Below are 144,179 nucleotides of genomic sequence, written 5' to 3'. Positions count from 1 at the left end.
TGAACAGTCTGTTGGTGAACAGGCTGCTGGTGAATAGGCTGCTGATGAAAAGGCTGCTGGTGAACAGGCTGCTGGTGAACAGGCTGCTGGTGAACAGGCTGCTGGTGAACAGGCTGCAGGTGAACAGGCTGCTGGTGAACAGGCTGCAGGTGAACAGGCTGCTGGTGAACAGGCTGCTGGTGAACCGACAGCAGGTGAACCGACTGCAGGTGAACAGACTGCAGGTGAACAGACTGCTGGTGAAAAGGCTGCTGGTGAACAGGCTTCTGGTGAATAGGCTGCTGCTGAACAGGCTGCAGGTGAACAGTCTGCTGGTGAACAGGCTGCTGGTGAACACACTGCTGGTGAACAGGCTGCTGCTGAACAGGCTGCTGGTGAACAGACTGCAGGTGAACAGGCTGCAGGTGAACAGACTGCAGGTGAACAGGCTGCTGGTGAAAAGGCTGCAAATGAGCAGGCTGCAGGTGAACAGGCTGCTGGTGAACCGACTGCAGGTGAACCGACTGCAGGTGAAAAGACTGCTGGTGAACAGGCTGCTGCTGAACAGGCTACTGGTGAACAGAATGCTGGTGAACAGGCTACTGCTGAACAGGCTGCAGGTGAACAGGCTGCAGGTGAACAGGCTGCAGGTGAACAGGATGCTGGTGAACAGACTGCTGGTGAACAGGCTGCTGGTGAACAGGCTGCTGGTGAACAGGCTGCTGGTGAAGAGGCTGCAGGTGAACAGGCTGCTGGTGAACACACTGCTGGTGAACAGACATCAGGTGAACAGACTGCTGCTGAACAGACTGCTGGTGAACAGGCTGCTGGTGAACAGACTGCTGGTGAAAAGGCTGCTGGTGAAAAGGCTGCAGGTGAACAAGCTGCTGGTGAACAGGCTGCAGGTGAACAGGCTGCTGGTGAACAGACTGCTGCTGAAGAGGCTGCAGGTGAACAGGCTGCTGGTGAACAGGCTGCTGGTGAACAGAAATCAGGTGAACAGGCTGCTGGTGAACAGGATGCTGGTGAACAGGCTGCTGGTGAAAAGGCTGCTGGTGAAAAGGCTAATGGTGAAAAGGCTGCAGGTGAACAAGCTGCTGGTGAACAGGCTGCTGGTGAACAGGCTGCAGGTGAACAGGCTGCTGGTGAACAGGCTGCTGGTGAACAGGCTGCAGGTGAACAGGCTGCAGGTGAACAGGCTGCTGGTGAACAGGCTGCAGGTGAACAGGCTGCTGGTGAACAGGCTGCTGGTGAACCGACTGCAGGTGAACCGACTGCAGGTGAACAGACTGCAGGTGAAGAGGCTGCAGGTGAACAGGCTGCTGGTAAACAAGCTGCTGGTGAACAAGCTGCAGGTAAACAGGCTGCTGGTGAACAGGCTGCTTGTGAACAGACTGCTGGTGAACAGGCTGCTGGTGAACAGGCTGCAGGTGAACAGGCTGCTGGTGAACAGGCTGCTGGTGAACAGACTGCTGGTGAACAGGCTGCTGCTGAACAGGCTGCAGGTGAACAGGCTGCAGGTGAACAGGCTGCAGGTGAACAGGCTGCAGGTGAACAGGTTGCAGGTGAACAGGCTGCTGGTGAACAGGCTGCAGGTGAACAGACTGCTGGTGAACAGGCTGCTGGTAAAAAGGCTGCTGGTGAACAATCTGCAGGTGAACAGGCTGCTGGTGAACACACTGCTGGTGAACAGACATCAGGTGAACAGACTGCTGCTGAACAGGCTGCTGGTGAACAGGCTGCTGGTGAACAGACTGCTGGTGAAAAGGCTGCTGGTGAAAAGGCTTCAGGTGAACAAGCTGCATGTGAACAGGCTGCTGGTGAACAGGCTGCAGGTGAAAGGGGGGGGTGAACAAGCTGCTGCTGAACAGGCTGCAGGTGAACAGGCTGCTCGTGAGCAGGCTGCTGGTGAACAGACATCAGGTGAACAGGCTGCTGGTGAACAGGCTGCTGGTGAACAGGCTGCTGGTGAAAAGGCTGCAGGTGAACAAGCTGCTGGTGAACAGGCTGCAGGTGAACAGACTGCAGGTGAACAGGCTGCTGGTGAACCGACTGCAGGTGAACCGGCTGCAGGTGAACAGGCTGCAGGTGAAAAGATTGCAGGTGAACAGGCTGCTGCTGAACAGGCTGCAGGTGAACAGGCTGCAGGTGAACAGGCTGCAGGTGAACAGACTGCAGGTGAACAGACTGCAGGTGAACAGACTGCAGGTGAACAGGCTGCTGGTGAACTGACTGCAGGTGAACCGACTGCAGGTGAACAGGCTGCTGGTGAACAGGCTGCTGGTGAACAGGCTGCTGGTGAAAAGGCTGCAGGTGAACAAGCTGCTGGTGAACAGGCTGCTGGTGAACAGACTGCAGGTGAACAGGCTGCTGGTGAACCGACTGCAGGTGAACCGGCTGCAGGTGAACAGGCTGCAGGTGAAAAGATTGCAGGTGAACAGGCTGCTGCTGAACAGGCTGCTGGTGAACAGGCTGCAGGTGAACAGGCTGCAGGTGAACAGACTGCAGGTGAACAGGCTGCTGGTGAACTGACTGCAGGTGAACCGACTGCAGGTGAACAGGCTGCAGGTGAACAGGCTGCAGGTGAACAGGCTGCTGCTGAACTGGCTGCTGGTGAACAGACTGCTGGTGAACAGGCTGCTGGTGAACAGGCTGCAGGTGAACAGGCTGCATGTGAACAGGCTGCTGGTGAACAGACTGCTGGTGAACAGGCTGCTGGTAAACAGGCTGCTGGTGAACAGGCTGCAGGTGAACAGGCTGCTGGTGAACAGACTGCAGGTGAACAGACTGCTGGTGAAAAGGCTGCTGGTGAACAGGCTTCTGGTGAATAGGCTGCTGCTGAACAGGCTGCTGGTGAACAGGCTGCTGGTGAACAGGCTGCAGGTGAACAGGCTGCTGCTGAACAGGCTGCTGCTGAACAGGCTGCAGGTGAACAGTCTGCTGGTGAACAGGCTGCCGGTGAACACACTGCTGGTGAACAGGCTGCTGCTGAACAGGCTGCTCGTGAACAGACTGCAGGTGAACAGGCTGCAGGTGAACAGACTGCAGGTGAACAGGCTGCTGGTGAAAAGGCTGCAAATGAGCAGGCTGCAGGTGAACAGGCTGCTGGTGAACCGACTGCAGGTGAACCGACTGCAGGTGAAAAGACTGCTGGTGAGCAGGCTGCTGCTGAACAGGCTGCTGGTGAACAGAATGCTGGTGAACAGGCTACTGCTGAACAGGCTGCAGGTGAACAGGCTGCAGGTGAACAGGCTGCAGGTGAACAGGATGCTGGTGAACAGACTGCTGGTGAACAGGCTGCTGGTGAACAGGCTGCTGGTGAACAGGCTGCTGGTGAAGAGGCTGCAGGTGAACAGGCTGCTGGTGAACACACTGCTTGTGAACAGACATCAGGTGAACAGACTGCTGCTGAACAGACTGCTGGTGAACAGGCTGCTTGTGAACAGACTGCTGGTGAAAAGGCTGCTGGTGAAAAGGCTGCAGGTGAACAAGCTGCTGGTGAACAGGCTGCAGGTGAACAGGCTGCTGGTGAACAGACTGCTGCTGAAGAGGCTGCAGGTGAACAGGCTGCTGGTGAACAGGATGCTGGTGAACAGGCTGCTGGTGAAAAGGCTGCTGGTGAAACGTATGCTGGTGAAAAGGCTGCAGGTGAACAAGCTGCTGGTGAACAGGCTGCTGGTGAACAGGCTGCAGGTGAACAGGCTGCTGGTGAACACACTGCTGGTGAACAGACATCAGGTGAACAGACTGCTGCTGAACAGGCTGCTGGTGAACAGGCTGCTGGTGAACAGACTGCTGGTGAAAAGGCTGCTGGTGAAAAGGCTTCAGGTGAACAAGCTGCATGTGAACAGGCTGCTGGTGAACAGGCTGCAGGTGAACAGGGTGCTGGTGAACAAGCTGCTGCTGAACAGGCTGCAGGTGAACAGGCTGCTGGTGAGCAGGCTGCTGGTGAACAGACATCAGGTGAACAGGCTGCTGGTGAACAGGCTGCTGGTGAACAGGCTGCTGGTGAAAAGGCTGCAGGTGAACAAGCTGCTGGTGAACAGGCTGCTGGTGAACAGACTGCAGGTGAACAGGCTGCTGGTGAACCGACTGCAGGTGAACCGGCTGCAGGTGAACAGGCTGCAGGTGAAAAGATTGCAGGTGAAAAGGCTGCTGCTGAACAGGCTGCAGGTGAACAGGCTGCAGGTGAACAGGCTGCAGGTGAACAGACTGCAGGTGAACAGACTGCAGGTGAACAGACTGCAGGTGAACAGGCTGCTGGTGAACTGACTGCAGGTGAACCGACTGCAGGTGAACAGGCTGCAGGTGAACCGACTGCAGGTGAACAGGCTGCTGCTGAACTGGCTGCTGGTGAACAGACTGCTGGTGAACAGGCTGCTGGTGAACAGGCTATAGGTGAACAGGCTGCATGTGAACAGGCTGCTGGTGAACAGACTGCTGGTGAACAGGCTGCTGGTAAACAGGCTGCTGGTGAACAGGCTGCAGGTGAACAGGCTGCTGGTGAACAGGCTGCTGGTGAACAGGCTGCTGGTGAACAGACTGCTGCTGAACAGGCTGCAGGTGAACAGGCTGCTGGTGAACAGGCTATAGGTGAACAGGCTGCTGGTGAACAGGCTATAGGTGAACAGGCTGCAGGTGAACAGGCTGCTGGTGAACAGACTGCTGGTGAACAGGCTGCTGGTAAACAGGCTGCTGCTGAACAGGCTGCAGGTGAACAGGCTGCTGGTGAACAGGCTGCTGGTGAACAGACTGCTGCTGAACAGGCTGCAGGTGAACAGGCTGCTGGTGAACAGGCTGCTGGTGAACAGGCTGCTGTTGAAACAGACATCAGGTGAACAGGCTGCAGGTGAACAGGCTGCTGGTGAACAGACTGCTGGTGAACAGGCTGCAGGTGAACAGGCTGCTGGTGAACAAGCAGCTGGTGAACAGGCTGCAGGTGAACAGTCTGCTGGTGAACAGGCTGCTGGTGAACAGGCTGCTGGTTAACAGGCTGTTGGTGAACAGGCTGCTGGTGAAAAGGCTGCTGGTGAACAGACTGCTGGTGAAAAGACTACTGCTGAACAGGCTGCAGGTGAACAGGCTGCTGGTGAACAGGCTGCTGGTGAACCGACTGCAGGTGAACCGACTGCAGGTGAACCGACTGCAGTTGAACAGGCTGCAGGTGAACAGGCTGCTGGCAAACAGGCTGCTGGTGAACAGACTGCTGGTGAACAGGCTGCTGGTGAACAGGCTGCTGGTGAACAGGCTGCTGGTGAACAGGCTGCAGTTGAACAGGCTGCTGGTGAACAGGCTGCTGGTGAACAGGCTGCTGGTGAACAGGCTGCTGGTGAACAGGCTGCTGGTGAACAGGCTGCAGGTGAACAGGCTGCTGGTGAACAGACTCTGCTGAACAAGCTGCAGGTGAACATACTGCTGCTGAACAGGCTGCCGGTGAACAGACTGCCGGTGAACAAGCAGCTGGTGAACAGGCTGCAGGTGAACAGTCTGTTGGTGAACAGGCTGCTGGTGAATAGGCTGCTGATGAAAAGGCTGCTGGTGAACAGGCTGCTGGTGAACAAACTGCTGGTGAACAGGCTGCTGGTGAACAGACTGCTGGTGAACAGACTACTGCTGAACAGGCTGCAGGTGAACAGACTGCTGGTGAACAGGCTGCTGGTGAACAGGCTGCTGGTGAACAGGCTGCTGGTGAACAGGCTGCAGGTGAACAGGCTGCTGGTGAACAGGCTGCTGGTGAACAAACTGCAGGTAAACCGACTGCAGGTGAACAGACTGCAGGTGAACAGGCTGCAGGTGAACAGGCTGCTGGTAAACAAGCTGCTGGTGAACAAGCTGCAGGTGAACAGGCTGCTGGTGAACAGGCTGCTGATGAACAGACTGCTGGTGAACAGGCTGCTTGTGAACAGGCTGCAGGTGAACAGGCTGCTGGTGAACAGACTGCTGCTGAACAGGCTGCAGGTGAACAGACTACTGGTGAACAGGCTGCTGGTGAACCGACTGCAGGTGAACCGACTGCAGGTGAACAGACTGCAGGTGAACAGGCTGCAGGTGAACAGGCTAATGGTAAACAAGCTGCTGGTGAAAAGGCTGCTGGTGAAAAGGCTGCAGGTGAACAAGCTGCTGGTGAACAGGCTGCTGGTGAACAGGCAGCAGGTGAACAGACTGCTGGTGAACAGGCTGCAGGTGAACAGGCTGCTGGTAAACAAGCTGCTGGTGGACAAAATGCAGGAGAACAGGCTGCTGGTGAACAGGCTGCTGGTGAACAGACTGCTGGTGAACAGGCTGCTGGTGAACAGGCTGCAGGTGAACAGGCTGCTGGTGAACAGACTGCTGCTGAACAGGCTGCAGGTGAACAGGCTGCTGGTGAACAGGCTGCTGGTGAACCGACTGCAGGTGAACCGACTGCAGGTGAACAGACTTCAGGTGAACAGGCTGCAGGTGAACAGGCTAATGGTAAACAAGCTGCTGGTGAAAAGGCTGCTGGTGAAAAGGCTGCAGGTGAACAAGCTGCTGGTGAACATGCTGCTGGTGAACAGGCAGCAGGTGAACAGACTGCTGCTGAACAGGCTGCAGGTGAACAGGCTGCTGGTGAACAGACATCAGGTGAACAGGCTGCTGGTGAACAGGCTGCTGGTGAACAGGCTGCTGGTGAAAAGGCTGCTGGTGAAAAGGCTGCAGGTGAACAAGCTGCTGGTGAACAGGCTGCAGGTGAACAGGCTGCTGGTGAACAGGCTGCAGGTGAACAGGCTGCTGGTGAACAGGCTGCAGGTGAACAGGCTGCTGGTGAACAGAATGCTGCTGAACAGGCTGCAGGTGAACAGGCTGCTGCTGAACAGGCTGCTGGTGAACAGACTGCTGGTGAACAAGCAGCTGGTGAACAGGCTGCAGGTGAACAGTCTGCTGGTGAACAGGCTGCTGGTGAATAGGCTGCTGATGAAAAGTCTGCTGGTGAACAGGCTGCTGGTGAACAGGCTGCTGGTGAACAGACTGCTGGTGAACAGGCTGCTGGTGAACAGACTGCTGGTGAACAGACTACTGCTGAACAGGCTGCAGGTGAACAGGCTGCTAGTGAACAGGCTGCTGGTGAACAGGCTGCTGGCGAACAGACATCAGGTGAACAGTCTGCTGGTGAACAGGCTGCTGGTGAACAGGCTGCAGGTGAACAGGCTGCTGGTGAACCGACTGCAGGTGAACAGACTGCAGGTGAACAGGCTGCTGGTGAACCGACTGCAGGTGAACCGACTGCAGGTGAACAGACTGCAAGTGAACAGGCTGCTGGTGAACCGACTGCAGGTGAACCGACTGCTGGTGAACAGGCTGTTGGTGAACAGGCTGCAGGTGAACAGGCTGCTGGTGAACAGGCTGCAGGTGAACAGGCTGCTGGTGAACAGGCTGCTGGTGAACCGACTGCAGGTGAACCGACTGCAGGTGAACAGACTGCAGGTGAACAGGCTGCAGGTGAACAGGCTGCAGGTGAACAGGCTGCTGGTAAACAAGCTGCTGGTGAACAAGCTGCAGGTGAACAGGCTGCTGGTGAACAGGCTGCTGGTGAACAGACTGCTGGTGAACAGGCTGCCTGTGAACAGGCTGCAGGTGAACAGGCTGCAGGTGAACAGACTGCTGCTGAACAGGCTGCAGGTGAACAGGCTGCTGGTGAACAGGCTGCTGGTGAACCGACTGCAGGTGAACCGACTGCAGGTGAACAGACTGCAGGTGAACAGGCTGCAGGTGAACAGGCTAATGGTAAACAAGCTGCTGGTGAAAAGGCTGCTGCTGAACAGGCTGCTGGTGAACAGACTGCAGGTGAACAGGCTGCAGGTGAACAGACTGCAGGTGAACAGGCTGCTGGTGAAAAGGCTGCAAGTGAGCAGGCTGCAGGTGAACAGGCTGCTGGTGAACCGACTGCAGGTGAATCGACTGCAGGTGAAAAGACTGCTGGTGAACAGGCTGCTGCTGAACAGGCTGCTGGTGAACAGAATGCTGGTGAACAGGCTACTGCTGAACAGGCTGCAGGTGAACAGGCTGCAGGTGAACAGGCTGCAGGTGAACAGGCTGCTGGTGAACAGACTGCTGGTTAACAGGCTGCTGGTGAACAGGCTGCTGGTGAACAGGCTGCAGGTGAACAGGCTGCTGGTGAACACACTGCTGGTGAACAGACATCAGGTGAACAGACTGCTGCTGAACAGGCTGCTGGTGAACAGGCTGCTGGTGAACAGACTGCTGGTGAAAAGGCTGCTGGTGAAAAGGCTGCAGGTGAACAAGCTGCTGGTGAACAGGCTGCAGGTGAACAGGCTGCTGGTGAACAGACTGCTGCTGAAGAGGCTGCAGGTGAACAGGCTGCTGGTGAACAGGCTGCTGGTGAACAGAAATCAGGTGAACAGGCTGCTGGTGAACAGGCTGCTGCTGAACAGGCTGCAAGTGAACAGGCTGCTGGTGAACAGGCTGCTGGTGAACCGACTGCATGTGAACAAACTGCAGGTGAACAGACTGCAGGTGAACAGGCTGCAGGTGAACAGGCTAATGGTAAACAAGCTGCTGGTGAAAAGGCTGCTGATGAAAAGGCTGCAGGTGAACAAGCTGCTGGTGAACAGGCTGCTGGTGAACAGGCAGCAGGTGAACAGACTGCTGCTGAACAGGCTGCAGTTGAACAGGCTGCTGGTGAACAGACATCAGGTGAACAGGCTGCTGGCGAACAGGCTGCTGGTGAACAGGCTGCTGGTGAAAAGGCTGCTGGTGAAAAGGCTGCAGGTGAACAAGCTGCTGGTGAACAGGCTGCAGGTGAATAGGCTGCTGGTGAACAGGCTGAAGGTGAACAGGCTGCTGGTGAACAGACATCAGGTGAACAGGCTGCAGGTGAACAGGCTGCTGGTGAACAGGCTGCTGGTGAACAGGCTGCAGGTGAACAGGCTGCTGGTGAACAGACTGCTGCTGAACAGGCTGCAGGTGAACAGGCTGCTGCTGAACAGGCTGCTGGTGAACAGACTGCTGGTGAACAAGCAGCTGGTGAACAGGCTGCAGGTGAACAGTCTGCTGGTGAACAGGCTGCTGGTGAATAGGCTGCAGATGAAAAGGCTGCTGGTGAACAGGCTGCTGGTGAACAGGCTGCTGGTGAACAGGCTGCTGGTGAACAGGCTGCTGGTGAACAGACTGCTGGTGAACAGACTACTGCTGAACAGGCTGCAGGTGAACAAGTTGCTAGTAAACAGGCTGCCGGTGAACAGGCTGCTGGCGAACAGACATCAGGTGAACAGTCTGCTGGTGAAATGGCTGCTGGTGAACAGGCTGCAGGTGAACAGGCTGCTGGTGAACCGACTGCAGGTGAACAGACTGCAGGTGAACAGGCTGCTGGTGAACCGACTGCAGGTGAACCGACTGCAGGTGAACAGATTGCAGGTGAACAGGCTGCTGGTGAACCGACTGCAGGTGAACCGACTGCTGGTGAACAGGCTGCTGGTGAACAGGCTGCAGGTGAACAGGCTGCTGGTGAACAGGCTGCAGGTGAACAGACTGCTGGTGAACAGGCTGCAGGTGAACAGGCTGCTGGTGAACAAGCAGCTGGTGAACAGGCTGCAGGTGAACAGTCTGCTGGTGAACAGGCTGCAGGTGAACAGGGTGCTGGTGAACAAGCTGCTGCTGAACAGGCTGCAGGTGAACAGGCTGCTGGTGAGCAGGCTGCTGGTGAACAGACATCAGGTGAACAGGCTGCTGGTGAACAGGCTGCTGGTGAACAGGCTGCTGGTGAAAAGGCTGCAGGTGAACAAGCTGCTGGTGAACAGGCTGCTGGTGAACAGACTGCAGGTGAACAGGCTGCTGGTGAACCGACTGCAGGTGAACCGGCTGCAGGTGAACAGGCTGCAGGTGAAAAGATTGCAGGTGAACAGGCTGCTGCTGAACAGGCTGCAGGTGAACAGGCTGCAGGTGAACAGGCTTCAGGTGAACAGACTGCAGGTGAAATGACTGCAGGTGAACAGACTGCAGGTGAACAGGCTGCTGGTGAACTGACTGCAGGTGAACCGACTGCAGGTGAACAGGCTGCAGGTGAACAGGCTGCAGGTGAACAGGCTGCTGCTGAACTGGCTGCTGGTGAACAGACTGCTGGTGAACAGGCTGCTGGTGAACAGGCTATAGGTGAACAGGCTGCATGTGAACAGGCTGCTGGTGAACAGACTGCTGGTGAACAGGCTGCTGGTAAACAGGCTGCTGGTGAACAGGCTGCTGGTGAACAGACTGCTGCTGAACAGGCTGCAGGTGAACAGGCTGCTGGTGAACAGGCTGCTGGTGAACAGACTGCTGCTGAACAGGCTGCAGGTGAACAGGCTGCTGGTGAACAGGCTGCTGGTGAACAGGCTGCTGTTGAAACAGACATCAGGTGAACAGGCTGCAGGTGAACAGGCTGCTGGTGAACAGACTGCTGGTGAACAGGCTGCAGGTGAACAGGCTGCTGGTGAACAAGCAGCTGGTGAACAGGCTGCAGGTGAACAGTCTGCTGGTGAACAGGCTGCTGGTGAACAGGCCTCTGGTTAACAGGCTGTTGGTGAACAGGCTGCTGGTGAAAAGGCTGCTGGTGAACAGACTGCTGGTGAAAAGACTACTGCTGAACAGGCTGCAGGTGAACAGGCTGCTGGTGAACAGGCTGCTGGTGAACCGACTGCAGGTGAACCGACTGCAGGTGAACCGACTGCAGTTGAACAGGCTGCAGGTGAACAGGCTGCTGGCAAACAGGCTGCTGGTGAACAGACTGCTGGCGAACAGGCTGCTGGTGAACAGGCTGCTGGTGAACAGGCTGCTGGTGAACAGGCTGCAGTTGAACAGGCTGCTGGTGAACAGGCTGCTGGTGAACAGGCTGCTGGTGAACAGGCTGCTGGTGAACAGGCTGCTGGTAAACAGGCTGCTGGTGAACAGGCTGCAGGTGAACAGGCTGCTGGTGAACAGACTCTGCTGAACAAGCTGCAGGTGAACAGGCTGCTGCTGAACAGGCTGCCGGTGAACAGACTGCCGGTGAACAAGCAGCTGGTGAACAGGCTGCAGGTGAACAGTCTGTTGGTGAACAGGCTGCTGGTGAATAGGCTACTGATGAAAAGGCTGCTGGTGAACAGGCTGCTGGTGAACACACTGCTGGTGAACAGGCTGCTGGTGAACAGACTGCTGGTGAACAGACTACTGCTGAACAGGCTGCAGGTGAACAGACTGCTGGTGAACAGGCTGCTGGTGAACAGGCTGCTGGTGAACAGGCTGCTGGTGAACAGGCTGCAGGTGAACAGGCTGCTGGTGAACAGGCTGCTGGTGAACAGGCTGCAGGTGAACAGGCTGCTGGTAAACAAGCTGCTGGTGAACAAGCTGCAGGTGAACAGGCTGCTGGTGAACAGGCTGCTGGTGAACAGACTGCTGGTGAACAGGCTGCTTGTGAACAGGCTGCAGGTGAACAGGCTGCTGGTGAACAGACTGCTGCTGAACAGGCTGCAGGTGAACAGGCTACTGGTGAACAGGCTGCTGGTGAACCGACTGCAGGTGAACCGACTGCAGGTGAACAGACTGCAGGTGAACAGGCTGCAGGTGAACAGGCTAATGGTAAACAAGCTGCTGGTGAAAAGGCTGCTGGTGAAAAGGCTGCAGGTGAACAAGCTGCTGGTGAACAGGCTGCTGGTGAACAGGCAGCAGGTGAACAGACTGCTGGTGAACAGGCTGCAGGTGAACAGGCTGCTGGTAAACAAGCTGCTGGTGAACAAGCTGCAGGAGAACAGGCTGCTGGTGAACAGGCTGCTGGTGAACAGACTGCTGGTGAACAGGCTGCTGGTGAACAGGCTGCAGGTGAACAGGCTGCTGGTGAACAGACTGCTGCTGAACAGGCTGCAGGTGAACAGGCTGCTGGTGAACAGGCTGCTGGTGAACCGACTGCAGGTGAACCGACTGCAGGTGAACAGACTGCAGGTGAACAGGCTGCAGGTGAACAGGCTAATGGTAAACAAGCTGCTGGTGAAAAGGCTGCTGGTGAAAAGGCTGCAGGTGAACAAGCTGCTGGTGAACATGCTGCTGGTGAACAGGCAGCAGGTGAACAGACTGCTGCTGAACAGGCTGCAGGTGAACAGGCTGCTGGTGAACAGACATCAGGTGAACAGGCTGCTGGTGAACAGGCTGCTGGTGAACAGGCTGCTGGTGAAAAGGCTGCTGGTGAAAAGGCTGCAGGTGAACAAGCTGCTGGTGAACAGGCTGCAGGTGAACAGGCTGCTGGTGAACAGGCTGCAGGTGAACAGGCTGCTGGTGAACAGACATCAGGTGAACAGGCTGCAGGTGAACAGGCTGCTGGTGAACAGGCTGCTGGTGAACAGGCTGCTGGTGAACAGGCTGCAGGTGAACAGGCTGCTGGTGAACAGAATGCTGCTGAACAGGCTGCAGGTGAACAGGCTGCTGCTGAACAGGCTGCTGGTGAACAGACTGCTGGTGAACAAGCAGCTGGTGAACAGGCTGCAGGTGAACAGTCTGCTGGTGAACAGGCTGCTGGTGAATAGGCTGCTGATGAAAAGTCTGCTGGTGAACAGGCTGCTGGTGAACAGGCTGCTGGTGAACAGACTGCTGGTGAACAGGCTGCTGGTGAACAGACTGCTGGTGAACAGACATATGCTGAACAGGCTGCAGGTGAACAGGCTGCTAGTGAACAAGCTGCTGGTGAACAGGCTGCTGGCGAACAGACATCAGGTGAACAGTCTGCTGGTGAACAGGCTGCTGGTGAACAGGCTGCAGGTGAACAGGCTGCTGGTGAACCGACTGCAGGTGAACAGACTGCAGGTGAACAGGCTGCTGGTGAACCGACTGCAGGTGAACCGACTGCAGGTGAACAGACTGCAAGTGAACAGGCTGCTGGTGAACCGACTGCAGGTGAACCGACTGCTGGTGAACAGGCTGCTGGTGAACAGGCTGCAGGTGAACAGGCTGCTGGTGAACAGGCTGCTGGTGAACCGACTGCAGGTGAACCGACTGCAGGTGAACAGACTGCAGGTGAACAGGCTGCAGGTGAACAGGCTGCTGGTAAACAAGCTGCTGGTGAACAAGCTGCAGGTGAACAGGCTGCTGGTGAACAGGCTGCTGGTGAACAGACTGCTGGTGAACAGGCTGCCTGTGAACAGGCTGCAGGTGAACAGGCTGCAGGTGAACAGACTGCTGCTGAACAGGCTGCAGGTGAACAGGCTGCTGGTGAACAGGCTGCTGGTGAACCGACTGCAGGTGAACCGACTGCAGGTGAACAGACTGCAGGTGAACAGGCTGCAGGTGAACAGGCTAATGGTAAACAAGCTGCTGGTGAAAAGGCTGCTGCTGAACAGGCTGCTGGTGAACAGACTGCAGGTGAACAGGCTGCAGGTGAACAGACTGCAGGTGAACAGGCTGCTGGTGAAAAGGCTGCAAGTGAGCAGGCTGCAGGTGAACAGGCTGCTGGTGAACCTACTGCAGGTGAATCGACTGCAGGTGAAAAGACTGCTGGTGAACAGGCTGCTGCTGAACAGGCTGCTGGTGAACAGAATGCTGGTGAACAGGCTACTGCTGAACAGGCTGCAGGTGAACAGGCTGCAGGTGAACAGGCTGCTGGTGAACAGACTGCTGGTGAACAGGCTGCTGGTGAACAGGCTGCTGGTGAACAGGCTGCAGGTGAACAGGCTGCTGGTGAACACACTGCTGGTGAACAGACATCAGGTGAACAGACTGCTGCTGAACAGGCTGCTGGTGAACAGGCTGCTGGTGAACAGACTGCTGGTGAAAAGGCTGCTGGTGAAAAGGCTGCAGGTGAACAAGCTGCTGGTGAACAGGCTGCAGGTGAACAGGCTGCTGGTGAACAGACTGCTGCTGAAGAGGCTGCAGGTGAACAGGCTGCTGGTGAACAGGCTGCTGGTGAACAGAAATCAGGTGAACAGGCTGCTGGTGAACAGGCTGCTGCTGAACAGGCTGCAGGTGAACAGGCTGCTGGTGAACAGGCTGCTGGTGAACCGACTGCATGTGAACAAACTGCAGGTGAACAGACTGCAGGTGAACAGGCTGCAGGTGAACAGGCTAATGGTAAACAAGCTGCTGGTGAAAAGGCTGCTGATGAAAAGGCTGCAGGTGAACAAGCTGCTGGTGAACAGGCTGCTGGTGAACAGGCAGCAGGTGAACAGACTGCTGCTGAACAGGCTGCAGTTGAACAGGCTGCTGGTGAACAGACATCAGGTGAACAGGCTGCTGGTGAACAGGCTGCTGGTGAACAGGCTGCTGGTGAAAAGGCTGCAGGTGAACAAGCTGCTGGTGAACAGGCTGCAGGTGAATAGGCTGCTGGTGAACAGGCTGCAGGTGAACAGGCTGCTGGTGAACAGACATCAGGTGAACAGGCTGCAGGTGAACAGGCTGCTGGTGAAAAGGCTGCTGGTGAAAAGGCTGCAGGTGAACAAGCTGCTGGTGAACAGGCTGCAGGTGAACAGGCTGCTGGTGAACAGGCTGCAGGTGAACAGGCTGCTGGTGAACAGACATCAGGTGAACAGGCTGCAGGTGAACAGGCTGCTGGTGAACAGGCTGCTGGTGAACAGGCTGCTGGTGAACAGGCTGCAGGTGAACAGGCTGCTGGTGAACAGAATGCTGCTGAACAGGCTGCAGGTGAACAGGCTGCTGCTGAACAGGCTGCTGGTGAACAGACTGCTGGTGAACAAGCAGCTGGTGAACAGGCTGCAGGTGAACAGTCTGCTGGTGAACAGGCTGCTGGTGAATAGGCTGCTGATGAAAAGTCTGCTGGTGAACAGGCTGCTGGTGAACAGGCTGCTGGTGAACAGACTGCTGGTGAACAGGCTGCTGGTGAACAGACTGCTGGTGAACAGACTACTGCTGAACAGGCTGCAGGTGAACAGGCTGCTAGTGAACAAGCTGCTGGTGAACAGGCTGCTGGCGAACAGACATCAGGTGAACAGTCTGCTGGTGAACAGGCTGCTGGTGAACAGGCTGCAGGTGAACAGGCTGCTGGTGAACCGACTGCAGGTGAACAGACTGCAGGTGAACAGGCTGCTGGTGAACCGACTGCAGGTGAACCGACTGCAGGTGAACAGACTGCAAGTGAACAGGCTGCTGGTGAACCGACTGCAGGTGAACCGACTGCAGGTGAACAGACTGCAGGTGAACAGGCTGCAGGTGAACAGGCTGCTGGTAAACAAGCTGCAGGTGAACAGGCTGCTGGTGAACAGGCTGCTGGTGAACAGACTGCTGGTGAACAGGCTGCCTGTGAACAGGCTGCAGGTGAACAGGCTGCAGGTGAACAGACTGCTGCTGAACAGGCTGCAGGTGAACAGGCTGCTGGTGAACAGGCTGCTGGTGAACCGACTGCAGGTGAACCGACTGCAGGTGAACAGACTGCAGGTGAACAGGCTGCAGGTGAACAGGCTAATGGTAAACAAGCTGCTGGTGAAAAGGCTGCTGCTGAACAGGCTGCTGGTGAACAGACTGCAGGTGAACAGGCTGCAGGTGAACAGACTGCAGGTGAACAGGCTGCTGGTGAAAAGGCTGCAAGTGAGCAGGCTGCAGGTGAACAGGCTGCTGGTGAACCGACTGCAGGTGAATCGACTGCAGGTGAAAAGACTGCTGGTGAACAGGCTGCTGCTGAACAGGCTGCTGGTGAACAGAATGCTGGTGAACAGGCTACTGCTGAACAGGCTGCAGGTGAACAGGCTGCAGGTGAACAGGCTGCAGGTGAACAGGCTGCTGGTGAACAGACTGCTGGTGAACAGGCTGCTGGTGAACAGGCTGCTGGTGAACAGGCTGCAGGTGAACAGGCTGCTGGTGAACACACTGCTGGTGAACAGACATCAGGTGAACAGACTGCTGCTGAACAGGCTGCTGGTGAACAGGCTGCTGGTGAACAGACTGCTGGTGAAAAGGCTGCTGGTGAAAAGGCTGCAGGTGAACAAGCTGCTGGTGAACAGGCTGCAGGTGAACAGGCTGCTGGTGAACAGACTGCTGCTGAAGAGGCTGCAGGTGAACAGGCTGCTGGTGAACAGGCCGCTGGTGAACAGAAATCAGGTGAACAGGCTGCAGGTGAACAGGCTGCTGCTGAACAGGCTGCAGGTGAACAGGCTGCTGGTGAACAGGCTGCTGGTGAACCGACTGCATGTGAACAAACTGCAGGTGAACAGACTGCAGGTGAACAGGCTGCAGGTGAACAGGCTAATGGTAAACAAGCTGCTGGTGAAAAGGCTGCTGATGAAAAGGCTGCAGGTGAACAAGCTGCTGGTGAACAGGCTGCTGGTGAACAGGCAGCAGGTGAACAGACTGCTGCTGAACAGGCTGCAGTTGAACAGGCTGCTGGTGAACAGACATCAGGTGAACAGGATGCTGGTGAACAGGCTGCTGGTGAACAGGCTGCTGGTGAAAAGGCTGCTGGTGAAAAGGCTGCAGGTGAACAAGCTGCTGGTGAACAGGCTGCAGGTGAATAGGCTGCTGGTGAACAGGCTGCAGGTGAACAGGCTGCTGGTGAACAGACATCAGGTGAACAGGCTGCAGGTGAACAGGCTGCTGGTGAACAGGCTGCTGGTGAACAGGCTGCAGGTGAACAGGCTGCTGGTGAACAGACTGCTGCTGAACAGGCTGCAGGTGAACAGGCTGCTGCTGAACAGGCTGCTGGTGAACAGACTGCTGGTGAACAAGCAGCTGTTGAACAGGCTGCAGGTGAACAGTCTGCTGGTGAACAGGCTGCTGGTGAATAGGCTGCAGATGAAAAGGCTGCTGGTGAACAGGCTGCTGGTGAACAGGCTGCTGGTGAACAGGCTGCTGGTGAACAGGCTGCTGGTGAACAGACTGCTGGTGAACAGACTACTGCTGAACAGGCTGCAGGTGAACAAGTTGCTAGTGAACAGGCTGCCGGTGAACAGGCTGCTGGCGAACAAACATCAGGTGAACAGTCTGCTGGTGAAATGGCTGCTGGTGAACAGGCTGCAGGTGAACAGGCTGCTGGTGAACCGACTGCAGGTGAACAGACTGCAGGTGAACAGGCTGCAGGTGAACCGACTGCAGGTGAACCGACTGCAGGTGAACAGATTGCAGGTGAACAGGCTGCTGGTGAACCGACTGCAGGTGAACCGACTGCTGGTGAACAGGCTGCTGGTGAACAGGCTGCAGGTGAACAGGCTGCTGGTGAACAGGCTGCAGGTGAACAGACTGCTGGTGAACAGGCTGCATGTGAACAGGCTGCTGGTGAACAAGCAGCTGGTGAACAGGCTGCAGGTGAACAGTCTGCTGGTGAACAGGCTGCTGGTGAACAGGCTGCTGGTTAACAGGCTGTTGGTGAACAGGCTGCTGGTGAAAAGGCTCCTGGTGAACAGACTGCTGGTGAACCGACTGCAGGTGAACCGACTGCAGGTGAACCGACTGCAGGTGAACAGGCTGCAGGTGAACAGGCTGCTGGCAAACAGGCTGCTGGTGAACAGACTGCTGGTGAACAGGCTGCTGGTGAACAGGCTGCTTGTGAACCGACTGCAGGTGAACCGACTGCAGGTGAACAGATTGCAGGTGAACAGGCTGCTGGTGAACCGACTGCAGGTGAACCGACTGCTGGTGAACAGGCTGCTGGTGAACAGGCTGCAGGTGAACAGGCTGCTGGTGAACAGGCTGCAGGTGAACAGGCTGCTGGTGAACAGGCTGCTGGTGAACCGACGGCAGGTGAACCGACTGCAGGTGAACAGACTGCAGGTGAACAGGCTGCAGGTGAACAGGCTGCTGGTAAACAAGCTGCTGGTGAACAAGCTGCAGGTGAACAGGCTGCTGGTGAACAGGCTGCTGGTGAACAGACTGCTGGTGAACAGGCTGCTGGTGAACAGGCTGCAGGTGAACAGGCTGCTGGTGAACAGGCTGCTGGTGAACCGACTGCAGGTGAACCGACTGCAGGTGAACAGACTGCAGGTGAACAGGCTGCAGGTGAACAGGCTGCTGGTGAACAGGCTGCTGGTGAACAGACATCAGGTGAACAGGCTGCTGGTGAACAGGCTGCAGGTGAACAGACTGCTGGTGAACAGGCTTCTGGTGAATAGGCTGCTGCTGAACAGGCTGCTGGTGAACAGGCTGCTGGTGAACAGGCTGCAGGTGAACAGGCTGCTGCTGAACAGGCTGCTGCTGAACAGGCTGCAGGTGAACAGTCTGCTGGTGAACAGGCTGCTGGTGAACACACTGCTGGTGAACAGGCTGCTGCTGAACAGGCTGCTCGTGAACAGACTGCAGGTGAACAGGCTGCAGGTGAACAGACTGCAGGTGAACAGGCTGCTGGTGAAAAGGCTGCAAGTGAGCAGGCTGCAGGTGAACAGGCTGCTGGTGAACCGACTGCAGGTGAACAGACTGCAGGTGAACAGGCTGCTGGTGAACCGACTGCAGGTGAACCGACTGCAGGTGAACCGACTGCTGGTGAACAGGCTGCTGGTGAACAGGCTGCAGGTGAACAGGCTGCTGGTGAACAGGCTGCAGGTGAACAGGCTGCTGGTGAACAGGCTGCTGGTGAACCGACTGCAGGTGAACCGACTGCAGGTGAACAGACTGCAGGTGAACAGGCTGCAGGTGAACAGGCTGCTGGTAAACAAGCTGCTGGTGAACAAGCTGCAGGTGAACAGGCTGCTGGTGAACAGGCTGCTGGTGAACAGACTGCTGGTGAACAGGCTGCCTGTGAACAGGCTGCAGGTGAACAGGCTGCAGGTGAACAGACTGCTGCTGAACAGGCTGCAGGTGAACAGGCTGCTGGTGAACAGGCTGCTGGTGAACCGACTGCAGATGAACCGACTGCAGGTGAATAGACTGCAGGTGAACAGGCTGCAGGTGAACAGGCTAATGGTAAACAAGCTGCTGGTGAAAAGGCTGCTGCTGAACAGGCTGCTGGTGAACAGACTGCAGGTGAACAGGCTGCAGGTGAACAGACTGCAGGTGAACAGGCTGCTGGTGAAAAGGCTGCAAGTGAGCAGGCTGCATGTGAACAGGCTGCTGGTGAACCGACTGCAGGTGAATCGACTGCAGGTGAAAAGACTGCTGGTGAACAGGCTGCTGCTGAACAGGCTGCTGGTGAACAGAATGCTGGTGAACAGGCTACTGCTGAACAGGCTGCAGGTGAACAGGCTGCAGGTGAACAGGCTGCAGGTGAACAGGCTGCTGGTGAACAGACTGCTGGTGAACAGGCTGCTGGTGAACAGGCTGCTTGTGAACAGGCTGCAGGTGAACAGGCTGCTGGTGAACACACTGCTGGTAAACAGACATCAGGTGAACAGACTGCTGCTGAACAGGCTGCTGGTGAACCGACTGCAGGTGAACCGACTGCAGGTGAAAAGACTGCTGGTGAACAGGCTGCTGCTGAACAGGCTGCTGGTGAACAGAATGCTGGTGAACAGGCTAATGCTGAACAGGCTGCAGGTGAACAGGCTGCAGGTGAACAGGCTGCAAGTGAACAGGCTGCTGGTGAACAGACTTCTGGTGAATAGGCTGCTGCTGAACAGGCTGCAGTTGAACAGGCTGCTGGTGAACAGACATCAGGTGAACAGGCTGCTGGTGAACAGGCTGCTGGTGAACAGGCTGCTGGTGAAAAGGCTGCTGGTGAAAAGGCTGCAGGTGAACAAGCTGCTGGTGAACAGGCTGCAGGTGAATAGGCTGCTGGTGAACAGGCTGCAGGTGAACAGGCTGCTGGTGAACAGACATCAGGTGAACAGGCTGCAGGTGAACAGGCTGCTGGTGAACAGGCTGCTGGTGAACAGGCTGCAGGTGAACAGGCTGCTGGTGAACAGACTGCTGCTGAACAGGCTGCAGGTGAACAGGCTGCTGCTGAACAGGCTGCTGGTGAACAGACTGCTGGTGAACAAGCAGCTGGTGAACAGGCTGCAGGTGAACAGTCTGCTGGTGAACAGGCTGCTGGTGAATAGGCTGCAGATGAAAAGGCTGCTGGTGAACAGGTTGCTGGTGAACAGGCTGCTGGTGAACAGGCTGCTGGTGAACAGGCTGCTGGTGAACAGACTGCTGGTGAACAGACTACTGCTGAACAGGCTGCAGGTGAACAAGTTGCTAGTGAACAGGCTGCCGGTGAACAGGCTGCTGGCGAACAGACATCAGGTGAACAGTCTGCTGGTGAAATGGCTGCTGGTGAACAGGCTGCAGGTGAACAGGCTGCTGGTGAACCGACTGCAGGTGAACAGACTGCTGGTGAACAGGCTGCTGCTGAACAGGCTGCTGGTGAACAGAATGCTGGTGAACAGGCTAATGCTGAACAGGCTGCAGGTGAACAGGCTGCAGGTGAACAGGCTGCAAGTGAACAGGCTGCTGGTGAACAGACTTCTGGTGAATAGGCTGCTGCTGAACAGGCTGCAGTTGAACAGGCTGCTGGTGAACAGACATCAGGTGAACAGGCTGCTGGTGAACAGGCTGCTGGTGAACAGGCTGCTGGTGAAAAGGCTGCTGGTGAACAGGCTGCTTGTGAACCGACTGCAGGTGAACAGGCTGCTGGTGAACCGACTGCAGGTGAACAGGCTGCTGGTGAACCGACTGCAGGTGAACAGACTGCAGGTGAACAGGCTGCTGGCGAACAGACATCAGGTGAACAGTCTGCTGGTGAAATGGCTGCTGGTGAACAGGCTGCAGGTGAACAGGCTGCTGGTGAACCGACTGCAGGTGAACAGACTGCAGGTGAACAGGCTGCTGGTGAACCGACTGCAGGTGAACCGACTGCAGGTGAACAGATTGCAGGTGAACAGGCTGCTGGTGAACCGACTGCAGGTGAACCGACTGCTGGTGAACAGGCTGCTGGTGAACAGGCTGCAGGTGAACAGGCTGCTGGTGAACAGGCTGCAGGTGAACAGACTGCTGGTGAACAGGCTGCAGGTGAACAGGCTGCTGGTGAACAAGCAGCTGGTGAACAGGCTGCAGGTGAACAGTCTGCTGGTGAACAGGCTGCTGGTGAACAGGCTGCTGGTTAACAGGCTGTTGGTGAACAGGCTGCTGGTGAAAAGGCTCCTGGTGAACAGACTGCTGGTGAAAAGACTACTGCTGAACAGGCTGCAGGTGAACAGGCTGCTGGTGAACAGGCTGCTGGTGAACCGACTGCAGGTGAACCGACTGCAGGTGAACCGACTGCAGGTGAACAGGCTGCAGGTGAACAGAATGCTGGCAAACAGGCTGCTGGTGAACAGACAGCTGGTGAACAGGCTGCTGGTGAACAGGCTGCTGGTGAACCGACTGCAGGTGAACAGACTGCAGGTGAACAGGCTGCTGGTGAACCGACTGCAGGTGAACCGACTGCAGGTGAACAGATTGCAGGTGAACAGGATGCTGGTGAACCGACTGCAGGTGAACCGACTGCTGGTGAACAGCCTGCTGGTGAACAGGCTGCAGGTGAACAGGCTGCTGGTGAACAGACTGCTGGTGAACAGGCTGCTGGTGAACAGGCTGCAGGTGAACAGGCTGCTGGTGAACAGGCTGCTGGTGAACCGACTGCAGGTGAACCGACTGCAGGTGAACAGACTGCAGGTGAACAGGCTGCAGGTGAACAGGCTGCTGGTGAACAGGCTGCTGGTGAACAGACATCAGGTGAACAGGCTGCTGGTGAACAGGCTGCAGGTGAACAGACTGCTGGTGAACAGGCTTCTGGTGAATAGGCTGCTGCTGAACTGGCTGCTGGTGAACAGGCTGCTGGTGAACAGGCTGCAGGTGAACAGGCTGCTGCTGAACAGGCTGCTGCTGAACAGGCTGCAGGTGAACAGTCTGCTGGTGAACAGGCTGCTGGTGAACACACTGCTGGTGAACAGGCTGCTGCTGAACAGGCTGCTCGTGAACAGACTGCAGGTGAACAGGCTGCTGGTGAAAAGGCTGCAAGTGAGCAGGCTGCAGGTGAACAGGCTGCTGGTGAACCGACTGCAGGTGAACCGACTGCAGGTGAAAAGACTGCTGGTGAACAGGCTGCTGCTGAACAGGCTGCTGGTGAACAGAATGCTGGTGAACAGGCTAATGCTGAACAGGCTGCAGGTGAACAGGCTGCAGGTGAACAGGCTGCAAGTGAACAGGCTGCTGGTGAACAGACTTCTGGTGAACAGGCTGCTGGTGAACAGGCTGCTGGTGAACAGGCTGCTGGTGAACAGGCTGCTGGTGAACAGGCTGCAGGTGAACAGGCTGCTGGTGAACACACTGCTGGTGAACAGACATCAGGTGAAAAGACTGCTGCTGAACAGGCTGCTGGTGAACAGGCTGCTGGTGAACAGACTGCTGGTGAAAAGGCTGCTGGTGAAAAGGCTGCAGGTGAACAAGCTGCTGGTGAACAGGCTGCAGGTGAACAGGCTGCTGGTGAACAGACTGCTGCTGAAGAGGCTGCAGGTGAACAGGCTCCTGGTGAACAGGCTGCTGGTGAACAGAAATCAGGTGAACAGGCTGCTGGTGAACAGGCTGCTGGTGAACAGGCTGCTGGTGAACAGGCTGCTGGTGAACAGACTGCTGGGGAACAGGCTGCTGGTGAACAGACTGCTGGTGAAAAGGCTGCTGGTGAAAAGGCTGCAGGCGAACAAGCTGCTGTTGAACAGGCTGCTGGTGAAAAGGCTGCAGGTGAACAGGCTGCTGGTGAACAGACTGCTGCTGAACAGGCTGCAGGTGAACAGGCTGCTGGTGAACAGGCTGCTGGTGAACCGACTGCAGGTGAACCGACTGCAGGTGAACAGACTGCAGGTGAACTGGCTGCAGGTGAACAGGCTGCTGGTGAACAGGCTGCTGGTGAACAGACTGCTGGTGAACAGGCTGCTGCTGAACAGGCTGCAGGTGAACAGACTGCAGGTGAACAGGCTGCAGGTGAACAGGCTGCAGGTGAACAGGTTGCAGGTGAACAGGCTGCTGGTGAACAGGCTGCTGGTGAACAGGCTGCTGGTGAACAGACTGCTGGTGAACAGGCTGCTGGTGAACAGGCTGCTGGTGAACAGACTGCAGGTGAACAGAGTGCTGGTGAACAGGCTGCTGGTAAACAGGCTGCTGGTGAACAAGCTGCAGGTGAACAGGCTGCTGGTGAACACACTGCTGGTGAACAGACATCAGGTGAACAGACTGCTGCTGAACAGGCTGCTGGTGAACAGGCTGCTGGTGAACAGACTGCTGGTGAAAAGGCTGCTGGTGAAAAGGCTTCAGGTGAACAAGCTGCATGTGAACAGGCTTCTGGTGAACAGGCTGCAGGTGAACAGGGTGCTGGTGAACAAGCTGCTGCTGAACAGGCTGCAGGTGAACAGGCTGCTGGTGAGCAGGCTGCTGGTGAACAGACATCAGGTGAACAGGCTGCTGGTGAACAGGCTGCTGGTGAACAGGCTGCTGGTGAAAAGGCTGCTGGTGAAAAGGCTGCTGGTGAAAAGGCTGCAGGTGAACAAGCTGCTGGTGAACAGGCTGCTGGTGAACAGGCTGCTGGTGAACAGGCTGCAGGTGAACAGGCTGCAGGTGAACAGGCTGCTGGTGAACAGACTGCTGCTGAACAGGCTGCAGGTGAAGAGACTGCAGGTGAACAGGCTGCTGGTGAACCGACTGCAGGTGAACCGGCTGCAGGTGAACAGGCTGCAGGTGAAAAGGCTGCAGGTGAACAGGCTGCTGCTGAACAGGCTGCAGGTGAACAGGCTGCAGGTGAACAGGCTGCAGGTGAACAGACTGCAGGTGAACAGACTGCAGGTGAACAGGCTGCTGGTGAACTGACTGCAGGTGAACCGACTGCAGGTGAACAGGCTGCAGGTGAACAGGCTGCTGCTGAACTGGCTGCTGGTGAACAGACTGCTGGTGAACAGACTGCTGGTGAACAGGCTGCTGCTGAACAGGCTGCAGGTGAACAGGCTGCATGTGAACCTGCTGCTGGTGAACAGGCTGCAGGTGAACAGGCTGCTGGTGAACAGACTGCTGCTGAACAGGCTGCAGGTGAAGAGACTGCAGGTTAACAGGCTGCTGGTGAACCGACTGCAGGTGAACCGGCTGCAGGTGAACAGGCTGCAGGTGAAAAGGCTGCAGGTGAACAGGCTGCAGGTGAACAGGCTGCTGGTGAACAGACTGCTGCTGAACAGGCTGCAGGTGAAGAGACTGCAGGTTAACAGGCTGCTGGTGAACCGACTGCAGGTGAACCGGCTGCAGGTGAACAGGCTGCAGGTGAAAAGGCTGCAGGTGAACAGGCTGCTGCTGAACAGGCTGCAGGTGAACAGGCTGCAGGTGAACAGGCTGCAGGTGAACAGACTGCAGGTGAACAGACTGCAGGTGAACAGACTGCAGGTGAACAGGCTGCAGGTGAACAGGCTGCTGGTGAACAGGCTGCTGGTGAACAGACTGCTGGTGAACAGGCTGCTGGTGAACAGGCAGCAGGTGAACAGGCTGCTGGTGAACAGGCTGCTGGTGAACCGACTGCAGGTGAACCGACTGCAGGTGAACAGACTGCAGGTGAACAGGCTGCAGGTGAACAGGCTGCTGGTGAACAGGCTGCTGGTGAACAGACATCAGGTGAACAGGCTGCTGGTGAACAGGCTGCAGGTGAACAGACTGCTGGTGAACAGGCTTCTGGTGAATAGGCTGCTGCTGAACTGGCTGCTGGTGAACAGGCTGCTGGTGAACAGGCTGCAGGTGAACAGGCTGCTGCTGAACAGGCTGCTGCTGAACAGGCTGCAGGTGAACAGTCTGCTGGTGAACAGGCTGCTGGTGAACACACTGCTGGTGAACAGGCTGCTCGTGAACAGGCTGCTGGTGAACAGGCTGCAGGTGAACAGACTGCAGGTGAACAGGCTGCTGGTGAAAAGGCTGCAAGTGAGCAGGCTGCAGGTGAACAGGCTGCTGGTGAACCGACTGCAGGTGAACCGACTGCAGGTGAAAAGACTGCTGGTGAACAGGCTGCTGCTGAACAGGCTGCTGGTGAACAGAATGCTGGTGAACAGGCTAATGCTGAACAGGCTGCAGGTGAACAGGCTCCAGGTGAACAGGCTGCAAGTGAACAGGCTGCTGGTGAACAGACTTCTGGTGAACAGGCTGCTGGTGAACAGGCTGCTGGTGAACAGGCTGCTGGTGAACAGGCTGCTGGTGAACAGGCTGCAGGTGAACAGGCTGCTGGTGAACACACTGCTGGTGAACAGACATCAGGTGAAAAGACTGCTGCTGAACAGGCTGCTGGTGAACAGGCTGCTGGTGAACAGACTGCTGGTGAAAAGGCTGCTGGTGAAAAGGCTGCAGGTGAACAAGCTGCTGGTGAACAGGCTGCAGGTGAACAGGCTGCTGGTGAACAGACTGCTGGCAAAGAGGCTGCAGGTGAACAGGCTCCTGGTGAACAGGCTGCTGGTGAACAGAAATCAGGTGAACAGGCTGCTGGTGAACAGGCTGCTGGTGAACAGGCTACTGGTGAACAGACTGCTGGGGAACAGGCTGCTGGTGAACAGACTGCTGGGGAACAGGCTGCTGGTGAACAGACTGCTGGTGAAAAGGCTGCTGGTGAAAAGGCTGCAGGCGAACAAGCTGCTGTTGAACAGGCTGCTGGTGAACAGGCTGCAGGTGAACAGGCTGCTGGTGAACAGACTGCTGCTGAACAGGCTGCAGGTGAACAGGCTGCTGGTGAACAGGCTGCTGGTGAACCGACTGCAGGTGAACCGACTGCAGGTGAACAGACTGCAGGTGAACTGGCTGCAGGTGAACAGGCTGCTGGTGAACAGGCTGCTGGTGAACAGACTGCTGGTGAACAGGCTGCTGCTGAACAGGCTGCAGGTGAACAGACTGCAGGTGAACAGGCTGCAGGTGAACAGGCTGCAGGTGAACAGGTTGCAGGTGAACAGGCTGCTGGTGAACAGGCTGCTGGTGAACAGGCTGCTGGTGAACAGACTGCTGGTGAACAGGCTGCTGGTGAACAGGCTGCTGGTGAACAGGCTGCAGGTGAACAGAGTGCTGGTGAACAGGCTGCTGGTAAACAGGCTGCTGGTGAACAAGCTGCAGGTGAACAGGCTGCTGGTGAACACACTGCTGGTGAACAGACATCAGGTGAACAGACTGCTGCTGAACAGGCTGCTGGTGAACAGACTGCTGGTGAACAGACTGCTGGTGAAAAGGCTGCTGGTGAAAAGGCTTCAGGTGAACAAGCTGCATGTGAACAGGCTTCTGGTGAACAGGCTGCAGGTGAACAGGGTGCTGGTGAACAAGCTGCTGCTGAACAGGCTGCAGGTGAACAGGCTGCTGGTGAGCAGGCTGCTGGTGAACAGACATCAGGTGAACAGGCTGCTGGTAAACAGGCTGCTGGTGAACAGGCTGCTGGTGAACAGGCTGCTGGTGAACAGGCTGTAGGTGAACAGGCTGCTGGTGAACAGACTGCTGCTGAACAGGCTGCAGGTGAACAGGCTGCTGGTGAACAGGCTGCTGGTGAACCGACTGCAGGTGAACCGACTGCAGGTGAACAGACTGCAGGTGAACAGGCTGCAGGTGAACAGGCTAATGGTAAACAAGCTGCTGGTGAAAAGGCTGCAGGTGAACAAGCTGCTGGTGAACAGGCTGCTGGTGAACAGGCAGCAGGTGAACAGACTGCTGCTGAACAGGCTGCAGGTGAACAGGCTGCTGGTGAACAGACATCAGGTGAACAGGCTGCTGGTGAACAGGCTGCTGGTGAACAGGCTGCTGGTGAAAAGGCTGCTGGTGAAAAGGCTGCAGGTGAACAAGCTGCTGGTGAACAGGCTGCAGGTGAACAGGCTGCTGGTGAACAGGCTGCAGGTGAACAGGCTGCTGGTGAACAGACATCAGGTGAACAGGCTGCAGGTGAACAGGCTGCTGGTGAACAGGCTGCTGGTGAACAGGCTGCAGGTGAACAGGCTGCTGGTAAACAAGCTGCTGGTGAACAAGCTGCAGGTGAACAGGCTGTTGGTGAACAGGCTGCTGGTGAACAGACTGCTGCTGAACAGGCTGCAGGTGAACAGGCTGTTGGTGAACAGGCTGCTGGTGAACCGACTGCAGGTGAACCGACTGCAGGTGAACAGACTGCAGGTGAACAGTCTGCAGGTGAACAGGCTAATGGTAAACAAGCTGCTGGTGAAAAGGCTGCTGGTGAAAAGGCTGCAGGTGAACAAGCTGCTGGTGAACAGGCAGCAGGTGAACAGACTGCTGCTGAACAGGCTGCAGGTGAACAGGCTGCTGGTGAACAGGCTGCAGGTGAACAGGCTGCTGGTGAACAGACATCAGGTGAACAGTCTGCTGGTGAACAGGCTGCTGGTGAACAGGCTGCTGGTGAACAGGCTTCAGGTGAACAGGCTGCTGGTGAACAGACTGCTGCTGAACAGGCTGCAGGTGAACAGGCTGCTGCTGAACAGTCTGCTGGTGAACAGGCTGCTGGTGAATAGGCTGCTGATGAAAAGGCTGCTGGTGAACAGGCTGCTGGTGAACAGGCTGCTGGTGAACAGACTGCTGGTGAACAGGCTGCTGGTGAACAGACTGCTGGTGAACAGACTACTGCTGAACAGGCTGCAGGTGAACAGGCTGCTAGTGAACAGGCTGCTGGTGAACAGGCTGCTGGCGAACAGACATCAGGTGAACAGTCTGCTGGTGAACAGGCTGCTGGTGAACAGGCTGCAGGTGAACAGGCTGCTGGTGAACCGACTGCAGGTGAAAAGACTGCAGGTGAACAGGCTGCTGGTGAACCGACTGCAGGTGAAACGACTGCAGGTGAACAGACTGCAGGTGAACAGGCTGCTGGAGAACCGACTGCAGGTGAACCGACTGCTGGTGAACAGGCTGCTGGTGAACAGGCTGCAGGTGAACAGGCTGCTGGTGAACAGGCTGCAGGTGAACAGGCTGCTGGTGAACAGGCTGCTGGTGAACAGGCTGCAGGTGAACCGACTGCAGGTGAACAGACTGCAGGTGAACAGGGTGCAGGTGAACAGGCTGCTGGTAAACAAGCTGCTGGTGAACAAGCTGCAGGTGAACAGGCTACTGGTGAACAGGCTGCTGGTGAACAGACTGCTGGTGAACAGGCTGCTGGTGAACAGGCTGCAGGTGAACAGGCTGCTGGTGAACAGACTGCTGCTGAACAGGCTGCAGGTGAACAGGCTGCTGGTGAACAGGCTGCTGGTGAACCGACTGCAGGTGAACCGACTGCAGGTGAACAGACTGCAGGTGAACAGGCTGCAGGTGAACAGGCTAATGGTAAACAAGCTGCTGGTGAAAAGGCTGCTGGTGAAAAGGCTGCAGGTGAACAAGCTGCTGGTGAACAGACATCAGGTGAACAGGCTGCTGGTGAACAGGCTGCTGGTGAAAAGGCTGCTGGTGAAAAGGCTGCAGGTGAACAAGCTGCTGGTGAACAGGCTGCAGGTGAACAGGCTGCTGGTGAACAGGCTGCAGGTGAACAGGCTGCTGGTGAACAGACATCAGGTGAACAGGCTGCAGTTGAACAGGCTGCTGGTGAACAGACTGCTGGTAAACAGGCTGCTGGTGAACAGGCTGCAGGTGAACAGGCTGCTGGTGAACAGACATCAGGTGAACAGGCTGCAGGTGAACAGGCTGCTGGTGAACAGGCTGCTGGTGAACAGGCTGCTGGTGAACAGGCTGCTGGTGAACAGGCTGCTGGTAAACAGGCTGCTGGTGAACAGGCTGCAGGTGAACAGGCTGCTGGTGAACAGACTCTGCTGAACAAGCTGCAGGTGAACAGGCTGCTGCTGAACAGGCTGCCGGTGAACAGACTGCCGGTGAACAAGCAGCTGGTGAACAGGCTGCAGGTGAACAGTCTGTTGGTGAACAGGCTGCTGGTGAATAGGCTGCTGATGAAAAGGCTGCTGGTGAACAGGCTGCTGGTGAACAGGCTGCTGGTGAACAGACTGCTGGTGAACAGACTACTGCTGAACAGGCTGCAGGTGAACAGACTGCTGGTGAACAGGCTGCTGGTGAACAGGCTGCTGGTGAACAGGCTGCTGGTGAACAGGCTGCAGGTGAACAGGCTGCTGGTGAACAGGCTGCTGGTGAACCGACTGCAGGTGAACCGACTGCAGGTGAACAGACTGCAGGTGAACAGGCTGCAGGTGAACAGGCTGCTGGTAAACAAGCTGCTGGTGAACAAGCTGCAGGTGAACAGGCTGCTGGTAAACAGGCTGCTGGTGAACAGACTGCTGGTGAACAGGCTGCTGGTGAACAGGCTGTAGGTGAACAGGCTGCTGGTGAACAGACTGCTGCTGAACAGGCTGCAGGTGAACAGGCTGCTGGTGAACAGGCTGCTGGTGAACCGACTGCAGGTGAACCGACTGCAGGTGAACCGACTGCAGGTGAACAGACTGCAGGTGAACAGGCTACAGGTGAACAGGCTAATGGTAAACAAGCTGCTGGTGAAAAGGCTGCTGGTGAAAAGGCTGCAGGTGAACAAGCTGCTGGTGAACAGGCTGCTGGTGAACAGGCAGCAGGTGAACAGACGGCTGCTGAACAGGCTGCAGGTGAACAGGCTGCTGGTGAACAGACATCAGGTGAACAGGCTGCTGGTGAACAGGCTGCTGGTGAACAGGCTGCTGGTGAAAAGGCTGCTGGTGAAAAGGCTGCAGGTGAACAAGCTGCTGGTGAACAGGCTGCAGGTGAACAGGCTGCTGGTGAACAGGCTGCAGGTGAACAGGCTGCTGGTGAACAGACATCAGGTGAACAGGATGCAGGTGAACAGGCTGCTGGTGAACAGGCTGCTGGTGAACAGGCTGCAGGTGAACAGGCTGCTGGTAAACAAGCTGCTGGTGAACAAGCTGCAGGTGAACAGGCTGCTGGTGAACAGGCTGCTGGTGAACAGACTGCTGGTGAACATGCTGCTGGTGAACAGGCTGCAGGTGAACAGGCTGCTGGTGAACAGACTGCTGCTGAACAGGCTGCAGGTGAACAGGCTGTTGGTGAACAGGCTGCTGGTGAACCGACTGCAGGTGAACCGACTGCAGGTGAACAGACTGCAGGTGAACAGGCTGCAGGTGAACAGGCTAATGGTAAACAAGCTGCTGGTGAAAAGGCTGCTGGTGAAAAGGCTGCAGGTGAACAAGCTGCTGGTGAACAGGCAGCAGGTGAACAGACTGCTGCTGAACAGGCTGCAGGTGAACAGGCTGCTGGTGAACAGGCTGCAGGTGAACAGGCTGCTGGTGAACAGACATCAGGTGAACAGTCTGCTGGTGAACAGGCTGCTGGTGAACAGGCTGCTGGTGAACAGGCTTCAGGTGAACAGGCTGCTGGTGAACAGACTGCTGCTGAACAGGCTGCAGGTGAACAGGCTGCTGCTGAACAGTCTGCTGGTGAACAGGCTGCTGGTGAATAGGCTGCTGATGAAAAGGCTGCTGGTGAACAGGCTGCTGGTGAACAGGCTGCTGGTGAACAGACTGCTGGTGAACAGGCTGCTGGTGAACAGACTGCTGGTGAACAGACTACTGCTGAACAGGCTGCAGGTGAACAGGCTGCTAGTGAACAGGCTGCTGGTGAACAGGCTGCTGGCGAACAGACATCAGGTGAACAGTCTGCTGGTGAACAGGCTGCTGGTGAACAGGCTGCAGGTGAACAGGCTGCTGGTGAACCGACTGCAGGTGAAAAGACTGCAGGTGAACAGGCTGCTGGTGAACCGACTGCAGGTGAAACGACTGCAGGTGAACAGACTGCAGGTGAACAGGCTGCTGGAGAACCGACTGCAGGTGAACCGACTGCTGGTGAACAGGCTGCTGGTGAACAGGCTGCAGGTGAACAGGCTGCTGGTGAACAGGCTGCAGGTGAACAGGCTGCTGGTGAACAGGCTGCTGGTGAACAGGCTGCAGGTGAACCGACTGCAGGTGAACAGACTGCAGGTGAACAGGGTGCAGGTGAACAGGCTGCTGGTAAACAAGCTGCTGGTGAACAAGCTGCAGGTGAACAGGCTACTGGTGAACAGGCTGCTGGTGAACAGACTGCTGGTGAACAGGCTGCTGGTGAACAGGCTGCAGGTGAACAGGCTGCTGGTGAACAGACTGCTGCTGAACAGGCTGCAGGTGAACAGGCTGCTGGTGAACAGGCTGCTGGTGAACCGACTGCAGGTGAACCGGCTGCAGGTGAACAGACTGCAGGTGAACAGGCTGCAGGTGAACAGGCTAATGGTAAACAAGCTGCTGGTGAAAAGGCTGCTGGTGAAAAGGCTGCAGGTGAACAAGCTGCTGGTGAACAGACATCAGGTGAACAGGCTGCTGGTGAACAGGCTGCTGGTGAACAGGCTGCTGGTGAAAAGGCTGCTGGTGAAAAGGCTGCAGGTGAACAAGCTGCTGGTGAACAGGCTGCAGGTGAACAGGCTGCTGGTGAACAGGCTGCAGGTGAACAGGCTGCTGGTGAACAGACATCAGGTGAACAGGCTGCAGGTGAACAGGCTGCTGGTGAACAGGCTGCTGGTGAACAGGCTGCTGGTGAACAGGCTGCAGGTGAACAGGCTGCTGGTGAACAGACTGCTGGTGAACAGGCTGCAGGTGAACAGGCTGCTGCTGAACAGGCTGCTGGTGAACAGACTGCTGGTGAACAAGCAGCTGGTGAACAGGCTGCAGGTGAACAGTCTGCTGGTGAACAGGCTGCTGGTGAATAGGCTGCTGATGAAAAGGCTGCTGGTGAACAGGCTGCTGGTGAACAGGCTGCTGGTGAACAGGCTGCTGGTGAACAGGCTGCTGGTGAACAGACTGCTGGTGAACAGACTGCAGGTGAACAGGCTGCTGGTGAACCGACTGCAGGTGAACCGACTGCAGGTGAACAGACTGCAGGTGAACAGGCTGCTGGTGAACCGACTGCAGGTGAAAAGACTGCAGGTGAACAGGCTGCTGGTGAACCGACTGCAGGTGAACCGACTGCTGGTGAACACACTGCAGGTGAACAGGCTGCAGGTGAACAGGCTGTTGCTGAACAGGCTGCTGGTGAAGAGAATGCTGGTGAACAGGCTACTGCTGAACAGGCTGCAGGTGAACAAGCTGCAGGTGAACAGGCTGCTGGTGAACAGGCTGCTTGTGAACAGGCTGCAGGTGAACAGGCTGCTGGTGAACACACTGCTGGTGAACAGACAGGTGAACAGACTGCTGCTGAACAGGCTGCTGGTGAACAGGCTGCTGGTGAACAGGCTGCTGGTGAACAGACTGCTGGTGAAAAGGCTGCTGGTGAAAAGGCTGCAGGTGAACAAGCTGCTGGTGAACAGGCTGCAGGTGAACAGGCTGCTGGTGAACAGACTGCTGGTGAACAGGCTGCAGGTGAACAGGCTGCTGCTGAACAGGCTGCTGGTGAACAGACTGCTGGTGAACAAGCAGCTGGTGAACAGGCTGCAGGTGAACAGTCTGCTGGTGAACAGGCTGCTGGTGAATAGGCTGCTGATGAAAAGGCTGCTGGTGAACAGGCTGCTGGTGAACAGGCTGCTGGTGAACAGGCTGCTGGTGAACAGGCTGCTGGTGAACAGACTGCTGGTGAACAGACTGCAGGTGAACAGGCTGCTGGTGAACCGACTGCAGGTGAACCGACTGCAGGTGAACAGACTGCAGGTGAACAGGCTGCTGGTGAACCGACTGCAGGTGAAAAGACTGCAGGTGAACAGGCTGCTGGTGAACCGACTGCAGGTGAACCGACTGCTGGTGAACACACTGCAGGTGAACAGGCTGCAGGTGAACAGGCTGTTGCTGAACAGGCTGCTGGTGAAGAGAATGCTGGTGAACAGGCTACTGCTGAACAGGCTGCAGGTGAACAAGCTGCAGGTGAACAGGCTGCTGGTGAACAGGCTGCTTGTGAACAGGCTGCAGGTGAACAGGCTGCTGGTGAACACACTGCTGGTGAACAGACAGGTGAACAGACTGCTGCTGAACAGGCTGCTGGTGAACAGGCTGCTGGTGAACAGGCTGCTGGTGAACAGACTGCTGGTGAAAAGGCTGCTGGTGAAAAGGCTGCAGGTGAACAAGCTGCTGGTGAACAGGCTGCAGGTGAACAGGCTGCTGGTGAAGAGACTGCTGCTGAACAGGCTTCGGGTGAACAGGCTGCTGGTGAACAGAAATCAGTTGAACAGGCTACTTGTGAACAGGCTGCTGGTGAAAAGGCTGCTGGTGAAAAGGCTGCTGGTGAAAAGGCTGCAGGTGAACAAGCTGCTGGTGAACAGGCTGCTGGTGAACAGGCTGCAGGTGAACAGGCTGCTGGTGAACAGACTGCTGGTGAACAGGCTGCTGGTGAACAGACATGCTGGTGAAAAGGCTGCTGGTGAAAAGGCTGCAGGCGAACAAGCTGCTGGTGAACAGGCTGCTGGTGAAAAGGCTGCTGGTGAACAGGCTGCTGATGAACAGGCTGCTGGTGAACAGGCTGAAGGTGAACAGGCTGCAGGTGAACAGGTTGCTGGTGAACAGACTGCTGCTGAACAGGCTGCTGCTGAACAGGCTGCTGGTGAACAGGCTGCTGGTGAACCGACTGCTGGTGAACAGACATCAGGTGAACAGACTGCTGCTGAACAGGCTGCTGGTGAACAGGCTGCTGGTGAAAAGGCTGCTGGTGAAAAGGCTGCAGGTGAACAAGCTGCTGGTGAACAGGCTGCTGGTGAACAGGCTGCAGGTGAACAGGCTGCTGGTGAACAGACTGCTGCTGAACAGGCTGCAGGTGAACAGGCTGCTGGTGAACAGGCTGCTGGTGAACAGACATCAGGTGAACAGGCTGCTGGTGAACAGGCTGCTGGTGAACAGGCTGCTGGTGAAAAGGCTGCTGGTGAAAAGGCTGCTGGTGAAAAGGCTGCAGGTGAACAAGCTGCTGGTGAACAGGCTGCTAGTGAACAGGCTGCAGGTGAACAGGCTGCTGGTGAACAGACTGCTGCTGAACAGGCTGCAGGTGAACAGGCTGCTGGTGAACAGGCTGCTGGTGAACAGGCTGCTGTTGAAACAGACATCAGGTGAACAGGCTGCAGGTGAACAGGCTGCTGGTGAACAGGCTGCTGTTGAAACAGACATCAGGTGAACAGGCTGCAGGTGAACAGGCTGCTGGTGAACAGGCTGCTGATGAAAAGGCTGCTGGTGAACAGGCTGCTGGTGAACAGGCTGCAGGTGAACAGACTGCTGGTGAACAGGCTGCAGGTGAACAGGCTGCTGGTGAACAAGCAGCTGGTGAACAGGCTGCAGGTGAACAGTCTGCTGGTGAACAGGCTGCTGGTGAACAGGCTGCTGGTTAACAGGCTGTTGGTGAACAGGCTGCTGGTGAAAAGACTACTGCTGAACAGGCTGCAGGTGAACAGGCTGCTGGTGAACAGGCTGCTGGTGAACCGACTGCTGGTAAAAAGACTACTGCTGAACAGGCTGCAGGTGAACAGGCTGCTGGTGAACAGACTGCTGGTGAACAGACTGCTGGTAAAAAGACTACTGCTGAACAGGCTGCAGGTGAACAGGCTGCTGGTGAACAGGCTGCTGGTGAACCGACTGCAGGTGAACCGACTGCAGGTGAACCGACTGCAGGTGAACAGACTGCTGGTGAACAGGCTGCAGGTGAACAGGCTACTGGCAAACAGGCTGCTGGTGAACAGACTGCTGGTGAACAGGCTGCAGGTGAACAGGCTGCTGGTGAACAGGCTGCTGGTGAACAGGCTGCTGTTGAAACAGACATCAGGTGAACAGGCTGCAGGTGAACAGGCTGCTGGTGAACAGGCTGCTGTTGAAACAGACATCAGGTGAATAGGCTGCAGGTGAACAGGCTGCTGGTGAACAGGCTGCTGATGAAAAGGCTGCTGGTGAACAGGCTGCTGGTGAACAGGCTGCAGGTGAACAGACTGCTGGTGAACAGGCTGCAGGTGAACAGGCTGCAGGTGAACAAGCAGCTGGTGAACAGGCTGCAGGTGAACAGTCTGCTGGTGAACAGGCTGCTGGTGAACAGGCTGCTGGTTAACAGGCTGTTGGTGAACAGGCTGCTGGTGAACAGGCTGCTGGTGAACAGACTGCTGGTGAACAGGCTGCTGGTGAACAGGCTGCAGGTGAAAAGGCTGCTGGTGAACAGGCTGCTGGTGAACAGGCTGCTGGTGAACAGACTGCTGGTGAACAGGCTGCTGGTGAAGAGGCTGCAGGTGAACAGACTGCAGGTGAACAGGCTGCAGGTGAACAGGCTGCAGGTGAACAGGCTGCTGGAGAACAGGCAGCTGGTGAACAGGCTGCAGGTGAACAGGCTGCAGGTGAACAGGCTGCAGGTGAACAGACTGCTGCTCAACAGGCTGCTGGTCAACAGGCTGCTGGTGAACAGACTGCTGGTGAAAAGGCTGCTGGTGAACAGGCTGCTGGTGAACAGGCTGCAGGTGAACAGGCTGCTGGTGAACAGGCTGCTGGTGAACAAGCTGCTGGTGAACAGGCTGCTGGTGAACAGGCTGCAGGTGAACAGACTGCAGTTGAACAGGCTGCTGGTGAACAGGCTGCAGGTGAAAAGGCTGCTGGTGAACAGGCTGCTGGTGAACAGGCTGCTGGTGAACAGGCTGCTGGTGAACAGGCTGCTGCTGAACAGGCTGCAGGTGAACAGGCTTCTGGTGAACAGGCTGCAGGTGAACAGGCTGCTGGTGAACAGGCTGCTGGTGAACAGGCTGCTGGTGAACAGGTTCCTGAGTATTCAGGTGAGGAGGTGGATCCAGGTAAAACACATTTTCCCTTTACTGAATACTTCTGAATGCTAATAGAGGAGATACAGACAGCAGCAGGTGGAGGGTTTTCAGCTCCCACTTATCTTTACAGTGTGAATTTTTGTGTGATGCTTTACACATTGAAAAAAAAAAAAAAAAAAAAACTCCCTCGAATAGTCTAAAATCCGGGATATTTTATCCGACTCGCGGGCATCCGTGATTAACTATCAATATCAGGGAGACTCCCGGACCTTCCGGGAGACTTGGGATGTCTGCACATCAGTGTGTTAACGTTCATTTTCATGCTCATGGCTGCCGTGCAGCCGCCCTCTGACGCTGTGTCACAGCGACACCCGGTGGACATCTGTGGAACTGACAGACAGGAGTGGCACACTGGGCTTTCCTCGGTGCCTTTCTGAAACATTACAAGGACATCTAGAGTCAGAAATAAACCCCGAGAGGAACGCATCAAGGTTCAGAGTAAACTGCAGAGAGACTGCACCAGCTGATTTTATCTTACTTTTGTCATGAAAACTGAGTTGTGGTTTGGTTATTAAGACACCTCCATATGTTTAATCCTAAATGACTGCAGGTGTGTCATCTCCCACCACTGAATATAAAGGTTAGAAAACAGTCTGTCCCTCCTCTTTGTGTTTTTTACTTCCCAAAGGTGAGCTTGTTTTTGAATCTGTTTAATCTGTCAGACATCAACAAGCTCGCTTACAGCAGCGATGTGTTTGAGCCCCAGATCTGCTCCCAGGTGTTCTCCTGGTGGGACATGAAGTCTGCCCCGGGGAGGCGTCCTGAAGGCATCCTGACCCGATGCCCAAACCGCCTCGAACCGTTCATTTATATGCAGAGGAGCAACTCCTTCACCCTTTGTGGATGCTCTGTTTCAGCCTCTACCCCCAGCTCATGACCAAAGGTTGGGTTTGGAACAGCAGATCTCCTCACCTTGCTGCAGAAAATAGCACCAAGCGATTGTGAGGTCTGACTTTTTCCTGGCAAACGATTTTGTGATGCAAATGTATTACTCTTTTGAACGCATATTGGCCCTCATTTATCAAACTTGCGTAAGACGAAAAACGTGCGTAGGTCGTGTGTACGTTCTTTTCTGCGCAAAGGTTGGCATTTATCAAATCCATCGTGAGCTCAGGAAAGATGAAATCGCCACGACAGGTCTGAGGCCGTGTACGCACTTTTCCATTTTGACTTGCGGTGACTGCAATACAGCAGCGTCACTAGTGCGTGCTCAGGAGTCGCAACAAATCCCTTGGTTAAAATTACAGACTTATCACTTTAAAGAAGGCCCATGTTTTATTTGACTTCAACATAAATATAAACATAAACGCAAATTAAATAAATTAAACAAGTACAACTCCGTAATTGGAAGAGTGATGGCTCATTATTCAACCGTGCACCCTCACACCGAACAGGAGAGGCGCTTTAACACTGCGCATTCGCGCACGCGTGCCACTGTGGAGAGGTGTATAGGGCTCCTAAAGCTGGATCTGTCTCTCGGCTGCGGGGGGAACCCTATACGCCCGAAAAGGTATGCAATATTATTATTGCATGCGGGGATCTCCATAACATTGCCCAAAAAAATGGAGTGCCATTTCCAGATGTACATCCAGAGGACCCCGTACCCAGAGATCCCTTCCACCAGCCTGCACAGCCAAGAGCGCTCAGGAGGAGAGAGGAACTTATTCAGCGATTCTGACTTTCGGTAAGCATTCTGTTATTCAAGGAAAAAAGAAAGGAGAACAACGATTTCTTTCAGCATTTATTCTGTGACTTCAGTGTTTCATTTATGTCTTTCAATGTACTGTCGATAGATTGCATGGTGTGTGTTAAAGCCATCATCCACTTCACGATCTCTGTTTGTCTTTCTAGGACCTCTGTGGTCAACACGGCTGGCCGGTGTGACGCTGCAGACCCGGGGGCAGAGGCAGAGGCAGACGCTTCGGATGTTGACGGGCCGCGTATTCGTTGCGCGGGTCAGGTTGCCCGGATGCCACTTCGGATTCATCTGTGAATGAAAAATATTAGTTTGATTAGGAACCTCATTTGTGTTGAAAATTAAAGCAACTGTTTTATTTAAACGTCTTGGGTGTGCAGTCATTCTTACCATTCTCGAGCTGTAGCATGGGCGCATCAGTGTCAAGTTTCCCTGGCACGCCCGATGAGGACGTAGCTCCGATCACGCCAGCCACCCTCTCCTCCAAGGCACTCAAATCCAAACCTGGATTCCCCCCCCCCCCCGTTTGTGACATGCTGCGTCGGAGAGCAGCGACCTTCTTTTTCATATCGGACCACTTCTTCCTGATCTTACTGGAGAAAAAGTAAAACATCGCTCAATTTTAGATTTAATTTAATCTGGAGTTTATCACATTTTATTGACCATCACAGTAGGGGAAAATACATACCTCGTCCGGTCTGCGATTTACATCGCCAACAGCGTTGACAGCCGTCCCAGCTGTCAACGCTGTTGGCAGCGTTTCTTTGCCGCCTTTCGTCTATCCATGTCGCAAATTCTAGAGGTGCGGCCTCTCAGCCCCCTTTTGTAGAAGGCGTGGTTAGGATCATTACGATGGATTTCAGCCACCGGATTTATCAACAGCCGCTCGGTCTTACGATGGGATTGGTGTGGTACGCATGTTCTGTAAATCTCACTTGAGCCTCTGCGTACAACGAGTTCTCCGCTCATATCTACGATGCTTTCTACGACGGCTTGATAAATGAGGGCCATTGTGTTGAGAAGCAAAACGCTTTATTTCTTAAGCCCCAGCCAACTAGCCGGACTACCTTCATCAACGCCAAAAAGGAGGCTGGAACTCTGCTCACAGGACGCAGCAGGTGGTAAGAAAATGTTCATAAATGATATTGCTAATATTGGATGTCATACAGCTTCATGTCAAAAGAGGCGAACTATCCCTTAAAAGGGGGATTACTGCCACCAAGTGGACTGAGTTTGAATTTGTTAGTTCGAGTCAAAGCATTCGTGGATCTAGTTTGTCTTTAGTTTGATGCAATTCATGATTGAAACATCCTGTCATCACTAATTATTCTGGATTCCTTTTCATTCAAACCCATCTTCCTCCAATCGGAGATGCAGACGGTGCTCATAAAGCACTTTTCCAGTGTTGCTGGTTCTGAATGTATCTGGAGGGAAAGTCAGCATCGCATCATCGGAGGTGCTCTGTAGGTCTTATCTGACATCGCCTCCTCTGTAACACCCACAATGCTCAGGTGAGCCAGCTGTGGCCTTCCTGACCCTCCGCGTGTCAAACTTATTTCCAAGGAGGCAATCAACTTTTTCCATGACACCTGTCATTTCATATGTGGGCATCGGGTTGATTGGCTATTCGCAGGCGTCAATTTGTGTATCCGTCGGATTTAGTTTTACACATACACAAAAAACTTTGTTACACATCATTGTACATGTGCAAAATCTTTCTGACCCTTATGTGATCCCACAGTTAATCACCTCAGTACGAACAGCTCCAGCCGGCCTCCTTTCCCCTGCAGCGGTCTGGAAACTGAGAGTGGAAAACAGTTACAGGTTCCCTGAGCAAACGGCCCTGAGACCTCTACCTGATCATCTTCTCAGACGTCACCAACCAAATGATCCTGGTGGAGCTCACTGTGCCCTGAGAAGAGCGAAAGAACGGAGGGGTAAATAGGTCACTCCTGCCCATCGTTTGTTTTAGCAGGAAAGTGCAGTTCACTCAATGCTGCCTCAAACACCGAAGATGGTCTACCGAGAGACTTCAGGTACATTTAACACATTTCCAACAGTAAAGGCCTCGGTATGCTTCTCCGTAGCTGTCGGCCAATCCGACTCCGTGGTCACGCAGAGGCTATGAAAACCTTTCGCTGTTCTCTGTCAGGATGCCTTGGATACCCAAGGCAGTTCACCTCCCGATCAGTAGGCGGCGCTACGTTAGACGACCCAATCTCGCAACGTCTATGGTGAAAGTCGTTGATTGATTGTTCACCTCCCGAGTCCGTTCCACTCCTCACAGTGAACGATGGCGACCGAGAGAGAAAGGCTGTGTTCGAAACCGCATACTACATACTACATACTTGCATACTCATCGATCAGACAGTATGCAGATCGTTTTCCCACAATGCATTTCGCTCCTGCCCGAGCCGAAATCAGCCGGCCTGAAGCTGATTTCTCTTAAGCTCTAAACTCTGTAAACTTTAGCAACATTTGAAACATTTTCAGGAGAGAAAGTAGTCGTTTAATTCAATTCAAATAATTTTTTAATTTTTTTATTTATATAGCGCCAAATACAACAAATGTCATCTCAAGGCACTTAGATAATAAAGTCCAATTCAAGCCAATTGGAATTCAATTAATTGTAATCATAATTATTCATAAAATAATCCAATTCGTTCATATAGAGCCAATTCAAAAACAATTTCCTAGCTAAGGAAACCAACAGATTGCACTGAAACTTTTTCTTTTTCGGTCCAATCTCCCGTCCTGAGCGTGCCTGAGGCGACTGTGGAGAGAAACGACTCCCTTTTAACAGGAAGAAACCTCTGGCAGAACCAGACTCAGGAAGGTCTCAGGAAGGTTTCAGTTGATCCAAAATGCTGCAGCCAGAGTTTTGATGAGAACTAACAGGAGAGATCATATTTCTCCAGTTTTAGCTTCTCTTCATTGGCTCCCTGTTAAATTCAGAATAGAATTTAAGATTCTTCTCCTTACATATAAAGCTCTTAATGACCGAGCTCCATCATATCTTAAAGATCTCATTGTAAGATATTTTCCTAACAGAGCACTTCGTTCCCAAACTGCAGGTTTACTTGAGGTTCCCAGAGTTTCTAAAAGTAGAATAGGAGGCAGAGCCTTCAGTTATCAGGCCCCTCTATTGTGGAATAAGCTGCCAGTAAATGTCCGGGAAGCAGACACCCTTTCCACTTTTAAGACCAGGCTTAAAACTTTCCTTTTTTATAAAGCTTATAGTTAGGTCTGTTGAATCTGATAGTGTGTCTGCTAGTGTGTCTTGTCCTGCCTCCACCTCTGGCACCCTCTATACTTTCATTACCCCCTACCCGAACCAGGGTTTGAATCCCATTCCCGCTTATCTTACCTCTTTTATTTCTCCCCCTACCCAAACCAGGGTTTGCATCCCCACCCCGCTGTGACTGGTGTGCAGTTGGTGAGAGGCTGAGGTAGCTTGTGGCTGTAAAAAGATGGTTGTTGCGGTGTGAGGAGCAGATCTATATAGGGAGTGTAGGGAATTACTCACTGAGTCTGGTCCTTTATTTTATTATTTATTTTTTCGTTAGCACAAGTTTCTTGTGTTTACCTTGAATAGGGATGGGTCAGGTAATCCTAAAACATCCCATAGTTAAGCTGCTATAGGCCTAGACTGCTGGGGGGCCTCATCTGTCACACCTTTCCTCACTTTACTCTCTTTATGTATATGTGATATTATTGTGGTCATTAACTCGTGTTTCCCTGTTCCAACAGATATCCTTTGAATGGTGTTACAGTGCCGCCGCCGCGGCCCTCCCCCCTCCCCCCCTTTCTGTCTTCTCAAACCCCAGCTGGTCGAGGCGGATGGCCACCCTTCCTGAGTCTGGTTCTGCCAGAGGTTTCTTCCTGTTAAAAGGGAGTCGTTTCTCTCCACAGTCGCCTCAGGCACGCTCAGGCCGGGAGAATGGACCGAAAAACAAAAAGTTTTCAGTGCAATCTGTTGGTTTTCTTAGCTAGGAAATTGTTTTTGAATTGGCTCTATATGAACGAATTGGATTATTTTATGAATTATGATTATTATTAATTAATTGAATTCCATTTGGCTTGAATTGGACTTACTATCGAAGTGCCTTGAGATGACATTTGTTGTATTTGGCGCTATATAAATAAAAATGAATTGAATTGAATTGAATTGAATTGAAGGGTGGCCATCTGCCTCGACCAGCTGGGGTTTGAGAAGACAGAAAGAAAGGGGAGGGGGGGTTGGCGGCACTGTAACACCATTCAAAGGATACCTGTTGGAACAGGGAAACACGAGTTAGTGACCACAATAATGTCACACATACATAAAGAGAGTAAAGTGAGGAAAGTTGAGACAGATGAGGCCCCCCATCAGTCTAGGCCTATAGCAGCTTAACTATGGGATGTTTCTGGATCACCTTAGCCATCCCTAACTATAAGCTTTATCAAAAACGAAAGTTTTAAGCCTGTTCTTAAAAGTGGAAAGGGTGTCTGCTTCCCGGACATTTACTGGCAGCTTGTTCCACAAGAGAGGGGCCTGATAACTGAAGGCTCTGCCTCCTATTCTACTTTTAGAAACTCTGGGAACCTCAAGTAAACCTGCAGTTTGGGAACGAAGTGCTCTGTTAGGAAAATATCTTACAATGAGATCTTTAAGATATGATGGAGCTCGGTCATTAAGAGTTTTATATCCAAGGAGAAGAATCTTAAATTCTATTCTGAATTTAACAGGGAGCCAATGAAGAGAAGCTAAAACTGGAGAAATATGATCTCTCCTGTTAGTTCTCATCAGAACTCTGGCTGCAGCATTTTTGATCAACTGGAGGCTTTTCAGAGAATATGTGGGACAGCCCAATAATAAAGAATTACAGTAGTCCAATCTTGAAGTAACAAATGCATGGACTATTTTTTCTGCATCACTCTGAGACAAGATGTTCCTGATTTTAACAATATTACGAAGATGAAAGAAGGCAGTCCTAGAAACCTGTTTTATATGCGAGTCAAATGATAAATTCTGGTCAAAAATAACTCCAAGGTTCCTCACTGTAGAACTAGAAGCCAAGGAAATACCATTTAGAGTAACTATATAGCTAGACAATTTCTCCCTGAAGCGCTCAGGTCCAAAGATAACGACTTCAGTTTTGTCTGAATTTAGAAGCAGACAGTTCTGAGTCATCCAGGTCTTTATGTCTTTATGACATGCTTGTAATCTGACCAACCTATTGGGTTCATCTGGTTTTACAGATAAGTACAACTGGGTATCGTCAGCATAGCAATGGAAATTTATGCCATGCTGTCTAATAATGTTACCTAATGGAAGCATGTATGAAGTGAAAAGAATCGGTCCAAGCACAGAACCCTGAGGAACTCAATGACTTACTCTGGTGTGTGAGGAAGATTCTTCATTTACAAGAACAAACTGAAATCTATCAGATAAATATGACTTAAACCAGCCTAATGCAGTTCCTTTAATCCCAATAACATGTTCAAGTCTGTGTAATAAGATACTGTGATCGACCGTATCAAATGCAGCACTGAGATCCAACAGGACAAGCACAGACACAAGTCCGCTATCAGAGGCTAAGAGGAGATCATTGGTAACTTTCAGCAGTGCAGTTTCTGTGCTGATGCACTCTGAATCCTGACTGAAACTCTTCAAACAGATTATTGCTGTGTAAATGATCACAAAGCTGAGCTGCAACTATTTTTTCAAGAACTTTAGACATAAAAGGGAGATTGGATATAGGTCTATAATGAACTAACACTTCTGAGTCAAGAGTAGGTTTTTTAAGTAAAGGTTTAATTACAGCAACCTTAAAAGTCTGAGGTACATATCCTGTCAACAAAGACAGATTGATCAAATCCAATATGGAAGTGTCAATTAATGGAAAAACCTCCTTGAACAGTCCGGTTGGGATTGGGTCTAAAACACAAGTTGATGGTTTAGAAGAGACTATTGCTGTTGTTAGTTCAGAGAGATCAACTGGGCAGAAGCCGTCTAAATACAAATCAGGTTCTAAAGATACTTCATTATACTTCATATTAAGGCAGTGAGTCGGTCTGTGAACACTCTGAGAAAATCCAATAGAGTTTAATATATAATTAAAGTTCATATTCAGGCTATCATTTTCAACATCTACATGAATATTAAAGTCACCCACTACAATGACTTTATCTGTACTCAGCACTAACTGGGATAAAAACTCTGAGAATTCAGACAGAAACTCAGAATAAGGGCCAGGTGGACGATACACAACAACAAACACAAGAGGTTTCTGGGATTTCCACTTTGCGTGGGAAAAACTGAGAATCAGAGATTCAAAAGAGCTCAAACTAATCTTGGGTCTGGGACTGATTAGTAACCCTGATCTGAAAATAGCTGCCACTCCTCCTCCTCTGCCTGTGGTTCGAGGAACGTGAACATTTAAACAGTCACAGGGAGTTGATTCATTAATGCTAACATGATCCTCCTGCTGCAGCCAGGTTTCTGTAAGACAAAATATATCAATATGATGATCACACATCAACTCATTCACTAACAGAGACTTGGAAAGGAGAGATCTGATATTCAGCAAACCACATTTAATAGTTTGATGTTTTTGTTTAAATTTTTTTTTGCACAAGAGGATTTGCTCCTTTTGTGTTAATTGATTGGGTGGGTAGCAGCAGGTGGGAAGCTGCAGAGAAGTGTGTAAGACTCCCAGAACTCTGCATCCTGGTCTGAGCCCTGGGTTGTCATGTTTTAGGGTGGCAAATAAATTCATCCATATTTCTAGAAATGAGAGCTGCTCCTTCCAAAGTGGGATGGATGCCGTCTCTCCTCATCAGACCAGGTTTTCTCCAGAAAGATTGCCAATTATCTATGTAGCCCACGTTGTTTGCTGGACACCATCTAGACAGCCAGCGATTGTAGGACGACATGCGGCTAAACATGTCATCACTGGTCAGATTTGGCAGGGGTCCAGAGAAAACTACGGAGTCTGACATTGTTTTGGCAAAATTACACACCGATGCAACATTAATTTTAGTGACCTCCGATTGGCGTAACCGGGTGTCATTAACGCCGACGTGAATAACTATTTTACCGTATTTACGTTTATCCTTAGCCAGCAGTTTTAAATAGGATTCTATGTCGCCCGCTCTAGCCCCTGGAATGCATTTGACTATGGCCGCTGGTGTCTCTAATGCCATGTTTCTGACTATAGAGCTGCCAATTACCAGGGTTTTGTCCTCAGCGGGTGTGTCACTGAAGCGTGGACAGGTCGATGGTAACTAAACATCTGACACATGGAGCAGGTGAAAGCAGGAGATGGAGGGAGAGAACTGGTAGCCATGCTACGCTAGAGAACCAGACACACCGCTAAAAAGTGAGAATAAAGATTAAATATCTGTAGGAGTGTGCTAGAACAGAACGGTAAGCTATAGAGTTTAACTATGCAAAATTGTGTTAGTTATAGATAGAAATAAAGTGATTATCAGTAGTCCAAGCGGAGCAAGAAATTCCACAGTACACAAGCAAGGTAACAGGAAGTGATGCAATACGTCTTACCGCAAAGCAAAGCATCACCAACGTGTTGAAAATCTGACAAAATACCGGCTATTTACAATTTTGTTCCCACGAATTCGGCTCTACTAAAGCTAGCCGCAGTGAGCAACGCACTTCCGGTTATTTTCACAAAATAAAATACCCATTGCCTTTTATCATAGGGAAAGCCATTACGATACAATTGGTGCTTTTGTTTTGAAAACAGGAAGTGAACCTACCCTCGTTGTAGCTAGCTTGAAACTGCCGTTTTGACAGGAAATGACGATCGGCGACGTCACGTTACGTTGCATCTTGGGTAGTTTGAGTATGAGTAGTGACCTCATGATGCATACCCAACATTTCGAAGAATCTAGTATGCATCCGGGAACTTCTCGCTTACTCAAACTCGCATACTAACTCAGAAAGTTAGTGGGAGAAATAGGAGAAGTATGTGGTTTTGAACACAGCCAAAGACTGTTGTTGGAGTTGGAGCTTGTTGATTTTGAAATGCAAATAATTTTGACCAAATGTTGACTGGCACACAGTAAACTCTTTCAAAAATGGCGGTGTTGTTGTTCTGAGAGGAAGACGCTAAACCGTAAAAGTGATTCCGAAAATTATGTTGTTAGCCGACCAATCACAACCCTCGCGGTCTCCACGAGTCTCCCTCGCCTTGACGGATAAAGCTGGATTTACAGTTGACGCGTCGCTTGCGGCGCAGCCGACCCATGACGTTTCAGTCCTGGCGCTTGCCTTGAAAAGACGGCGCAGTGCGTTGTCCTGCACTAGTCAATTTTTGTAACTTGAGAACGACAAACCGGATGGACCAATGTGAGACCAGGCTCAGTCAGGAGGTGCGTTTGTACAGGCACCTGTATGAAACTGCAGTGAAAGAAAACAGGGACAACGTAAACTCCCAAAACTGGTGGACAGAGATTGGCAGAACTTTGGGGAAAGAGGGAGAGTTCTGTAAGAATGTGTGGAAGAAGCTACGGGACAGATACGTGAAGGCAAAGAAGAGGGCGGAGACTCCAAGTGGTGATGCCGGGGGCTTCAGACCTTCACCTCTATTGACTGAATTGTCTTGGCTCAAGAACTTCGTGAAACACAGAACCACACGAAGCATTTCATCTTCCAGTTGACAGTGTTCCTGCTCTTCATTGTTTTCTTCTCCACTTTCGTGGTTGTAGAGTAGCAGTAACCTTCACGTAGCAGCGACACCTCTGTGACGGAGAAGATTGCAACTAGTGCCGCATCGACTTAGTCCACCGTAAATAGCCGGCACGAAATTGTGACGTCATCAACACCGCTGGCGCTAGCTGACGCGGCAACCATGCTAGAGGCTTAAGTCTGATTTATGGTCGCCTACGGAGAGCGTCAGAGAGTCCTCTCTGTCGTTGGAGACCAGCGGCGTCAATTCAGCCAAAGCTAAGGTATGGCAAGGTCACTATAGTCACATGACTACAGTATCTACATGACTACAATTGACGCCCATGTCGGAGACCCTCCTGGAGAACCCTCTCCGTCGCTTGCATGCGTCGGCCAAAATTCCTATTTATCCGTCGACTTTCACGATAGACGTCGCGAGATTGGGTCGTCTAACGTAGCGCCGCCTACTGATCGGGGGGTAAATTGCCTTGAGTATCCGACATCCCGATGGAGAACTTCGAATGGTTTAACAGCCTCTCTGTGACCACGGAGTCGGATAGCGACGGAGAAGCATACTGAGGCCTACAGATAGGAATTTTGGCCGACGCACGCAAGCGACGGAGCTTTATGGACCATAAATCAGCCTTTAGGCCACAGATCGCCTGCTTCTAACAGTGCTGTGCTGCTTTGTGTCGACTCTCATCTGAATTCCTCTGCAGCCTCAGCATGAAAGTGTGGCTGTGGATCACGCAGAGAGTGATTACAGGTGGTTTCCTGTCTGACAGTCTGCCGCCTGAAGGTTCGGCTGCTGGATAATTAGTCCGCCGAGGTTCCCGACTCCTCGGGGAGCATTTTTTCCTCGACAGAAGCAGCAGAGTGTAATGATCAACGCCGTTCGATGAGAGGCGAGGAGCCCGGTCCTACGGAGGGTAAATAATGCCAACAGGATCAGCCTGGACCGGTTTAATTACATCTGGGACTTTTTCCAACATGAGATAACTACGTCTGGCATGTTCGAGTGTTCAGATACTTCAGCTTTTACACGAATGCATGAGTTTTCTGTTCACAGCTTCTAAAGATCATGAAATGGCACCACGTTCTCACCATATTTGAATATTGACAAAAAGAATAAATATAATAAAATCCTCAGAAATAATGAGGCCGTCAGATGAGGCTTCATATATGGAGACCACAGGTCCGTTTTATATACCAAATGGAGCATCTTTATGGAATATAAAGATGGAATTCCCACAATAAAACAACAGGAGAGGGGAAGGCTATGAATGTACTCCGTCTGTAACATGTTTTCATTCTTTAAATAAGAATGGTGGCTAAACACGACTGAATTTTTCACTCGAATGTGTTCAAAACTGATCGATTTGACTGTTAATCGAATAATTTGCGAGTCTGATTTTGTACTTTATCAAACTTCTCGTCAAGTTAAATCTAGAAAGAAAAAAGAAAGTTTGACACATTTCTCAGAGACTGTGGCGCCTCCCCCAGAAATGAATGCATTTGTAGGGGACTCACATGTAAACATGTGGAAAGGAGGCATCAGTCTGACTCACTCATATTGCTGCTGCATTTAATGACATCTGGAAACTCTGTTTTCACCCTCAACTGATAAAAAATAAATGTTCTGTTCTGTAATGCAGCTTTTGTTCTCCGGGATCTTGTGGACCTTGAATGCAGCAGACAAGAGAAACAGGAAAGTTTAAAAGGCTCATTTACAAATACAAACAAGTTCAAAGTACAACTCCCTGTGGATATTACCTCCCACAACAAATCTGAGCAGCCTCAGTTTCAGGGAACAAACCGGTTAAACCTGCAGGTGTAACTCTGGTGGAGCTTCTTCTAACCGTTATGTTCACTGCATAAAAGTCTAAAAAACGTGAAATTATTTCTTGGCTTTTTACTTTAAAACCGTCTCTTATGATCTTGTACACTCACAGCAACAAAAGTACGACGACTTTCAGTGTTTTGTTTCTTTTAAATGTAGAAATTAACACAGTTACAGTGTAAAATCACTGAAATAATCAGTTTTTATTGAAAGAAATAACTCTGGTAAAATAAAAAACAATCTGATTTAAAGGTGGGGTCTGAGATCTTGGAAAAACGGTTCCTGCAAGCTATATTTTTGAAAATACACAACCTTGCCTCTGCCTTCAGCCCACCCCTCACGCCACGCCTTCAAAACACATGAACGAGTCACGAGTCTGTGAATGCGCAGGGGGGAGGGGTGAGGGGGGCTGACGGTTGATTGGCGTGTCAGAATCCAATAGAAGTAACTCTCATCATTACTTCTATTGGTCAGACATTTCCTCTTGCTACACTCTCTACAATGGACTAAAACAGGGGTCTTCAACGTTTTTCAGGCCAGGGACCCCCAAACTGATGGAGAGTTGGAGCAGGGACCCCCCTACTATTTATATGGCATACAATTGTGTTTTATATTTAACGGGGCCTAGTGCCGTGTATAAACATAGCTACTCTGTTATTGTACATTCAACACTAAGCTATTCAAATAATACACAGGTTAATACATTCATGTTTTTATTTTAAACATGTGCAAGGTACAGGGTGGCCGTACCACTGCCATTTATAAAAAAACATCTTGCATACAACACTGAGCTATTCAAATAATCCACAGATTATTGAAGATTTCGTTTTTTTTCCAAACATTCTATTTAAGTGGGTGCAATGGGGTCGTGAGGAGGTTTTCAGACAATATGATAAAAAAAGCTCCAGAAAACATCACAGACCCCACCTTTAACTGAAACAAACAGCAACATTTTATTTTCTAGTTGAAATTATTCTTCAGGCGAACAGATTTTAAAACACAACATTTAACTTTTGCTCCTTTTGTTCCTCTGAGCTTCATAAACTGAAACATCCTCAGCAGGTCGACACTTGGATCATCATTCAGCGTACGAACAACATGCATCCGTGCACGTCACTGTGTCTGTTGGTTTTTTAGACAAATAATAGCTTCCCAACGAGCTTTGATGGTTACAAATACTTTGGAAATAGGTTTAGAAGCGGCTGCTCTTTACCGCAGTTGTATCTCTAAAGTCCTTCTAAAACCAGCCAAGATGAGGCTTTTGGAACATGAAAAAGTGTTTAATTAGCGTTCAGTCCTGCGTCACATGACGGGAGAAGAAATCCATCAGAAATCCATGAGCTGCGGCTCTGAGCACCTGAGCGGACACATTGAACATCAGTGAGGGCGATGCACCCGGGGCTGAATGGGTGGGTGCAGCTCACTTCTTTACCGACTGCCAGGACTCCCATGGAGGAGTCCTGACTCGCGGACAAAGAGAGACTTTTTACCGTCTGTAACACAGCGGGAAGCTTTTCTAGAATCCTTGAAAATCTTCTAATTATCCGAACCTGTGGTTCAGCACAGGATCGGTGGGATGCCATCCTGCTGCTGTAGCTCACAGGTCTATTTCCCTGGAGGGGGTAGCAGGAACTGGACCGGTTCTGACTCCACTTCAGGTCTAAGAGCTCTGAAGGTAAACACTGTTTCTGGCTTGTTTTAGGGGATTAAGAAAAAACAAAAAAACATTGATAAACATGATTTAAACGTCAGTAAATTTACAGTAAAAGTTGAAAGTTTAATGATTAAAATGGATTTTACTTCTTAAAAAGGCTAAAAAGGTTTTAGAGGCTTGACTTTTTCCAGAAAACCTTTACAGAACAGAACCTAAGGACTTCAGATGGAGCGGCTGGTGGTTAAAATGGAGCCTGAGAAGGTTTTCAGAACAACAGAAGCATCACTGACTCGTTATTTCCAGGCTTTTTCAGGCCTTCCTCTGAGATGTGGACACACAGACTCTGGATCCGTCTTTTTACAGGCTAACCAACAACGAACAGCACACTGACTGATAATCAGAGCGTCGCTGCGTCATCAGTCTTCAGCTCAGACGAACACAGCTTCAAAGATAGTAAAAACATGACCTGTTCAAAGCAGAGAGAGGCTGGGAGGTCTCACTCTGCTCTGATTTCCTGGAATCAAAAAGAAGAGCAAAGCTTTAAACACACACCTTTAACCCTGGTTTCCTTCAGGAAAAATCAGTAACACAAACTTCCATTAGAATCTAACAGCCATCACACTGACAGATTCAGCACCTAAACATGTTAAAGGTGTCAGAAATGAAAACAGAATTAGTTTCAACAGTCTTGAAATGTTTAAAGTGTGACGGAAGCAGCTTGAAAAATCTGATTTCAAATAAATAACTCCAACGTTTTTCTGTCTGATAAACAAAAGTTCTGATCAGCCTAATTTCTTTATGACTCTCTAACAGTTCTGCAGCTTCCTGAAGCTCTTTCAGAGTTTCTCTTTGGACATTTTCTGCTTCTTCCCTCATCTTCAGTCCAGTCTTTGTACCTGAGCATCTTCAGAGGAATGTGTTTTTTCTTTGTTAAGCCACTTAACTCTGAGCTATGAAGCATTCAGGCAGGAAAAAGGCTCCTAACTCAAGGGATGAACCAGTGTTGTGTCCACACAGAACAGACTGTTAGAGCATGAAGGAAAACACCAGTTTTTTATAACTACAGCTCACATGAATCATCTGAAGACACACCTAAGTTTGAAAACACCTTAAATACAAATATGCTGAGCTGTTGACACAACGATTCATTTCTGCCTTGGCCTCGTCACGTTGCCCTTTAACATGAAGCATGTTGGGATTTTAAGCGTTTAAATTAGGGCTGGGCAACGATTAAAATGTTTAATCTAATTAATCACATGATTTCCCTGATTAATCACGATTAATCGCATTTGTACGCAGAATCCAAAAATGAATCCAAAAGTAGTGTATAGCTTTTAGCATTTAGTTTTATTTTAAATGTGCTGCCATATGAATGAAAGTGCCATAACATTTGTTGAGCAAACACACTTTTAACATCAGCATCTTGATGTAGTTTTTATGTAGAAGCCTCGCTCCACTGTCTGTTTCCTTTAATGACTTGCTGCTATCAGTTGTGTGTTTTGCCTTGAAGTGATATTTTAGACTGGAACTACTACGGTGAGAAGACAATTCAACTTGGCAGTGTTTAGAGATGACATTGGTTCTGTCGACTCCGCCGTCTGGAAGAACTTTAAAATGAAAATGACCGAGTAAAAGTTCCGTACCCTTCTCCATGTTTGGTGGATCCGCCGATTACTTTCTTTTCTGGTTCCGCAGCAGACAGCAACAGACTTTTACAAAATAAAAGCCTGTGAGCAACAGACTTTTACAATAATAAAACAAATAATGAAACAGGGGTGGTCCGTGGCGTAGTGGGTTGAGCAGGCGCCCCAAGTACAGAGGCTATAGTCCTCGCTGCAGCTGGCCCCGGTTCGAGTCCCGCATCGGACCTGTGCTGCGTGTTGTTCCCCATCTCTCTGCCCCCTGCTTCCTGTCTCTCTGAACTTTCCTATCCATTAAAGGCACAAAAGACCCCCCCAAAAAAATAAAGAATACAAAAACACCTGCGTTAATGCGCAATAAAATATGTATCGGCGTTAAAAAATTAACGAGTTAACGCGATAATAACGAGTTATAATAATAACTTGCCCAGCCCTAGTTTAAACAGATATGATGTGTCAGGTGTCGAGTGAAGCCGAGGGTCAGAAGCTACAGAAGCTACAGAAGCCGAGGACAGGAGGACAGTCACGTGTCTCCAGGGGCAAGTTTCCATGTCTAAATATACAGCTGAGGCTGTATATTTAGGTATTTCTTTTAGAAATGCAAATTACAAAGTGATTCCATAATTTTCTCCCAAAAATAAACAATAAATTACAGCAATTTTGTCCATTTTTTTCCTATTTGGGATGTTTCACAAATCCAGAACGTTCGGGTGTTAAATGAAAGAGTTTCTGCTGTTAAATTAAATCTAAAACCAGCTGAATGAACATCCTCTGAGAGCAGTGAGTCCATGATATCTTTGAGCAGTTGTAGCTTGATTTCTTTACCTCTGGAGACCGTCACTGGGCCAGAAAACTGCCAAAAGTTTGATTTGGATCGGAAACTCACAAACTCCATGAGATGTGAAATGATGAGTACGTGTGTTGTGTTCAGGAGCTGCACGGTTCATTCAGTTGGTGTGAAAGCTGACGGACCAACAGCTGGGCCTCCTTCCTCCTCCGCTCCTTCAGCTGATGATGAAGACCCTCGGACCCTCCTCTCTCATCGGAGGCAGACTCTCAATCACCATGTTGTCCATCAGTCCAAACTTATCCTCCTTTTTATTCCTTCCTCTTCTGGTCGACGCCTCCTCTGTAAGCCCCTCCTTCTCCACCGGCTGAGCGAGCTGATTGGTCAGCTGCCTCAACGTAATCTGGATTCAGGGACAGAGAGTGAGGCTGTGTTCGAAACCGCATACTTCTCCTACTTCTCCTACTACTCCTACTAACTTTCTGAGTTAGTATGCAAGTTTTAGTAAGCGAGAAGTTCCCGGATGTATACTAGATTCTCCGAAATGTTGGGTATGCATCATGAGGTTACGACTCATACTCAAACTACCCAAGATGCAACGTAACGTGCTAGCTACAACGAGGGTAGGTTCACTTCCTGTTTTCAAAACAAAAGCACCAATTGTATCGTAATGGCTTTTCCTATGATAAAAGGCAACGGGTATTTTATTTTGTGAAAATAACCGGAAGTGCGTTGCTCACTTTAGCTTTAGTAGCGCCGAATTCGTGGAAACAAAATTGTAAATAGCCGGTATTTTGTCAGCTTTTCAACACGTTGGGGATCTAAACGACTAGTTTCTCTCCTGAAAATGTTCCAAATGTTGCTAAAGTTTACAGAGTTTAGAGCTTAAGCGAAATCAGCTTCAGGCCGGCTGATTTCGGCTCGGGCAGGAGCGAAATGCATTGTGGGTAAACGCTCTGCATACTCTCTGATCGTTGAGTATGTAGTATGGAAGCATGTAGTATGTAGTATGCAGTATGTAGTATGTAGTATGCAGTATGCGGTTTCGAACACAGCCTTATAGACAAGATGCATTTCCAGAAAAAGTCCCTTTATAAGGGTGTTAGAAACATTTTTTAGTAAAAGTTGGGAACATAGTTTTCTAACACAATTAAAGTACCCTGAATTCAGCTAGCCCGGTTCCCAAGCTGAATTTTGAGTGTTTGACCATGAAATGAGCAAAAAACAAAATGGCTGCCAAAATTCTTGATTTTGGGCAGAATATGTTAGAAAGTACCCCTTTTCCATGGAAATAAATGTTTTCTAACACAATTAAAGTACCCTGAATTCAGCTAGCCCAGTATTTTGAGTGTTTGACCATGAAATGAGCAAAAAACAAAAATGGCCGCCAAAATTCTTGATTTTGAGAAGAATATGTTAGAAAGTACCCCTTTTCCATGGAAATAAATGGTCCCATGTTTGCATTTTACATGTATTCCTACACCAAGAAATCAAATCAAAGGCAAAATGTCATGGCAAAAAGATTAAATGACTATAATTATGCCTTTTTAATGTTGTGATATCCTCGTAAGCTGGCATTCAATAGCAATAGCCTCTGTAAAGCACATCATCATACACAATTGTCATTCAATAAGCTTTGGAAAGAGAAAGAGAGATAAAGAAGATAGTATTGTCTAAAAGACTGTAGATAAAACAACCCTAATAAAAGGCAGATGAAAATAAAGCATAAATTGAATGACCTGAATGACTTGAATGAACTAAATACCAACGAACTATTTACAAGATGGATATCAAGGATCAAGAACACATTTAAAGCATTTTTTAATTAATTACAGTTGCTCGTAATTATTAGAGTACCGGTATAAGAACACCCCCACCCCCATCCCCCATCCCCCCAACCCCCCCAACACAGGTAGGCCTTAGGCCTATATGAACTGACTAGGCCTATAGGATAAGTGACAAACGCAAACAGAAAATGGGAAACCAGAACAGGCCAACAGAAGACAGACAGAATGCATCACACAACATAGATTAATAGGTTTTTTTTGTTCATGTTGTTTTTCATTTTATTTATTTATTTTTTTGTATTTATGCATATACATATGACAAAAGTGTGCACATTATACTATACTATACTATGTTGAGAGAGAGAGAGAACTTTTAACTATCACTAAACTGTTGTATTCAGGCAGTGTGTCTGGTCATCAGTATGCTGTCTGCATGCACACATAGCTGTGCATTTTAACCCTGATTTGAGGCATCTACAGCGTCTACTCCTGCATTGCTTCTGGCATTTACACGTTATCATCTCAAGGCAACTTTCTGGAATTGGACTCAATGACATTAATGTTGGCTGTAGTACTGACTCCTCATGTCTCCATCCCATTTCAGAGGGTGCAGGAAGCTCAGGTGTGGAGCAGTTGGCATTCCTCCAAATCATGGTTTGATAATGTGCCCTCATCACATGGAAACGGAATGAATCACTTGTTGGGGGCATGGCTTCTGGTTTCCCCTTTTTAAAGAACAGCAGATGACGAGCTTTGTCAACAGAATCTGTTGTATGCACATTGTACATTCTGCAGATAAATGTTTCAGAAGATTGGATGGTGTCTTCTGTCAGTTCACCAATGCCCATGTTCTTCAGCAATGCATGGTGCTCCTTGAAGATCTTCCATGATGACCGCTTGGTGTGATTAGCTATGTAAGAAGTTGTGTCACATCCAGTTAATGCATGGAAAGGTAGCAAGGATTCTGTTGAGCCTTTTGGCAAGTTGTCGAAAACATCCTTAATGGGTATGTATCGTCGTTTCTTAGACGTGCCTGACATCAACCAGAGATGCCTACATTGCATGTGTGGAAAGTGAGATACCAGAAGGAGGAGCACATCAGTGTCCCTGGAAGAGACAACGACCGTGTCAAACTGACAATAGATGGCATGCAGCACCAATCTTGTGTCTGCTTCTTCATGTGTGGATTTCAGAGGTGCCAAATCAGTCACACTCTTCGATGATTTTACCATAAATTCCTCTCTGAATCCCCCAGCAACAACAACTTCTTTATCGTCAGGTGCCTGCAAGCATAGTTCATCAGACAAAAGGTGTGCTAAGTCTGCTTTGTTCTCAGGTAGAGACATGAAATTCAACCAGTTTATCGGAAGGGGTACATTGCGACCTTCCACAACACGTCTGACAGGGAGTGCTGCTTTTCTGCGTCGTGCTCTGGTTGTGCTCTTAATTGTTTCTGCTCTGTATCTGTCAAAGACGACATCGATTCTTTGATAGCTAGAACCAGCTTTAAGCACTGCTTTAACATAAATGTCAGCCAAGTCACCAAAGGTGAGTGCTTCATCAGGCTTCCCAAGAGCCACCACCAATGCTTGCCCATCAATGATGAGGCAAGATGGTGTTTCATGAGGTAGAATTACATCAGGACAGTGAATGCCCTCTGTTAACAAGTCAGTAAGCACAGACTTGTTTCCAGTGCGCAGTGTGCCATTTATTTCTGCACTGGAAGAAGCTCATGCTTGAGAACAGAAGACAAATCAACTGGCCGACCAGCCTCATAGGCAGTGATTAGACGCTGCAAGACATTTCTGTCAGGACAGTTCTCTTGGCCTTATCTTTAGTATGCTTGACCACTTCATACAACGTTGCAAATGTGGGAGCATTGTTCCTATGAAGAGGCTCAAAGATTGAAACCTTTGGCTGGTCACATTTGTTTGCCACAATCAACCTATCCTGAATGAATGCCCTGACTTCCTCTTCACCATACTGCCTGGCATGTAGCAGTGACTCTTGGATTGCCTCTGTTGCCAGATCTTTAGTGGTGAGGTTTTGGAGCATACTTGATACAGATGAGAACAAACCAAATTGTTGGAACATGGAAAGTAAAGAACTTTCATCAGTATTGTCTCTAATCTGCCGTGAGTAGGTTCCTTCATTGTGAAGTTTCGTGCTGCCATGGAGGACACTGTACATTCCATAGGTTTGATCTGCAATGTGTGATCTCAGGTTAAAAGAGAGTGTCCACCTGCACAAAGCTGAGGCTGTCTTGGTGATCCCAATGATGCCACCTCTTTTTTTGCCTGTGCCATTTACCCACTCCATAGCCTGATCAGGATCTACCTGGCTAAACTTGTTAGCCGATCTCTTGACCACAAAGTTGCCTTGTTGGAATTCAGACAAAATGGGTTCTGGAAGCTGACTCATCTCAAGTAGATACACTGGACCCCATCGTGCATAATTAAGATGGTCATACCGCTTAAAGTAGGGCAACATCAGGATCCCAGATAGCTTCACGTTGTGCTCTTGTGTATTGTAGCAGAACAGTAACCATATCCATATACTGCCACCAGAAGCAGAAGTTCACATCATCAGATCGACTCTCAACAAAATCATGCAGAAGATTTCTGACCTTTTCCTGATCCAGAAATGAAATCAGTCCTGTAATTGTCTGAGGATCATCACCGTTAGCCATCCTAGAAAGACAAGTATGGAGGTCATCATCTGCTTCTGCAGCAAAGCAGAGAAGACTTGGCATGAGAAGACGCCAAAGGGCTTGCAGAGTCAACTTGTGTGCCCTCATGGCTTTGTTGTATGCCTTTCCTGCCAGAACAAGTGCAACAGGGCCTTGTCCAAGCAATCCACTTTCCATCCATACTTCAGCCAGTCCAGATCCATTCATATGATCTCCTATGGCCTTAAGGAAGTTCATTGATACGTGAAGTCCACCTAGGCGAGGTATTAACTTGTTCTTGTATTCTGGAATTGCCCACTTTAACTCCATAAGTCTGCAGTACAATGCTTGGTCAACCGTGATAACTGTATGGTCCTGTCCAAAATGTGAAGATATGGCCATGCATCTCTTCACAACTGTATTCAAAGTATCAAAATCGTGTGCAGGAGCGATGACTATTGGCAAATACCCCACAGCAGTCTGTTCATGTTCCTTTGATGACAGTGACTGGTTGAACACTGACCAAGAAGGCTTCACGTCTAAGTTTTGACGGTGCAAGAAGAAAGCTAGATCCGTAGCCTTTGCTTGTCTAGCATACTCATGCTCCTCTCCAGATCTGCAAAAGCATGCTTCGGCAATGGGTGCTGAGAATGTTGGTTTGAATGTCCTAGGAGTAATGCTGACAGGATGTAGCTCCATCAGGGCATTTGGCACACTTAAAGTATGTCTAGTGGACACCTCTAGATCTTTAAGAGAATCATCAGTTGTTTGGCCTCTCTGCCATGCTGCCATTTGTGTTGCATGGAAAGTATTCTTCCCGTCAAGCGTTTCATCCAGGATATCAATGTTATCACATGTGTAGTGGATGAATTTATCTGCCACAATGTTTGTTGGAATAATGGCACCATTCTCTTGGTTCAGTGTTTTTAGAGTGCTCTCGGCTAAGGAAGTGTCTACTTGGAGTTCTTGGTCATTACTCAGACAATGACCTGCCTGGTTGAATAGTCGTACTAGGTCTTTTGACCGAGTAGCTTGATGAAGAGTACAAGAAAGACCGACATGTTTCGGAGTCCATTTTTTGCCACCACTGACACAATAAACAAGTTCTTGAGCCACACTCAGAACTCTGCTTTGAACAAGTTTTTCATTGCTCCCAATTCCATCATCTTCAAGAGATGTCTGGCCACCAACAATCAGGCTGAGTAGCATGTATAGACTATCTGGAATGCATGCAACAGCATCTGCTTCACTGACAGAGAAACCTTTGTGTCCTGCAGTTTCCATCATATCTCCATGGATCTTAAAAGCTACATTAACAAGAGAAAGGAAAATGTCATCATGGGACTCATACTTGGGGATGGCCAAGTTTTCCTCACTGTCATGTTTGTCAATCAGTTTCACAACTGCAGCTGGCTGGTACTTTGTTGGAATCAATAAGGTTTTTTCTCTCTGATACACACTTGTCAAGTGGTTGAAAGAAGGTGAAAGTGTCACCAAGGTTTGACTGTAACTTTTCTTTGAATGTTCCTCTTCTGCTTTGATAGCATGATGGAATGGTGGTTGAGGACTCCTCAGCTAGCTCCTTGTACCTTTCCCATACATCATCTAGAAGTACCACATGGCCTTTCACAGAGAATTGACTCAACTCTTGGCAAAGCCAGATCATGGCCAGATCTGTGGTAGTGGCATCCTGCTTTGTTTTTAAGATTGACCTGTTAAAGGCACTAAGACAGGGCAGATGGTATTTACCTTCAGATGCAATAAGGTCAATGACTCCCGCCAGTCTTAAACCCACAGTGTGGTCCAGCTTAGAACCTTCAAGGATCTGATCACTCATTTGAGTAGTCATTATGGAGATCAGACGCTGTTTGTTTTTGGAAGCCTGGCAAAAGATACAATGGTTCCAGTTCATAGGATGCACACCTTTTCTAAGCGAACGGCCTTTACCACCATTTGGTTCGCTACTATCTGTCAACTGACGTGAACACTCTAATTGAAATTTCTTTGTTTCACGTTCTAGTTATGTTTTATCTGTGAAATGTGCATAACATGTTTTGTGCCATACAAGCGATGTCGCAGGGGCAGAATCTAGTGCACATTCAACCTGATCTACGTCTACATTTTTGCAACCCAGACTTTTCCTGATAAGGACTGCATTCCTGACAGTCGTCAGGCCATGCTCGGTAGCTGCACTGACTTTTGTTCGTGTGTGCTTTTGACAGAAAAGGCAAGTGTTATTGTTTACCGATGGTGAGCTCTTCAAGCTCACCACGGGATCCATTGCAAACTCAAATCACACACAGTTCATTTGAGGATGACTGAAAGAGCAAAATAAAAAAGTTCCACACGTAAACATACGTTCCACACGTTTTTCAACAATTAAACTGTCACTTTATATTCATTTTAAATCACAAATAGCAATTATCAAGTAAAAAAATATGTGAATGATTATCATACAAAAGGTCAATGAACATACAGCAAAAAATATTGCTCCCGGTAAAGCGGTTACAAGAAAAGTTATGAAGACCAAACTGTCAATAATCTCATTACATTTGAGCCTACAACCATTCAGACTGTCTGCTTATATAACACACCAATACTGTATGACAGGGTTTTCTATAACACAATGTTTGTCAGATAAATCCTAATTTGTCTCCACCCACCCAAGAGCCCAAAAGTTCCAAAACACTTAAATAAATTCATTTTACTATTTCTATACATGTTAAAATCATCTTAGATGTGAGATATGTCTGAACATTTAAAAAAAACTAAAAATCATGACACTATATAAAAAATGAAAAAGTGTTCACACAACCAACTAAAAATCTCATCCAGCTACTTTAGCGACTTTTTGGCGATTTAATGTTAGCTCAGCTGTCTAAAAAGTAGGTAGCAGCACTACCCTTTTACATTATGAACCTAGCCATTGACACAGGTTTTCGGATGTCTGAACATTTTTCAAAATGACACAAAATAATAAGTTATGTTATATATGTAAGATCATGGTGTCATCTATCGACTTCTGGCCAGTTTTCAGAGCCAATAGCGACTTTTGCTGATTTTTTGGCACCACTAAGTACTTCACCTTGATAAGTATTCTTAAATCTTAGATTTACATCTTAGATGTAAAATATGTCTGAACATTTTTCAAAATGACACAAAATAATAACTTATGTTATTTAACTTATGTTAATAACATATGTAAGATCATGGCGTCATCTAGCGACTTATAGACAGTTTTCAGAGAGTCACTAGCAACTTTCAGCGATTTTTTTTGGGAACACTAAATACTTCACATTATGGTAAGTATTCCTAAAATACTTAAATCAATTTTCTTAACCATATAAACACACATACAAACATCTTATTAGTAAAACTTGTCTAAATATTTGAAAAGTTTAGGCTAACAACTATACTATTAGCATTATTAGCATTCTAGAAGCTATTTGATACTTTTTTTAATCCTCTATTTTTGGATGTATTCCTCAAGAAACATTAATGGGACACAAAATGTCTATTTATTATTTATGTTTATTCATTTATTTCCAAGTACAGCAATACTTGGTAAAATGCTCTGTCAAAAATCGCATATTTTGGCAGCCATTTTGTTTTTCAAATTTAAAGGGATACAAGGTACTTTAGCGGCAGTATAGCGATCTCTATTGGTCAAACTGAAATTCTACACTGTCGTAAAAATGCCCACCTGTACACACCCACTAACTAAACATCGTGGCGAATGCTGCCGTTGTGTTATTTAGTCAGTGCAGTTAGGTCATCTGATTTACAAGTGTAGACTGCCCACGTAAGATACTATAATCAGAGATTTTCTGTAGAGAGAACTCAAGATAATATGCTATAATCCTGTTGCTGGAGGAAGTGGCCGGGGACAGCTCGTCTGGGTTTCTCTGCTCAGGCTGCTGCCCCCGCGACCCGATCCCCGGACAAGCGGAAGATGATGGATGTATGGATGTATGGATGGACTGTTGCTGATCTTGAATGGGATTCTTCCCTCATCATGGTGTATTCGTGGAGTGATTCCTTTGTATTAGCAGACACTTACAAAAGTTACATCTTAGACAGATGCGCGCAGGCACTACCAACACACGCCGCAATAAACGCAGACTAGCTCTACACTATTCCGATTACAATCACAAATTAATCAATTTTCATTTGTAGATAACAATTCTTGTTCGGATCAAAACGCTATTCTTATTATAATCAGGTCAGTCCGTGTATTTCTGAAGCTAGGCTACGTCTCGAACTCAGGAGGAATTAGAGCACCGTCATCACCTGTCTCTTTGCGATCTAAAACGCAGATCACTATGGTAGATGAACAAGATCACGCTTGGAGAAATTTCACAAAGATGGGAAGTGCCAACATCGAACGTTTCATTTTCAGTCTGTGAAAGGCAGAATATGAAACGCTTGGTGTTGGCTCTTCAACGCAAGCGAACACATAGCCTACAACTACAGCTAGCATACAGTACCTAGCTAAGTGCCGTAAACACAAACGACTCTTCTCACGCATCACGACACTTCAGAAGCGGGTCGCTCCTGCCGAAGTTACATATGGGATTTTCAGCATACAGACCCCTGTTGGGAGCGAGACAGGCTTCATTCGCTTACCATTGACTTGTTTAACCTTTGTTAAACTCCTGAAGGCTATAATTTTAGGTGAAAATGCTACCTAGTGCCCCTTTAACTGTCAAAAACTCAAAATCCAGCTTGGGAACCGGTCTAGTTGAATTCAGCACACTTAAATTATGTTAGGTACATAGGTTCCCAACTTTTACTAAAAAATGCTTCCAACATTCACAAATATCAAAAATGTGTCTAGACTATTAATGTTTTCCGTCATTTTCAGGAGTGAAGACCGAGAAAAGCTGCAGAAACGTTAAAGGAGCGCCCACCTGCAGGTCTCTGAACAGGTGAAGCATGGCCACGCCCACCACGATGACCAGAAAGGCACCGAGCGCTGTGACGACGTCCACGGCCGTCATGTTCCTCCACTCCTGGAAGAGGATGACGGAGGTGGACAGAACCACGGAGGTGAAGAGGACGTAGTAGATGGGATACACCAGCAGGGTGTTAAAGGTGTCCAGAGACTTGTTCAGGTAGTTCACCTGCAGACGCACACACGGTGTCAACACTCAGTGGGGTTACATGGTACTGAAAGGATTGGATTATTGGCTAAATTACACTCAGATTGAGTTATTAAATTCATGTAGACACCTTAATCTGACTAAGAATCGGATCGGATTCAGACCCCGAGATAACTGGGTTGAAAGTCACTCTAAACCTGCTTGTAGACGCTGAAGCACGTGGTGAATTAGACTTTGCGTTCTGCGCATGCTCCAGATTTTTTCCTGGGGTCGTGACCCGGAAGTCAAAGGAGACAATATTACTGTTGTTGTCGCCGTCAGAAAGAAACAAACAACGCGATGGAGAATGCTCCGTTGGGCATCACGTTTGTGCAACAAGCAGGCCATCACAGACCAAATGTAGAGGGACGTAGCTTCATCTTGCTCTGCGTTCTCCATCTTTCTCCAATGGCTGAGTTTGTTGTTGTTGTTGGTGGTGAAGAGGTCAACAGGAAGTGGCTCTATTAGCAATAGTTGAAATGGGTACAGCGCCACCTATCATACCGGGGTATGACACGCGGTCCTGGCTAGATTTACGCCCTGGGCAAACTATCCCTTCCCCCCACCCCCTCCCCAAAAAAGGTACAAAAAGAACAGAGAAAAAACACGATAAATAAATTAAATATGAATAAATATATATAAATATCAATCACAAATCCTTACATAACCTCAAAATCCTAAAAAATAACCGAAGAAAGCTAAAAAAAAATAAAAAATAAAGGCTACTCTATGGAGCATAAAACAAATATTCCTGCAGTTCTGATACCAACAGAGCTCAGACTGTAGCAGCTGTTTTCAACCTGTTTACAGCTGGCATTAACATTAACATTGTTGTGCTGCAAACACAAACTACACCAGGTTGCCTTTGGGTGAAATTAGTTGCATGACATGATGCCTCAATTCTAATTCTAGTTCAGCAAAACTAAAAATCAAACACAGTCGTGGCTAATAGCAACATGTTAGCAAGAGGCTAACAGATAGCCTATAGCCTACGTCACTCATAGAAATCTGCATCCCTTTATCTTTTGCCCGTTTCTCCTCTTCTTCTTCTCTTCTTCTCTTTCTAAACTGGGCACCTGATGGCTTCTTTGGTGTTTCACCATGATGATGATCCATGGTGACTCCACATCATTAACTTTGCTTTTCCCATTAACGCCGTCCGTTCACACGTCAATCAACCGGAGTCACGTGACGTAAACACATTCACGTTGATGGCTGCACAGATTTTTTTTTTAATTTACATTTTTCACATAACCCAGTTAATTATATGAAGCTATATAGATCTATGTTCATTTTAGGAATGAAATACAGTTTATTTGGATTGGAAGCAGCTTGTGTTGTGGCCTGGGATCAGGGGGGTAGGACTCTCAGCAGCAAGTTGACGTGACAATGAGGGCGCCCCAGAGTCCACTCTCTAACTTGACATGGAAATGAGAGTAAGTCATGGAGTTCCTCAGGGTTCTGTGCTTGGACCAATTCTTTTCACTTTTACATGCTTCCATTATTAGACAGCATGGCATACATTTCCATTGCTATGCTGATGATACCCAGTTGTACTTATCTATAAAACCAGATGAACCCAATAGGTTGTTCAGACTACAAGCATGTCTTAAAGACATAAAGACCTGGATGACTCAGAACTGTCTGCTTCTAAATTCAGACAAAACTGAAGTCGTTATCTTTGGACCTGAGCGCTTCAGGGAGAAATTGTCTAGCTATATAGTTACTCTAGATCAGGGGTCTTCAACGTTTTTCAGGCCAGGGACCCCCAAACTGATGGAGAGTTGGAGCAGGGACCCCCCTACTATTTATATGGCATACAATTGTGTTTTATATTTAACGGGGCCTAGTGCCGTGTATAAACATAGCTACTCTGTTATTGTACATTCAATACTAAGCTATTCAAATAATACACAGGTTAATATATTCATGTTTTTATTTTAAACATGTGCAAGGTACAGGGTGGCCGTGCCACTGCCATTTATAAACAAACATCTTGCATACAACACTGAGCTATTCAAATAATCCACAGATTTTAACTTTAAACATGCATGTAGATGGGACAATGAATCCTCAAACCATCTGTGGATGGCACACGTTTGCACACAATTTGTGAGAAAAAACTGTTTGAAAAAAAAATTATTATTATTTTTTTTTAAATCGTCTAATCAACCAAAGATTTCGCGACCCCCCTGCAGTACCTCCACGGACCCCCTGGGGGTCGCGGACCCCCTGTTGAAGACCTCTGCTCTAGATGGTATTTCCTTGGCTTCTAGTTCTACAGTGAGGAACCTTGGAGTTATTTTTGACCACAACTTATCATTTGACTCGCATATAAAACAGGTTTCTAGGACTGCCTTCTTTCATCTTCGTAATATTGTTGAAATCAGGAACATCTTGTCTCAGAGTGATGCAGAAAAACTAGTCCATGCATTTGTTACTTCATGATTGGACTACTGTAATTCTTTATTATTGGGCTGTCCCACATATTCTCTGAAAAGCCTTCAGTTGATCCAAAATGCTGCAGCCAGAGTTCTGATGAGAACTAACAGGAGAGATCATATTTCTCCAGTTTTAGCTTCTCTTCATTGGCTCCCTGTTAAATTCAGAATAGAATTTAAGATTCTTGTCCTCACATATAAAGCTCTTAATGACCGAGCTCCATCATCTCTTAAAGATCTCATTGTAAGATATTTTCCTAACAGAGCACTTCGTTCCCAAACTGCAGGTTTACTTGAGGTTCCCAGAGTTTCTAAAAGTAGAATGGGAGGCAGAGCCTTCAGTTATCAGGCCCCTCTATTGTGGAATAAGCTGCCAGTAAGTGTCCGGGAAGCAGACACCCTTTCCACTTCTAAGATCAGGCTTAAAACTTTCCTTTCTGATAAAGCTTATAGTTAGGGATGGCTCAGGTGATCCTGAAACATCCCATAGTTAAGCTGCTATAGGCCCAGACTGCTGGGGGAGCTCATCTGTCACACCTTTCCTCACTTTACTCTCTTTATGTATATGTGATATTATTGTGGTCATTAACTCGTGTTTCCCTGTTCCAACAGATATCCTTTGAATGGTGTTACAGTGCCGCCGCCGCGGCCCTCCCCCCTCCCCCCCTTTCTGTCTTCTCAAACTCCAGCTGGTCGAGGCGGATGGCCACCCTTCCTGAGTCTGGTTCTGCCAGAGGTTTCTTCCTGTTAAAAGGGAGTCGTTTCTCTCCACAGTCGCCTCAGGCACGCTCAGGATGGGAGATTGGACCGAAAAAGAAAAAGTTTTCAGTGCAATCTGTTGGTTTCCTTAGCTAGGAAATTATTTTTGAATAGGCTCTATTTGAACAAATTGGTTTATTTTATGAATAATTATGATTACAATTAATTGAATTCCAATTGGCTTGAATTGGACTTTATTATCTAAGTGCCTTGAGATGACATTTGTTATATTTGGCGCTATATAAATAAAAATGAATTGAATTGAAAATGAGTGGTAGTCTAGAAATCTGGAGATTTGTTTTTTGTGAGATTTGTGCTCGTGCGCCCTCACATAGAGTGCGCCCTGGGCGGTCCCCCACATTGCCCATAGCAAAAACCGGCCCTGGGGGTATGACATGCTTTGTGCCTCTGATCCCATTCATTCACTGCCATATATCCAAGGAGAATTACCCTTGCTCAGCTCATTCTGATTGTAATTTAGCCAATAATCCGATCCTTTCAGTGCCATGTGACCCCACTGAGTCTGAGCATCTTCTGCCATTTTCCAGCTCTTCTATCTGTGAGTTTGAGTGAAGGTGACGATGGGAGCATCAAAACTCACCTGAGTCACAATGGAGACGATGAGAGTGATGAGCAGGATCCAGGTGAGAGGATTGGAAAGCACCGACAGATCGTAAAACACTGACCAGACGGGAAAAACAGTGAAACAGAGCGAGTTAAATCTCCTGGTGTTCATCAAGTGAGACCAAAGCAGGATTTTAAGGGTTAGGACTCCAGGAAATAGGACGAGCCGCACATTCACGACGTATCCAGTAGATTTAAAGGGATAGTTCACCTCTTTTGACATGAAGCTGTATGACATCCCATATTAGCAATATCATTTATGAACATCGCGAATACAAGTGGCCGAAATGAGTTTCCTCCGCAGGGTGTCTGGGCTCTCCCTTAGAGATAGGGTGAGAAGCTCGGTCATCCGGGAGAGGCACGGAGTAGAACCGCTGCTCCTCCGCATCGAGAGGAGTCAGATGAGGTGGCTCGGGCATCTGGTTAGGATGCCTCCTGGACGCCTCCCTGGTGAGGTGTTCCGGGCCCGTCCCACTGGGAAGAGGCCCCGGGGAAGACCCACTGGCCTGGGAACGCCTCGGGGTCCCCCCAGAAGAGCTGGAGGAAGTGGCCGGGGACAGGGACGTCTGGGTCTCTCTGCTCAAGCTGCTGCCCCCGCGACCCGATCCCCGGAGCAGCGGAAGATAATGGATGGATGGATTTATGAACATTTTCTTACCCCCTGCTGCGTCCTGTGAGCCGAGTTCCAGCCTCGTTTTGGCGTTGATGAAAGTAGTCCGGCTACATGTCAAAAGAGGCGAACTATCCCTGTAAATATGATTCAGAAACTCTGGAACTAAATCATTTTCCTCTAAATGTGTTTGATTGGAAAATAACAGACACATTCAGGCGGGAAAACACTACGTTTGAAACAGTTTCACTCGTTTTTGTGTTCTTATTTATCCTCAGAGACACAGGTCTGTAGTAGGCCCCTTTCCTTGTCCTGTTTTAAAAGTCATCTTAAAACACACCTCATTTCTTTGGCTTTTACCACCGTCTAGGTTGTTTATTTTATGTGCTCAGTTTTGTTTTATGATGTTTTATTGTGTTTATTTTAATGTACAGCACTTTGGTAACCTTTGTGTTTATTTAAAATGTGCTTTATAAATAAATTGATTGATTGATATTTAACCACGTGGGCGGTCCCTTACCGGTGGTGATGGCGATGGCGAGGCCCTTGACAGACGACACGGTGAAGGCTCCAAGCAGCGAGCAGATGCTGATGTAGATCAGGATGTTGGAGCGACCGAACCGAGGGCAGAAATATAGGACGAGCACCAGACACAGCAGCAACACCAGCACCACGTACACCAGGAAACCTAACGCACACACGTGCACGCACACATGCACATGGTTAAACCTAAAACTACAATATAAACTCATGTTTCACAAACTGTTCATAAATAATGGGTCAGGGCTTTCTTGAAGGCAGTTAGACGGGATGAGTGTGCGTCATCAATACATTTTAATATTGATTAGCCAGCGTGATCAGAATACACTGCACAGGTTATAGCCTAAACTCGTTTTATGGCGCTTTTACACTACCTCTACACGGCCAGGGGCGTTGCTATGGGGGGGGCTGGGGGGGGGGGGGGGGGGGGGGGGGCAGGGGGGGAACAAGTCCTGGGAGGGCAGTGACAGTTGCAGGTCAGGCGTGACCTGAGAAATGCCCTGTCCATCCAAAGAAAACTGGCCAGAAAAAAGGCCACGATTTATTATCTCTGTTTGTGTCTTGTATTGATAGAATAAATGCAGGCGGTGATTTTAAAAAAAGTTTATAGCTTTATTTATTTTTTTGTTATCGTGTTTCCCCCCCTCCGTTACCTTAACCCCTTGCTGCTGAGAAAAAAAGGCGATTTTCACATTTTCAGATGTTTTTGTTGTATATAATGATCTGAAATGTAGACTTAATGAAGGTAATAAAAAGCTGGAGTTGGCTGGATGTCTTGCCCCAAGTATCTACTTGAATTTAAACCCTCAATGGAGAATGTGGAGCATGTTAAACAAAAGCTATTGCATCATACAAGTTCTACATTTCTTTACAAAAAAAACAAAAACAAACAAAAAAAAAAAAATTCATAAAAACATTCCACAATGTTAACAAAATTGACGGTCATGATTTATGCTAGTGTGACTGAAGTGTATGGACGCAGCAGACAAAATGGAGCACAAGGCGCATGAAGAAGGCCGAATCAGGTTAATTTGGGTACACAGCTGCATAGGTTCACCAAGTGCATAATTGTTGCGCGCGCCTCCGTGCGCCTCCGTGTAAGGCACGGACATAGACTGAGAAATAAACACTTAACACAACCAAATAAGGAAAGATTTGAACGGAGACATCCTTAAGTTAGAATCTCTTGGCCAAATGCCTGGACCAAGACAGTGGCCTTGAGCAAGGCGCGCTCTTAAAAGAGAGGCTTCCCTTCAGGACGGGGAGAGGGTTTTTCATCTGGCTAATTGACACATACTCTCTCCGGGAGATGCATCTTTTCTGTAAATTTGAGACGTACCTGACAACAGAAATAAAGATTTCTTTGTTCGACTAATAGGCCATACGCTAGCTTTTCTAGCGTGTCATCCCGTTCCAGTATTCTGGGTAATAAAATCTGTTTATATATTCTAGAAGTATATCACCCCATCTCGCTTACATAAAGTTTCCACACGCAGAATACCTGCAGTTTTTCTGCATTTGGACTCTGAATTTCGAACTAACTTCCCCTCCACGGCATGATACAATCGGGTGTGTAAAGCGTTACCGACCCTGTCACGTGCTAGTTCTGACCAATCAGCGATTGCGAGTACTAATTTATGACGCAAGTGAGTCGGTTTGATTGTAAACAAAGATGGCGGCGCCCAGCAAGCGGCGGCGTGGATCGCCTGATAAAGATGAAAATCCTGCTTGCTGCATGCACACATTAGATCATTGTATCGAGAATACCTGTGTAATAACTAGAGCTAGATGGGACACCTTCAGAAAAATCGCCAAAGACTGGATATCGCTGAAAGGGAGAGAGTGCAATGCCGTGTTGTCGATCGCACACACATTGGATAGGGAGTACAATGAACTGGAAACGCTGCCCCACTACCATCCTTCCTGTTACAAACGATTTACAGATAAACGACAAATGTTCTACGCCAGGCAAAGACAGCATCAAAAGCAACAATCAGCTGGTGAGTACATTATTATTGTTGCGATCTCGGTGTGGCTAGCCTTCACAGCTGAACACAGATCTCTATATATTCTAGCCTAGCCCTACTTACTTTACCATTTTTGTTTTATTTTTTACTACTAGCATGACTAGGCCTAGTAGGCCTACTAGTAACTAGGCCTGCATCATCATCATGCTACCAGATTACATTCATTGCATGTGTATCTGTCTATATAGGCCTTAAAGGCGGTAGGCAATCCATGTACATGATGTATGTGTTGTGCCACATGCCATGGCTAGTCTGATTTTATTTTTGAATAATTGTAAAAATCTTATTTAGCTTGCCACACTAAGAAAGTCCTTCTGATCATTATAAATGACCATTCACAAATAAAGTGAAAAAGAGTAACCGTCATGCCATATCATCAAATAAGACTACACTACAGTGAATGCTGTTGTTTTGATAATAATATTGCCATTGAATTCGTAATGAAAATTATTTAGGCCTAACATTTGAGAATGGTGGCTGAAGTCATGCCTTCATTATTCCATCTTCAATTAAATCTTTACCGTGTATTACTATTTCATTTCCAGATAGTGCTGGTCCTTCTCCAACACATTTTTACTTTGATAACTATAGAATATACATGTATGTAATGTATTTTGGCAATTTGTTATTATTCTGTTCATATAATCTAAACCTGATATGTTATAATATGAAAAATTAGGTCCTGTTGTGCACTTGTTTCAATAGCACTGTGTTGGAAACTATGCTGCTGTTGAAATAAGATTTCTTCACAACAATATGCTCATATCCTCCTAATATTTCATATTCTGAACATATGTGGGAATGTCCGTATGGATCTGAAAGTTGAAGTGTTTAGCTTCTATTGCTTTTTGAGATAATTGCAGTTATAGATGCTATTGGAGGCCAAAAATCCAAAAATTTCATGCATTTTCCAAATAAGTTTAATTCAGAACCACTGCTCCAATCCGGCCAATATTTCAGGGACTGAATATTTGTGGAACCCCTCACAGATCTGCCAAGTCTGAAATGTGTGGTTTTATTACTTTTTGAGATAATTGCAGTTAAAGATGCTACTGGAGGCCAAAAATCCGAAAATTTCATGCATTTTCCAAATAAGTTTAATTCAGAACCACTGCTCCAATCCGGCCAATATTTCAGGGACTGAATATTTGTGGAACCCCTCACAGATCTGCCAAGTCTGAAATGTGTGGTTTTATTACTTTTTGAGATAATCGGAGTCAAAGTTGCTATTAGAGGCTAAAATGTCTATTTTTTCATGAATTACCCAACTTCGAAAGACGATTACTCACTAACTGCAGGATGCCCGCTTGTGGAACTTTTTTTCAAAGAAGCTGAACTATTTTACTTCATAAAAACCAAAACAAAAAGTATTACCCGTAATGCTGGAACGGAAGTCACTTTCTAGCCACTTTCTGAGAGCTAGCCTATGGCCTATAAGTCCGTGTCAGCAGACTTCTTCACCACTCATTTCTACATCGGCTCGGCGACCTTCCCTCATATTTACTACATGACCATATTTTCATTACCGAATTGAATAATTATTATTATTATTATTATGCTTGAAGTGGTAGTAGTGGTTTTCCACCGATTTTTTTCAGGTATTGTTTTCTGCCCCCCCAGATGAGCTAATTCGTGGTATTGCAACAAAAAGTATTTTGCCAGTGGCCACTCGTGGTATTGCAACAAAAAAATACCCTGTGGCTCAAAGAGCATTTTTCCCATAGACCACAACAGTAAAAGAGATGCCTATAAAACTGTTCACAGGACGCCAGCTGTAACCGTTATTTAAGGTTAATAGCCGTAATAATAATTTACTGTTATTTACTAATCTTTGTATTCTATATTTTTAAGTCACAGACTTTTTTATCCGTCAAAACGTTTTCTAACGGCCAGAAAGTCTCTTTTCCCAGCGTGACGTCACAGCTGTGTACATGCACTGTGATGTGTACGTACGTGCACGTCCTCATCGCCCCGGGGCATGATGGGAGGCCTCAAAGCATCATGGGGGGTGACGCTATGGGCTGCATAACGCGGAAGTAAACCCGGAAGTCAGGAACTTTTTCGGCGAGCAACTCCATTGAAATCATTTTGTGGTCCCTTATCCAGTTAATATAATACAGCCAAATACATTCAAATCAAACTAAACTAAAACAGGGTTAGTTAGAGTAGTTAGTTTAACCCATAACCAGGCGCGTAACTATAGCAGGTTCAGCCGGTTCAGCCGCACCGGGGCCCGTGGCCATTGCAGGGCCCGTTTATTCTCCACTGAGCTGTCATTCGGTGAAATTTCAGTGCAACGAAATTCGGCACGCCCCTAATTCACGATGCAGGATTTATTCTACGCTCACCCGTCATCCGCTGAGCTCTCAGTCAGTGGCACTTCAGTACCCTGGCCAGCGAAGGTCACCTTGCCGGTCGCAAGCAAATCTAAGCTTCTCCGCACGTCCCGCGGACCCCGTGCAGCACTTCATGATCTGTCAGCCGCTCGGACAGCTCTGTTCGCGAGAACCGCACGATCACAAGAAGGCGGCTGCCGCCGGGCCGTTCTCTACGAGAACGAAGATGTAAGCATAGGCCTACATGTTTATCCAAATTTCAGATCGTGAACCGGTGAAATAAAATGAAATGGTCACCATTGTTTGTTGTCATTATCTTTCTCAAAAGTGCGCGAAAAAGTGTTGTTTCTATGGAGATTACAAAGAATTCTGGGTATCTATGCTGCTGATCTCGGTAACTGGTCTTTGGTGGATACATCTCCGTTATCGTTGCGAGCGAAACAATGCCCTTCAAACACAAAAGCGGCTCCCAGAAGCGACAGGAGCGCAGGGAGGAACAGGACAGGGTGGCAAAACTGCCAAAACTGGACAAATTCGGGTTTACCACCAAGAGCAGTGAGAAGAACAGAACAACACCTACACCTAGCGGCGACTGTGAAGAACCATGCAACAGGTGTGAGCTCAGGATCAAACATGTTGGATTTTACCTACAACAACAAAGAAAGGGTATTCATTGTAGAACGTATAATCCACCGAGATACATATAATCACACAGATCTGACATATGATCGCTGCTAGTAGATAAGCTAAGTGTTAGCTATTTGAACGTTAGCATGTTACAGTGTACCGATAGAACTACTGTATGAGGCTTCGGGAGGGAGGTTTACTAACGTTCTACGCCGAACTCTAGTTGGCAGTTGTCATCCGTTACACTAGCGCTTGTTAGCCTAGTCCTATAGTAAACTGCATGCTCATTCTAAATTTCGATTCGTATAATCTTTGTTGCAGCTCTCAACAGAAAGAACCAGAAACTAGCGATGAAGTCAGTGGCGCAGGTGACCTGTCTGCAGACGAAACTGTTAGTGGTAAACAAGCGTCAGGCAGTGACAGTGCAGAACAGGAGCTGGACAGGACAGGAGCGGGGGAAGAACGTTATCCTACAGACAGGGGACACTTTCAAGAACATGTCTTGGACGCTTCTGTTAAAAACTACATTTTAACAATGGGTTCATGTAAACCTAGCGGCCCTTTTCCTAAAAATAGACACAATCGTTCTTTTTCTGATGTGTTTTATCATACCCAAACAAAGGCAGGTGTCAAATTGCCACGGATGTGGCTTTGCTATTCACCAAAATTGGATTGTGCTTACTGTGAACCATGCTGGCTATTTGGAGATCGCCGTTCATCGCATTATAATAACGCATGGGTGAATGGAGTTAATGATTGGGGCCATTTGTCGCAAAAAATTGAATGTCACGAGTCCTCTCAGCCACATGTAGCAGCCTGTGTTGTGTTTGAGCAATGGAAGCTCCATGGTACCATTGACAAAGATTTGGAGAGGGATGTGCGTAATGCCGCACTTTTTTGGCGAGGAGTGCTGGAGCGCATAGTCAATGTTACACTTACTCTGGCGTCTTGTAACCTTGCATTCAGGGCTCATCGGGAGGTACTGGGACAGCCCAATAGTGGGAATTTTCTTTCTATAATTGAGCTGCTCGCGGGTTACGACCCTTTACTGAAAGAGCTCATAAGCCGACCACAGGGTTCCATTAAATACCTAAGTCCAGCAATCCAAAACGAGCTCATTCACATACTGTCCTTGAGAGTTCAGCACGCAATCACAGCTGATATTAATGAAGCTCCGTTTTTTTCCATCATAATGGATAGCACACAGGATATGTCCAAGCACGACCAACTCAGCCAAGTATACAGATATGTAACAATAGTTCGAAATGCGATGGACAAAGCTGTCGATGTAAAAATAATGGAGTCGTTTCTGGGATTTGTGGAGACCGTCGATACATCCGCAAGTGAGTTGGCAGTTAATGTGCTGGACAGCATCACGCGCAACGGTCTTGACTTATCAAAATGCCGTGGGCAGGGTTACGACGGAGCCGCAAATATGAGTGGCATTTACTCAGGGGTGCAGGCCAGAATACGGGAGAGTGAGCCGCTTGCGACATATGTTCACTGTGCAGCGCACAATTTGAATTTGGTTTTGAATGATGCAGTGAAAAACATCCCAGAGATTGACCGGTTTTATGACACCATAGAACACATCTACACATTCTTTGGAACCAGCATTAAAAGATGGAACATGCTCAGTGGCATAATAACAGCAGATGGCTCAGGTCACCCAGATGTGACTCTGAAGCGATTATGCCCCACTCGCTGGTCCTCCAGATTCGATTCCCTCAGTGCTATACGGTACAGGTATGTGGATGTAATGCGGGTGCTGACAAAAATAGCTCTGACAAGCGACAAAAGGGATGAGCGTAACGAAGCCGCTGGGCTTACGAAATTGATGGAAAAATTTAATTTCATTTTTTTGCTCGTCGTGCAGACAAAAGTGTTGGAGACTGTCAATGCTGTGTCAAAAACACTTCAAAAGACAGACACAGATTTGCAGACCGCAATTCAGTTACTAGAAAACTCGATACAAGTCATCTCTGAGTACCGGGGTGCATTTGACCAGGCCAAGACTACAGCGCAGACGCTCGCAAGTAAATGGGGGGTTCAGAGCGCATTTGAAAATGTTAGGGCAAGGAGAGTGAAGCGTCACTTTGACGAACTGTCTGAAGATGAGCGTTTTACCGACGCAGAGAGTTACTTCAGAGTGCATATATTTAATGGCGCTCTGGACATAATAAACGCCCAACTCTCACAAAGATTCAAAAGTATGCGGGAAACGTGTCGTTTGTTTGAAGCTTTGCGTCCTACCACCCTTCAGCTCGCAGGAGATGATGACCTGTTTGCAAAAGCGAAGCGTTTATCTGATTATTATGCCAGGGACATCGCACCAACGTTTCCAAGTCAACTCCTCTCATTTAGGTCGTGTTTCAAATCAGAGATTGCGCAAAAAACATCCATTTTACAACTGGCCAAAATGCTTGTGGTGGATTATGATACGGTAACATCCACATTCGGTGAAGTGTGCACTGCGCTCATGCTGTTTCTCACACTACCTGTGACTGTGGCAACAGCTGAGCGATCTTTTTCTAAACTAAAACTTATAAAGACATACCTAAGGAGCAGCATGGGACAGGAGAGACTCAGTGGGTTAGCTATACTATCCATTGAAAACAGGAGAGCCAGAGCATTAAATATTGGTGACATCGTTGATGATTTTGCACAACGCAAGGCTCGTAAAATGGCATTCTGATTAATGTACATTGATGGTCGTATGATTTTTTCTTTGTTTCTGCACAGTTGTATGAATATTTTTTTTCTTTGTTTCTGCACAGTTGTATGAATATTTTTTTTCTTTGTTTCTGCACAGTTGTAAAGCCCAAGTTCAGTTTCTGCGCAGTTCAGCAGAAGGCGAGGTTTCAGCGCTTTGAGCATATCCATGGCATGCGCTAATGTCAATGTATATATTTGATTACCGTATAGGCCTATTAATAACAATGATTTGTATAGTTTTCCCATATTATTGACTCAATATTGTGGAGTATGTTTTTATGTACAACAATATAAACTACTTCTGTAGGCTATCTTTGATCCTTGAGGATTAGGCACCCTTATGTTAAGTCCTCCCTTAAATGTCACTATGACCACTAGAGGGCCCGTATTCCACATGTCGCACCGGGGCCCGCGGCCAGCTTCTTACGCGACTGCCCATAACACTTGGGCTGCCTGACAGAACGCTGTTATCTTATTGGTTGTTGGCTCACCGGGCTCCAGCAGCTTGCTGGTCATATCCTGGAGTGATGTCACTTCCTGTTCCTGTGGGGCATGAATGACCAACAAAATGCTCCCCAGCACAGACAGCAGACAGCCGAGCTTCCCCACCACGTTCAACACCTCCCCCAACAGGTAGGAGGACAGAACTGCACTGAAACACACACACACGTGGCTTCGCTTTAACCTTTTATCACTGAAACACACACAAACAGTTGCTGTTATTCACTCTAAACTTTAAGGTACCTGATGAGGACGCTCAGAGCGCCCAGCGGAGTCACCAGTGTGGCCGGAGCGAACATGTAGGCGGCGAAGTTACAGACCTCTCCTGCTCCCACTGCAGAGACAGAGCGGTTACAGGCTGCCTTTTATCACTGATGGCATAATTAATCAGTTTATTTTACCCAAAAGTGTCCAAAAGTTAACAGAAAAGTTTCAAGACGTCAGCTTCATCAGACGAACTCCTTAAATAAAAAAACTTCTTCTTGTTCTTGTTCGTTTCTTATATGAAAATAAAACTGATGATGTTGAGAAAATTACTTCTGAGTTAAGTTTTAGTTGTGAATATCGGGTCAATATCACACAGAAGCAGTGAGTGAGAAACTAAGTGAACCCCTGATCCAGCAGCTGGTAGCCGCAGTGCAAAACCTTTTATGGTTTAAAAGTTCTTCTCTGCTGACTCTGAGTAGCAGAGCAAACTGGACTCTTACTGGTCAACAGGCCTCCCCACCACAGCCAGTCCTTCAGGTAGCCGTGGCCTCCGTCTCCTATAAAAATCAGAAAGAGACGCATCAGGAACATAAGGAAAAATGCTTCTATCACAGTTCAGACTCCATTTTACACCCCTGTTAGTTATTTTTAGATCATCCATCTACCAGGCGGTCATTCGGTTTAGTTATTTTAAATAAACACACCCTGTACATGAAGCTCTTTCTACTTTATAAGTTGGACATTTATGAAACTGAAGTGTTTCAGAACAATAAGCCCAGATGAAAGAGTCGGGTTTCTGCTCCTCTTCCTGCCAGAACCATGACGATGGAAACTGAATCCCACGTTTAGACAAGCTGAAGTTATTTTTACAGTATTTAAAGGTTATTGATAAAAAAAAGAAAATAAAGAAAATAAATCAGCTGTTTTTTCTGCCTGGAAACAAGCGACTGAGCCAAAGCTCAACTTCTTCCCTCTAATACATCTAAACAAGATGCAGTTTGGGTTTTTAGAAGAGTTCATCGATCTAAAGAGTTTCTCCGGCTCTGCTCACCTGCTCTGGTGTGCCCGGTGTTGGCCAATCGGAGGAGGGCCTTCTTCTTGAGAATGACGCTCCCACCAATCAGGAAGGCCGACAGGAGCGCCAGGGTCAAGCCCAGCCACATGTTGTAGACGCCATACGCCTGCACACCTGGAGACAAGCATCAGCCCTGAGAGAGTTGTCATGGTAACAACCAGAGGTGGGTAGTAACGAGTTACATTAACTTGAGTAAGTTTTTTTTTATGCCTTTAATGATAGGACAGTTGGAGAGAGACAGGAAGCAGGGGGCAGAAAGAGGGGGAAGACATCCAGCAAAGGGCCATCCGATGCGGGACTCGAACTGGGGCCAGCTGCAGCGAGGACTATAGCCTCTGTACATGGGGCGCCTGCTTAACCCACTACGCCACCGACCGAACTTGAGTAAGTTTTTGAAAAAAATTATACTTCTAGGAGTAGTTTTAAATCTCTATACTTTTTACTTTAACTTGAGTAGATGTGTGCAGCAGAAACTGTCCTCTTACTCCGCTACATTAGGCTACAATGAGCTGGTTACTTTTCTTCTTACCTCTTTGGTATTCTACGCCTCATTATTTTTATCCCCCCGCGTATGCCTCATTTTAATGTTTTATTCTGACAGAGAGAGAGACTTCCGCCAAAGGCTCTACCACCTGACTGTGTTTCACCAATCAAACGTAGCCGTGCAGTCTGGTCACGTGATCATACTCAATCTCAGCGGCGGGACGGGTTAGCTTTACAGTTTACAGTCGTAACAAACAAACAAAGAAACAGATGAAAAATGTCAGAATCAACGGTGGGAAATTAAGACACAGACGAGGCCTCATACTGAAAGCATGTTTACCTTACAAAGAGTGAGAAACAGCAGCTACATTATGTGTCTTCTGTGTCAACCAAAACAAACGCACATTTCAGCAGAAACTCAACATCTAACTTGAGGAAACATGTAGCGGTAAGTTTCCTAAACTCGTTTTTTTCCCCCATGGATAGGTGAATGTTTGTTTTTTAGGTTACATATGGGTTACATATGTTTTAAACATTTCCTAAGTCTCTTTTATTTTTTATTGAAGTTCTTGAATTTACCTGGATTATTTGAATTTAAGCTATTTTGCAATTAATTCATTAATTTTAGTTTATTTTATCAATTGGATGAACTCTAATTTGCCTAAAGATGATTATTTAGTATTTTTGTCTGTCTGATTGAATGCTTGTGTTAACAAATAAATCAGACGTTACTCAACAGTTACTCAGTACTTGAGTAGTTTTTTCACCAAGCACTTTTTTACTCTTACTCTTACTCAAGTAAATATTTGGATGACTACTTTTTACTTTTACTTGAGTCATATTATTCTGAAGTAACAGTACTTTTACTTGAGTACAATTTTTGGCTACTCGACCCACCTCTGGTAACAACACCAGTCAGACTGCGTTAACTCAAGTCGTTTCTGTGGATGTTGAATAACTCCACGAGTTCACAGCCCTGTACAAACATGCTGGAATAAAATCTGTCCAAACAGTTTGATTTCACTGCCATTAAACGGGGAACTATGTATTTAAATGTCACCTATTCGGGCTTGTTTGGACTCATTGTGCTGATGGAGGAAGTTAGAACACAGTATCCATCTGCAGATCTTTGTATTCACATTGTGTGCTAATGTAATGAGGAACCAGAAGCTGCTTTTTTATTTCTCTGAATCAAAGCAGCAGCAGAGACACGACAGGACATCACTCATGTTGCCATTCTGAGGTTTTTCACCTTGAGTGCTTTTATAAGGACACCTAAACACGTCTGACTGTGTTTTCCAATAAAATGCATTAAGTTAGAGGTTGTTAACTTCCTGTGGTGGAAAAGTCTGTCTGTTTCATCCTTGAGCAGCCAAAGGAGATGGTAAACATCGACAACGAGATGCAGAACAACTAAAAAGACAACAAATAGGACGATACAGAGACGGGGAAATGACAACGAGAAACAAAACAACCACAAATAATCACAAATAACCAAATGCACATAAAACCTATTCAAAGACAAAATGATCCCCCAAAGTACGACTGAAACTCTTAAAATGACCCCCGACACACTGAACCACACCCGACTCCAGCTGCTGGAAGCTGAGTTACAGGAACTCAACATGTTTCTGGTTCTTCTGTTGCTAAGTTACAGGAACTCAACATGTTTCTGGTTCTTCTGTTGCTAAGTTACAGGAACTCAACATGTTTCTGGTTCTTCTGTTGCTAAGTTACAGGAACTCTACATGTTTCTGGTTCTTCTGTTGCTAAGTTACAGGAACTCAGCATGTTTCTGGTTCTTCTGTCGCTGAGTTACAGGAACTCAGCATGTTTCTGGTTCTTCTGTTGCTAAGTTACAGGAACTCAGCATGTTTCTGGTTCTTCTGTTGCTAAGTTACAGGAACTCAGCATGTTTCTGGATCTTCTGTTGCTAAGTTACAGGAACTCAGCATGTTTCTGGTTCTTCTGTTGCTAAGTTACAGGAACTCAGCATGTTTCTGGTTCTTCTGTTGCTAAGTTACAGGAACTCAGCATGTTTCTGGATCTTCTGTTGCTAAGTTACAGGAACTCAGCATGTTTCTGGTTCTTCTGTTGCTAAGTTACAGGAACTCAGCATGTTTCTGGTTCTTCTGTTGCTAAGTTACAGGAACTCAGCATGTTTCTGGTTCTTCTGTTGCTAAGTTACAGGATCTCAGCATGTTTCTGGTTCTTCTGTTGCTAAGTTACAGGAACTCAGCATGTTTCTGGTTCTTCTGTTGCTAAGTTACAGGAACTCAGCATGTTTCTGGTTCTTCTGTTGCTAAGTTACAGGAACTCAGCATGTTTCTGGTTCTTCTGTTGCTAAGTTACAGGAACTCAGCATGTTTCTGGTTCTTCTGTTGCTAAGTTACAGGAACTCAGCATGTTTCTGGTTCTTCTGTTGCTAAGTTACAGGATCTCAGCATGTTTCTGGTTCTTCTGTTGCTAAGTTACAGGAACTCAGCATGTTTCTGGTTCTTCTGTTGCTAAGTTACAGGAACTCAGCATGTTTCTGGATCTTCTGTTGCTAAGTTACAGGAACTCAGCATGTTTCTGGTTCTTCTGTTGCTAAGTTACAGGAACTCAGCATGTTTCTGGTTCTTCTGTTGCTAAGTTACAGGAACTCAGCATGTTTCTGGTTCTTCTGTTGCTAAGTTACAAAAACTCAACAAGTTCCTGGTTCTTCTGTTGCTAAGTTACATGAACTCAGCATGTTTCTGGTTCTTCTGTTGCTAAGTTACAGGAACTCAACATGTTTCTGGTTCTTCTGTTGCTAAGTTACAGGAATTCAGCATGTTTCTGGTTCTTCTGTTGCTAAGTTACAGGAACTCAGCATGTTTCTGATTCTTCTGTTGCTAAGTTACAGGAACTCAGCATGTTTCTGGTTCTTCTGTTGCTAAGTTACAAAAACTCAACAAGTTCCTGGTTCTTCTTTTGCTAAGTTACATGAACTCAGCATGTTTCTGGTTCTTCTGTTGCTAAGTTACAGGAACTCAGCATGTTTCTGGTTCTTCTGTTGCTAAGTTACAGGCTGTTAACTCCTGTGGAGGAAATGTGATATGAGTCCGTGGCTCATGCAACCAAGGCTACGTTCAGACTGCAGGCCTTGATGCTCAATTCCGATTTTTTTGTGAAATCGGATTTTTTTGTGAGGTCGTTCACATTGCACTTAAATGCAACCTGTATGTGGCCTGCTGTGTGAACGGCTTACCGCCCCAAACTATCCCGCATGCGCAGAAGAGCGTACGATGACGTCATACGTCATGAGCGTGCCCAGTGTTTGCGGAAGTAAACATGGATGGTAAGAGTAGGAATGCATATTGAGAATGAGGAGTCACGTGAGCCGGTCGGCCATGTTGGCAGGAGACGCTATTGGTTGCCAGGGGTAACGCCATCAGAACTTAACGGAGGCGCGCCAATATATTCCAGATATCTTTAAATTTCCCACATTTATCATTTCGGCAGGACAGAGACGAATACAATAAAAAAAAAGGAAAGAAAGCAAAGCAATGCAGAAAGATAAGGCGAAAGAAAAGGGAGCTTACAGGGACAAGCTTATTACAAGCGCAAAGCAGCGGTATTTGGAGAAGCTCTCGAGCATCCAAAATATTGATCCTTACGAGCTCCCTGCAGCAGAATGGCACAGAGACCTGGACCAGTTACCTCCGTGCACATATATGGACATAGTAAATTATCTTGTCTTTGGTGTAAGTTACTACACTATGCAGGAGTTTAAAAGTCACAAATCTTTAGAATCTTACGAGACTTTCTGCTGTGGCTGGGTGCAGGACTTGGCCATCTACAAGCGATTTTAAAGTTGTTGTCCAGCCGGAGCCGGCACATTAATCACGGCATAATTTTAAAGAGGATATTAAAAAGAAAAAGAGCTAGGCTTTTGCCCCTGGCCTTTTGTGGGGCAGTGGGATCGTCTATCCAAAGACACGTTTGGGTGCGTCGTCGTAGCCAGGAGTGGTGGGACTGTGATGTGAGCGGCTTTTCAGACGCGTAGGTCGGATAAATGCGCCCTGGCCGTTCAGACTGCAGTCGCAAGGCAAAAGATCAGATACGTATCGGAATTAGGACCACATAGCCAAGTGGCCTGGATCGGATTTGAAAAAATCCGATCTGTGCTGTTCAGACTGTCATGAAAAGACCAGATACAGGTCGCATAGGGCCAAAAAAAATCGGATTTGGGTCACTTCAGTGTGCTGTCTGAACGTAGTCCAAGTGATACTGAGCTGTTAAAGTTGGTCACAGCAAAGTTTGCTGACTGAACCAATCAGAGCATCTCTCACACCCAGGTGGTCCCTGGGGGTGGTGGAGGATCGATGGCCTCCTGGATGAGGCTGCCAACCCTCCGTCTCTCTCTGGGAGAGTTTCCCCCGTCTGCCTGCGACCTGCTGGTGCTTCTGGCAGTTAAACCTGGAGGCGTCTGGCGCCTCTATTCCCTGGACGACCACACTCTGAGAGCTCTGAGGGCTCTGAAGGTTGCACATGGAGGCAGCCTTCAGAGTCCACAGCTCTTGGTGTTCTGATTAAAGTTTTAAAAATGATTTTACTTAACCCAGCAGAGCCACCAGCGGTTATTCATATAGTATATTTATGGATGCATACAACTCTGGGAATATTAAAGGACTTATAAGCAAGTTGTACCACGGCATCACCTCATTAAATAAGGACAATACAGACTATGTGAAACAGCGTTGGGAAAAAAAGTTGAACATGGTGATAACAGAGGACATGTGGCTGAAAGCCTGGGAAACACAGTGATTCTCCACCAGAGAGACTTCTGTTGGAAAAGCTTAATTTGTTTCTTTATAACTCCCAAACAGAAGTCCAAACAAACTAGCCTGCTGGAGAGAATGTGGAGAGGTCTTCGCTGATCAGGCCCAAATGGCAAATATCATTTCAAAGGTTCTATGTTTCAATATCAATGTATTATTCCTAACTCTCCATCTTGGAAATATTCCAGATTAATTGAGTAAAGCTGATAATTATCTTCTTAGGGATCTTGGCAGCAAGTAAAAAGGCCATCACAAAATGTTGGCTCCAGAAAAATGCCCCCACTACAGACACTTTTGTTGATATTGTAAAACAACTGCATATCCTGGAGCAAATGACCGACTCAATCCGACTTCAAAAAGATCTGGGTGAAAAACGCTGGCAGAAATGACCGACGAGTGATATTGTTTTAACGTGTTGTGTATGATATTCTGACTTTCAAAAATACTGACCACCCCCGGACCTCAAACAATTGTTCAATGTTTTGTACTATAAAGAGAGTTTAAAAAAAAAAAAAAAAAAAGATTTAACTTGAATGATCAGGAGACAGTCGAGGAGCAAATTCAGTTTGTGATGCACCCGATTAAAACAACGGTATGAAACCGTTTTTAAAGACTTTGACATGAGGACATTAAACACATTAAACACGTTAAACACAATAAACACGTTAAACACATTAAGCACGTTAAACACAATAAACACAATAAACACAATAAACACGTTAAACACGTTAGACAGGTTAAACACGTTAAACACGTTAAACACGTTAAACACGTTAAAAACGTTAAACACAATAAACACGTTAAACACAATGTTCCTTCTGTATCGTGCTGCAGGAAGCAGGAATCTGTGCATCACGTAGAAAAGAGGAAATGTGTTGGAGGCAGATCATGTGAACACCTGAACAGGCGACACCAGCGACTCGAGGTCGATGTTCCCGTGATGAAAATAAAAACATCAAGTTTCCAACATGGCAAAGTGACCGTGAGAAACAGAGTCGTGTTTACCCAGAAGCATCGAGACGCTACAGAGGTGTGTGCGTACTTGTTTCCAGGCTGTTGTTCAGGTGTGTGCGTACCTGTTTCCAGGCTGTTGTTCAGGTGTGTGCGTACCTGTTTCCAGGCTGCTGTTCAGGTGTGTGCGTACCTGTTTCCAGGCTGCTGTTCAGGTGTGTGCGTACCTGTTTCCAGGCTGTTGTTCAGGTGTGTGCGTACCTGTTTCCAGGCTGTTGTTCAGGTGTGTGCGTACCTGTTTCCAGGCTGTTGTTCAGGTGTGTGCGTACCTGTTTCCAGGCTGCTGTTCAGGTGTGTGCGTACCTGTTTCCAGGCTGTTGTTCAGGTGTGTGCGTACCTGTTTCCAGGCTGTTGTTCAGGTGTGTGCGTACCTGTTTCCAGGCTGCTGTTCAGGTGTGCGGGCGTCAGGGTTTGGTCTGTGGTGACCCAACACACGGCGGACTGAGAGCCACACCACAGCCTCAGCACAGACCCTGCAGACACAAACATCTGGTTTTCACTCACGTTCAGGGCAACACAGCCACAGAAACACAATCTTAAACGTATAACTTAGTTTTCTTTGATATGGAACTGTGTGTGGGGTGGAAAATGCTTGTTTCATGTCCTTAGACCTAAATATTCATAAGCAAATACTCTGAGATCTGAACACATCACAGCAGCTTTAAAATCTTTACTCTGGCTTCCAGTCAGTCACAGAATAGATTTTAAAAGCCTGCTGATGGTTTACAATCTGTTATATGTTCAGAGAATATAAAGCCAGCAGAGCTCTTAGATCCAAGGACTCAGGTCAGCTGGTCCAGTCCAGAGTCCAGACTAAACATGGAGAAGCAGCATTTAGCTGTTATGCTGCAAACAAGTGGAACAAACTGCCAGTGGAGATTAAATTTTCACCAAATGGAGACATTTTTAAATCCAGGTTAAAAACATTTCTTTTCTCATGTGTCTATGCATGAAATCTGCACGATATCTTTGAACTTATCTGGACTGTTGCTTGTGTTTAAATTCATTTAAATTATTTTATTTGTTTCTCTTTATATTCTTTTATGTATTTTTAATGCTTCTTCCACTCCCTGCTGCAATGCTTTTATTTTATGTGAAGCACTTTGAACTGTTTTGTACATTAAATGTGCTACTAATAAATTTGATTTGAAGGAGGGAGGAAAACGAGCATCGACTCTCTTCTTTCACACCGAGGATAAACAGATCCTGATGATCCGAGTGTCTAAAGCTGCCTAAAAAGGTTTAAAATGGACACTTGAGTCGGGATAAAGCAGGTTTCTTAACATCCACTCAATGTGGATAATAATGAAGAAATAATAAGAAATAAAATAAGTGCCGAACAGCCGAGCATCAACAATCTGAGGTTTGACATTTCCACCAGACTTTCTGCTCTCTCTGACCTCCGGATCAATATTTGGTTTGTGAACCTGTTTCAGGGTTGAGCAACAGCTCAGAACTGCTGGTGTAACCTGAGCAGAGGAGGCCAGGGAAGCCTGTGGAGCAGCTGATATTTACTCTGTAAACAGTGAGTCTGAGCGGGCTGAAAAGCTCTCCGGCTGCAGGGCCGAGGCTCAAAGGCTGAAAGGCGTGGGGAGCCGTTCAAACACCTGAAAAACCTCAAAGACTGCGAAGCCGAGGTCAAACATCCTGTCAGGATCACAAGATTAAAGGAGCACATTAGCCACATTCCCACTGTAGGAACCTTCTGCAGTTCCTATAACCTTTTCAGGAACAGGGCCGTTTTTCCCCACATTCATACAGGAACTCGGGACCACGGCCCTCAGTTCCTGGAACCATTTCAGCTCCTTCTCCTCAGCTGGGTCTGTTCTGGGTTCTATAGGAACACATCTGACGGAGGTGGTTGGTAGCTCCGCCCCTTGTCATGTTGTCAGGCTGAAATGTTTCCTCATACGACACGGACACAACCGGCGCGTGTTTAATAAGTTAAACTGACACGTGGTCTCCTTTGTCTGCGGGGCTCCATCCTTCGTCTCCTGACTCTCTCTGTGAGCTCTTTCAGCCTCCATGTTAGACGCCCGATGTGATCGTCCATGATTAATATCACCATCATGCAGACCATGGCTGTGTTTGAAACCGCATACTACATACTACATACTACATACTGCATACTCATTCGATCAGACAGTATGCAGAGCGTTTACCCACAATGCATTTCGCTCCTGCCCGAGCCGAAATCAGCCGGCCTGAAGCTGATTTCTCTTAAGCTCTAAACTCTGTAAACTTTAGCAACATTTGAAACATTTTCAGGCAAGAAAGTAGTCGTTTAGATCCCCAACATGTTGAAAATCTGACAAAATACCGGCTATTTACAATTTTGTTCCCACGAATTCGGCGCTACAAAAGCTAGCCGTAGTGAGCGACGCACTTCCGGTTATTTTCACAAAATAAAATACCCGTTGCCTTTTATCATAGGGAAAGCCATTAAGATACAATCGATGCTTTTGTTTTGAAAACAGGAAGTGAACCTACCCTCGTTGTAGCTAGCTTGAAACTGCCGTTTTGACAGGAAATGACGATCGGCGACGTCACGTCACGTTGCATCTTGGGTAGTTTGAGTATGAGTAGTAACCTCATGATGCATACCCAACATTTCGGCGAATCTAGTATGCATCCGGGAACTCGCTTACTCAAACTCGCTTACTAACTCAAAAAGTTAGTATGAGTAGTGGAAGAAGTGTCACACCCACATGACTTTCCTCATGTTTTTAGTTTTATGTTTTATGTCTTGGTTTTCGAGTTCATGTTTAGTTAGGTTTTGCCATTGTTTTTCACTTACTCAGTTCGTTATCTTCACTCACTTCATCTGTGTTTTCCCCATCAGTTGCACTCATTCACTAATCACTCCCAGGTCCCTATTTAGTTTCCAGTCTCCCCTGTCATTTTGTGATTTCCTTACCATAACTACCTACCACGACTCCTGATTTTGACCCCCTCATGCCACGCCGTGACCCCATGTATCAAGTTAAGTATTTATCCATGCCCTGTCTAGTCTTTTGTTTTGTTTTTCCATAGTCTTGTTTTTGTGTTAACCACGTATTGTTTTTGCTAAAATAAATCTCAGTTTTTGCTTAACATCGTTTGGAGTACGCATCCGTGTCCTACCAACCCTCCACCCACCCTGACAAGTAGTAGGAGTAGTATGCGGTTTCGAACACAGTGCATGAACACGGTGGCCTCTCCGCTCTCCATGTTAGCTTCTTGGTGGTGTTTTTTCTTCTCTCCTTACTTTTACCAGGTTTTGTTCGGTTTTGTTTTGTTGGTGAATGTGGCGCTAAAGTAACACGTCGCTGTTGCAGACGGCTGCGTCGCATCAGTCCCCATCAAGGTCCCGACTCATGTGCGAATGCAGAATGAAACAGTTCCCCTGGAGAAGGGCAGTGTTAAAATTGGCTTTGTTAAATGCTGTACTTTTCCACGATGACCTAAAGTGATTCAGGAATAGGGAGACAAAACAATTAGCCTGGGAAAGCAAGGGCAGATTCACACACACACATTGTTTGGCTGATCCAGAGAATATGACGAAGCACGTTGAACCTACTCAAGTCCAATCATACTCGGTCGAGTGTGAGTCCAACCTATGAGGCTATAAATACAAAAGATACCCGGAAATCGAGGCTCAGTCTGACGGATTTCCTGCGGGAGCTCTGTTCCACAGAGCCCAGCGCTGATATGCTTGACGTGTGACTACCAATAAACACTTTATTTAACTTGAGATTCCTCCGGCTTGTTCTTGAGCTTCCAATGAAAGAATCGAGCTAACAGGCAGTTATTAGAACGAAATTCAAGGAGGACCGTTCTTAGAACTGCTCTGTCCGAATGCGGCTACAGTTAAGAAACTTAACTCAGCATTTCCTAAACATTAACTGGTACTTATTCACATTAAGAGCTTTGAGTCTGATCATTACATTAGTGAACACAGAGGGGATTAAAAACAGCTGTTAGATTCATGCTGAGCTGTGCAAACATCACTCTCTGGATTGTGTTTGGTGACCTTTCATCCTGCTTCTCCATGAGGGATCAGTTACCTGCGCTCATGAAAAGTAGACCAACAGGTTTCACCACCAATCATGCAACTCTAAACCTTCTCCGGTTCCCTTACAGTCACCAACAGTTTAACCCGTAAACATCATTTAGCAGAAAGAGAAGGTTTTCTGCAGCTGGGAGAAGGAACCAGAGGATTTACTGATGGTGATGTCACTCATGATGTCATAAGAAAGGACTCCTGATGGAGCTGAACATGTCAGTTTACACAGGCATGCAAACTGGTCAGGGGTGAAAAAGGTGAGAAGGGTACACGGACACACGGCACGCGCGGAAAAGCGGAAACATGAGACGCATTAAGTTGTAAATTATACAAAATATATATTATAAAATATACAGTATGTCCCATTTGCATTAAGTAGAGAACAGCTGTGCAGCATAAAAGATGAATTTATAGGTACAGTAGGCCTATCAATTGCATTTACTGTACTATTATGTGTTTGATATATAACATCACAGGTCTTCAAAAGCATTTAACTGTAGTATCATACATTTAATTACATTAAATTTAACGAAAAATTTAGTCCCATGGTCCTTAAAGGGATACTACAAGTATGTAGGATTAAACGTTTAATTAATTACTGCCCCAAGACAGCCTATGCTTAGTAATAGCCTGAACGATGACTCTCCCGACCACTTTCGCGGTCCGCTGTCATTAAACCACGAAAGTGAACGTTTGGCATGCCGAGCCAAACGAGCTCCACGGGAAAAACTTATATCAGCAATTCACTTGACGTACCGCCAGAGACAAATTTGTATCGACAGCTGGCACTCTAACAGAAAAACATTCTCGCGGCAAGCTTAGTTAAACGGCATTTTTTCATGACAGTGTAAGTTTTGAGACATGCATGCCACGAGCACTACGTAATCCTACATTGTGCCCCCTTTTAACTTCGATTGATGGTGCATCATACTGGATGAACACGAGTGCACCTGTAGGCTGTCATCATCAACGGGGGTATCAACGGGGGTGTGGGCGAACAGCGAGGGGATGGGGGTCGCACTCTCAAATACGACCTGTGGCAGAGCTCTCCGGACTCTGCATTGATAAACTCACGACGAATGAAACGACCTCCTCAAATGGGCAAAATGTTCCCTTTCCGTGATTATCGGAGGGTATTATGAAGGGGCATACCTCGTTAAAAAGCCAAGTCCGGCGACAATTAAGGTCTCCATTGACGTTGGCTAAAAGTATTAGCAAAGCCCTGAACTTGTGTGGAAGGCGCTAGTTAGCCACTCTACAGTTACCTCGAGTAGCACTAACACAAACAGCGTTCTGTGAGGCGGTGAAATATCGAGGAATTGTAGACTATTTCAAGTCTGTTATCAAGACATTTAGCTGACACTTGTATCAAAGACACTATTAAAAGCACATTAATTGATCTAACGACACAATTCGTTATGAAGACTATTTCAGGACATCAGTCAAATTGTAGCAGGGGGGTGGTCCGGGGGGGGGGGGGGGGGTGTGAATAGGGGTTCGCCCTCCTCACTTCTGATTGGTGATAGTGGTTCTCTCACACGCCACTCTTGTCAGTCATTTGTTGTCACATAGGTCTAGTGTAGTTTTGAGGTTCACAGTTCCACTCGCTAGTTGACATGCTCACCCCCCCCCCCATTTTTTTTTCTCCTCGGATCTACGCGATTCAGAAGAATGACCCATTTTGATTTCAAAACGGCGAATTTCGCCGAAAGGTGGCAAGTTTGCATGCCTGTTTACAGTTTACTGATCTGAAGGATTAAATCTTTAACACATTCAGCTTGTTAGAGTCTCACTTTGACTAAAGCTGTCAGATAACAAAGAGAAAAAAGATTATTCTCAGATTATCACGAGTCTTTTTAAATCTCACCCTTTGGAAGCCTCAACATTTTATTCATATTAAGATTTAATGCTTCATAGTGTTGAGCCACCAGCTGCCAGCTGTGCATCACATCTGTGCTTCAGGAGGATTTCTGCTTGTTTACTGGCAGAGGTTCAGTGTTGGTTCCCCGCAGACACTTTATCTACAGAGGGCCTTTTACTGGGGAAGTTACAGCAATTAAAGGTTAAAAACCTCCTTTTATTTCCTCTGTGGGTGTTGACAGAGTCATTTAACTGAGTTAAAAAGATGAACCAAACCACAACTTCCCGTTGATTCAGAGCCACAGACACACACCTGCCACCTGGAAATAACCACAATAACCACCAAGCTTCTGTTTGAGCCCGTTTCCTTAATAACATGTGGAATAAAACAAAAAATTACAGTAAATCCAGCTGACATGTGTGTGAACCCTGGGATAAAGACAGGTCCTCACCGTTTGTGCACGTCTCGTTGTACAGGTGAACATCTCTCATGTTGCTTTGCTGAGGGAGCAGATCCACAGAGACTCAACAGAGACTCAGCAGCGACCGGGAAGTCCGTCCTTCTCCTTCTGCCCCCAAAAACCTATCAATCAATAACTAAAAATCCGCTTATCAGACGTCCGAGCAGCGAGTTGGACTTCAGGTCGCAGCTCGGCTCCAGGAAGGTTCACTCTGCGGGCGTTTGGCTGCTCTGAAGCGGCTGCAGACCGACTGGGCTCCCGGTTCAGCGGCGGAGCAGGTAAACACCTGGCCCCGCCCCCAGGGCGCCCCCTGCCGGGCAGAGCCGGTGGCACCAGGGCCGGAGCGAGCTCCACAGCGGCCCCGGGGTAACAGCGAGCTGCAAGCCCCCTCTGTGATCTGTTGCTTCATGAGCTTATTAAAACAAAAGCTCCACTGCTGAAGTCAAATATTTATATCAGATGAACATTAAACATGTTTAAGAAAACAAATATTTACTGTAGATTTTAGACGAATGTGTCACATCCACGATGTGGTAAAAAGTACACCTCCTGCAGCCTCCTCTTTACTCCTGGAGCATTCTTGGGATTAACCCTCTAACCGCCAAAGTCGCAGAATTGCGACATGACGTCACTATAAACAAAACAGTCTGTAGATAAACTAAACGGGCTTTAAGGTGTTCAGTCCTCCTACCACTAGTTGGCAAACATGTTACCCTTTCAAACAAGACCAAGTTCACGTCATTTTGTAGTTCACAGTGTTTTTATAAGGCAGTGCAAAAAAGCCGCGCAAGCTCAGACACGGAAGCAGTTATTCAGAGCTTTTCTGTAGAGACGTGCAAGTCGAATTTTTATTGTCAGCGAACTATTAGTGAGTTTTTAACACCATGGCTTGTAAGAAGTTGAACCGTGCGGAAGTATTGAGCATGCTATTTGCCGATTCCGACTCCGAAGGAGAGTTTTTACCTCGTGAGGAGGAGGATCGGACGAGCACTCATGCTTCCCACCGTGAAACTTCCGAAGGCAATGGTGCCGGCATGCAAAGCGAGGCTGTTCTCCAAGCACACACACACACTCCAACTCATTCGGTGCCGTTATCCATCCTCAATGGAGTGGGTGGTAGTGGGGAACGCGGTCGCAGTGTCCGTAGAGGTGTTGGTCGAGGAATCAGGGGTGGGAGAAGTGGGTTTGGTATTTTTAGCATGCGCTCTCTCCATCCAGCCCCCGGTGCCGCGGCGCGCCTATCCGCCAGCGCAATGATCCTGACATTTTACCACTTGTTTTATTATTGTATTCCTCATTCCTGATCATTATGACTAAGGTTGAACAGGTTAAAAATAAAAATCAATTCAATGTCTTCCACTTCTTGCATGTGTTTTCCTACCCTATGGTAGCCTAATGATGACAGTATTTGACCACTTTCTCCTGTTTTATTGTTGGTTTCCTCCTTATGAATGATGGTAAAAGACAGAAAAATGAAAATAATAACCATTTCCTGAAAAAATATGGGCAAATTTTCGCATGCGTTTTCCTACTATATGGTAATGATGTTATAGTAATATTTTACTACATTATTCTGTTTTATTGTTGCTTTCCTGTTCCCTGATCATTATAGATGATGATAAATAGACAAAAAGAGAAAAAAAAAGTTTTAAAAAAACAAGTTCATGATCACTCAATTCCAATATTTCCTGAACATAATGAGATTCAAAATGGCTGCCACCTGATGACGTCATAATGTGCAAATTAGATCAATGATTTCATACCCCATATAAACTATGGATCATGGGCAACATTTTTCTAATGTTCAGTAGGCATCTATCTTTAACCCCCTTTCAGCCACCAGCTTTTGAAATATTAATGTCAAAATCCAGTATTTTCAAAAAACAATCTTGGCGCCTAAAGGGTTAAGAGGTCCAGATGTTGCAGATTTCTGGGTCACAGACACAAGGATGAGAGGAAAATTAGAAATAAGGATAGGGACGTTGCTGGGCATACAGCTGTGCAGGGGCCCAGGCCCCCAGAACCCCACCACCAACACTGCCTTACTGTATACAGAAAATGAGCCTGTACTGGATGTATAAGAACATTTATTCAAATTTGCACAAACCTCAACAGGTTTAACAGAGCTATAGGCTATCTAAACAAATAAAAACACTTTTGAGTTGAGCCCTTTAGCTTTTCAGTTCCCTCCAATTCTCTGTTACAGCAACATGAACTAGGAAAACAACTAAAAACACGATTTACTCTCTGCATGCATTCCAGCTTGTATAACCTTTTCAGTCTTTAAAAATATCAAAAGGAAGTTTTCCTGTTTCAATTTCCTGATGCCTAAGATAGTTTAGTAAATGGGCTATATTAGGCAGAATAGGATATTGTTCCACGCGTTTTTCATATGGCATGGAAGCAGACACTGTTTAAGCCGAAATGCAAACGTTGTAAACCTCTGTAAGTATTTCCTTATGTCCATGACCACCAGAGGTGGGTAGTAACGAGTTACATTTACTTGAGTAAGTTTTTAAAAAAATGATACTTCAAGGAGTAGTTTTAAATCTGTATACTTTTTACTTTTACTTGAGTAGATGTGTGCAGCAGAAACTGTCCTCGTACTCCGCTACATTAGGCTACAATGAGCTGGTTACTTTTCTTCTTACCTTTTTGGTATTCTACGCCTCATTATTTTAATCCCCCTGTGTACGCCTCATTTTAATGTTTTATTCTGACAGAGAGAGAGACTTCCGCCAAAGGCTCTACCACCTGACTGTGTTTCACCAATCAAACGTAGCCGTGCAGTCTGGTCACGTGACCATACTCAATCTCAGCGGCGGGACGGGTTAGCTTTACAGTTTACAGTCGTAACAAACAAACAAAGAAACAGATGAAAAATGTCAGAACCAACGGTGGGAAATGAAGACACAGACGAGGCCTCATACTGAAAGCATGTTTACCTTACAAAGAGTGAGAAACAGCAGCTACATTATGTGTCTTCTGTGTCAACCAAAACAAACGACATTTCAGCAGAAACTCAACATCTAACTTGAGGAAACATGTAGCGGTAAGTTTCCTAAATTCGTTTTTGTCCCCCATGTAGGGGCGTAACTCCCATTAGGCAAACCTAGGCATTTGCCTAGGGCCCCAACCAAATCTGTCTTTCATAGGGGCCCCCAAATCTGACCGTCCCAGCCAAAGTAAATACACAAAAAAACTAATGTTAATTTGTTACTTATGTAAAGTAAAAAAACACATTTCTATTAAAAAAAACAAACAGAAATATCAGTATAACACCGAACTAATGCCTAAATAATAATTGTCCAAGCACACATGCCCCCATCCATTGTGCATTGGACTAGTCCAGAATATGATGACGTAGCAATGTGCGACATAACGTGACTTCAAATCAAAGCAGAGGGAACTGTATGCGACTCGGTGAAAAATGAAGCGGAGTTATGATAGTGGTTATGCTAAAAGAAAGAAACGGACAGAGAACAAAAGAATTGCAGATGCACTGCCGAAATTAACATAATTTTTTACACCTGCTGCTGCAGCCACAGCATCAGCTGTAGCTGCTCCTGAACTTGCGACATGCTCAGGCTCCGCTGTTGAGGAAAATGTTGAAGTGGAGGAGGAAGGAGAAGTGGGTGCCGAAGGAGAAGAGGTGGCTATGGAAGCTGAAGCAGAGGTGACTCTGGATGATGCAGATGAAGACGAAGATGATTTGGGGGTGAGTGCTAGCCCATTTACCAGCAGCAGCAGTGGAGACAGTTTAATAATAGGCGACGACCCTGCACATTGGCCAGAAAAGTTGATAGACTCCGTGCGCTGTTCAATTGTACAGAAAGGACCAGTGCAATTACGAGGAGAATTCCCCCAGAACAAACGCACACAACGCTTTACAAGCACACACAACTATTTGAATATGAAGAATGGCGAAAAAATCCAGAGGTCCTGGCTTGTGTACAGCAAGATGAAAGACCGCGCCGTTTGTTTCTGTTGTCGGCTGTTTGGCGATTGCAACAAGCAGCGGTTCAGCTCCGATGGCAAAAACGACTGGAAAAATTTATCAGCCTTCCTAAAAGAGCACGAGAAGTCTACCGATCATCTCGCGAATATGGCTGCTTGGCGACCACTAAATCAACGGCTCCAAACGGGTAAAGCCATAGATAACGTGAATCAAGAGCTGTTTGTAAACGAAGTAAACAAATGGAGAGAGATCCTGAAACGTCTGATAGCCATTATTACACATATGGCCGAGCGCAACTTAGCTTTTCGAGGCCATTCAGAGAAGCTATATGAGCACGGCAATGGCAATTTCTTAGGCCAAGTTCAACTGATGGCTCGGTTTGACCCTGTAATGAGGGACCACGTGAAGAGGGTATCTGAGAAACCTGAGAGGTACTTCAGCCCACTGAATTAATTAATTTGCTTGGTCGGAAGCTGTGTGACAAAAGCAATAGTGGAGAGGGTGAAAAAGTCCAAATACTTCAGTGTCATCATGGACTGCACCCCGGATGTCAGTCATGATGAGCAGCTGTCCGTGGTGCTGAGGATTGTTGACTGCAAGCCTGGGGAAGGAGTGTCTATTCATGAGCACTTTGTTGGCTTTCTCGTGGCAGAGGACACAACTGGGAAAGGCCTACTCAAGTTGTTTTTGGAACACCTGCAGACACTGGATTTGGATCTTGCCGATTGTCGTGGGCAATCCTATGACAACGGCAGTAACATGCAGGGGAAGAAACAGGGGGTCCAGAGCAGAATCCTGGAGCTTAACATCGAAGCACTCTGTGTCCCATGTGCCAGCCACACATTGAACCTGGTGGTTGGTGATGCTGCCAAGTCCTCTGTGACAGCTTTAAGTTTTTTTGGACTATTACAGCGACTCTATGTTCTTTTCAGTGCTTCAGTTCACCGCTGGACAATCCTTCAAAAACATGTGACGGATTTTACCATTAAACCACTCAGTGCAACAAGATGGGAGGCTAGGGTGGAGTCCGTGAAAGCCGTCCGATACCAGCTGCCTGAAATTTTGGATGCCCTGACCGCTCTGAGGGAGTATGCTGAGGAGAAGCAGGACTCCGTATGTGCCTCCAATGCCAACAGCATTCACAAAGAGATGAAGAAATGGCCTTTTCTGGTGAGTACAATGTCCTATTTCACATAAACAAAGTCAGCAAGCTATTGCAGAGCCCCAAAGTGTCAGTGGAAGTCATGAGGAGAGAAGTCCTTGCAGTGATAGCATTTCTGAAAGATTATCGAGAGGACGGATTCAACTCTGCTAAAACAGTGCCAGGGAGATGGCAGAGAAGATTGATTTGGAGATGGCCTGGCCAGAGATGCGCCAGAGAAAGAAAAAAAAGCAGTTTGAGTATGAGGGGAGAGAGGAGACAGTGTGTACTGCAGAAGAGCATTTCAGAAGGGAGTTTTTCCTCCATATGGTGGACACAATCCTGGTCACAGTCAGGGAGAGATTTTCACACATGGAGGGTTTTTTTGAGCTATACAGCTTTCTTTACTCCACTGACCAGATGCAAAATGTCATGCAGGGAAAGGAATTAGATGAATGTTGCCACAGGCTTGAGAAGAAAATGAATGATGTTGATGCAGAGGACCTCAAGCAGGAAATAATTCATGCAGTCAAAGCATTCCCCCCACACGTCTCTTCACCTTTCCAGATGCTGGATTATGTGTACAGGGAAAACATCCTTGACACTCACCCAAATTTGAGTATAGCTCTGAGACTACTGCTCAGTCTCCCTGTGCTGTGGCATCAGGGGAAAGAAGTTTCTCTTCACTAAAGCGGCTCAAGACTTACCTGAGGTCCACCATGTCTCAAGACCGCCTGTCTGCCCTGGCTGTTATCTCTATTGAACATTAAATCACAAAAACACTGGACATGGACTCAGTGATCACAAGATTTGCAGAAGCCAAAGCTCGCAAGGTCAGACTATAGAATGTATACAAGGCCTCTCAGCTACACAGTTGATGTCAGATGATTCAACCTGAAATGATGAGGATGAGACTGTTTAAAAGAAAGTTCAGAAAGTTCAAAAAGTTCAAAGTTCAGAAAGATCAAAAACATTGGAAACCTGGCAAGGACAAGAACATGAAGAAGAGACAAGTAAGACAGGCAAAAATGAGAGAATGAGACCTGATAAAGGGCAGGAAAAGCACATGAAGAAGAGATGAGTGAGACAGGTGTGAAGCAGAGGAGCTTGAAGGCAAACCAGGGACACAGATGAAGAGTAACAGGGAAACAGACAGAGAAAAAGAAGATAGGGAGAAAGAGAGAAGGTAATCATTCAAAAAACATTGGGCCTCATGCAAGAACCGTTCGTACGCACAGATTTGTTCTTAAATCGTCCGTACGAGTGATTTAAGAGAATTTGCGCATTCACCAATCTTTTCGTATTTTACGTTTTCTTTCAGGTACGAACAGAATTTACGAGTGATCCAGACCTGTCGTAGGAGTTTCGTAAAATAGTCCACTGCTATTCGAATCAAGTTTGCTTGACTAATGGATTGTATATTTAATTACTTTGAAGAAAACATAAATAAATATACATTATACCCCATAATTATGCTGACATTATTCTGTTTGACTTAAATTGTGCACTAATTGAAGGTTCATTTGAATCTGTAACGGGAAGCTCAGCGGCTGTCTTGCTACTTTCGGATGCCTTAGTGCGCCAGGCTCTTGGAAGAGACTGTGTGGAGACAGACGAATGGCTGACATCGCGATTAAGATTCCCAAGGACTGTGCTGCTGCTAATATGCAGCTTGCTAGAGCCATGACTCCAGAGAAAAACACGCCGATCAAACCCAATTCCACCACACGTCCAGGTCACCACCCTTGGATTTTTGGCCACAGAACCTTTCAGAGCGAGATTGGAGACAGATCGGGGCTGTCCCAGTCCTCTGTGAGTCGTGCGCTCCCCTTGGTCATCAAAACTCTCATCAGTTTATCACCCATGGTACATCAAATTCCCCTACACCGCTGTCCAACAAGTACAAATTAAGAGGGACTTTCATGCCGTGGCTGGACTGCCAAACATAATTGGAGTACGAGACACATATACGCATCAAAACACCCGTGCTGTCGTGGAGCGCACTGAGCTGAAGGCCAGGTGAGTGTGTCTCGATACCTCGTTCATGGCGCAAAATTGCCATGAACGAGGGTCTCCACCTGAACCAGCCCAGGCAGACCAGAAGGCGTAGTGCCAGAAGACCCCCCTCATGGACCACCCCATCAAAGTGCCATCATGATGAGGCAACAACTGATTGCACGGCTTTAGTTGCAGTCATCGAGCGCCTGGCCAGGGCGAGACGTTTTTTTTAAGCCATTTTCATATCAAACCATTTATTTTTTTATTTCGGTGACATGGTATTAACAGCACTCCTAATTGCTTCCCATTTCTTCGCTTTAGCAGGTCCCGTAATTCCACTGCTGACACTGCTAAAACTGACAGATTTTCCTTTTTGGTTCTCTGAAAGCAGAACTTCAGTCTCAGAGCCCCTAAAGTTGTTCTTTTTGCGCCTTGATGCCTTTTTCATGACTCAACACTCAACACTTCCTGGCACAGGAGAGAGGAAGCACAGCCTTATATGGTATAATTTTGGGCGTGGAGTATGCAAATCTACTACCCTCGTGCACGTGCACTTAGATACGCACAGGTGGCATTCATCATTTACGCAGGTCGTTTACACACTTTTTCCGAAGTTAAGAGCGCTTGTTGAATCTGACGTGGCAAGTTCGTACGAGACCTTCTTACGAAAAAATTGAGAGAAATTTAGAATAAAAATACGAAAATGTTCTTGCATGAGGCCCATTGATACTTGACTTGGATATTTATTTATAATGCTATATTTATTTATAATGCTCCATGATTGACCAGGTGTTTATTTTTGTCGTAGTGAGAAGACAACAGGGGAAAAGACAGATGAACAACATCACCTTCTATCAGTGAGCCCTGGCTGAACAAGGTATTTGAGTTGACAAAGTACATTCCTGTTGTAGAAAGATCATTGCCAAATGAAATGCAGTGTAGTGAGTGTTTTTGTTCTAATGCTGTGTTTGTCTGTTTTTCAGGTTGGGTTCCATACTGCTGCTCACCACTTTTCTATGATATGAAGACTTTTGAGAAGACGACAACAGTAGGACTTTGCGTTTACAAATGCTTTCTGTCTCGCTCACACACACTCACACACTCCTTACACACAAATACTGAACAGACACACACACACACACACACACACACACAGAGCTTTGCCACTCACTCAGTCACTCACTCATATACTCACTTTCTCTCTCTCTCTCTCTCTCTCTCTCTCTCTCTCACACACACACACACTGTTTTGCCACTCACACTCACATGAAATGGTGAAGGCAACATGGAAAATGGACATTTGAAGATGGAGAACTTAACTACTTGCACACCTAAACACACACACACACTCTCTCTCTCTCTCTCTCTCTCTCCTGTTACTCACTCACTCACTCACTCACTCACTCACTCACTCACTCACACACTGAACCACTGCTTTGCCTGTCTCTCACTCACACACACAGCCACTGTTATTCCTGTCCACACACAAAATCTTTTCATTGGTCCTTTCATTGGTAAATGTAAATGGTGGTTTTACTCATGTCCATTTTGTATTTTATTTCTGTTAAGCATAATATAATTTTGTATCTCTGGCAGTGAAAACATTATTTGATTTTCACATGTAACTTACTTGTGTCATGGAAATTCTAATCGCTCTCTCTCTCTCGTTTGATCTGAATAATAAACATATAATTTTGGCAAATGCTGGAGAAATCTTAAAACAGGAAATTTAATTTCCCTCTGGGATAAATAAAGTATTTTTGAATTTGAATTGAATTGAATTGAATCTAAAACTGATTTTACTGTGGAGAGTTGATACCATTGTTAGTGGCAGTGCAGTATTGGTTTATTGCGATTCTTTAATCTCAAGAAGGGTATTGGGATGGTAATTTGTTTTATGTGTGTATTTAAAAAATGAGGGCCCCATGTCTATATTTTGCCTAGGGCCCCAAAATGGCTAGATACGCCCCTGCCCCCATGGATAGGTGAATGTTTGTTTTTTAGGTTACATATGGGTTACATATGTTTTAAACATTTCCTAAGTCTCTTTTGTTTTTTATTGAAGTTCTTGAATTTACCTGGATTATTTTAATTTAAGCTATTTTGTAATTAATTCATTCATTTTAATTTATTTTATCAATTGGATGAACTCTAATTTGCCTAAAGATGATTATTTAGTATTTTTGTCTGTCTGATTGAATGCTTGTGTTAACAAATAAATCAGATCAGTTACTCAACATTTACTCAGTACTTGAGTAGTTTTTTCACCAAGCACTTTTTTTACTCTTACTCAAGTAAATATTTGGATGACTACTTTTTACTTTTACGTGAGTCATATTATTCTGAAGTAACAGTACTTTTACTTGAGTACAATTTTTGGCTGCTCTACCCACCTCTGATGACCACGATGACGGCTAAAGGAGGTTACGTGGTTGAAATAATTAAAATCGTGCCTCTGTTATTCTTCCTTGGCACATCAGTCGTAGTGTATTCTGAAGGATGTATTTGGGAATTTTTACAGGGTAAAAAGTGTCTGGTGACGTGCCTGGATAAGAACAAAAAGGTAAGCTTGAGAACTATCCTTATCAAGACTTTGCTGCTTCAGTTTCTCTTTAATTTTCTACAGATTTCAACCACAATGTTACATTTCATCTCTTTTATTTTATCATTTTGATGTTTAAATCAAAGAAAACTACAGATGTTATATCAGTTTTGGCAGATGTCAGGTCACTGCCAACCAATCTGGGTTGTGCATCCACACATGAGCCGGTCGGTGCTTTCACCAGTAGGTGGTGCTACAGTGCAACAAAGCAGTAACTACAGGTTTTTCCTTATAAATAAATATCAAGAGGTCAAGGAGAGACTGAGAACACTTCAGGATGCAGAGGATGATGTGAAACTACAGTTAGTAAAGCGGTCAAATGTGGCAGGGAAGAGGAAACAGACCCTGGAGACTTTGCACAAATGTTAAATATACCCTCAGAAGCCGAGGAGGTCTTACCCAGAGGTAAAAACTATGATCTCTGGCAGAATCAGGCCATGTTTCTTTGGTCCAAACCAACATTAACAAACATTCTTCTACTGCCTTAACGTATTTCATTAAGTCATAAGCAGTGGGTTTCATCAGTAACTGCTGATGCTGAACATGTTCTATAAGTTATAAGAAAGCGGAGACGTTCAGTCTTTGGTTGAGTAGAAATCAGAGTTTAAAATCATGTCCTGTTTACTGTGGAGGATCACAGCAGGACAACCCAAACAGTCCTATAATTCAACATGATGTCCAGCTGATGTTTATTGTGACGTAAGGAAAGGAAAAGTAAGTAAGTAATCTTTATTTGTACAGCGCCTTTCACAGACCAGGGTCACAAAGCGCTTTACAGGTACAACAGAAAAACACAGTTAAGAAGTACATAAAAGTATAAGTTTAAAAAGGCCAAAGCAACTCAGTGACAATCATAGCAGCCCAAGAAAATTAAGAAAATTAAGAAAATTAAGAAAAAACCTGAACAAATAAAAAGGTCTTAAGTTGCCTTTTGAAGGCGTCAACAGACTCCATCGAGCGCAGAGAGAGCGGAAGATCGTTCCAAAGCCTGGGAGCAACAGCTTGGAAGGATCAGTCTCCTCTGGTCCGGAAACGCGTGCGTGGCGCCATCAGAAAAGCCCCAAAAGTTAAATCTATTCCTGTCACAGGCTGCTCAAACTCACCCTGCATTCCTCACATAATTGCTTTCTAATTATACTAAATATGACTTCATGAAAAGAATCGAGCATCTCTTATGACTATGGGATGGAATTATCTTTTCATTTCTAAAGGCTGGTGACGTGTTTTCTGTTGTGATGACTTGTTTCTTGAGCCGCTGGTTGAATTATCGATTAACGGCCGAGATCACACGTGTATGATCGACACAGGAGCCAGGTATTCCTCACTTAATACGCCACTTCCTCTATCACGGAATACCGTACCCGTCATTGGTTTCTCGGGAAAAACAGAAGAGTGGCCTTTGTCAACACCTGTTTCATGTGTGTGGAACTCTATTGCTTTTGATCATTCATTTCTTCTTTCATCCTCTTGCCCGGTGAATCTTTTAGCCAGGGATATCTTGTGTTCACAAAACATATCTGTGTTTATGACTCCGGATTATGTAGACATCTCCTTCCCAAATGGCTCTGTACAGCGATGTGCTAAGACACAACAATTAATTGGGCAAATGGTACAAACAACAGCGGATTCCTCTGTCAGAGGCAGTGAGGGCGGAGCTGAGATATGGTGGGGGCTTGTTCCTGACTTTGACTCCACCTCACTCCATGCCACGTTTTCCTCTTGGCTTCCTTGGATTTCTGTCATGCGTCTTTACACCGATCCAGTTGATCCACCACACTGCACATTTAATTATGAGCTATATGGTGATGCGAACTATGATGCGCTGCGGGACGGCTTTGTACTTCAATGTTTGGAGACTGGGGAGGAACCGTGTGTTGAGATATGTGATATCTATGTAGGAAAGGAGGGTGTGGCTGCAGCTGTGTCTGTGCCGGCCTCAAAGGAAACATTGTATGCTTTGTCGGACACATCTGCCCCTCACATCACCCTGCAGATAGCAAATGGAGGAGAAGCGAAGAACTTGGGTCCGATGGTGAGACAGTGTTTACTGGCATCTGATTGGACTCCCACGCAGAACAAAAATCTTCGTTATTCTCCTTCTACGCAGAACTATATGATTGCACATGTCTCTCATACTGTACTGCATCCAGAAAAATGTTATTTGTCCCGAACCCATGGGAGAGAAAATACTGATCACCCACATACACAAGTGTTGCTAGACAGCTTTCCTGATACAATGTGGTCTACTGGACCCACGGACGTGGGTCTTTTGAAGATCCCCCCGGTATCAATTCCTTTGAAAGACAACATTGTGGCAAGGCAAGGCAAGGCAAGGCAAGGCAAGGCAAGGCAAGGCAAGGCAAGGCAAGGCAAGGCAAGGCAAGGCAAGGCAAGGCAAGGCAAGGCAAGGCAATTCAAAGTGCTTCACAGCTACATAAAATCACAAGAAGGCAATAAAATCATTAAAGAAAAATAAAAAATAAAATAAAGACATTAAAAACCCATTAAAATAATCATTAATTAATTAAAAAGCAAAGAGTGCAGATAAAATACTTTCAGGTGTCATATGCACAGCTAAATAGAACTGTTTTCAGCCTGGATACCCACTTAAGCCAGGACAAATTATGGGTATTGGGAAGACAATTAGGGGATTTTTACACACTGGTGTTCTTACACCGACAATGTCTTTATGGAACACTCCCATAAACCCTGTCCCAAAACATGGAAAACCTGATTATCGAATGATACATGACCTCAGACCCATTAACAAGGTCATCATCCCCACTAATTATGACACGCCAAATCTATACACTATCTTGAATGGCATTTCACCAGACCAGCACTTCTTCTCTTGCATTGACTTGGCTAATGCATTCTTCTGTGTGCCCCTTCATGAGGATTCACAAAAAATGTTTGCATTTACTTTCGAGGGTAAGCAATACACTTACACTCGCCTACCACAACGCTTTATTGATTCACCTTCCATCTTCAATCATGTCTTAAGACAACAACTACAATCGTTGACACTACCACCAGGCGTCTCCCTTCTTCAGTATGTGGATGATATCCTGGTGGCAGCTCCGGACGGAGAATCGATTATGACAGCAACTGAAACAGTTTTGCGTCATCTTGCTGAGTGTGGATTTAAAGTGTCAAAATCCAAGCTCCAGATTTGGAGGCCTAAGGTGACTTTCTTGGGCCGTGTCATCTGGTCCTCCAGCTTGTACATGACAAATGAACAAAAAACAGATATTTTGAGTTACTCCAAGCCAACCACAGTGAAATCAATGATGCAATTTCTTGGGCTAGTAACGTACAGCAAAAATTTTGTCCCTGATTTCTCCGGTTTGGTAGCACCATTAAGAGCACTAATAACACAGGCAGGTTATAAAAATTACAAATCTCCATTGCAGTGGACAGTTGAAGCAGAGAAAGCGTTTGTGGATGTGAAATCTGCCCTGTCTGCAGCCTGTGCATTACATGCTCCAAACTACTCAGAACCATTTCACCTTGATGTTGATGAAAAGGACGGGTTTGTCAATGCTGTACTGTTTCAAAAGGGGGAGAGTGCCACGGCAGACAGGAAGGTGTTAATGTATTGCAGCTCTAAATTGGATAATGTGGAAATAGGCCACCCTTCATGTGTCAGACATGTGGCGGCTAAAGGAAAGGCAGTGCAGAAAACATCCCATATCACAATGTGTAATCACACTGTAGTGCACTCTACACATGGAGTAAAAGCATTCCTTGACTCCAACTCATTCACATTGTCACCACACAGAGTCAACAGTTTGCAACAACTACTTGACAAACCTCATATCCATTTTTCTAACACGGGAACAAATATGGCCTCACAGATGGATACTGCACAAAATCATGACTGTGTAGCAGAGACAAACGGAGAAATGCAGCTGCACTCTACACTGCACAGCGAGCCCGTCCAAAACTCTGAAATGACTTTATATTGTGATGGGCATAGCCACCATGCACCAGGCGGCACATTAAAGCTATGGTTGGTAATCCTGTTCAGAAACACATTTTGTAATACTGGGTGAAATGGTCCGTCTATCCTGAGAGAAATCTATACAAGATGTATTTAGAAAAAGGGACGAAAATAATCAGACCTCTGTGGCAGCTGCAGGACTGAGAAAAAGCTGACCAATCCGAGATCAGCGCTGATCTCTGATTGGAGCGCCTACAAAAAACCAATCAGATGTCTCTGCGCTTTCTGCCTACGCCCCCCTCTGCCGGCTCCCTCCTCCGCGCGCGCACGCGGTTCTACCGGCTTTGGATGAAGCACTGACGGAATGGGGAGGGGGGGTGGAGCTTAGAGGAGGGGCCACTTTCGAATCTTGCTAGCTCTCTTGCTAGCTCTCTAGGATTACCTACCATAGCTTTAATAGCATCATATGCTGTTGTGGAAGACGCATCCGATGGATTGCGGACACGAAAGGCACAGATAATTCCACAGCCAGCATCAGCTCAAATGGCAGAACTGGTTGCAATCACAGAGGCATGCCTATTGGCAAAAGACAAAACGGTGACAATTTATACAGACTCAGCTTACGCAGTTCAAGCTGTACATGTAGATATGTGTCACTGGAGAAGAAAGGGGTTTGTGACCTCAGCAGGCACCCCTGTAAAACACCTGAAACAATTACTTGACTTATACCATGCTTTACTTGAACCAAAACAAGTTGCTATAGTCAAGTGCAGAGGACATCAAAAAGGGGAGGGTAAAATAACAAGGGGCAACAATGCGGCAGACATGGCAGCAAAAGCAATAGCAGGGTACACTGCATTTAACCAAATGTTTCACAATACATTAGAGGATAAATCGCAACAACAGCTAAGTGTACAAAACATCAGAGAGCTCCAGGGAGCAGCTGCTCCCTCTGAAAAACAAGCATGGAAAGAAAAGGGAGCCACAAAAGATTCCACAGGACTTTGGAGGAATCATGAAGGCAAAATTGTAGCTCCGGCTGGACTACTGAACTTGCTATGTCAAGAAGCACACAGTAGAGGTCACTGTGCTAGCTCAAAAGTGACAGCGCTCATTTCACAACATTGGTGGCATCCCCACCTCAAGGACACAACGAAATACTTTGTGCAATCATGTGAAATTTGCAATCACTTTAATCCAAAGGTTTCTCTCAAAGCAGGACTGGGTACTTTCCCAGTGCCTGATGCCCCATGGAAACAAATAGTAATTGATTTTACTGACATGGGAGCAGCCAAAAGGACTGAAGGTAAAAGATATCTTCTCGTGTGTGTAGATCCCTTCTCTAGATGGGTTGAAGCCACACCGACCAAAACTGAACAAGGCAAAGAAGTCATTAAATGGCTTACAAGAGAAATAATTCCAAGATTTGGGGTACCAGAAGTGATAAGATCTGATAATAGCACCCACTTCTCTAATGAACAATTAAGAGAAGTGGAAAAAATGTTTGGAATTAGACATATGTTTGGTGCAGTGTATCACCCAGCTTCACAGGGACTCGTGGAAAGAGCGAATAGAACAATTAAGGAGGGCTTAGCAAAAGTCTGTGCGGACACACAGTTAACCTGGCTTGATGCTCTCCCTATTGTGCTATTTAACATGAGATCTACTCCAAATGCCACCATGAATGTGAGCCCACATGAGGTTTTGACAGGCAGGAAGATGCCCTGTCCATTTACAACTGCACCAACAGATTCACCTCCTGTTTTATTACAGCATGAGAACTTGTGTGAATATGTAAAACAACTGAACAACACGGTGATGAGTATATCTCAACAGGTTGCAGAAATACTCACGAAGGAACAGGACCGAGACACTTCACCAGTTGAAGTTGGAAACTGGGTCCTAAGGAGAGTCAACAAACTTAACTGGTCCTCTCCACGTTGGTCTGGACCATACAAAGTAGCAGAGACCACATCACATTGTGTAAAGGTATGGTTGACAGAAGACAAACTGAGTAATTGGATTCACAAGACGCACTGTACTTTTGCTCAAGACCCTACCGACAGAACACTGACCGAGGTTCGTACTGACCTAAGAACCTCATTAACGGACAAAGACTAAAGGAAAGTGACTGAGACATTACCAAACACACCACTGACAATGAAACCAGTAAGAAAAGCACCACTTTGGGGACTAGATGGTCATACCTCAGTAACGGTTGCAATAACTCTGCTCGGTTCCATATGTCTCTTATGGTGTGCTGGTAATCTTAACACATCCTCTCACCTCGCTACTCCACACCATGTGGCTAGAAGGTCTCCCGACAACAGGAACAGCATATTTCAATTGCAGTTTAGTGAGAAACAAGATGGTCTCGTACAATTCGATATGTGCTCAATCATAAAATGTGGATCTAACGATGAATGGTTTAAAGGATCAGAGAAGTACATTTGTGTGGTCCCAGACGACACTGGACATGCTAATGGTAAATGGTACCCCTCCAGGTGTTCCTCCTGGAATTACGTTACAGCTAATACCGGCCCGAATGACTGGGGATATTATCCTACTAAAGCAATCACAGGACCAAACCCACTGAAAACACGATTATACTTATTTAAAGGTACATCTGGACATTCTTGTGAGAAGGGATCTTGTAATCCATTAATAGTTAAATTAAAGAACCCCCAAAAATCAGACTCTGGAATGTATGGTCTAGAGGCATATGTAAGTGGATCTGATCCTTTAGGATACTTTCAGATAAATGTGACTACACAATCCCAACTAATAGACAATAATACCGTAGCAGCAAGCCCAGAAATAGACACAGGTTTGTACCAGGGAAATTTCTGGCTAGACTGGGTAAAAAGTGCAGCCAAATTAGCTATGAAACAAGATTGTATTGTGTGTTCTCCCCCCAGGCCAGCTCTACTAACGGTACCATCAGTATTCTCTCGGAATGAAACTTTTTGCATGATGCAGTTGCATATGACTGAGAATCCTGATGTAGCATGCAAACATCTGGAGACCCCACATCCATTAGCTCCAACCTGGGCGGTCCCACCGATTTTCACACCTGTAAAAACAAACCACACCTGTCTGACTAGGTTTAGTAAATATGGATACAGAGTAGGACACATCCCAAAGGACTGGTGTGCCACTACGATTAATGTTTCAACGTGGATTAATGCTACCAAATTTAGACAGGCCCGCGCAGATGTATACTGGTATTGTGGTAAAACTCGTTTGAGAAATACACTCCCTCCCAACTGGTCAGGAACATGTACTATAATATCATTAGTGACACCAATAACCATCATCAAAGTAACAGCATCTGAAGTCACCTCATGGCTGTCCACTCGTGACACCCGCAGCGTAAGTAGACGCAAGAGAGAGACATTTAGCATTTATCAAAATTCTCCCACTTACATAGATGCTATTGGGGTCCCCAGAGGAGTACCGGATGAATATAAACTTGTAAATCAAATTGCAGCAGGATTCGAATCATCCCTATTTTGGTGGGTTACAATTAACAAGAATGTGGACAGGATTAATTACATTCACTTTAATGTTCAAAGGCTCAATAACATGACCAGAGAGGCAATAGCAGGCCTACATGAACAGTTAGCTGCTACGTCACTGATGACCTATCAAAATAGAATGGCCCTTGATTTCCTTCTAGCTGAAAAAGGAGGTGTTTGCGCTATGTTCTACCATGAGTGCTGTGTTTTTATTCCAAACAACACAGCTCCAGATGGCTCCGTAACTTGAGCCCTTGTTGGCCTCCAAACTATGTCTGTAGAGCTGGCAAGACACTCAGGTCAAGAAAGCCCACTATCCAACTGGTTAGACAAAACTTTCGGTAAATGGAAAACAATGTTAACGTATGTGTAAGAGCCAGTTTTCCTTTGTTCCATATCATACCATTATTGTCCACTGGGTGGCACCGTGATGTAATTGGGTTCACATCAATATATGGGGGAACCTTTGTTCAGGTGACAGGTGTTGCACGACGGAGGGGAACACATACAGTTTTGACCGCTGCACTCTGCTTGTGCATGATAGACTTCAGTCGTGTTTAATATGCGTTTAGTCGACAAAAGTAATGGATGATTATTGTGGATGTACTAGTACTGGATACTAGTGATGGCAAAATGAGGCTTTGTGAACCAATGAGGCTTTCCAGCCCAAAGGTTCGCCAAAAGGTTCATTACCCGAAGCCTCACTGAAACGGTCTCTCTAGTGACACCTGCTGTGCAAAAGGAATATATGACAGACTAAATTAACCCTGAGTTAGAGCATCCTGCAATATAAAATAAACAATTGTTGTCACTGTGTCTCAATGAAAATAAATGTGTGAAAACTGCATATATGGAAGTATTATTGAGTCCTATGGTGTTGATCATTTAAATAAAATATATCAATGATGATCACTGACTACAGTGCTTATGGAACTGGGAGTATGAAAATGCTTATGGAACTGGGAGTCAGGAATAAACTGCAACAGAGCAGTATGGGCAACAAGACAAATATAAGTTATTGGTTTTTATTTAAAAAAAGAAGCTTTTTAACAGTATTTGGGTTTAAACGATTCCTTTTTTTTGACACAATCTCACCAGCTTTTGAAAATACCCTTTCACATGGCACTGAGGATGCCGGAGTGCATAAAAATGTCAGTGCCAGCTGGTACAAACGTGGAAACTGGAGCTTTTGTTTGCTCCAATATACGAGTGGATCCTCATGTCTCTCCAAATTGATCTCGGCTAAATAGCGGTCGACTTCAAATGTTGCATCTGCTGTCGCGTTTGAGCTTTGCCTGCTCTGTCCCACAGTGCTATCCAGCAGATGCCAAAGGTCACCTATAGTAAACGGGGGAAAAACTATTAATAATTGAGATTACATAATATTACTGTTTTATATATATATATATATATATATAATACTACTACTGAATTTACACTTACCATCATCAGTAGACTGGTGCGATTGCAAAATATTTGGTTGCTGAACAGGGGTTGAGGCTTGAGTATGCCTAATGATTTCAGCACAGTTTCCTTTAAGCCGAGATATGGCTTCGTCCAATTTTAAGGCGCTCAAAAATCCAAGCTTTTTGAATCTTGGGTCCAGGAGAGTGGGCATGGTTATAACCGTTATTGCCTCTGCTTTCAAAGATCTGTCTCTGACCCGGCGTACCAGATTGGCACCTAGTTGCCTTGCCATGTTCGTGGTTAGGCTTTCAGTCTTGGTCTGGGTATTGTGACTGAGCATCTTGAGCAATGGGATTACTTTTGATGCACTCACCCATTTTTCCCCTGAGAGTTCTACTGTAGCCTGCTGAAATGGAGCTAGAACCTGAATGGCCTCTTTAATTGTGGCATACTCCAATGATGTTGGTGGGGATATTTCGGTCCTTAAAGAGGCCAGAGCTGCTCCAACTGGTTCTCTAACTTCATAAAGGCGCTGCAGCATGTTCAATGTGCTGTTCCATCTTGTGTCCACTTCTATAATCATCTTTAGAACAGGTCTTCCCATCTGCTTCTGAACTTGAGTTAGCATTTCTTTTGCAGTGGTGCTACTTTTGAAATATGTCACCATCTTGCGACATTTTGTTCGCAACTCAGCCAGACCTGGTACTTCATCAAAAGACTTTTTTACAATTAAATTGAGTGAATGTGCAATGCAAAGTGCATGTCTGACATTCAACATATTTACACAAGCAATCATGTTGGCAGCAGCATCTGTAACTAGGCACTTTGCTTTTTCCTGAATGCCCCACTCTTCCATGAACTTTCTGTGTGCCAAAGCCAGGTTTTCAGCAGTATGGGTGCTGGGAAAATGCTCTACACCAAGTAGAATGGTCCCAAGCTTGTCCTCTTCATCAATAAAATGGCACGTCACGGCAAGGTAGGCCACCATATTCATTGACGTCCACATGTCAGATGTTAGGCTAACGGACACAACTTGTTGGAGTTTCTTCTTGGCCTTCTCCTTAGCTTCCTCATAGCGTTTGTCCACCATGCCCTTTAAAGTCTGTAAACAAATATGTATAGTTAGCTTATATTCAATTGATGTACACATAGCAAATAAAATGTACTCTCTATACCATGCACACCTGTCTGGTTGGTAGAATGTATGTGGGGTCCAGTATATGAATGAGCTCCTTAAAACCCACATCTTCCACAACGGAAAATGGTTGGGAGTCTTTGATGATCATGTTTACAAGAGCCTCATCCACCATTGTCTTTCTGCAATCTAAAACAAAATGTAAAGGGGGTACTAGGTCTATAGGAGTCAACCACATGATATAAATAATTAAAGAGTGTCTATTACTTAGACTGGTGTCTGGACCACTGCCAGCAGACTGGGCATTCTCATGGATAGCTCTGTAATGCCTGATCATGGAGGACGTGTTGTTGCTATAACTGAGCTCTTTGTGGCACAGCAAGCACTTTACCTTCATTATGACAATTAAAGACAAAGGGAAAGATGATATATATGTTATTATACATAGGTTATGGAGGAGATTATAATGACTTTGAAACTGAAATACAATTATGACCAACCTTGTTTTGAGCAACCAATTCAAAATGTTCCCAGATAGGAGAAGTCCTCCTTTTTCTGGGTGGCTCCATGGTGACAGGCAGAAACCTATCTAGCCTACAGGTAGCCTACACACTATATTAATAATATATATAATAATTAAGTATTATAATATATAATTATAAGTATGTATTTTATATATATATATATATATATATATATATATATATATATATATATCCTACTATGTCCTATCCTATATAACTATTCTAACACTATTCATCTAATTACGATATATTCTAATGCAGTATAATAATAACAATAGATGATATAATGACTGATATAATAACTGAACTTAACCACTAACTCTGATACAACTAACGGACACTCTACCTCTCACCGATACCAAACGCCAACTCAAAACCCACAAAGAACCGCGAGGTTCAAACCCTTTTTATGCGGTAGTGACGCTCAAAATGAATCAGTGACGTGTACACTGAATCCGAGGCCTTGTTTGTCATCAGTCACGTGATTTTTACGGAAACGATACAAGCCTCGAAACAACGCTTCATCTGGCTCGCCCCTTTTTGCTCGACACATGCTCCGAGGCCTCGCTTCATTCGCCACATCACTACTGGATACAATATTGCGGTGAGCCACAATAAATTAAGCAAAGAAAAGAAGACGTCAAGTCATTTATTAGTGCATACAAGTGATTCCACCGGCAGAGCAAGCGCGTCTGATTGGTGTCAAGTCAAGCAACGCCTCAGGGGCTTCAAGAGTATTCTTAGCCTCTACAACTAAAGTCAAAACTGCATCTCGCACCATCGAGACGGAACAATATGTACCAAAGTGGATTTAGCTGTTCATCGTGCGATTGGACGGGAGCTACAGGAAGACCTGACTCGATTACGGAGCCGGCGGCGAGGACCTCGCTTCAGCATCGCAACAGTATCAACTAGCGGAGGATGAAAGTGAAGGCGCCCGACGAGAGGTATGTGTAGCGCTACCTACGAATGAATGGCCATTCAGTTTGTGTGCACACATTGTGGGGTAAAAATCCAATGCATTGGTGACAATCGGGCTGGGCAGTAACGCCGACACATTGTCGCGGATTCGTTCCACGTCTTTGAACTTGTTGTCTTCAGTGCGAACTTCGTAGTGAACCTTTTGAAACTGCGATAACCACTCGGATTAATATGCAAGAGGGTAACGTGGTAGACAGGCCCACGGAGCCGTCTTCCAAATCGGACATTGAAAAGGTCGATGCTCAAGGTGGCAAACAAAAAAGAGTGACCAAATTAACTGCTAAAGCGCTTGCTGAAAAACTTGAACATTTAGAAAATGACAGACGAAATGTTTTGAATAAGGCTTCTAGGTTGAGGGATGCGTTGCAATGTTTTATGGAAAAAAATGACAAAAACCAGGTTGAATGTGTTTTTAATGATTTGTTGAAAAAATTTGATGAAGCAAAGGGTATTCATGCATCTGTAATGAGCATGTTGCCAATTGAAGAAAAGGACAAACATGATGTGTGGTTTAAAGCCAAAATGATTGGTAATAATGATTTTATTTCTAAAGTGCAATTATGGGTGTCAAAGTGTGATGAAAGTGTAACATTTGATGCTGCCACTGGTATTGATGATGTCCATCCTGATGATAGAATTTCAAATGTAGCCAGCAGACGGTCAGGGAAAAGTGGTAATAGTGGAAAACTTAGCACTGCTTCCTCTACGACCAAGGCAAAGGTGGAAAAGGCAGCACTGCTCGCTCGTCTGGGTGCTTTAAAGGATAAGCACGCCCTCGAAGAGCAAGAACAGCAGATAAGGAGGAAAAAGGAGCAACAGGAATTGGAAACCTTGCTTGCTGAATCCACTGCTAAGCTTGCAGTTCTCCAGGCCTCTGACAATCAAAGCTGTGCTAAAGCATCCAATGCAATGAATTCCTACTTGGAGGAAAACACGAGGAAACCACCACAAAGGTTAAACCCAATGGCAGACGAATTTATGTATCCATCCGGAAGGAAATGCATGCACTGTGGAGCTCAGCCCACAGTTAGGCCAAAGCAACGCCCCAACCTCGACATGCAGACTCTACCTACCCTGGACAAAGGACTACAATCCACAAAAGTCACTAACCTGCTAACACCTGACCTCGTCTCAGTAATGCAAAGGCAAAATGAAATAACATCTGCACTGGTCAAACAACAACAGCTATCATCGCTGCCAGCAAGGGACATCCCTCTGTTTGATGGAGATCCACTTCAGTACATTTCATTTATACGCGCATTCAAGCAAGGAGTGGAGGAAAAGGCAAGCCAAAGCGACTGCTTGTACTATTTGGAACAGTTCACTAGGGGGCAGCCGAGGGAGCTTGTTCGTAGTTGTCTGCACATGATGCCTGACCAAGGCTATGCAACGGCAAACCATCTGCTACAGGAACACTTTGGCAACAAGTACAAAATCGCCACAGCATACATTGAGAAGGCCTTGTCGTGGGCTCCAATACAGCATGATGATGTCTCTGCACTAAAGGCCTACTCTCTCTTTCTGAGAGGGTGCTGCAATGTCATGACAGAACTGGACTACATGCAAGAGTTGGAAATGCCAAGTAACATTCGAGCAATTGTCAGCAAACTGCCGTTGAAGCTCAGAGAGCGTTGGAGGACCGTTGCACATGACGCATTGGAAGCAACAGGCAACAGGGCTCTATTTAACGACCTGGTCAAAGTAATTGAAAGACACGTTAGCATCTTGTCTGACCCGTTGTATGGCAACATTAATAACCCACCACCTGGACTGAATGGAGGAAGAATTGCTAGTAGGCCAAAGCCCTACACAGAGCAAACCCAGATAGCAAAACTCTTTTGGCCCGTATCCGGCCCACACCTGACATGTTCATCCGGCCCACATATGGCATGGAATGATGGCACTTGGGCGGTCCGCTCACGTTTGCCAGAAGTGGGCCACAACCAAGCCATCACAATGCCAGATGTCAGCCAAAATCAGCCCAAATGAACCAGCACTCAACCGGATGTGGGCCACTGTACAAAACTCTTTTGGCCCGTATTCGGCCCACACCTGACATGTTCATCCGGCCCACATACAGCATGGAATGATGGCACTTGGGCGGTCCGCTCACGTTTGCCAGAAGTGGGCCACAACCAAGCCATCACAATGCCAGATGTCAGCCAAAATAAACCAGCACTCAACCGGATGTGGGCCACTGTACACTTTAATTCTGGCCAGAACTGGTTTACACACTATAACCTTGACTAACCTGCACACTTGGGGAGTCACAACCATGATAAAATGGTATGTCAAATATGAAAACACAGAATGGTCTCAATTTGTGGCTACATGCCATTATGGTAACCCCAGATACCGTTTGAATGGTGGCATGCAGTGGGACTCATCTTGGGGTCCAAGATGAGGAAACTGAAGAAATGACCAAACACAAGAAGTGGGTGTGATTTTTATTTTATTTTAAAACATAATGGCAAAAAAAAAAAAGAAAAAAGAGTTGGCGACCTACAAAAATCCAAATCCGTCCTCCGTCCCTTTAAGAAATACACAAAAGAACAAATTTAGTTGATTCAGTAAAGTATATTCAGTATATGGTGGCAGTGAAGTGCAAAACACAAAACCTCATCAGGATAAACAAAAAAGGCTGTGTGAAATGATATAAGGTTATAATATTGTGTTGATGCCTTACAAAACTTCAAAACCTAGTCTGTTTTTAATTACAATTAATCTGAAGCTAAACCCAATATCTGCTTGCTCAACCTCATTCTGTTCAGACAATGAAAGTTGGGTAACAGGCAATGTGAACTGGAGTAAAGCAGCTTCAAACACTCAGACAAACTTCACATTTAACCTTAACATTTAAGTTACAGTAATAACTCATGTTTATGTTAAAGGTGATTTTTTTGCTTTTGATATTTTGGAAGATATTGAAATTAAACTCAGGAGCTGCATACACCCCGCACACATGCTGGCAGCTTCATCTTGATTTCTGCTGTCGAACAGCATCACATATTGCAAAATAGGTATCGTAGCCGACTTACGTGCGTGCTGTGAGGAACGCCTTCTCTCCTCCCACCATCCCGGTCTCCGGTGAGATGAAGCCACCTTTTTATGTAGGCCTCCACCTCCTGATCAGTGGCAGTGGCCGTTAGTTGGTTGTTTCTGACCGTTCCTAAAAATTGAGAAAACAGTAAAGTTTTTGATAGATTACACACAATGGTGAGAAATGCATGGCATGCTATATCCTGCCCATAGCTGGGCAGCAATGATGAATGTAGTTTGAAAACAGTTTAGCCATGCCCATGACCAGCCCATTACTAAAATTGGAGGAAAACTGCCCTTCACCTGATGAACTGATTGATTAATCAACAATCAATGCCATTATATTGCAACAGAATAGAATATTGTCTGCTACCACACTGATGCATAATCATCCACATATTGATAAAGCGATTATGATTAATTTCAGCACCCCTAGCAACTACTCAGAATCATGAAAGAAAAGGAAAACCCTAACCCAGTCATAAAACGCATCACAATGAAATATAACACAATTAACACTTACCAGTAATGACATCTTTTATTTGGAGGCTGTGGAAAGCCGTTTTTCCATTTACGCCCCGCCAGTTGAGCTGCTTGGCCAGCAGTATCTCATGATTCTCCAGACCGCATCTTTAATGTGAACCCCACCGATGACACTCAAAGTAGTAATCTCAGGGGGGGAAAAAAAGGCAGTATTAGTACCACAGTTTTAGAGAAAATGTTTAGACTAAATAATCAATTTCAGTAAGTGAAATCAGTGTACTGTGGTTTCTTTATTTTTCACCCGAGGTGTCCCAACTGAGCTTCATTTTTGCTGTGCAAGAGGAGTTTTGTTACCCACAGATGTACAAACCATACACCCTTTACTTTAGAACAGTCCTCAACATCTCTGTACAGTTACAGTTCAATCGGATTGTTTTTTGATAAGGTTTCGATATTGCTTAATCATAACCGAACAGAAAAAAAGTTCCCGTACACGTGCATCGATAACATAGCATGCTAAGCTAACACAACGAAAGTCCTCGGTCGCAAAAACAAAAGAAAGCAAACCCTCCAGTCCCAGCGGTCTGGGAACAACTTCAGACTCATACTAATGAACATAGAACAAGCAGTGTTTCTTTTTGAAAATGGCATCAACCTCACTCGTCGTGGCTGTATTTTGTTCGCAGCATCAAGCTTACAGCACTATGGTCGTTTTGAAAAGTAATTACATTTCAACTATAGCCAATTTCAGCCCACCCTATCTGAAGAGGTACAATGCCGCTTGTAGACACAGCAGGTTTGTATAGTTTAAGAGAAACAAAGCTAACACATGTCACACATAAAATTAAATAAGCTGAGCCGAACTTACCTTCAACTTTTCTGTGGATCCCAGTAGGCTGAATGCGGCCAGTTTCTTCTGCAAGGTAGCTGGGTCACGATGAAGTGCTGCCTCAGCCAATCAGAGTGGCGTTGACCGATTCAAATGTTAACGGTTGTGTTCCAAACGCCCCCGCAAATTTGGAACAAATCACACCAAGGGGGCGTGGTAGTGAAAAAAAAACAACAGTCTAACTTCTCTTCAGGTAAAACTTGCAGTTTTTTTTGTGGAATAAGAGTGGGTTTGCCCAGCTCACAGTAAACCCACTTTTACCCATAGTTTCAACAAAGGTGGGCCATGTTTATATGTGGGCCACTTTAGGCTCACATCCGGATTACTCTTTGCTTATTTGCCATATTTTGGCCAAAACTGGCCATGTTTCAACAAAGGTGGGCCAAGTGTGTTTCTTTATATGTGGGCCACTTTAGGCTCACATCCGGATTACTTGATGCTCACTTGCCGTATTTCGGCCAAAACTGGCCCAAATATGTTTCAACAAAGGTGGGCCAAGTATGTTTCTTCATTTGTGGGCCACTTTAGGCTCACACCCGGATTAGTCGTTGCTAACTTGCCATATATCAGCCAAAGCTGGGCCGTATCCGTTTTGTAATATTTGGCCCAAATGTAGCATTTACTACATGGGCCACTTTAGGCTCACATCTGTTTTGTCCGGGCCAGAAGAATGCCTACAGTGCCGGATCGTTGCCTCAAGTGGCCCACATCCGCATGCTATCTGGGAAGGACCAAAGGAAATAGTTTCGCTACAACCATCACACCTGTCGAGTCCGAACAGGCCAGGGGCCTGAGGAACACTTCATTATGGCGTAGCTATGCCACAGCCTCAACTTGTGCATGTTGCGCTCAAAGTCATTCTCTAGGCTGCTGTGAGCAGCTGAAGCGTATGGAGCACAAGGACAAAATAGACTTTTTAAAGCAGAACAACTTGTGCTTTGGCAGCCTGCGTCCTGGGCACATGAGCCGAAGTTGTGAGTAGCGCTTAACCTGTAAGACATGCAGTCAAACACACCCCACTGTTCTTCATGTTGATGCAATAACCAGCAAACACACAGCACAGGTCCAGGCCAGTTCATCCACAGCACCTGATGGGCCTACAGGGTCACGTCCATCTGCAGAGACATGTGGACATACAGGGGCTGGAAGGGATCGCTGTCTGTTGTCCATCCTCCCAGTGCAGGTCAAATCTGCTAAAGGTGACAAAGTAATCCAGACATACGCATTCTTAGACCCGGGCAGTTCAGCCACCTTTTGTTCGGAGCAGCTCATGCGAAAGCTTCACGTCAATGGAAAAAGAACACAGTTTCTACTTCAAACAATGGGGCAAGACCGAGTGGTGCCGTCATACTCACTTGTTGGCTTGGAGGTGTCTAGCATTAATGGCGACGTGTTCTATGAACTACCAGAGACTCTGACACAGAGGAAAATGCCTGTAAGCCCTGACCACATTGTAACTACCAGAGACTTGGTGCAGTGGCCATACCTGGCAAGAGTTGATGTTCCCAAGATAGAGGCTGGCGTCGACTTGCTGATTGGCAGCAACGCACCCAAGATACTGGAGCCATGGGAAGTCATAAACAGCTGTGGGAATGGCCCTTATGCTATAAAAACGGCATTAGGATGGGTTGTCAATGGTCCAGTGCATGAGGACTGCAGTCTTGGTGTTGACCGTACATTTGCATCGGTCAATAGGATTTCTGTGCAAAGGCTAGAGGAAATGCTGGCCAATCAGTACCACCATGACTTCAATGAGAGGGCTACAGAAGAAATGGGGTGGTCAAGAGAGGATAGGAAGTTCATGGAGATTGCGGAAAGGTCAGCAGTTCTCCAAGACAACCACTACCAGTTAAAATTGCCCTTCAAAGGAGATGTGTGTCTGCCCGATAACTATACTGTGGCAAAACAAAGGATAACGGGCCTAAAAAGGAAGTTCCTGAAAAACAAGCAGCTCTTTGAAGAGTACTGTGCCAACATTTCTGAGATGGTGAACCGAGGCTATGCAGAGGAGGTACCTACCAAGCAACTGAGTGGCAGCAGCGGCAGGGTCTGGTACATTCCTCATCACAGCGTTCGTCATCCTAGGAAAAGGACTCTGCGAGTCGTGTTTGACTGTGCTGCAACATTCCAGGGAACCTCACTGAATCAGCAGCTCTTGCAAGGCCCCAACCTCAATAGCACATTGCTTGGAGTGCTTCTGAGGTTCAGACAGCATCCTGTAGCTATCATGGGAGATGTGCAGGCAATGTACCATCAAGTTAGAGTCCCACTGGAGGACAGCGATTGCCTGCGCTTCCTGTGGTGGCCTGAAGAAGATCTTACCACAGATGTGGCAGTGTTTCGCATGACTGTGCATCCGTTCGGTGCTGTCTCCTCTCCGAGCTGCGCCATCTTTGCTCTGAGTAAAACTGCTAATGACAGTCAAGCTGACTTCCCAGAAGAGGTGGTGTCAACAGTGAAGGAGAACTTTTATGTTGACGACTGCCTGAAAAGTGTGGAGTCTGAGGAAGAGGCTCTGTCAATGGTGAAGCATCTGACCACGCTCTGTCAAAGGGGGGGATTTACTCTGACCAAATGGACCAGCAACAGCCGCACCATCCTGCAAGCTCTCTCTGAGGACCAGCAAGCTAAGGACCTGAAGGAACTCGACATGGACCGGGATGAACTTCCTGTAGAGAGAGCTCTTGGCCTGAGGTGGTGTGTCAAAGAGGACACTTTTACATTCAAGCTGGACGTGCATCAAAGGTCATGCACAAGAAGAGGAATGCTGTCTGTCTCCAGCTCAGTTTATGATCCCCTGGGCCTCCTTGCACCAATCATGTTGCCCGCGAAATCTATGCTGCAAGAGCTATGCCGGAAAAATATTGGATGGGATGACACCATACCTCAAGATCTTCTGCATCAGTGGACAAAGTGGCTGGAGGAGCTGGATATGCTGTCTGAGTTCCACGTCAGCAGATGCATCAAGCCTAAAGGATTTGGGGATATTGTCCAAGCTCAGCTGCATCACTTCTCAGACGCGAGCGAGTCAGGGTACGGTGCAGTCACTTACCTCAGAATGCAGAACAACCAAAATGACATTCATGTTGCATTTCTGATGGGTAAAGCCAGAGTAACCCCATTAAAGGCTGTCACCATTCCTCGCTTAGAGTTGACTGCTGCAGTCCTTGCTGTTCGGGTCGACCTGGTGCTGAAAGCTGAGCTCCAGATCCCATTACAAGACTCAGTTTTTTGGACAGATAGCACGTCAGTGCTCAAGTACATCAGAAACGAGGACAGGCGCTTTGTGGCGAACAGGGTCACAACCATAAGGGAGTCGACCACACCTTCCCAATGGCGTTACATCTGCACTAAGGACAACCCCGCTGACGAGGCATCGAGAGGGATGAGGGTCCGGCCGTTCATCGAGCACAACAGGTGGATACAGGGTCCAGGTCTGCTGCGTCATCCAGAACAGGACTGGCCATGTGATGTGGTGGACACTGTGATGAGGCCGGACGACCCAGAGGTCAAGAAGGAAGCTGTAGTGAATGCAGTCAATGTAAATACAACTTCTGACAGCACCAGCTATCTTATCTCCTATTTCTCAGACTGGAGGAATCTGAAAGCAGCAGTAGCCTGGCTTCTGAGACTGAGGAAGCTACTTCTGTGTAGGGCTCGCAGAAGGAAGGAACCAGATGCTGCCAGCAGCACACAGAATTCTACAGAGCTCAAAGGAAGGTTGACTGTCGAAAATCTGTCCGAGTCTGAGTCTGCTATAATTCGCTTCTGTCAGCGTCAAAGGTTTGACGAAGAAATGGATGCCTTATCTGCAGGGAAGACAGTCAGCAAACAGAGTGTGCTCTACAAGCTGGACCCACGACTGGAGGACGGGCTCATAAGAGTTGGAGGGCGACTCACCAGAAGTTCGCTGCCAGAGGAAGCAAAACACCCACTCATTCTGGCAAAGGATCAACATGTGGCAACTCTTCTATTGCGTGACCTCCATCAGCGGCTTGGCCATAGTGGTCGAAATCACATGCTGTCCACGTTGAGAAGAAAATACTGGGTCACAGGTGCCAACTCTGCAGTGAGGAGAATTGTGGCCGAATGCTGTATCTGCAGGAGATACCATGCTCGGATGATGGGGCAGAAGATGGCAGACTTGCCAAAGGAAAGGATTCTCCCAGACCATCCACCCTTCACAAATGTGGGCCTTGACTACTTTGGACCGATAGAGGTGAGGAAAGGTCGTGGTACAGTCAAACGCTACGGCGTAATACTCACCTGTCTGTCCAGTAGAGCGGTCCATTTAGAAGTTGCAAGCTCCTTGGATACCGATGCGTGTATTAACGCGCTACGCCGTTTCATCTGCCGAAGAGGACAGGTTGTCCATATCCAGTCCGATTATGGCACCAATTTCATAGGGGCAGAGAGAGAGCTCACAGAGGCACTCTCATCGCTCAACCAGACACAAATCGAGGGAGCAATGCGACAAAAAGGGATCAAGTGGAGCTTCAATCCTCCAGCAGCATCGCACTTCGGCGGTGTCTGGGAGCGTGTGATACGCATGGTGAGGAGGATTCTCAAGTCAGTTCTTCAGCAGCAGAGGCTGGACGATGACGGACTCCACACAGTCATGTGTGAAGCGGAGGCCATATTGAATGACCGGCCCATCACCAAGCTGTCTGATGACCCACACGATTTTGAACCTCTGACTCCAAATCACATCCTCTTAATGAAAGGAAAGACATCTTTACCACCAGGGCTATTTGAGGAACATGACTTGTACATCAAGAGGAGATGGCGACAAATTCAATACATCTCGGACCTGTTCTGGAAACGATGGATACGTGAATACCTTCCAATGCTTCAGGAGAGGCAGAAATGGAACGACCGCAAGGAAAATCTTAAACAAGGAGATATTGTCATCATTATGGATCCCACTGCTCCACGTGGCTCATGGCCACTTGCAAGAGTCTTGGAAACATACCCTGACAAAAGGGGACTTGTCCGCTCAGTACGCCTCCAGACAAAGAATAGTAAAATTGAAAGATCTGTTGCCAAGCTCTGTCTGCTGCACGAAGCCTCAGGTTAGTAAGTCTGACAGGGCAAGCAATTAAGTGTCAACTGGGGTAATGTGTACTTCGTGCTAATATTATGTGTCCATTGTTTGTTTCTTTCACTGGCTCTTCTAATTGTTTGTTCGTGAATTGTCATGTTTGTATGTCAACCATTGCAATTAGGGGCCGGGGTGTAAGAGCCAGTTTTCCTTTGTTCCATATCATACCATTATTGTCCACTGGGTGGCACCGTGATGTAATTGGGTTCACACCAATATATGGGGGAACCTTTGTTCAGGTGACAGGTGTTGCACGACGGAGGGGAACACATACAGTTTTGACCGCTGCACTCTGCTTGTGCATGATAGACTTCAGTCGTGTTTAATATGCGTTTAGTCGACAAAAGTAATGGATGATTATTGTGGATGTACTAGTACTGGATACAATATTGCGGTGAGCCACAATAAATTAAGCAAAGAAAAGAAGACGTCAAGTCGTTTATTAGTGCATACAAGTGATTCCACCGGCAGAGCAAGCGCATCTGATTGGTGTCAAGTCAAGCAACGCCTCAGGGGCTTCAAGAGTATTCTTAGCCTCTACAGTATGTATTCATCGCACTACTGGCATCGGTGACTATGTTTACCTTGTGTGGTTGCTGCTGCATACCGTGTATTCGACAGCTCTGTGTAAAATGCATCACTACGGTTATTGATAATAAGTTACCGGCACTGCCCTCGTATCAGTTGATTCAGCAAACAGGTGAGACAATTGCTCTGGACGACTTCCCTGACCTGGAAGAGGAAGACATGGAATCAGACTCAGAATATGAAGACCACTGTTTGTATACTTAGGCCCCAATGAAAACATGAGGTTTGCTTGAGCAAACCCAGAAATGCGATATATGTTTGTCATCTGTTGTCTGTCATTTGTTGTTCTAACCTGTGGTGTCTGGTGTTGAGTGTTGTTTGTGTGTTGTCATGATCCCAAAACTGTCTGACGATTTTTCCACAGCAGAATAAGTGGACAATACAGAAGTTCTCATGAATGCTGGACAGCAACTTGGTGAGAATTCTCGTATTGTCCTAAAAACAAGGATTATACCAACTGTGTTGATGTTGATGTTGTCTCTGTGTTGATGTGTTCCCTAAATGATTTGAAGTTTTTTCACAGCAAAATAAGGTGATGGTACTGGATTTTTCATTAGGGCTGCACAGCAGCTTGATGACTATTCTGGTTCCTAAAAGCAAGGGTTATACCAACTGGCTAGTTGTTTTGTTTTGGTTTATGTTTATTTTATGATTTCTTTGATTTGATTTTCTTTTCTTTTGGTTTTGTTTTGGTTTGGGGTCCATATGGAAAATAAATAAATGATGAATTGGGCATTAGGCTTGAACCTTTCAAAGAGACATGCCCTAAGTATAAAAATACAGTGCAAATGACATTTTTCACTACTGCGCTGCGAGATTTGCTAATATTATTCCACAGATTCAGAACCACTACAGGACGTACGGCCAAAGGACTCATAAGCTTGAGTTCTGGGAGGCCTTGCCCATCATGTCAAGATGATGGTGGAGAACTACACAACGAAATTATCCCAAAAGAAAATTAGTTAGGGAGAGGATGCTGAATATCCCTCAGGGAAGCGATGTACTGGTGACCTCTCCTTCCAAGATTAGTTCCGGATCAGAATGCTGAACAGACGTTCAGCCAAGAGGAAAACCGAGCACCGACAGGATTGGACCACAAGAGACCACACAACTCGTCATGTGGTCATCTAAGAAAGATATATAATTTAAAAGAAAAGTTAATCACAATTGCTCAAGAGGCTAACATACTCATATAGTCGAGCCTTGATTAAATTTATATTTGTTATGTTTCATGTTTAAAGTGTTTAGCTAATTCCTCTTAAAGGGTGATAATGAATCATTTTTAGGATGTCAATTACCAGTGGGGTGACTCGGCTGTTTGGAGCGGGACCTTAGACTTTGAACGGTAATAAGTTGGTCGGTCGCCAAGTGGAACTAAGGGCCATAGGAGAATTTTTCCTGGTTCAGCCATCGGGTTTTCGCTCCTATTCGCCGCAAACGGTGGACGAGCCTGCTGGTGATGTTAATTGCCTTATGCAATGTTTGAGTGTCAGTAGTATAGAAATGATGTGATAATTTTTAATTAATCAGTGTTGTGGTGTGATGGTACTTATGGGGGAGCAAGGCCTTGTGAACCACATGGAGTTTTAGGCCGTTATCAACAAAGAGTCCACACAGACGATGGGCCACATACACACAATACATCTAGCAAAATATTATTTTCTACATATAATCTATTAAGAAATGTGCTCATTTGCGGAATTATTATCAGTTGAGTGAGGAAGGTTTTAAACTTACTAGAAAAGAGTCTCTATTTCTAGAATCTTGATCAATACTCCTGATATAGAAGGTTTTGCTAACGCATCAGAATTGTTTTCTAAATGTGCTTATTTGCAGAGTTATAATCAGTGACTTATGAAGGTTGTAACCCTCTCGGAAAGAGTTTCTGTTCCAAGTAAAATTATGGAATAGTCCTAATTTGAAAGTGTAGCTTAAGCATTAGAATTATTTTTACTATTTCCACATGCCTGTGCAATGAAGACTTGCTTGCTGCTTTAATTGCAAAGAAGACCAGCTTACACATAAGCTTACATAATAACACATGAAGTCACTTCAAAATGGAGATGGCAGAAATCTCCTATCTGGTTGTGCTACATCTCAAAAGGTAAGTGGCTCTTGCAGTTTGGGGGGTGACTGCTAAAGTCTTGCTACTGCTAATACAGATGTGACACAATACAGAAGATTACATTCCTACCTCAGTTGTTTGACTGAATTAGTTGAAATGATAAAATCACTTCAAAAGGGGTATTGTAAAAATTGGCTTAGTTCATAGACATTATAAATGAAATAGTCTCAGTACTTTTCCAGGAAAGACACAAGACATGATCTTAACTGAGACTGACCCAGACAGAACAGGGAACCCTGAGATCCAGGTGCGAAAAGCACACACACATTATTTGGGTTACTCAGAGACATTATTTGGCTTATGACGAAGAGCCTACTCATATCCAATCACATTTGATCAATAAGGGATCCACCGTGTGAAACAATGAGACATATAAATACAAAATGTAACCGGAAATAAGGGGCTCTGTCTGACGGATTCCTGCGAGAGTTCTGTCATACCGAGACCAGCGCTGAAATACTTCACTTGTTGCCATCAATAAAGACTTCATTTACACTTGAATTACTCCGGTCCGTTCTTGAGCTTCCAATTAAAGAACCGAATCTAGAAAACACGTCAACTCTTCAAATATAATCCAGAATCTGAGTCAAAAACGGAGTTAGTTCAGTTCTGAGCAGCTTTAAAATGAATATCTGCTCTGAGCTCCTTTCTCCTCCAACACACTCTCAGACGAGCTTTCTGTCCTTTCTTTAAGGAGTCTTCAGGAATAGCTCTCCAGGCTTCTTGAAGGACATCCCAAAGCTCTTCTTTGGATGTGGGCTGCCTTTTGTTCCGTTCTCTGCCAACATGATCCCACACTGCTTCAGTAATGTTGAGGTCCGGGCTCTGGGGAGGATTCATCCCTCCATCAGACCTGCTGCCACTGATTTTCAGCCCACTTCTTGTGTCCTTTGGCACAGCTCAGCCTTTTCTCCCTGTTTCCCTTCCTTAAGAACGGCTTCTTGACAGCCACCCTTCCATGGAGCCCATTTCTGATTAGGCTTGGGCCAACAGCAGATGGATCAGCTGAAGGTCCAGATGCATCTCTCAGCTCCTGTGTCAGGTCTTTGCTGGATTTTTTCCTCTTTCTTAAAGGAAAACTCCGGGGCATTTGAAGCGCATTTCCATTGCTAGAGGTTGTCAAATACTGATAGTAGGACACAGACAGGTGCAAATTGGCGCGTTCAAGTAATTAAACTGCGTTCAAGTATTTAAAACATTACAACAATACATGCCCAGTAATATTGTTGTAATGTTTTAAATACTTGAACGCAGTTTTTCTAGAGAAGATTAATTGTTTTGTATATGTGATTATCGTCCATCGACTCTTTTGGGCTTTCACATGCGCGAGCGTACAAATAACCGGTGAGTTACATGCTGCTTATAAAGTTGTTTTGTAACGTCCCCATGCCAGTAATGTGAGAACCATGCATATGGTTTTGATGGTAAGGCTTGTGACTTTATTGTCGGATGGTTTATAAAGTGGTGTGACGTTTCTGCAGTGTGCAAGTTGTTGTTTTACGTGGAAGGGTTAGCACTTGCCCCTAGCCACCACGTATTAGCCTCGCATGACAGGCTGCGCAAACAGCGCTATCTCCACACAGGGAGCGCCGATTTGCACCTGTCTGTGTCCTACTATCAGTATTTGACAACCTCTAGCAATGGGATTGCGCTTCAAATGCCCCGGAGTTTTCTTTTAAGGACATCACTTTCAGATCCTGTTCATCTGCTGTAGATAGTTCTTTAGGCCTGACACTTCTTCTTTTGTCCTCCACTTGTCCAGTTTCCTCAAATGTTTTAAGGACACACTGCACACCATGCTGAGATATGCCAAGTTTTCAGCTAACAGCTCTTTGGGAATCACCTTGTTGCTGCAGAAATCCTGTTTTCTGTCTGTCAGACTGTGTTATCTTTGCTGTTTTTCACACATGCAGCTAAAGAAATGGGAACAAATCTTAATTCCAGTCTAAAACCCACAAAGAGCTTCTAGATTATTCATTTCTGGTGGCATAAAACAGTTTAATCATATAATTTATATTAATTGTTCCATAATTAATCATTAGATTATATCTTAAATTCCTTTTTTTAAGTTTTAAATTTAATTTTATTTACTTTTTCTTGATGTTGAATAAGATATAATTCTTATTATTGTCTGTTTTTTTTTCTATTTTTCTACTTTTAGACGTGATAACATTCATTATTTTGGGATTAGGATTTTTTTTAAACTGAATTTCATATATTGATTTGACTCTTTTGGTAACTAAAAGCAGTTTTAAACGTAAATGTAGAAAAAAGTTGAAACTATGAAGCTGTTATTCAGAGATGCAGCTAAAGAAATGGGAACAAATGATGTGTCTCTGTGACAGGCTGCTGGGAACAAAGTGCCTAAAGATCCAGTTTAAAATGGCTTCTTTGCTAAGTTGTCTGTTCTGTGTGGACACAACACTGGTTCATCCCTTGAGTTAGGAGCCTTTTTCCTGCCTGAATGGTTCATAGGTTAGAGTTAAGTGCTTGGAAGGAAATATGAAGAAATGAGGGGTGGATCAGGAGTTTTGTACAGTATTATATGTCCTGATGTTGATGTGATGAGAGCAGATTTAGTTTTTTGTATTAGATGTTTGATACTAAAAGCTTCATTCCCAGTCAGCTATTAAAAAATGCAGCTGAGAATAACTTAAGTGTTTCCTTCTTTCCTTCAGTACAAAAACACAATTCTGATATACTGACGCTACATGGAAACACTTAACAGTTGACTGGGAGTGAAGCATTTAGCAGTTGTACTGACAACAATGTTACAACTCTTCAAAAGAAATCTGTTCTGGACACACTTTTGTACCTCAGGTTTGATGCTTTTAATATTTCCTCAATGGAACAAAACAAAATGACACTCAGAGGGGTCACATGGTACTGAAAGGATCAGATTATTGGCTAAATTACAATCAGACTGAGTTATTAAGTGCATGTAGACACCTTAATCTGACTAAGAATTGGATCGGATTGGATAAAGATCCCGAGATAACTGGGTTGAAAGTCACTCTAAACCTGCTTGTAGACGCTGAAGCACGTGGTGAATTAGACTTTGCATTCTGCGCATGCTCCAGATTTTTTCCCGGGGTCGTGACCCGGAAGTCAAAGGAGATGATATTACTGTTGTTGTCGCCGTCAGAAAGAAACAAACAACGCGATGGAGAATGCTCCGTTGGGCATCTTCAGTGCTATGTGACCCCACTTAGTGATACTAATGGGACATTTCATTCAAATATAAGCTGAATTAGGTCCTGTTTGGTTCTGCACAGACGGTTTGATGCCGAGGCAGCTTCTCGTTTACACTAATTTACCACAAAGATTTGAAATGACAAAGCACTGTACTGACATCTTGGTTTTTAGAAACATCAACATTCAAGGCCTAATTTCCCCTTTTATCAGTTGCTATGTCAGCAGCTGCTGTTTGGCAGAAGCGGTAAAATTGGGTTCAGCAGGGGAAGTTCTTGGAACATATTGCATTCCTGAACATGAATATCTTAACATGCCTGTCAAAGAAATCACCACAAACACAAAACTATGATGTTTTCAAATTCACAAAACTTTATTTTGTAGGAAAAACTTCTTCCATCTCTCAGCACTTCATTGACTGCAGTTGTTTGTTTTTTTTAGGTAGAGTTCAGCGCTGCTGTTCTTCAGATGTGAGGGTGGAGGTGGGCTCTGTGTTCAGGCCCCGTTAGCCAAGAGGCTAAGCTACGCTTGGCTGAACTAAACCCGGCTGAGCGCTGCTCAGTTGCAGTAGTTCTGCAGGTCGAAGATGTTGCAGGGCTTGTGGCAGCACTGCTCCACAATCCCTCGCTTCACCATCATCTCCATCTGGTCCTTGAAGGCAAACTCAGCCAACTCGTTTTCACCTCCCCGACCAGCTGCTGCACCCATTTTCGGAGGGAGGAAACCTGATGGAGCAAATAGACGGGTGAATGTTCAGAAGTAAAGGAAAGAACATCTGCCTAGCGACTGGACATATTTCTGAAAATGTGTCAGAACTTTACGAGTTTAGTGGGATAAAATGCATTTAACTTAAATAAACTGCATCAAATGAACACAAACAAATGTAAAGTAGTGATAACAGATGACAAGGCACAAAAATGCAAAACAGTCATGAAGAAATCACAATATGCTAATATTTAGGGCTGGGCAAGTTAACTCGTTATTATTGCGTTAATAAATAATATAAATATTTGATCGCGAACGCAGGTTTTATTATTGTCAACTGTTTTAAGTATTTAGGCACATATATTGAGTGCAAGCTTAACTTCACAGATAATGTTGATGTCATATGTAAAAAGGCCAATCAAAGGTTGTTTTTAATCAGGAAACTGAAAGGCTTTGGAAAAGCTAGAGGTGTATAGGTCTGGAACTACTGTCTGACTTGTATATGATGTGTATGCTGGGAGGGGTGGTTGGAGGGGGGTGTGGATGCAACGATCTGTATATGTGTTTTTGTCTATTTGTGTTTTTATTCAGTGAGACCAAAGGCAATTTTCATGCTGACATGACAATAAAGTCTATTCTATTATTTTTTTTTTCTATTCTAAAAGTCTGTTGAATGCATCACATTCACACAGTTACAGCAAACACTATGAAGCATGGAGTAATAAAATAAAAATTAACTAGCAGGTGACATCACCGCTACAGGTGTGAAGCTCACGGACCTAACCGGCGCTACTTCCTGTTTTACTGGTTTCAACATAAAAGCATGTATTTCAAAATAAATTTATTTATTACACAGGGGACCACCCCTGTTTTATTATTTATTTTATTTTGTAAAAGTCTGTTGCTCACAGGCTTTTATTTTGTAAAAGTCTGTTACTGTCTGCTGTGGAACCGGAAAAGAAAGTAATCGGCGGATCCACCAAACATGGAGAAGGGTACGGAACTTTCAACTCGGCCATTTAAAATTTTTTTTACAATTCTTCCAGACGGCGGAGTCGACAGAACCAAAGTCATCTGTAAACACTGCCAAGTTGAATTGTCTTCTCACCGTAGTAGTTCCAGTCTAAAATATCACTTAAAGATTGAGATTGGACCGAAAAAAAAAAAGTTTTCAGTGCAATCTGTTGGTTTTCTTAGCTAGGAAATTGTTTTTGAATTGGCTCTATATGAACGAATTGGATTATTTTATGAATTATGATTATTATTAATTAATTGAATTCCAATTGGCTTGAATTGGACTTACTATCTAAGTGCCTTGAGATGACATTTGTTGTATTTGGCGCTATATAAATAAAAATGAATTGAATTGAATTGAATTGAATTGAATTGAATTGAAAGGCAAAACACACAACTGATAGCAGCAAGTCATTCAAGGAAACAGACAGTGGAGCGAGGCTTCTACATAAAAACTACAGAAAGATGCTGATGTTAAAAGTGTGTTTGCACAACAAATGCTATGGCACTTTCATTCATATGGCAGCACATTTAAAATAAAACTAAATGCTAAAAGCTATACGCTACTTTTGGATTCATTTTTGGATTCTGCGTACAAATGCGATTAATCGCGATTAATCAAGGAAATCATGTGATTAATTAGATTAAAAGTTTTAATCGTTGCCCAGCCCTACTAATATTTCATAAAAGACATGAAAAAAGACCAAAGGTCACAAAATACTTAAAGTTATCATTTAGATTTGCAAAAAGAACACAAAACAGTGCAAAACAGACACCGAAGTCTTTTCTAAAATGCTCTGTTTTTATCACTCACTCGTTTTTACTTTTGTAAAATCTGTGTTAATTTATTATTAGCATCTTATACGTTCAATGAGAAACAAAAGAATTTCCCGAATAGCCCAAATCTGCTAAATGTGGTAAAACAACTGCAAAATGTGTGTTATGGTGGTGTTTGTGGTTGGAGGTCTCACCCAGCAGAGGGTCGACGTCTCTCTTTGGGTTGTAGAAGAAGCCATTGTTGCCACAGACCAGGTAGAGAGCGTCCACCAGGTGGGAGCCGCAGAGGTGCTGCGGGGGGGCGACGGCCTGGGACCCCGACCACGATACGACCAACAAGACCAGCAAGGAGAAGGACTGAAGCCACAGCGCTGCCATGTTGAATGAGAGCTGAACGCACACACAGAAGGAGGTTTTTATCTTTAGATGCCAACACAAAGATCTCACCAATAGAGCTGGAGGACCAATAGAGCTGCTTACCTGGAGGGTTGGAGGTGACTCTGAAGAAGAGGAGCAGGGGTAGCTGGTTGGTGTAAGGCAGAAGGATGGGGCTCGCCTCCTTTTATACCCACCAGCTAACCCCTCTCCTCTGCTACATTATGGGTACATCTGTCTGAAGTAACTCATTAGATACGACCATTAAGTCCTGGTTTAGGTAAGCCCACGTTAGTCCTCAGAGGAGATGGAAACAACAATGTGTGTGTTCATAGCAATGAGCTGCTGGTCAGCACATGATAAGTGACACTTGGTTTTTCTGATTGACCGGTTCCAGCACTTAGGACAGCAAACAGGAGCTAATGAGCCAGAATGATCTGATCACCTCATACTGACAAATATTGACCAGCTCTCAACCTCCTGCTCCTTCTGCTGAGCTCAGCACTTTGAGGAACCCTCATGTGATCCGTGCCGGATTTACATTTATTATAAGCTTTTTCTTAAAGTCAGGAAAACCAAATAAACAAGTAACAAATAACTTTGGGTCTTTGTATTAGAGATGACAATTAATTTCAGCATGTCTGATGTCTGTCAGGCTGGAAAATCCTGCTTTTTATCTCTGGTCTTTAGTTCCTTCCACAGATTCTTGATGGGCTTTAAGTTTGGACCTTTCCAAAATGTCCACAGCGCTCCTTATCAATAAAATCTTGACCTGAATGTATGTTTTCAGTTACCATCTCATTGGAATTTGCACAGCTGCCAATTTCTTATTTCTTCTTTTACACTTTGAGAAGGATTTCTGGCAAATTTTCAGACAAAAAAAACCCCAAAACATGACATCATCTACACCGTGGATCAACATCAGGATGGTACGTGTCAGGCTAAATGCTTATCCTTCATTTTCATCTCATCCAAACTCACAACGAAGTTTTGTTAGCCTGTCTGGGACAGTCTGTGGTCATTCACGATGACCCCTCTGGAGGAAAACATCAGGCAAGGCAATTTTATTTGTAGAGATAAATGAGACCTTCATGATTTGTAGAGATTTTTAGATACGGTACTTCTACTTTGTACCGTCTCTCTGTCTGTTACAATCAGTCATATTTGGCTCTGATAGAGGTAAAACTCTGTATAGAAATACGTTAACTTAGTTAATCAGGCTTTTCAAGGCCGTTTTATTCTTAACCATCACATGAAAATCCATCCTGCCAGACTTAATCTCTATTTGTGGCTGAAACACCAAAGTTTGGATTAAATCGGTCGTTTACTGGCCTTCAGGCATGAAAACACTTGACTGGCTTATTTGGAGAGCTTCATCGATCTGCATGTTTATATGAATAAAGCAACTTTATGGTCAAATAATAACCGACTGTGAATTAAAAATTGGAATAGATATTAATTGGTTTTAACAGTTGTTGACTGTAATTTAACTTTAGAACTGAAGTTCATTCATGTGTTGTTTTGTCAACTTATTTAATTAAACATACATTCTTTAATACTTTCATGGGCTTGTTCTCTGAAGCATCCTGAACACTAATGCTGCTTAAGACTACTGAACCCCGAAATGTAAAGCCTCATACTGTTCCTCAGTTGTTTGACTTGTTTGCGTGAGGAATGGAGCATAATACCACCTGATATAAAGTGTCATTAGGGTTTATATCTGCAGATGGGACCTTTTAGGACTTTTTCTTACAAACAGTCAGTTCTGGTTGCCTCTCTGTAGGAAATGTCACTCAGTGAGGAAAAGCCTGATACTAACATTCACAAAAGTGCTTTAAATTGATAAAGACAAATAAATAAAGACCAAAAAAAAGATGATCTGCCTCTAACACACATCAGCCACATGGAGTGTTTAACGCATTTCATCAATGTGCTGACGGAGCTCTTGTTGGAGCTTGTTTATCACTTGGAGGGAAACTCAACTGACCGTGATGAAGCGTTCATGACGAAGGCGATCACGCAACAAAACGTGTCTGAGTGCTTCTCAAAGTGAAACCGTCTCCTCCTCCTCCACAAACCTGCTGCCATCAAATTAAATAAAAGGAAAAAGCATTATTTGAAACCAGGATGAAGTATTTTCCTGAACATTTAACGTGTTTTGTTAAAAGAATGAACATGAAGGTTCAGGGATAGTTTCTACCTGAAATTCTATCTGAAATACCACTTTGCACACTCATTATACACATAAACCACACCCCATGCACTACAACCAGGATGTAATTTCATGTATTCTGTATTCATTCTACTTCTATGTATTTCTATTTATTTATATATTCTATTTTACTTTTTTATTTCTATTCTTTTATTTTCTACTTTATATTAAATGATGCAAATCTTTCAAAATAAATTTGGTGTCACTCTGTGATGTTTTGCCATTTTTTCCGACATATGTTGATAAATAATGAATGAATATGAATAATGAGCTGAACTCCTCTACTTCCACTGTCACAACTGTAACTGACTCACTTCAAATGTCAGATTATCAAATCTTAAAATTATTGAATGATGATGAATTCAAGCTAAACACAAGAAACTTGTGCTAAAGAAAAAAATGGACCAGGCTCAGTGTATATGTATATATGTATAGATCAGTGAGCAGTGCTGACCAACATGTCATTGGGGTCATCAGGTGGGAATCTCTTTTCATCAGTGTTTCGTCTAGTTGGGCTCACAACACCTCCAGGAGGCTAGACAATTCAGATTCAGATTCAGATTCAGAAAACTTTATTTATCCCATCAGTGGGCAATTAGGTTTGCAGTCCCAGTCTCCATCAATCAACATTAAAGTATAAATAAGAGAAATAGATAGATAAAACATATACATCTTAACACACACATACAGTCAAACACCCTGTCCTGTCAGTGATGAACAGCGCTCAGTAAATCAAATTGTCAGTAATATACTCTATCCCTACACCTTATTTAATATTCTAATGGTTGTAGGAATGAAGGATCCAAAATACCTTTTTGTTTTTGTCCTGACAGAATAATAGCGCCTCCCAGAGGGCATTAATGGAAATTCCCCACCTAAAACATGATCAGGCTGACTGATGATACTTTTAGCCTTTTGGACTGCCTGTTTGTTAAACAGAGCACTCAGACTGTTTAGCTGTGTTCCAATAATCTTTGATGAAGTGTTAACAATGCTGCTGAGACTGTTCTTGTCTTTGACTGATATTGTACCAACATAAAAAAGAAAAAGTTAAAAGACTCTCAATAAAAGACTGATAAAAGTTACGTAAAATGGTTTTAGAGACACTGAAGGAGTTAAGCTTCCTCAGCATATGAATTCTCTGTTGTCCCTTTTTGACAATTGTCTCAGTGTTTACATGAAACTTGAGCTCACTGTCAAATATTGTACCTAAGTACTTGTAAGAATCAACGATTTCCACATCCCCCCCATGTATGACACTTGCTATTGGTTCTGCCTTTGCCCTCCTGAAATCAATTATGAGCTCCTTTGTTTTGGCTACATTTAAATCTAAAAAGTTATTGTCGCACCACTTCACAAATGATGTCAACGCTAGCCCATGACTGGAATTCAATTCAATTCAATTCATTTTTATTTATATAGCGCCAAATACAACAAATGTCATCTCAAGGCACTTAGATAGTAAGTCCAATTCAAGCCAATTGGAATTCAATTAATTAATAATAATCATAATTCATAAAATAATCCAATTCGTTCATATAGAGCCAATTCAAAAACAATTTCCTAGCTAAGAAAACCAACAGATTGCACTGAAAACTGAATGTGGACCTTGGAATAAAGATAACAGTGCAGTGTCATCTGAAAACTTGACTAGGTGGCTTCCTTGTTGGGAAGACCTGCAGCTATCTGTGTAAAAATAAATAACAAGGGAGAGAGTACACATCCTTGCGGCAAGCCAGTATTTGAAGTAATAGGTTGGGACAAATGACCATTTACAAAAACTCTCTGTGTTCTATCTGTTAAAAAATTTAAAAGTAGCAGCAATAGTTGATTCGGTACCTGAAAATCATTTGTTAGTCTCTTGATCAGGATATGTGGCTGCATTTTGTTAAAAGCAGAAGAAAAATCTGCAAATAAAAGCCTAACATGGGACCCAGGCTTCTCCAAGTGTTTGTATACTGTATCTAAAATAAAAAGTTTTGCGTCCTCCACACTTCTACCAGTTTGATAAGCAAACTGTAATGGATCCAGTTTTCCAGTGACCAAGGACATAATTTCAGCTTTAAGGATTTTTTCATCACCAAGGACGTATCTGGGGAATATGGCCTTCTTTTGCACACATATTGAAGAGGCAGGTGAATACTTCACTTAGTTGGTCTGCACAGAAGCGTAATGTGCGCCCACAAACAGCATCAGGACCAGCAGCCTTCCTAATATTGACCTTCTTAAACAGGGATGTTACTCGTTCCTGAGATATCATTAGGTCATTATTATGATTACATCATTACAGGCCGACAGCGCTTGCTTGCAAGTTCTTGAAAGAATTAATGTGGATAAATTAAATGAGTCTATTACTTCCTCTGATAATCAGTTTTGTTTTAAAGCAAAGCATGGCAGTCAGTGGGGTCACAATGCACTGAATGGATCGGATTATTGACTAAATTACAATCAGACTGAGTTATTAAATTAATGTAGACACCTTAATCTGACTAAGAATTGGATCGAATCGGATTAAGACCCCGAGATAACTGGGTTGAAAGTCACTTTAAACCTGCTTGTAGACGCTGAAGCATGTGGTGAATCAGACTTTGCGTTCTGCGCATGCTCCAGATGTTTTCCCGGGGTCGTGACAAAGTCAAAGGAGACGATATTACTGTTGCTGTCGCCTTCAGAAAGAAACGAACAACGCGATGGAGAATGCTCCGTTGGGCATCAAGTTTCTGCAACAAGCAGCTCATCACAGACCAAATGTAGAGGGACGTAGCTTCATCTTGCTCTGCGTTCTCCATCTTTCTCCAATGACTGAGTTTGTTGTTGTTGTTGGTGGTGAAGAGGTCAACAGGAAGTGGCTCTATTAGCAACAGTTGGAATGGGTACAGCGCCACCTATCATACCGGGGTATGACACGCTTTGTGCCTCTGATTCGATTCATTCACCGCCATATATCCAAGGAGAATTACCGTTGTTCAACTCATTCTAATTGTAATTTAGCCAATAAATCTGATCCTTTCAGTGCCATGTGACCCCACTGAGTGACTTGTACATATATGTGCTTTAAAAAAAGGTAAATTACTTTAGAGGTAAAAAATCATCAGTTTTTCTGTTTTATTGATGCGTGTTGAACCTTTAAGTGTGTTAATCAGAAAGTTATTTGTAAACCTGAGTCAAAGAGTTTATATGCTCATCATGCGATGCAAATGAAGTGGGGCAATGGTGTCTCAGACCCATTTAAGGTTATTTTATGTTTTTCTTTTTCATTATTTTTGTTCCGTACACTTTTCTGCACCTAACTACTCGCTCATACTTTAAGCTGTCAAAATGTTCAGCTCATTTGGGGGATTAGTGCCATGACTTTTGGTAATTCTAACATTTACTTTTTAAATTGTTAAGCTTTTTTTTAAACTTTAAAGCTGTAAAATGATTGGACAATCTGTGATTTTTGGGCAGCTTGCTGCACCATGACCGTCCTGAAGCAAGTTTATTCTGCGGTCTCTAGTGTCTCAAACTTTGTAATGTCTAAAAGATCAAACCTTTTGTCAAGTTTTAAGTTTGAGAGACAATTTAATTCACTTTCAAGAGAACGTTAAAAGAAGTTAAAATATTACTCATGTGTTCCTGCTACCCTTCCTGAGGTCTCTTAGGTCATCTTTGTTTAGTTTTTGGAAATGAGGAAGTATTCAAAATCCATTTGAGATGAACCAGGAAAAGACCAATAAAAATGTTTTTTGATCAGATAACAGATGAGTTTAAACTGAGAAGACCTGTTTTTTAAAAACATCTTTGATGATACGGCCGTACATGATATGACAGAGTAGTTCTCCTTCTGTTGACCCTTTACAACATTGGGCGTCTTTGACTTCTTTATGTTAAATAGATAAATTCCACCACCTGGATCTCTCTATGGGAAAGATGTTTCCTCACATTACTGTGATGCTACATTTGATTTTCTGATTTCACTCTGTTGACGTGTATGATTGAAACAAATGAAGTTTGATGACGTTGCTGCATTGACACATTTATTCTTTATTGAGAATCTGAAAAAAATCACTTTGAATCATGAGAAGTAATAAAACATCCATATTTTCCATTTATATTCATCATTAGTTGCATTTTGATGCAGATTTGGATTTAGAGACAGAGTTATTTTGATTCCAGATGATCAGATAAATGTCAGTTTAATATGATTAAAGCTGCAGTCTGCAACTCTTTTTCAAGCATAATACCTGGAACTGTCCGGGGATTCTGAAAGTAGTACATTAAATACCCCAATACAAAAAAAAATTAGTTCTCTAGGTCCCCTATATGTCCCGCTAGGTCCCTCCAAAGCCAGCAGGTTTGTTTACAAAATTGCAGACCGGACCGGTAAAAGGTAACCAATCAGATTTACGAGCTGGGCTCTGCTGCTGCCTGTCAATCACCGATTGTGCACGCGCGATACAAGGTAGGCTCGTCCCCACGCTTATTTATCTAGACAGCTGAACTAGCTGAGTGAAGCTGACACCCCACCCACGTGAAAAATTCAAGCAAATAGATTGATCGGTTAGTGCTCCGTTTGTGCTGGTTTGTGCCGTTAAAATTTTCGTTTGTGCTGCTTTGGTTTCTGAAATATTAAAGATTATTTTTTAGGTCATCCAAAGGTCACCATCCCCCCATCTTACTCCAAAACAAACCAAAGTAGTCTACTTTTTTAGTGCTCCGTTTGTGCTGGTTTGTGCCGTCAAAACTGGCGTTTGTGCTGCTTTCGTCTCTGAGATATTATGAATTATAATTTCGGCCGATGACGTCACCATCCCCCCATCTCTCTCCAAAACAAACCAAAGTAGTCTACTTTTTTAGTGCTCCGTTTGTGCAGGTTTGTGCCGTCAAAACTGGCGTTTGTGCTGCTTTCGTCTCTGAGTTACGTTTTACTTTCAGTTGATCACATGATTTCACTATATTGATCAGGGGGCAATGAATTTCATCTGCTGCAGGTTGTAGTCATTCTGTTTTGTTCCAGTTCTTTTCGCCAATTCAGTCAGTGGGAAGTTGTCGGATATGTTGCTAACGCAGGAGAGAACGGAAGGTAAGTTTGTTTTTTAAAATCTCTTTCTGCAAAGAACAGTGACATTAGCCTGATAATGAAGTTATATGTATTTTACAGAGTCAGTATTTTTTATTTAGTTTATTGATGGTTGGCAAGGAAATTGGTGCATTACCGTCACCGAATGTCACTCAAGGGTTATATGTGTTAATTTTGGATAACAAAATACTATCTGATAACTTCTCATTTTTGAGATTTTTCCAAATCTATAAACTAAATCTAGTTTTAATTTTAAGTCGGTGTGAGGTTGTCAGATGTTGGAAACGCAAGAAAGGACATACGGTAAGTCTTTTATTTCTCTTCGCTACTAATTACGAGTTTTTATTTTGTTATCTTATGGATCCTGTCGTCGTCTTCCTCCTCAATCTGCTGTGTATAACGCTGCATGTGGTTGGATTTTTTTCTTTTCAGACACTGTCTTCACTACATTTGCCAGGTCATCATAAAGCTCCCACACACACAGAGCTCTACGGCAGTATGCTGTGTAATGTCCCAGACCATCTTTGGTCAAGCTTCCATTGAAAGCAATGACTCCTCTCAAAGTGAATGTCTTTCCTTGGAGAGCCACAACGGAGGGAAATTCACTCAAAAGAAATTGAGTTGTTTTTGCAAGGTCAGTGTCAATCCATGCTATTTCTCCAATGCTGTAGCTGTGAGTTACAGTTCCTGCACAGAGCATTTTCCCTGACGTGCTATCTCCTGTTTTGAAACCAACTGGACATTGGGATTCATTCTTTAATGGGCGAAGGCAGGGAGACTCTGGAAGGAAGAGTCCATTTTCCACTGAAGTGCCAAGCTGAGCCATGCCAGAGTCCATCAGGACAGAAATGTCAGGAGAAACAAATAGTACTTCCCTTGTTGTTCCTTTGTTTAGCTGGCAGTACTGGGAAGAGCAGTGTTTTGACAGGTAAACGCTTGAAACATTTCTCATAGTTTTTCCAATGACCGTGGAGATATTGCACTGGGCATCGATTTGATGGGCGCCAGACCTCAACTGGATTTTTTCAAACATTGCACTAAGCAGCTCTGCCCTCTGTGAATATACCTTTGCTGTCACACCATCTGTAGCAATGGCTTTCACAAGCTGCAAGATGGGGTTGTCACTGTTGTTCCTGACAACATTTTGAAATGCTGAGCTGTCACAGAAAGCACAGCATAAGCACTGACAAAAAGCATCAAATGCACATGTGTTCAGCACAGACATTGTTGATTTCCCAACTCTAATAGGTTGCAGGTTTCCATTTTTTAATAGTCCCACTTTCACTCTTTTTGTCCCAAAAGATGGATCTGCATGGAGCCATTCAGTGCAGGAGGAGAGATAAGAAGTCCTCTTCCTTTTTTTGGGTGGCAGAATTAGTCCCCTCCAATTTTCAACCACATCTTCATCTGTTGGAGGAATGTTTGTGGTTTCATCGGATTCCGCAGAATGGTGAGAATCCATTCTTCTCTTGGCTTCAGCACTGTGGATGGCCATGGATGCAGAGTTTGTTTCTGTAACTTTTGTTAATCCAGGAGTTTCCTCATCATTTTTTGCTTTTGCAGAACAAATCCGCATATTACCTTCAATGAAGGAAAGATGACGAGAAATAAAGCCATCAAGTCGAATGGGCAAGTTCTCATGTTTAAAAAGGCCATGTTTTACATTTTTTAATTCTGCTTCAACAGTGGCTGAGCTTGCTGTGAGGCTGGTGCTTTTGAAGAGGGGGACCATTACTCCTGTCCAAAGTGGTAAGTAACTTGCAAGTCTTATTATGTGTGGAACAATCTCTGGGAGGAAATGGATGTTATCCCTATCCCCATTGGCTGCAGCGAATGACCTGCTCTTCTCGCATATGTTTGATACCCAGTCTCGTAGGTCAGTCTGGATCTCATCAAAAGAATCCACTTGATGCACGTCCTTTGTGTCTTCGGCTGGAAGGATGATGGAGTCTTCTGTAATCTGGGTTTTTAGATATTTTTTGCACTTCTCTGATTCAAGAGGGACTCCAGAGCTATCATCACCCTCTGCCTCACTGAGGGCCACAACAGTGATGGCATGTATCAGCTGTTTTGCATGGTCCAAGCACTGTGATTGAAGAAGCTTTGCTATTGCTCTGACAAAGAAGTCTTTGACACGGTGTGACCTGTTTTTCAGGCAGTCCCACTGGCAGATCATCTTTATGCAGTGTGCCACATCAACCCTGATAAAACAAGGAGGAAGTTTTGCAGTCTGGTTTCCAACTAGCACACGGAAGCATTCGTTAATGTATGCCTTCAGATTGGGGTAAGGCGTGAAGGCCTTCACCAGGGCACCGAGAATAGCCAGGGAGAAGTCACTCACGGCTTCCTTTGGTACAGCAGCACCTGTACGAAGCCATTCTGTCAGCCATGTTGCAATTGCATTAATGTCGTGTCTCTCTGACAGCATTTGCACAACTGGGACTGAGCAGTTGTCCCCTGTCAGAACACCTTGATATAAAAAGATGTGGCCAGATGTTCCATTTGGTCTCACCAGTCTTCTCACAACTAAGCCAGTTGCATCAAAGCAAACTACTGAGGGACATTTTTTGGACAATGCGTTATATACATGTAGCTGAGTTGGACTCCAATAGTGGCAGAAGAACTTGTCCAGACCAATGTCTCTTATACTACCACTGTGAGGTGTGCTATATTTTAATAACTGCAAAGACAAAATGGGATCTTTGTCGCCTAATTCCAAATCTCTTCTCTCCTTCTTGGCTTTTCGTAGGGTGGCCAAATTTGGAAGGTGACTTGGCTCAGGATCTCCAATATCCATCAAATCTGATGCCTTTGCTGACCTCCATACAGCCGGCTCCATCCTGCCCTCACACAGCTCTTTTGAAATCTGTGCACGAAGGTTTCCAGACATGAACCTCTTGGACTGCCCAGTGTGCAGGGAGATATCTGTGTCTTCGATGGAACACTGGAGCACCATTGGGCTGTTGGCTCTCTGTCACATGTCATTTTAACATGGCCTTGACACTCTTTACAGAAGCCTTTGATGTCTATGTATTTGCTAGTGACAGTTGGATAAACCTTTGCTCTCTGGAATACAAATGTACATGTGCTTTTGATCTTTTTCCAAATCAGATGGTTAATTACATGACTCCAAGTACCAGGCTTCAAAATCATATATTCCCTTTTGCCAGAAGATGAAAACTTATCATTATATACCACTTTTTCAGGTACAAATTTGGTCCATTCCTCAAAAGGAACTTCAAGCTGAAAATCTGAGCAGTCGTCTTGTCCAGGAGAAATGGAGCCACACTCCACACTACTCTCAGGATCACTTTCCTGCTCATTGATGTTCAAACATGACCAGATGTTGTGCCTGTTTAACTTAACAAAAGTGTACAGAGCTTTTGGAGACATCTTGTTTTCTAGCTGCTGACTTAATTCTGTCCAAACAGTGGCAGATGGAGTGGCTATTTTGCCATTTAGAAGGATAGCCTCTTTTGAAGTGCAGAGAACTGCAAAAAGGGAATCCTTGTCTATTACTGGCTGTCGAGGCATCTAGTTAAAGAATAAAAAGGCTTTGATTAGCATTTACAAAAATATTACTCTGGCCAATATAATCTCACAAGCCAAAAAACATTGATATTCCAGCATTCTTTCCCAACTCAAAAGTTGTTTAAATTAGTCTTCTCGCTTGTGTGCCATTTATGCTGGATTGCAATTATCGTAGGTAGTATCTGTGGGGTCTACTGATGTGCCTAAACATCCATGACTGAATATGAATGTAAAAGCTGCAAGATGAAGTCTTGCAGAATCTTTGTTTCGACATGTTTAAAAAGTCTGGACTTCAAATTGAATTGAATTGTGAATATACAGAAATATATATGCAAGGCATACAACCATGCATTCCTCTCTGCTAAATGATGGCTGGATTGCAGTGAGTCAGTGTTTTATCTAAAACCTCACCATTATTAGTTTACTTACCTTGTACAAAAATCAAATTTTGGGTTGGAAAAATTCTTAAGGATGTAAATTTTTCATAAAAGCACTATTCGATGTTTTAAAAGCTACTTTAACTTTTCTGTGGAAAACGTTGAATGGGAAGTTTACATTTCTACCGCCAAAAAAGGTCACCGGCTCACTGTGGTGGGGGTCATCACTTGGGTGGAGCCAATCCCTATGACATGTGAGAACTTCAAATATCAAAGTCGCCAAATACTCTTTTAAAAATTCTTACATTCAATGTCAGACATTAGAACTTAAAGCTCACTGCATTTCAAATTGTATTTAAACAAAAGTAAATTACTTGGTTAAATGAACTTTTAGCCAATGGCCGACATCCCGTGCACTTCCGGTTTTGTCCAGCATACCGGAGTTTATCAACCATGTTTTTTGTAGTTTTTTTTTTAACCTTTTTGTTGCAAAATCTGCCGAAAATAAAAGTCAACGATGTGAATAGGATTATTAAGACCACCTTCAAAAAAGTACAGTTATAAAATAACATTTTCAAGTAATGACAGGTACACAAGGTCACAAGTTATAGCCTAAACATTACATCATAGCAGTCGCAGACCATGTCAGATTTAGGGCTAGGTGTATGTGGGCTGCAGCTGGTGTTTTTTCTCCCCCATTTGTGAGAGGATAATATTAAATTACTGTGGAGAAAGCTAAATGTATTTGTGACTAGTTGACATTGCCATCTAAAGCACATTTCTTTAAATGAGACGAAAAACAAAAATTCATAATTTTTATTAAGGAATAAAGTGTAAACAATATAAGAAGGCACACATTTTACAACAGCAGATACAACAGTAGACTACTCTGGTTTGTTTTGGAGCAAGATGGGGGGATGGTGACGTCATCGGCCGAAATTATAATTCATAATATCTCAGAGATGAAAGCAGCACAAACGCCAGTTTTGACGGCACAAACCAGCACAAACGGAGCACTAAAAAAGTAGACTACTTTGGTTTGTTTTGGAGCAAGATGGGGGGATGGTGACGTCATCGGCCGAAATTATAATTCATAATATCTCAGAGACGAAAGCAGCACAAACGCCAGTTTTGACGGCACAAACCTGGACAAACGGAGCACTAAAAAAGTAGACTACTTTGGTTTGTTTTGGAGTAAGATGGGGGGATGGTGACCTTTGGATGACCTAAAAAATAATCTTTAATATTTCAGAAACCAAAGCAGCACAAACGAAAATTTTAACGGCACAAACCAGCACAAACGGAACACTAACCGATCAATCTATTTGCTTGAATTTTTCACGTGGGTGGGGTGTCAGCTTCACTCAGCTGATGAGGTTGGCTGAAATTCGGGACGGGGGGCGCGCGCGCGCGGGTGGGCTGACTTAAGGCTGATTCATACTCGGCGCAACCTCGCTCATACTAGCTGGTCGCAAATGGCGCAAACGGTCACGTGTCCCAAAATTCCGCCACGCCCCCCTTCACAAGCTAGAAAATCCTCGCGCGGCGCAAGGGCGCGCACACAACTTTTTTTCTGACTTCGCGCGCGCTCAACCGGAAACAGCTGACCAAGAAAAAGAAAAAATGAACACTGCAGAGACCGCGGTGACCGAGAGGATGCGCCTCTACAAACATCTGTACGACACGTCTATGAAGTAACACTGGGACAACGTTTGACAAAGTTCGTCTTGTTGCAAAGGACGAACATTCCACCTTCTCTTCTGTTTTTGCCGCAGCCGCTTAGCTCTGAGATACATATACAGTTCTACACCCAGAGTAAATTCATTCCGCATCAGATGTGCCAGCCTCTGCTGACGTGACACCACAGGTGGCATTGTGTATGCTTTCTTCGTATGCTTTTCTTCGTCCGGTTCTTCAGCTTGTTTCCTCAACAGTGACGCCCGCTGGTCTGGAGAGAACTGCAAATGTGACGCATACTCGGCGCAAACTGCGCTTATGAGCTGAAGGAACTGTGAAGGGGCTGGCGCTTTCGATGACGTCATTAATGGTTCTCGAGCCAGAACAGTTGCGCGTTTGCGCCGAGTATGAATCAGCCTTTTCATGTACAGTAATAAAATGCTTTGTCGTCGGTGTTCTAGTGTAGATTGGGTATAATTGCAATAAAAGACGCACACTCCGGTAATATCATGGCAAGTTCCAGTGTATTGGTATAACGTACACAGTTATGGCATTCGTGCAGTGTAGTTTACTACTAACATGCAGTTTAACATCAGATTCTCCTCCGTGGGAAACGCCAAACTCCACTTTACAGAACGCCTTAAATTCATCCGTCAATGCATTTGTAAGCCATGAATATTTGCCCTCCCATTCCTTCCTGTACCTGCATTGTCGCTTTTGTTTTTTTGCTTGGTGGTGTGGCTCTTCGTCTGCCATTTCGCTAGCTATTGTGTGTCAGTGAAAGTGAATTTTCGCGCCTCATTGTTCGCGCTTACTGTTGCAATGGAATGGAATTAGAATGTCCTAAAGATAACAAAATAGATACATTGTAGCCGGGGCAGCACGCAGCCACTTAACATTTGGGGCTGCGCAAGCAAGCAGCCTCTAGGTGGCACAGACGGCAGTAGCATTAGTTTGAGATGTGTACTTTACCTGGGGTTAAAAAGTAATTATTTGGCATAAGTTTAATTTTCGGGACAAGTACAGCCAGATTCGGGATTCGGGACTGTCCCGAATTTTTCGGGACATCTGGTCACCCTACTGTCGCTAATGTAACAGTAAATAGCATGAGGTATGCGAGTGGACACCTCATTTACTGTAATGCCAGTGTTGTGTAGGCTACTTATTTGTTGTTTTGATAGCCATCCTGCTGTTGGTGTTATGGCGCGCACGATATCTGCCTTTCCCCTGATTGAAATGACTCACGCTACGTGCATCTTTGCAAACCAGAGCAATCAGCTGAGAATGTCAAAATCGCGATTAGCGATTAGCATAGGGCTAAGTCTTCAAACTTGCATTTGGAAGATATACAAAGTAATAACTTGTACTAATTTGAGCTTGTTGTATCTACACAGGCCAGCACATCAAGTGCTTTTATTCAGCTGCCTCTCTCAAGGGATGTTGCCTACCAGACAGACCAACTGGAAACACATACTGTAGCCACACAGCTATCCTTTAGGACTTTGAAGGCCCACATCAGAAGTGAAGGTATTTTGACCCTGTATTTATTTTGCTTGAGAAAACAACAGAACAAAACTTTACTAAAGACCAGTGTTATATTTTGCATGTCTTACTAATGATCGCAAGAAAAAATATTACAATGCGTTTTGTTTGCAGCCTGAGCCTCCTACAGTGGCTCAATGGAGACAGAGGTGTAATCAAGTCCAAGTGATGGAAAATATGACTGCCATCCAACAGTTAAAATGACCCCTATTCCTTAGGAGATGGACACCTGTCATTCTTTATATTGGTTAAGCATATAATTGTATAAGACGAATGTAACATAAGCTTGCAATCAAGGTGAACCTTTTTTTTCTGTATTTTTATTTTATTTTATTTTAATTTTTAATTTTATTTGTATATGTGTTTTTTATGTATAATATTGTTATTATTATTATTTGTCTGTTTCTGTGTGGTGTGTTTGTTTGTATTGCCTATACGTTATTGGCAATAAAGTAAAAAAAAAAAGAAGTGAAGGTATGTTCTAGCCACCTTCAATAAGATGAGATTAACTTTATTGTCCCACATGTGAAATTGGTCTTGGGTTAGAAGAGTGCTGTCACTGTATGAATACATCATATGTCATACACATGTATGACTTGACATATCAAACAAACATACATCCTGACGGTACAATGGTGATATTTGTTGCAGGTGTCCAGGCAACTGTCTCCTGCAAAGACTTTGGTGTTGGGACGTCCAATGTAGACCCTTTGTTCCTGTCATCAACACCAGTAAAGAGACCATCCAAAAGACCCCGATTGGATCTTGAGGAGGAGCAGTAAGATGATACATTGGAGGGAAGCTCTTTAGTGGATACCCCAAAGGGACAGGATTCCACTTATGATCCTGCAGACTCTGTCACAGCGTCGGAAAACTCTACACTGAGGCTGTAAGTTATCATTATCTGTGTGTGAGTGTGAAGAAAATGTAGGGATTGTGAGAACTTTCATAATTTTTTTTTAAATTGTATGGCATTCCAACATGAAGGATTGGTCTCAACGAGACTGTTGTTGTTTATAGCATTACTTTTAGGATTATTTATGTGCATACAGATTATTCATCCGGCTTCAAGGAGTGTGCTGGTTTAAAGTACTGTCCAGATGAAAGCTCAATCTAATTAACTCAAAATGTGTTTTGCTTTCTTTGTGGTTTTATACAGTATAAAGAGGAGTCCTCCACTTCCACACACATCAAAAAGTACATAGTGTACGAGAACTGGATCATGCAGTTGTTTAATGCATGTCCGGTCTGCACACGGGCATGTGATGTGAAGACTCAAAGGCTGGGGACATTCCTGTCTGTAAAGCAGCGGTGTCCCCACTGCACATTTAGAAGACAATGGAATAGCCACCCTATCCTGGGTAGCACGCCAGCTGGAAACCTGCACCTTTCTGCCGCTGTGTACCTGAGTGGTGCATCTTTCATACAAATAGAAAAGGTAAAGTATGTGCAACTGTAGATACCGTAACTGAAATACTTGTATTTATATCAAATTACATGTATTATTTCTCCCCTCCACACCCAGGTTTTCAAGGCAATGAAGCTGGAGTTGTTTCGGTATGAAACATTTCGCCGGCATGCCAGAGCCTTCACTGAACCTGCAGTTATTCACCACTGGAAAGTCACACAGGATGTGAATCTGCAGCGGCTTACTCGGGAGGAAAAAGTCATACTCGGTGGTGACATGAGGGCTGATTCTCCAGGTATTGTTACTTGACTGAAGTATTGTATTT

General features: G+C 45.9%; 2 protein-coding genes and 1 long non-coding RNA gene across 5 annotated transcripts; all 3 read right to left on the bottom strand.

Moving 5' to 3' along the window:
• Positions 1-37,270: 37,270 nt before the first annotated feature.
• Positions 37,271-37,718, bottom strand: LOC142402000 (uncharacterized). The gene is made up of 2 exons (XR_012773256.1): positions 37,629-37,718; positions 37,271-37,529 (listed from the first exon to the last, which is right to left on the bottom strand). It is a non-coding gene; the product is annotated as an uncharacterized LOC142402000 (long non-coding RNA).
• A 10,959-nt stretch (positions 37,719-48,677) lies between these two features.
• Positions 48,678-88,818, bottom strand: nipal4 (NIPA like domain containing 4). Of its 3 annotated transcripts, XM_075486939.1 has the most exons (10): positions 88,545-88,818; positions 82,559-82,660; positions 75,865-76,002; positions 75,314-75,370; positions 74,850-74,940; positions 74,597-74,757; positions 66,381-66,548; positions 65,228-65,307; positions 61,196-61,408; positions 48,678-52,233 (listed from the first exon to the last, which is right to left on the bottom strand). In XM_075486939.1, exons 1-10 carry the CDS (start codon positions 88,582-88,584, stop codon positions 52,048-52,050), a joined length of 1,236 nt encoding a protein of 411 aa, XP_075343054.1. In that variant the 5' UTR covers positions 88,585-88,818; the 3' UTR covers positions 48,678-52,047. The 3 variants fall into 3 exon arrangements, with proteins under 3 accessions (XP_075343054.1, XP_075343056.1, XP_075343055.1); XM_075486941.1 differs by lacking the exon at positions 61,196-61,408; XM_075486940.1 differs by lacking the exon at positions 88,545-88,818 and having other exon boundaries at positions 82,287-82,651.
• A 36,837-nt stretch (positions 88,819-125,655) lies between these two features.
• On the bottom strand, positions 125,656-128,192 carry ins (preproinsulin). The gene is made up of 3 exons (XM_075487441.1): positions 128,154-128,192; positions 127,868-128,063; positions 125,656-125,902 (listed from the first exon to the last, which is right to left on the bottom strand). The coding sequence occupies exons 2-3, from the start codon at positions 128,049-128,051 to the stop codon at positions 125,736-125,738; spliced, it is 351 nt and encodes a 116-aa protein (XP_075343556.1). The 5' UTR covers positions 128,052-128,063; positions 128,154-128,192; the 3' UTR covers positions 125,656-125,735.
• Between the last annotated feature and the right edge of the window lie 15,987 nt (positions 128,193-144,179).

Source organism: Odontesthes bonariensis, chromosome 16 (genome assembly GCF_027942865.1).
Source record: "Odontesthes bonariensis isolate fOdoBon6 chromosome 16, fOdoBon6.hap1, whole genome shotgun sequence".
In the NCBI taxonomy this organism is placed as follows: domain Eukaryota; kingdom Metazoa; phylum Chordata; class Actinopteri; order Atheriniformes; family Atherinopsidae; genus Odontesthes; species Odontesthes bonariensis.
Note: the sequence above shows the minus strand (reverse complement) of the source record. Positions and strands in the feature narration are given on the sequence as shown.

Coding starts and splice junctions, on each gene's coding strand:
- ins (XM_075487441.1), bottom strand. CDS start 128,051: ATGGCAGCGCTGTGGCTTCAGTCCTTCTCCTTGCTGGTCTTGTTGGTC. Junction 125,903..127,867: donor AGACGTCGACCCTCTGCTGG/GTGAGACCTCCA, acceptor TTGCTCCATCAG/GTTTCCTCCCTCCGAAAATG.
- nipal4 (XM_075486939.1), bottom strand. CDS start 88,584: ATGAGAGATGTTCACCTGTACAACGAGACGTGCACAAACG. Junction 74,758..74,849: donor GCTCTGAGCGTCCTCATCAG/GTACCTTAAAGT, acceptor TGTGTGTTTCAG/TGCAGTTCTGTCCTCCTACC. Junction 52,234..61,195: donor ACCTGTTCAGAGACCTGCAG/GTGGGCGCTCCT, acceptor CCCTGAATCCAG/ATTACGTTGAGGCAGCTGAC.